General features: G+C 40.2%; 9 protein-coding genes and 2 long non-coding RNA genes across 22 annotated transcripts in view; 6 read left to right on the top strand and 5 right to left on the bottom strand.

Moving 5' to 3' along the window:
• clcnk (chloride channel K) overlaps positions 1-1711 on the bottom strand; it is a 16432-nt gene extending 14721 nt beyond the window's left edge. Inside the window, exons 1-3 of the mRNA XM_020635330.2 lie at positions 1407-1711; positions 129-260; positions 1-11 (exon numbers count right to left, since the gene is read on the bottom strand). The exon at positions 1-11 is cut by the window's left edge and continues 118 nt beyond it. Of these exons, the coding sequence (XP_020490986.2) occupies positions 1-11; positions 129-260; positions 1407-1605 (342 nt within the window). The 5' untranslated portion in view covers positions 1606-1711. The remainder of the gene's footprint in view (positions 12-128; positions 261-1406) is intronic.
• Positions 1712-7990: 6279 nt separating this feature from the next.
• Positions 7991-12305, top strand: hspb7 (heat shock protein family, member 7 (cardiovascular)). The gene is made up of 3 exons (XM_020635380.3): positions 7991-8379; positions 10853-10977; positions 11145-12305. Exons 1-3 carry the CDS (start codon positions 8214-8216, stop codon positions 11322-11324), a joined length of 471 nt encoding a protein of 156 aa, XP_020491036.1. The 5' UTR covers positions 7991-8213; the 3' UTR covers positions 11325-12305.
• Positions 12306-13901: 1596 nt separating this feature from the next.
• On the top strand, positions 13902-23968 carry zbtb17 (zinc finger and BTB domain containing 17). The gene is made up of 15 exons (XM_020635379.3): positions 13902-14085; positions 15549-15800; positions 15985-16164; positions 16655-16990; positions 17103-17192; positions 17469-17761; positions 17993-18135; positions 18223-18523; positions 18652-18739; positions 19430-19546; positions 19656-19776; positions 20425-20555; positions 20670-20933; positions 21074-21163; positions 22687-23968. The coding sequence occupies exons 2-15, from the start codon at positions 15596-15598 to the stop codon at positions 23022-23024; spliced, it is 2697 nt and encodes an 898-aa protein (XP_020491035.2). The 5' UTR covers positions 13902-14085; positions 15549-15595; the 3' UTR covers positions 23025-23968.
• A 1019-nt stretch (positions 23969-24987) lies between these two features.
• ddost (dolichyl-diphosphooligosaccharide--protein glycosyltransferase subunit (non-catalytic)) lies at positions 24988-30153 on the top strand. The gene is made up of 11 exons (XM_065961719.1): positions 24988-25245; positions 25971-26081; positions 26169-26255; positions 26340-26443; positions 26530-26624; positions 27045-27138; positions 27611-27759; positions 28661-28808; positions 28918-29038; positions 29126-29227; positions 29482-30153. Exons 1-11 carry the CDS (start codon positions 25011-25013, stop codon positions 29634-29636), a joined length of 1401 nt encoding a protein of 466 aa, XP_065817791.1. The 5' UTR covers positions 24988-25010; the 3' UTR covers positions 29637-30153.
• A 538-nt stretch (positions 30154-30691) lies between these two features.
• On the top strand, positions 30692-49598 carry plekhm2 (pleckstrin homology domain containing, family M (with RUN domain) member 2). Of its 5 annotated transcripts, XM_020635398.3 has the most exons (21): positions 30732-30812; positions 31252-31318; positions 32909-33015; positions 33223-33332; positions 33441-33540; positions 33674-33761; positions 33854-34028; positions 35495-35554; positions 36918-37212; positions 37904-38686; positions 38771-38840; positions 39344-39434; positions 40111-40175; positions 40308-40396; positions 40661-40793; positions 40901-41091; positions 41947-42012; positions 42906-43065; positions 43906-44085; positions 44721-44837; positions 45363-49598. In XM_020635398.3, the coding sequence occupies exons 2-21, from the start codon at positions 31259-31261 to the stop codon at positions 45498-45500; spliced, it is 3078 nt and encodes a 1025-aa protein (XP_020491054.1). In that variant the 5' UTR covers positions 30732-30812; positions 31252-31258; the 3' UTR covers positions 45501-49598. The 5 variants fall into 5 exon arrangements, with proteins under 5 accessions (XP_020491053.1, XP_020491056.1, XP_020491054.1 ...); XM_020635397.3 differs by having other exon boundaries at positions 30692-31318; XM_020635399.3 differs by lacking the exons at positions 30732-30812; positions 31252-31318 and adding an exon at positions 31462-31645.
• Positions 49599-53955: 4357 nt separating this feature from the next.
• ano11 (anoctamin 11) lies at positions 53956-74353 on the top strand. 3 transcript variants are annotated; one of them, XM_020635371.2, is made up of 25 exons: positions 53956-54151; positions 54288-54441; positions 54944-55070; positions 55181-55374; positions 55479-55586; positions 56792-56928; positions 57028-57085; positions 57169-57279; positions 57372-57537; positions 58196-58286; positions 60808-60904; positions 61019-61162; positions 61688-61825; positions 62940-63038; positions 63219-63321; positions 64992-65103; positions 65200-65254; positions 65372-65469; positions 67626-67762; positions 67899-68104; positions 68195-68331; positions 68537-68627; positions 69817-70000; positions 71300-71340; positions 72934-74353. In XM_020635371.2, exons 2-24 carry the CDS (start codon positions 54310-54312, stop codon positions 71314-71316), a joined length of 2742 nt encoding a protein of 913 aa, XP_020491027.1. In that variant the 5' UTR covers positions 53956-54151; positions 54288-54309; the 3' UTR covers positions 71317-71340; positions 72934-74353. The 3 variants fall into 3 exon arrangements, with proteins under 3 accessions (XP_020491027.1, XP_020491026.1, XP_020491025.1); XM_020635370.2 differs by lacking the exon at positions 71300-71340 and having other exon boundaries at positions 53962-54151; positions 54291-54441; XM_020635369.2 differs by lacking the exon at positions 71300-71340 and having other exon boundaries at positions 53962-54151.
• A 3236-nt stretch (positions 74354-77589) lies between these two features.
• On the top strand, positions 77590-100057 carry arhgef19 (Rho guanine nucleotide exchange factor (GEF) 19). 6 transcript variants are annotated; one of them, XM_020635357.3, is made up of 16 exons: positions 77590-77950; positions 90878-91583; positions 91685-92176; positions 93159-93294; positions 93383-93468; positions 93566-93858; positions 94650-94810; positions 94910-95065; positions 95348-95477; positions 95658-95732; positions 95830-95919; positions 96009-96172; positions 96892-97050; positions 97141-97220; positions 97312-97416; positions 97539-100057. In XM_020635357.3, the coding sequence occupies exons 2-16, from the start codon at positions 90899-90901 to the stop codon at positions 97691-97693; spliced, it is 2967 nt and encodes a 988-aa protein (XP_020491013.2). In that variant the 5' UTR covers positions 77590-77950; positions 90878-90898; the 3' UTR covers positions 97694-100057. The 6 variants fall into 6 exon arrangements, with proteins under 6 accessions (XP_020491013.2, XP_020491018.2, XP_020491016.2 ...); XM_020635362.3 differs by having other exon boundaries at positions 77591-77950; positions 93566-93822; XM_020635360.3 differs by having other exon boundaries at positions 77591-77950; positions 94913-95065.
• Positions 100058-100092: 35 nt separating this feature from the next.
• Positions 100093-108124, bottom strand: LOC109985073 (probable pleckstrin homology domain-containing family N member 1). The gene is made up of 11 exons (XM_020635301.3): positions 107656-108124; positions 105383-105509; positions 104406-104552; positions 104104-104190; positions 103359-103446; positions 103135-103271; positions 102908-103054; positions 102510-102596; positions 101831-101906; positions 101640-101716; positions 100093-100969 (listed from the first exon to the last, which is right to left on the bottom strand). Exons 1-11 carry the CDS (start codon positions 107748-107750, stop codon positions 100841-100843), a joined length of 1197 nt encoding a protein of 398 aa, XP_020490957.1. The 5' UTR covers positions 107751-108124; the 3' UTR covers positions 100093-100840.
• Positions 108125-109491: 1367 nt separating this feature from the next.
• On the bottom strand, positions 109492-119097 carry ttll10 (tubulin tyrosine ligase-like family, member 10). Its single transcript, XM_065961199.1, has 11 exons — positions 118788-119097; positions 118591-118702; positions 118238-118356; positions 117911-118031; positions 116696-116781; positions 115147-115333; positions 114893-115064; positions 113255-113395; positions 110738-110854; positions 110556-110649; positions 109492-110407 (listed from the first exon to the last, which is right to left on the bottom strand). Exons 1-11 carry the CDS (start codon positions 119095-119097, stop codon positions 109935-109937), a joined length of 1932 nt encoding a protein of 643 aa, XP_065817271.1. The 3' UTR covers positions 109492-109934.
• A 3033-nt stretch (positions 119098-122130) lies between these two features.
• LOC136181017 (uncharacterized) lies at positions 122131-129374 on the bottom strand. The gene is made up of 3 exons (XR_010667494.1): positions 124528-129374; positions 124212-124366; positions 122131-122355 (listed from the first exon to the last, which is right to left on the bottom strand). It is a non-coding gene; the product is annotated as an uncharacterized lncRNA (long non-coding RNA).
• A 4065-nt stretch (positions 129375-133439) lies between these two features.
• On the bottom strand, positions 133440-139844 carry LOC136181157 (uncharacterized). The gene is made up of 2 exons (XR_010667560.1): positions 139531-139844; positions 133440-137134 (listed from the first exon to the last, which is right to left on the bottom strand). It is a non-coding gene; the product is annotated as an uncharacterized lncRNA (long non-coding RNA).
• Positions 139845-141237: the final 1393 nt, after the last annotated feature.

Raw genomic sequence — 141237 nt, 5'->3', positions numbered from 1 at the left:
CCACTGGTGAGCTACAAGGGGAGTGAGAGAGACACATTAACAATCTGAGTTCTGTTTGCACTGAGAGTGTGTGTGTGTGTGTGTGTGTGTGTGTGTGTGTGTGTGTGTGTGTGTGTGTGTGTTAGTACTTTTGATCAGCTTTGTTACACTGAGGTCGATGAAGAAGCTGAGGGTGGCAGTCAGAATGCCCAGAGCAGCGTAGCAGTACCACTCCATCCCACACACTGATCCCAGACAGCAGCTCAACTTCCACAGACACTCTGTGGACACAAACATGAAGGTGAGACACTCTGTGGACACAAACATGAAGGTGAGACACTCTGTGGACACAAACATGAAGGTTAGCTTTTCCAAAACTTACATTTGTGGCCAAGGCTGCCCCCTAAAGGGGGGATAAAGGGGGGATAAAGGGGAAAGCTTCCTGGGGCCCGGTCGCATGGGGAGGGCCCATGGAGTTTACCAAAACAAATACCATCCAACAGTGACCAGATTTTATATTACATCTAAATACTCACTATTCATTCTCAAAGCAACAAAAAACACATTTTATTTATTGTTGCTTCAGAAAAATGCCCCCTGTTTCAAAATGTAACCCCCCCCCCTTCTTAAAATGATGTCAATTTGTTCTTGAGCTACAAACAAAAACCAATGCACTTCTGATACAACAGTCTTGTCCTGCGTCTGCAGATTCTCAATTGTTATGCAAAATATGTCAATAGAGATTAGATCCAATGTTATGGGGAAGAAGTATTTCAAGTATGTCCATGTGAAATGTGGTCCGATGCAAATGGTTAACAACACTGACTGAATGAGAAACGATAGAAATGACCTTGTAACTGAAGCACATATGGGGCAGAATGCGGTAATACAGCATACAGAATTAAGTTAGATATAATAATACATACTTATATGCATGAAGTGTAAATAAAGTAAAACGTCTTCAACAGTCAGTTTTGAGGAAACATAGTTTTTTATGCAGGTTGTTCATTTGTCTATGTCTTTACACATAGAATAGAATAGAATAGAATAGACTTTATTGTCATTGCACAAGAGTACAACTAAATTTACTGTGCCATGCCTGAAATATAAAAATATAAATATATAGAATAAAAACAAATACACACACATGTATATATATAGCTACACAAGTACTGTAGAAAATATCCAAACACACACACACCCGATCATCATTAGTTTGTAATTAAATGTGTAAACAAGGCACGATCACATCGCTCGTGTCGTCCTTGAACTTTTATCTTTGACTTCTCAGATTAAAGCTGCACATTAATGAAGTTCATGAATGATATCACATCCATAATGCAGAATGACTTTCAAACACGCTCCTCTCTGATGCATCGATCAGGCCGCTATAGATCACATTTGATGATTTTCTACTTGAATCTAACCTTTGACTGTTGCCTGCGTCTGTCGGCATGGTTTCCATCGATCAGGAAGGAGCAGGGTCTTATTATGGGATGTCTCTGATTGATTTTCTCTCTCCCAGTCCTTGTTCTTTTCCGCAGCCTCACTCCCAGGAGACTCATCCAGACTCTTCATTTCGGTCTGAGCTGTTTTGTTTTTTAAATATGATAACACTGATAACATTGATAACACTCAAAAGACACTGCAGAACAATGACTGGCTGATTTTTCTAGAAGATATTGCAAAATCCACAAAGAAGACAGGTAGCCTTACCTTCTATAGCTGCATCTGTCTGTGTTACAGGTGAGTTTGCACCACCATTGACTTCTGTTAAGTTATTAGCATAGTGCAGTCATGGTTGAAGGGTAGCTAATATTAACTCTTTGGAGAACATAGTGAAGTGCCCTTCATCTGTCTTTGGAGCAGGATTTCAGTGTAAGAGATTTTTTCATGCTGCTCAGCTTTTATTACATTTTTGTTGATTTTATCAGCTCTGCTGCAATTCATCTTATAATACCTGTTCCCATAGCGTAATTAATTTAATAAAAACTCCTACAACTGGTACATGATTACTTGATTATCACGCTTTAATATTTTTGAGATATATTTTTGGAAAAAATTCTAGACTTGATATGTAAAGATGTGTTGTCTAATTGTCCCAAAGGTTGAATTTATTTCTGTTTCCCTGAAATGATTTGGCACATGTCTACAAACCTCTCAGCCCTGGAGATGCATTTTCTAATAGAGCTCACAAATTCAGAAAACAATTCAATTAACTTTCAAAAGTCTGAAACTCATCCAAACTTTTTAGTTGGTTTGTCAAATTGAAAAGATGTTTAAGTTATAATAATGCAAAACAGCATCAACAAAGCGCAGGAGGAATACTGAAAGTAAAATGAATGAGAAAATGTTTTATGCATCTGACTAAATCTATCCAATCAGAGTTATTACCTTCTGTGTGACATTTTTAGATGTAAGCTTTGCCTTTGATCGCTCAAGGTCAAGGTAATCATTGTTAAAATCACACACACACACACACACACACACACACACACACACATACACACACACACACACACACACACACACACACACACACACACACACACACACACACACACACACATAATTGAGCTCTTAGTTAATGTTTATTTTCTGCAGTTCCAGCTGCCCTCCAGTCTTTCAATTACGATCTGTTATTACAGAGATTTAAAAATCAGTATGCTGTGAGTGTCAGTCACTCACACACATTTACACTGTGGAAATACATACTGCTTTTCTCTGTATAAAAACATGTTTCCATGGGAACAGCACACCAAGGCGGCCAGAGAACCAGACAGGACGTAACTTTACCTCATACTCTTATAAACAGTCATCAGAGCCTGCGGAGAAACTTCTCAGATAAGAAAAAAAGGAATTACTTAAACAGTTCCAGATCCCCAAGCTGAATATTAATACATTTCCAAATAACACACAAACGCAATGTCTCTGTTTTCTTCAAGGGAACATGTTATTTTCTTCACATGCAGGGCAGTGCTACATTCATATGAAATACAAATGTTATTTTAGATGAAATATTAAAGGAACATGTAACTCTGACACCTAGTGTTTAAAATGGGTACTGCAGTCAAAATTCAAAAAGCCTAACCAGATAATAATAATTACAGAAAAACCCTAAATAAACCCTTTTCAGTTACCAGTCTGTGTCTCTCAAACTCTCTTCAGCTGTGACAGGATGTCAAAACTTCCACGTTTCATATAATTGACAACTTCTTAAAGGAACAGTATGTAACTCTGACACCTAATGTTTAAAATGGATACTGCAGTCCAAATTCAAAACATTGGAAGGAGCTGTTTCCCCATGCACCTTCCCGTCTAGAGTCAGCTTCAGTGTTTAGCCAGCTCTGCATCTATCTGAAACCTTTCAGAGTTCTAACCAAACTCTAATTTTTTAATCCTAGTTTTACCACGTTTCTACGTTATTGAGCTTATCAAAAAAAAATGCTGAGGCATTTTGGGTAAAATCTGTTATATCTGAACCAGTTTGCTTGCCCACTTTCATCACTGCAACACATGTTGGTTTGCTTTTTGCCTGACAGTTCAAGGAGCGTCCAAAACGGCCATGTGGTGGTACCCTAAAACCGCCTATACTTCCTCTGGTCACAACAAAAACAGACCATTCAGGATGAGAATCTAAACTTAGAAGGGTTGCTTAGTACTGGCTGCTGCGTTGTTGCCAGCACTTCAACCAAGCATGTTCTTTTATGTCTGATGATATGGTAAGGTCTGTTTATGGTTGTAGATATTACATGATGATCCTTTAATATTAATTGTTTTTTATAAATATAATAAATAAAACATGTCTTTAATATAAGTAGAAGACAGAATGTCATGTTGGCATATAATTATGTTCAGGAAAGTTTCATAAATGGATTTTTCAAGAGAAGCTTTCAATGCATGAAGCTTCATAAAGGTCAGAGAACTAAATGGATGGATCCCCAGACTTTGTGACTTGTTAGTCAGAAATATCTGCATAACTACATTTACAGTTATACAACTCAAAATAAATAAATGTATTCAAATATATGTGAATAAATGGTTAGCCGTATCGAGGTGACCTTCCGGCTTAGACACAGAAACAGTCACTGTGATTTGTTTCTCTGTCTGCAACATAATGTAGCAGCTGTGGGACACAACATGTGTGTGTGTGTGTGTGTGTGTGTGTGTGTGTGTGTGTGTGTGTGTGTGTGTGTGTTCGTGTGTGGGTGTGTGTGTGTGTGTTTCAGTATATTATGTAGGTGGTTAGGAATGCCCACACAAACACACACTCATATAGAGGGGACTCAATGTCAATGAAAGTACAACATGGATCAGTGACAGCTGGATCTCATTCATCGTGTGACGTCCTTCCTCCCCGTCATCATCCTTGTTTTGTTTTTTCTATAAATATAATTCCTGTGATTCTTTCCTGCTCGTTCCCATAACTTATTTTTAGCAAAAATTGTATTTTATGAATTAACATGGACTCTCATATTTGTTTTGTTTCATAACATTTTAAATCATGCTTTACTTTATCACAGAATAAACATTATCCTGAAACCTCATACTAAAACGCTTACACTCTTCTTGAATATCCCCCATAAATTAAGGTGGTGATTAAACTGGTTGTTAGCCTGTTCTTCTGTCCTCTGTGATATTTATTTATGATCTGATTTCTTGAACAGAAACACATCTCTTTGTCTGCTTATTTTGTTTTTATGTTAAATACTTTGATCGGTTTCAGACTTGTATAAGAGCATACAAGTTTATTTTCAATCAATTTGTATCTTTATTTTCATAATAAATAATCATTATTTTTTTTATTCAGTGAGCTCTAACAACATGAGTTCTTACATGAGTCATCTTCATTTAAGCTCCAAAATCCTTTTTTTAGACTATAACAAAGTTCTTTCATCTTTTACTGAAAATACAGCTTTTCCCATAGGCTGTATATAAACATGGACGTAGTCTCGTGATTTTTACCAATTGGTTTTTGAAGCAAACTTTTTAATGCCATCGGTTGCAGACGCCATATTGTAAATGCTGTCTCAAAGTAGTGTTGGTCAAACTAGTAACAGGCAAAGAGCTGGAGCAGAGGCAGGCCTTAAGCCTCCTGATGAACAGCTATTACGAGCTCGCCTTTCAGTCAGAACAGCCACACACTTCAATTTTAATATATCTTGTCCTTCACAACAGATGAGTTATAAAAAATAAAACACACTCCAGACAGTATGTGGCGATAAATAAATTCGCTATTTAGACCAAATTAATCTTTTGCACATGACGGTAAACATGTTTGTTTCTGCTGTCAAAACTGGCTTTGTTTAATGGGTGTGTATGTGACTTCCTGGGCTTTAGCAGCAAGCCTCTCTAGAGTGGACACGCTACGAATTGCAGTTTTGTGCACTTCTGCATCGGCTTCAGTTTACAACACTAGAGGTTTCTGCTTTGCTTTTACACAATAATGTGCTATTTTCTGAAGAGAACAAAAATGTCCTTTTTTTTGTCCCTCCATTATCTCAGTATCTCCATCCCATCACAACCCCTCCTGACATCCTGTCATTTATGTCCAGCTATCATCATGTCACCCATTTGTGCTCATCCCACTCCCCACTGGTTCCCTGCACAAATCCCTCACTGTGGATCCATAATTTAGTTATTCAAGACACGTAAGATGGAGGAATAAAGCTGCCGACATTTTTTTTATTAAAAAGGAAGAAAATCTTGATAATGTGTTTTAAGACGATAAATCAAGGGGTGATGTTTAACTTTCACATTATTCCATTTGAATGTTAAAAACCCAGGGAAGTCAAACTATCCAGAATATCCCTGTAGCATCACATGAACCTTCAAATGTACTGTGATGCCCCTTAATGGCTGAACTGACAGATCATGAAATATCTCATTTAGAATAAAATGACAACGAAAAACACATCAGTATTCTTGTTGTTACTGGGGCGGGGGAACAGCTCAGTGTGTTGTCTGTGAGGGAGGTGGTGAGTTGCTGGGCTCGATATAGACCTTCAGCAGGGAGCTGGGCTCAATGCACTGATAAGACTGAGAGCACATAGCACTGTGTGGTTGTGCACTGTCATTTGGAAAACTGGGTAACCTTTCAAACACATCTTCAAAACAAAAGATGGCAACCTTTGTCTGTTCACTGGAGACTGTCTTGAATTACAATATAAGGATGACTGCAATGGCAGGTAGCCTACTTTATGTTTGGGGTTAAGGTTGTAGTTCAGTAAATATGTTATATGTCACATACCGGTCATGTGATAATTATAGGCAACATACTGTTCACTGAAAACACAAAACAGACCTCAAATATGTCAAAGAGCCCATACATGGATGTTAATGGATGAGCTGTCAGACTTCAGAGGAGAGCTGTGAGTGCGTTCTAATCATGACGGGCAATGCTCAGATATTTATAGCGACAAAGCAATGTCACTACTAAACCCCCTGCACCGGCTGACGGCTTTGTTTTGAAGCACATTCTTTCCACCTTTGTTTTGCTCTCAACTTATCCTGTGAGATAAGAAACAAGCCGCCACCCGCCCGCCCGCCCGCCCGCCCGTCCATTTTCACTTTTCAATTCACGTTCCTCTCCCCTTTCATCTCAGCAGGAGAAAACCTCATTTTCCAGAGAATTATTTTGTGTGAATGTGTTCAGATGTTTAGTGTGCTCATTTAATAAGCCGTTATGGGATTCAGCTGAAAATTGGAAAGACAGAAAAATATTATGAACCATGCTGTGAAAAAACTGGACGATATGCTTTTAATGGGAAACTCATATGTGGATCCAATTTCAGATGGCACTTTAATTAAAGCAACTTTGAAATGAAATCAAAGTTGCCTTTATTACTTTGACATTATGCCTCCTACAGACAATCTTATATGGTTAACAAAGCGTTTTGTAACTCACCATGAAAGACAAATCGAGATTATGTAAAGTTTTCCTCTGACTCCAAATGCAGCACATGTTGGTTCACCGTCTGCCTGACATACCTGACAAAATCGGCCGTGTGGCAGCACCGTTAAAACCGCTCCAAACTAAAACGTTAAACATAGGCTAATGTTTGAAGCTATGCTCAAAAAAACACGACTGTAGTGGGTGGAGCCTGGAAACTGTCACTCAAAACTTGATCACCTGCAAGTTGCAAATTGGGTGTTGAAAAATGTAGCAGTGGTGATCAAATCTGCAGTTCCTCCACCGTCCACTTGAGGCTGCAAAAGCCTCATTAACACCCATATTAAAATGCCCATTGTGACAGCATAAATAAACTTGTTTACAGCCTGGTACAAACAAGGATTTTCTCTATTGGCACACTGTACGAAGGGTGACATTTTTAAAACACCTTTTTGATGACTTTAAGACTAAGAGTGATGCATAATAGAGTCCTGGATGATCTGACTGACAGGCAAGTGCGTTGTAGCTGTTTGTTAGGAGGCTAAAGGCCCGTCTCAGCGTCCTTCTCTTTGCCTGTTGCTACAGCTGAAAGTCAGTGTGAGTTAGCATTTCCAACATGGCGACTGCCATCGTTTGGCTTCAAAACTAAGCTTCAGAGAGGAGTCGGTGACATTGTTGAGATCACGTCCATGTTTTATAAAGACCACTCAGATTTTTGTGAATGCTTAATGAGATGCTAAACTTTGATGTTACATGACCTGTTTTACTATTTCTAAAAGATACAAAAAAAAAACAGGAAATTAACAGACTGGTCGGGCACTTAGGTACAGGGCGAACTATCAGAGGAGCTATTTCAGGGTTCATGAGTCTGCAATGACAACTGCTCCCCCCCCTCCCCTTGCTCTTTCTCTGCCTCTCTCTCTCTTTTTTAAACCCCTCTCTCTCCCCTGATCTTCACACAAGGGCCTTCAATGCCCAGAGCTTTTTCCAACCACAGAACTTTCTCTCCATCACTTTGCGCACCTCATGATAAATATAGAACACTGTTACCCTTTCCCAATGAGCTGTGACACACGTGCACATCGCCCACCCACTCAGGGGACCTAAAGGGTGTATATAAGGGTGAGAGGCTGCCGGAGAGTGGGGTTCTAAGTGATATTACATAAGACAAACAAGAAAAAAACGAATAGAACGAAAGGAGGACAGAAGAGCTGTGTGCATTATTTCTTATATTTCAGCATCTGGAAGACTCCCAGAGCAGCCACAAGAAGAAGAAGAAGAAGAAATATCTCCGCCTCCCCTCACTCTCCTCCTCTGCCTCTCCCTGAACTTTCAGCCATCCATGAGTGTGACCAACTCGTCTGCCTATCGATCGGAGCGTAGTTTCCACCAGACTTCATCCTCCTCCTCGTCCTCTAGTAACCCATACATGGAGAAGAGCCGAGGACTATTCGCTGAGGACTTTGGCTCCTTCATGGGGCCTGGGAGCGACGCCCTGGGGTTTTCCAGTAAGTTGGAAGAACATTTAGAGCCTCTGTAACTCATTTTTGTATACAAAGTGGTTTAAAAAAAAAGAAAAGAAAAAAAGAGCAACTGCAGGTTGAGGCAACAGCTTTGACTGTAAAGTGGATTTATGTCCTCGCTTGGAAGGGATTTGTTGAAAGCGTGGGGGGTTTTCTTCATAAAATGATAATAAAAAATGTCTGAGGCAGTTCAGAGGACAGAGAGAAATTGCAGGACTGAGTTCAAAAAGCAAAAGGACTGTGGTGTGGTTGATGTGTTTGGACAAATGTGTTTCCAAGGAAGATTATAGCCATGCTGTTGTTTGACGGAATAACTGGTGTAAAAACAAAAGATCAAGAGCAAAGTTGGAGCTGTATTTTGTTCTAGTCAAGGCACTTTCCAGCTTTCTCTTTCAGGTTTTCCAGGAATTAGCATTTTTAAATAAGCGTTATATTAAAGAGATATTTTTCAACTTTAAGCGCCCTGTTCATCCTCCTGTTCAGTAATGTGAGGAGCTGGTGTGAATTGTTTTGTATCAGTTCACTGCTGGCACACACAGACTTGTGAATTTGTGACATCTGAACTTTAAATGGACTCAGAGTCCACGCTGGGCATGTGTCAAGAGCGGAGATGGATTGTTTTTGAGCCGCGGGAGCAGTGGAGGAGCCTGAGGGTGGGTGCAGCTATAAGAGAAGAAAGGAACACACACACAGATACACACAAACACACACACACACACACACACACATGAGAGAAGGTAGGGACTGCTGAACTGGAGCTGCCAGCAGCGTGACTTCATACACAGAGTATCTGCAATGACGCCTGCATGAGGAATGACCAGATGGTTTCCCGGTGACCGGTGTGCACACAAAACAGAGACACACACACTGTTGGAATGATGTAACACACACTGCATACACAGATGAACGCACTTATTTGGGTCTGGCGACACGTGTGAGGTCATGTGTTACCACTTAGTTTTTTCAGAGAGCTTAGAGCCGCTGCAGATAGAAAGTCACATCAAACTACTGAATGTTCTCCTCTGTGTCCTCTACAGACTGATGCAGCAGTCAATCTGTATTTTATATATTTATTATTGGATATATTATTTTATATTTGATGCTCATCATAAAGCCTGCTATTATTTATAATTTTATATCACAATATATTAAATCTAAGATGGGGAAGATGTCGTTCATGGTGAGAACTAGCATTAGAATTATCACCTTGCTCAGCAGTAACCTTATAGCTATGAATCCCCTTTTAGAAACATTAAGCTAAGTTAGAAACTAGCAGCTAAAGAGGAAAGTAAAACATGGAGAGGGCCTGTGATCCAAATTATAATAAAAGATACAATTAGCATCTCTATCTATAAATATTTTTTGTGTGTTTCATAAAGGTAACAAAAATGTAAACAAGACAAAGTTATAAAGGTTTTAAGATAAAAAGAAAGAAAAACTCGTAACCAATACATTTGAACAAAATTGGAATAGAAAATATTTGTCTTTTAAATTTTAAATGTAAATTTTTAAGTAAATAAAAAACTGCAGAAAGACAATTTAAACAAAGAAAAATCTGGATAAATGTTCATCAGGAATCTTTAGAGTTTGTGGATTTGAAACAGAGCTAAAGTGAGAGATTTAATATTGGATTGATACATTTATCAAAAGGACAAAAAAACAAGTTCAACCACATATATAAAGATTTATTTCTCATATATATCATATCCTATCATTTTTATAGTGTATTTGTTTGTATTGGTGTTTCTTTTTTTTCTATTATTATTTGAGTTTATGCTGGTTTCTTCCTTTCAATGTTTTATTCTATTGCTATTTTATTGTATGAGCCTTACTGTAATACTGAGACAAATTCCACACCTGATTTAATGATCATTTCACTCAGTGACTTCTTGATGTATAAATCAGCATTTTATTCCAACTTACACATTGGCCAGTAAAACTTTTTAAGGTGATGATAGTTACTGTGTGCTGAATGATGGTCCCAGATTTTTTCTACTCCCAAGAAATGACAAAAAATCTGATGCAAGCAGCTTCTTTTTTTTTACAGTAAATTTTTTATTTTATTTTAAATACAACAAAGGAAAATAATAATTGTTGCTGAAAAAAAGCTTCGGTTACAAAATAGCTAGCCTGAAATTTTGATTTAAGAATTACATTTATGTTATTCAATAGTTGAAATATTGGCATGGAACAAAGTGTTTCACATTGTTAAATATATTTCAATAGCATGATGTTATTTTGTAAATAAGGCTATGCAGAGTCTGTCATCTGTCTGTACTCAATCTTTAGAGAAAAAAACATCACCACCTGCAGTCATTGTAATTATCACCTCTCTCTCATTATCATACCTGAGAGGTGAGAGTTAACTGAAGAATCTGTGGAAACTTTAGTGAATAGAGATCTACAGATAGTTTCCTCCTAGGGTCTAACAGCCTTTGTTGTGTTAATGTACATTTAGGTGGAGCTGGAAATATCAAGACTCTCGGGGATACGTACCAGTTCACGGTTGACGTGCGAGACTTCTCCCCTGAAGATGTCATCGTCACCACATCCAACAACCAGATCGAGGTTCACGCTGAGAAGGTGAGCAGACATTGTTGTTTTTTTTAGAATGGTTACACAAGTCATAAAGGTGCTAGAGCGATTTTTTTGTCTTCCAACTACAGAAAACTGAGACTTATATCCTGTTACCCTGTGCACTTTGTTAGATACAATAAATGAAATCCTGAATAATATTCTGTTTGTTACAGCTGGCCACCGATGGTTCTGTGATGAACACTTTCACACACAAGTGCCAACTCCCTGAGGATGTTGACCCCACCTCAGTGACATCATCACTGGGCGCAGAGGGGACCCTGACAGTCAAGGCCCGACGACACCCGGCCAAACACGAGCTCGTACAGACCTTCCGCACTGAGATCAAGATCTAGAGAAGAACATCCACATCAGGAAACCTCTGTTTTTGTGTTTTTTAGTCAACTTTCTGTATTTCCTGTCTTCACTTTAACCGACTTTTAATACTCAAAGAGTTAGCATCGTTCTTTATGAAGCCACGTCCTCCCTCTGTGACCTCAACTATTGCTGTTAAATCACATTTCACAGCACCTTTAGGTCACACCTGAACGTATTGAGCAGTGACTGTATATTATTATGGACAACACGTCTCTATCTTTTTCAGGTGTACAAAAATGAAGCCGAAATGCCCTTGCGATGGGCGATGACATATTGCGCTGGTGAAGTAATTTGAAACCAACACCTGTGTAAAATGGCTGTGGCTGTTGGAGCTGTGGAATTGACGCCACGCCCCCTCCGCTAGCCAAAGCACACTAACTGACATATGAAAAGCCAAAAATCCCTAATGTTGGTTCAGTCGTCAGCGGAATAGATTCTTGTGGTTTTGGAAAATTCAGTGACTATATTTTTAGTTTTTGTTCCTCTGCTCAGCTAATCTGGTTAAGGACGCTGCAGGAGCCTCCGTTGTCAACTGAGCTGTCAATCATGATGATACATCCATTCTTTTTTTGCATCAAACCAAAATACTCAGAAAAATTAACACGTTCTGTATACATCAGCATAATAATATCTGAACTTCACGACAGAATCCATGTTTGTTACAGTTTGACTCCTGTAATGCTGGGGGAGGCTGAGTTTATGACCTATACAACATCCAGTCAGCAGAGGGAGCTTTAAATATTTTGGCTTCACTGTGAGGCTGCTGTTGCTCTGTCCATCTGAATACACAGTCTATATTTAGTCACAGGGGGGTTGGACATGTACAGCTACTTGCAAATTATAATTAATCAGTTCCTTTTTCCTAACTCACCTCTGAAACTGATGTTTGTAATTTATTGTACATTGTTATTTGTGTGAATAAAATTATCCAGCTTTGACATTAAACATCTTGCAACGTGTACGCCTTTTGACTGATGCTTTACATGGGAAATTTAATTTGTTAGAGATATTAGTGCTGGGAGAAAAAAAGCTGCTTTAAAGTAAATAGAGGCCTAATATTAATGTGATTGACTTGACATTGTTTTCTTCACCATATATCAACTGCTCTACTAATAAGAAATGTTTAGTCAATAAACAGTAAAGTGGGTACTTCTGTGCAGAGGAATTTATGGCGCATATTTTCCATTTTGACAAGAGAAGAAATTAAACGGTGCTTAGTCCTCTGTTATGTCCATAAAATATTTTTTATGAGACATGCTCTATGAAGGATTCAAACCATGGCTAAATACACATTACTGCACAATCAATAATGCTGTTCTGAACCTTTTCTCCAAATTGTAGACGTTGCCCCCTTAAGAGTGCTCTGTTTCATTATTCTTAAAACACTCGGAGCAAATGTGATTAATATTCGTTTGATAGCACTGTGCAATATTAAAGTACAGTGTCTCCCACCTGTGGCTGCTTTCCTTCATGTCATTCCCCACTCTCTTCCTCTCTCTCTGATTTCTAACTCTGTTCCGTCTCTCCAACAAAGGCACAAAAAGCACCAAAATGAAATCTATCTCATGTGAGATGTTGGATGTATGCATTTACATTTTTTTTACTTTATTATATGCTAATAGACAAAGGTAAACACAGGGAAAGTGACAAGGGTCCAAAAAAGTTTTCAAATGCTGCTATCCACTACACTCAATAAAAAAAGATGATTGTGGCCTCTCACCCTTTAGGTTTGATATGTTATGTATAATATGTTGCACCAAAAAGTCTAATAAAAAAATGAATTCAAAAGGACATTTACACTTAATGGCTCCCACACAAGTCTTTTTTGTTTTACCTTGTGAAAAATATCGAATAGATAGGCTTATTTAAATTTGCCATTTTTTGACAAAATGGTGATCTAATAATTCCACAAAACGTATTTGAATTTGACATGTCAAAAAATGACATGACTAAAAAAGACAGTTAAATCATAGACAGCTTTTATAAATCATTGAACACATAAAGACATTAGGCTACATAGCGTAACTAAGATTGAAAAGTCAAAATAAAGGCCTACTATTGGCCTGAGGCAACAAACAAACATGAATAATTAAACACAAACATCAAATAGCCTAAATAACAAATAAGGGAAAGTCATAGACCTACATAAAAGCTCAAAAGTTTGAATGCATTCCTCTTCTCCATACATTTTTTTTGTACATTTCAAATTTTTCTTTAAATTGTGTACTGTCTTCTTTGCTCTTTGCTGCTGTAACACCGTAAATTTCCCCGTTGTGGGATAAATAAAGGATTATCTTATCTTATTTGAACGATGAGAAGAAGTTTCAAAGCTCTTTATGAGGATATTTATGTTAGGGTTGGTTCTGTTTTTTGTCAAGAAATAATTATGGACTCTTATTTATCACATGAAATGCTAAATAAGGGGTTGTGCTCTTTAGTTTTCATCCAGTGATAAAGAGCAGGGAATCCATCAGGTATTTATAACGCGAGCAAACTGCGCCACCATGCGGCCAACGTCAACACAGCAGGTGTTCAGACTGCGCGTGCTCTCCTGTGGTACATCCGGCCGGTCCCTATCAATCGATCAGAGAGAGGAAGATGGCGCTGGATGGAGTGAGCGGGGTATGATCGATCACCGAAAAACTCGATTGGGTTTGTTTATCTTAAGAAAGTGAAAGACTCCCCAGCAGCGACTGCTCCAGCTGTTTACATCCGGACTTCAGAAGATACGACACGGAGGTAATTCAGAGACCTCTTTTTATTAAAATGGCGCTGACGTAAAGAGATAAAAGCGAGCTAGCTGTGAAAACAATACGCGATGAAGACAGGCCGGACTCGTCGGCCCGCCATCTTGGCCCTTCACTACATGCATGTCAAGGCACGCTAAATTAATCCCTGATAACAAAGCTACAAGGATTGAGGAATTGCAATCGATGCAGTGCACCGTCAAACCAAGCTGACAAAACTTTAATACAACCCGAGTTTTCCTGAATAATATTAATTATAAATAATTTTATGTCATATTTTTCATGTTAAGTCCCATGCCGATATGGCTACATCCTGTTGTTGTTGTTAAGTTGGCTGCTTTTAGTTTAGTAAACCAGCTGTTTGTTTGTTTACAATAGTTAGAGGTTCTTGTCTCTGCTGGTCTTGGCGCTTGATACATTTCTGTAAAAAAAAACAAAATGCAGACCACACTGCTATTGACGTACGACACAAATATTTATTTTTTTAATTAACAAAAATAGTCAATATTTTCAAAAGGATTGATAAAATAACCTACTTCCTTTAAAAATAATGGAGCATATTTGTCGAAATATGAAGAGATTTAAGCAATATAACCCTCATATATATCTTAATGTTTGTAATAGAACAGACTTAGTTGATGTTTTTTATTATAAGTGAGTTTATTTCAGTAGCTTTGCGTTGAAGGATACAATTATTTATTTAAAACTTTTAAAAGTGTCAGAAACAAGTCCACATGTCATGACAGCATGAAATGACAACACTGAGAAACTTATTGTTTGTCATGTCACCCAAGCTAGAAAGTGTAATATTCTTTGGTATTTATTTTTGGTATCAATACTGTACTTGTTATTTAGTCTTTGGAAAACATTACAAATATTAACACTTTTTTTTTTATTGTTTTTTTTTTCAATCATTATTTTTAGAGGGAAATATTGTCCTTTATTTTTGCATCACTATGTGCAACTTTTCAACATCGAGAGCAGATGGATCCGTGTATATGGATGAGAAAATAACACAAAAGACAGGTGTGCATCACAGATGTGACATAATGAAAACAACATTAAAGGTGTATCCAGATGAAACAGTCAAGAAAGAGGAAACTCAACATGGGAGGAAAGGTTGTGACGGTTGTGATCTAAAGTCAGAGATTGCCGGGACATGAAGGAAAACGAAGAAGCAATCAATGCTCAAAGCTTCAGAATAGAAAGACATCCGCTATTCAACTGATTAGGATGTTTGGAAGGGAAATTTATGTTAATAGTATTGAGTGTTTTTAGTATTGAGTGTATTTAGTAGTTCCTTTTTTTAGCCAGAGCCTGTAGTGTTAGTTCTTCTTTTTATCTATTTCTACATAGTTTCTGTACTTTCCCCCCCTCCATTTCACACACTGGAATGGTTACACTGGTCAATCATTTGAATTTTTTAATCATATTAGATTGTGTCATTTTGCTCAGGGAGATCCACAGAGCCTGCACCCCACCATCCTCAGACGATCAGGAGGATGGAGTTCCCCTGGCACAGCGGGAAGGTCCTGGAGCAGCTGAACCGCCAGCGCAAGCAGGGCCTGCTGTGTGACTGCACCTTCGTTGTGGACGGGGTCGACTTCAAGGCCCACAAAGCTGTGCTGGCGGCCTGCAGCGTCTACTTCCGCACCCTCTTCCTGGACCAGAAAGATGTGGTGCATCTGGACATCAGCAATGCAGCAGGTGGGTTCCTGTCAGCCTGTGGACACATCTCTGCTCACATTCTTACATTTAATGAATTTATATAGCATCATGTATGTTCTAGTGCTGCTACTTTGTGGTCACGATGCATTACTTAAGTAATAGTAATTGTACCAACCATCACTTTAGTATCTTGACCTGTTGTTTTGTTGATTTATCGTCGCAGGTTTGGGACAGGTCCTGGAGTTTATGTACACGGCTAAGCTGAGTTTAAGTCCACAGAATGTAGAAGACGTGCGGACTGTTGCCAGCTTTCTACAGATGCAGGAAATCGTCAATGCCTGTTCTGCGTATCAGTCGATGGCTACTCAAACTCCGTCCCTCATAACACTGGATTTCTCTGTTGGTGAGTCCACCGTCTCCCTGGGTTCTACTTTTTATTAAAGTTTGCGTCAGCAGACCTGAGAGTGTGGGTGGGAGTGTGCCATTGGAGGAGCTCGGACAGTTGGTGGGGAGTGAGGTTATGGAGGGCTTTGTAGGTGATAAGATACAGTCTGGTTTCCATACTTTGTTGTGCAGATTGTGTGGGAAATTTAAGCCGGTGTCCGGTGTGTCAGGCGTTAAATATAGCTAAGAAGAAAAACTATCTTGTTGCTGAAGATCTATGTTTCTTATAAATGTCATGAAAGGCATTTTGTGGAAATCTCTTCAGTCTTCTCTGTTTATTAATTACTATTTATTTCATGTTTATGCTCTTCACTCATCTGATTTAGCTTGAAATGTTTTTCCAAAAGAAAAACTTACAGTCCATGTTGGAAAAACAAGCCAGAAATCCAGTAATAGTCGATAATACAACGTCTTATTATGGATTTTTTTTTTTTTTTTTATCACATCAGATGAAAAAGCAGACGAAGAAGAGCATGGAGAGGAGCTTGACAGCGACTTGGCAGAAGTAGCTTTACAAGCAGAGGAGGAGAGTCCTATTGACGCCCCCTCAGAAGATACTGAAGCCTCACAGATTCAAGAAAACCTGAACAAAGACATCTCCACCGAAACAAAACACACTGCTTCTCAGAGCAGCCCCAACAGACCCCAGTCAGGCCGAGGCCGACCGTCCAAAAGTGCTTCAGTGTCTGCTCAGAAGAAGATCTGTGTAAAGAAGGAGGACGAGAGCGCTGCACAGGAGGCCTCAGGCTGTCAGGACGACCCCTCAGACTCCGACTACACACCAGGTAAATACTGAAACATATTTAATGTGACATATCTGAAGTAGCAGATGTTGATCTTCTTACTCGATGTATTACAACATTCAACTTACAACGTTAAACTTGTCGTTATTTTCAGCACCGAAGTTGATATCTGCTGGCAGCTCGTCCTACATGAGCTCTCGTGGGAGAAGAATCAGAAAACCCCCGCGACGGAACTTCCCACCTGGTGAGTAATGTGCTTTATATTTCTCCGTATTATAATCACTTGCACAATTTACTCTCCACCTGATGCCTGTTATGGAATTTGTTGTTTTTCATCAGAAAAAAATAGATTTTAATGCCAAAAGTTTTCCCTATTTTCTGGTCTTGGGAAGTTTTTTTTTACTGTTCAAAGAATTGGCAATATTTTTGATAGGATGAAAGGTGCACTAGGTCAAGTCCGTGTCCTTACATCCAGGACACTACGACATGTTTAAGACTTCATCTGTTGTCTCTCTGGTAGACAATGACTCCGAAGACGAAGGCCCAGCAAAGAAAAGAAACGCGAGGAAGACAGCAGAGCCGGCAGAGACGGCTGAAGAACAGGAGGACGACCCTGTGGAGGATGGTGATGGGGAGGCTGACGATGAAGAGGGAATGGAAGAGGAAGATGGAGAGGCCAGCCAGCAGGAGGAGGAGGAGGAGGAGAGGGGAGTCGATTCTAGCAGCGAGGGAGAGAGCAGACAAACTCACTCAGCGTCTATGAGCAGCCGGTCCGAGTCGAAGCCTTACAGCTCTGTGACGCACAAGTGTGAGGTGAGAAACATTAGTCTGGGGGGGGCAAATGCTGTTGTTAATGGAGGTTAATGTAGACTTTAACTACAAGCTTTAACTACTTATCACATGCAGTCTGACGCAAATGAAGAAAACCGGGACATGTTGATGATGCATGAAGATTTAATTTAGACTTTAGTGCAAAAGTTCTAACAAACAGTCCTTGCTTGCTACATTTACATTAGACTCTTCATGACGTGTTTCATTTTCCAGGATTGTGGGAAGAAATTCACCCACACTGGCAACTTCAAAAGACACATGCGCATCCACACAGGGGAGAAGCCGTTCAGCTGTCGGGACTGCAACAAAGCGTTCTCCGACCCTGCAGCTTGTAAAGCTCACGAGAAAACACACAGGTGAGATACACACATTTGACTTCAGCTGCCCACGGGGCTCAGTCAGCCGGGTTTGTGTACTGAAACAGAGGTCTGGTTGCCTCCTAGCCCTCTGAAGCCGTACTGCTGCTCCACGTGTGGAAAGAGCTACCGTCAGATCAGCTTGCTCAACCTGCATCGTAAACGGCACACGGGCGAGGCACGCTACAGCTGCGAAATGTGCGGCAAGTTGTTCACCACGAGCGGCAACCTGAAGCGCCACCAGCTGGTGCACAGCGGTGAGAAGCCGTACCAGTGCGACTTCTGCGACAAAGCCTTCTCTGACCCCACGGCAAAGATGAGACACCTGGAGATACACGACACGGAGAAGGGCAACAAATGTCCCCACTGTGACAAACGATTCAACCAGGTAAAAAGCTTTACCTCGACGTTAAGCACCAATAACCATCACGATGCACTCGTTTGGTTTGGTAGCTCAGTATTCAGATATTTGCAGAGCGTGTTTACTCATTAATAGTCGTGTTGTGTTTTATTCAGCTGGGAAACCTGAGGGCTCATTTAAAGATCCACATCACAGACGGGCCTCTCAAGTGCAAGGAGTGTGGCAAGCAGTTTACCACCTCAGGTAAGAGCAGGATGGACGAGGTTTCTTTGCTTATTTGATGATTTTCTTTCTTTCTTTTGCACAGTATTCTGAATTTGTAAGAATTCTGCTGTTGTTTAACTATTAACTGAACATCTGAAAGACTCCAGACTTGGTGCTTAAAACATTTCAATTCTACCAAAACTCTCTCAGATGAGAGGATTTGCTGCTTTTCTTCCTTTATTGTGATTAGAAAAGCGACATATTTTGGCTTTACTATATGATGTTCTGTACATCAAGCTGCCTACGCACAACATAATTTGATCTGAGTAACTTTAGGATTACCAATTTCATTTTTTTTAAAAGGATTGAAAACCATTTGTGTTTCTCAGGACTGCTTGCCCCTATTCTTTCTTGCTTGCATTTAGAAACATAGCGGTAAAAAATAACCACAGTTAAATCTCATCTCAACATTAGTGACGTGCAGCAAAGTAAAGGTATTTTCTTTTTAGTCTGGCTGTGTACATCGCTGTTACAGTCAGCTGGCTCCAAAGACGGCATGAGAATCAAATCAACTGTTTTCTACTCATTGTCAGTTCTTATTAAGAAGGAGATTTAAAAAAATTATAGGGGGAAATAATATAATAATATCTTTTCAATATTTGAGGCCAGTTGACCTCTGCAGCTTTTTATCTGGAGCATCTTTATGTGATTGTATCTTCCTTCTTTTAGGGAACCTGAAGAGACACCTGCGTGTTCACAGCGGGGAGAAGCCGTACATCTGTATGCACTGTAAGAGAGCTTTCAGTGACCCTGGAGCTCTGCAGCGACACGAGCGCATCCACACAGGTGATCCCATCAACTTTAGACTACAGCTGCAGAATGTGAAAGTAGTTTCATTTTCAGTCCCCCACATAAACGATCTATATCCCAACATGCTGCATTTTGTTTTAAACAGGAGAGAAGCCGTGCGTCTGTCCAATCTGTGGCAAAGCCTTCACCCAGGCCAGCTCGCTCATCGCTCACGTACGGCAACACACGGGGGAGAAGCCCTACGTGTGTGATCGCTGCGGAAAAAGGTCAGTAAGGAAATAAATCAGTGCTGTAACAGAAGGCTCATCAGTAACTCTATCAAAAAGGTTTGGAAATATTGTAGGAGTTAAAGGTTTATATTTAAAGGAATCACAGATCAAATGTATGGCTTCTGTGGTGTTTTGTTATTTATGTTATTATAAAAAAAAACTGCCACTAGACGTTACTGGAAACCATCTTTTATTGCAAACAATGAATGTGATTCCTAGTAAGTGTTAAAGCTCCTGTGAGGAACTTGAGTCTGTGTTGATTTTGGCGCCCTCCTGTGGACAAAGTGATACCTCTTTGACTTTGCAGATTTTGTCCTGTAAATGTGCAAGTTGTGTATTTAAACAAAAATACCTCACTATGCTTTCTTTTAACAGTCGATTGAATCACTCATCCAGAATCTTTGCTTTGTAGAAAATAACAAAGTAATTCTCTGCGGCGTGTTGTTCATTTCTTCCTCTCACACCTCCCTTGAGCCGTATTTACAGAAATGATATTATAGAAATAATCAATAGTCTTCCTGAAGGTCTTTTTATCCTTTGAAGGTCACATAGAACCATCCGTTTTAATTTCAGTCTGTTTCATAGCCGGCAAAAAAAACTCCTGAAAGGAGCTTTAATGAATATCTTCTGTCTCTCTCTTGACAGGTTTGTGCAGTCCAGTCAACTCGCCAATCACATTCGCCATCACGACAATGTCAGGCCGCACAAGTGTCAAATGTGCAACAAGGCTTTTGTTAATGTCGGCGACCTTTCGAAGCACATCATCATTCACACAGGTAAGAACAAAGAAAGTGTTGTAGAATTACAGAGCCTGAAGGTCATGGAGGGACTCTGTTTTTTAGCAGCTTACACCCTTACAAATTTAATAAGTGACCTTTTCTCACTCTCAGGTGAGAAACCGTTTCTGTGCGATAAATGCGGCAGAGGGTTCAACCGTGTGGACAACCTGCGCTCCCACGTCAAGACGGTCCACCACGGCAAGGCCGGCATGAAGCGGCTAGTGCTCGCAGAGGGCAGTGGAGACGAGGGGGCGGATGGGTGTGCTGGTGCATCAACCTCTGACAGTGAGATCAACATAGTTACTGTTACTACAGAGGACATCGTCACCCTGGCGACAGAAGCCCTGGCAGCAAGTGCTGTTGCTCAGCTGACAGGTGAGATAGCATCTTCAAGCTCAAGGGGAAATGTAAACATCCTGTGATGGATGGCACACTGAACCTCTGCAAATGATTAAAGAATCATGAAGATGAATTACATGATAAATGTTTTGACCTTGTGTTGTGTTTGTTTACAGTCGTACCAGTGGCTGCTTCAGTGTCCGTAGATGAGACTGAGGCTCTGAAAGCTGAAATCACTAAAGCTGTGGAGAAAGTGCAAGAAGCAGGTAAGACAGCAGGAAGCTCCTTAATTAGCATTAAGACTGATTTTAGTCTTAATGCATAAAACATTTACCTCATCATAAAAATTTGCAAATTCCATAACTTTTACATAAACGCATAATACATTTGTGAACACTAAAAAATAAATTGCTAAACAATGGACAGACAAATTCTTGACTGGTATGTGGACTTTCATAGATTGCTTTGATAATATGAAGTCCAAACAACAATATCAGTGTTTCCCCTACCATTATATTAGGGGGGCGGGCCGCCCCCCTAATATAATGGTAAAGAAATATATATATATATATATATATATATATATATATTTTTTTTTTTTTTTTTTTTTAAGAAAATTTTTTTGTGCCTTTATTGTAGAGATAGGATAGTGGATAGAGTCGGAAATCAGGGGAAGAAGTCATTTAAGGATACCTTTCTAATAGAAAAGGACAGCTCTCATTAAAAGTACCACATGAACATCAAGATTCCTTCAAGTGTTTTTGTCGGCGTGTTGGCTTGTCCCCACCCCCCCCAACGCTGGAAACCTAGGGGAAACACTGAATATGATAAATCAGGAGTCATCGACTACATTGCCCACCAGAGGGGGGGCAGACTTTAAAATATGTGCGCACATAAACCTGAACGATGTCAACCCGATGTGAAGAAGTTGGTGTCAGAGGGGAAATATAATTTCTCCCATTCAACTGATGCGAGTATTTCAGTCTTGTGATTTTATTTTAATATTTATTGTTTAATCACCCAAGATCATTTATATTCTGGGGGCCGGACAGGAAGCTTTGGGGGGCTGGATGTTGCCCGCGGGCCACCAGTTGATGATCACTGTGATAAATGATCAGACTAAAGGGACAGGATGTTGAGTAAACAACCACAGCACGTTGAGGGATATTTAACTGATTTGACTGATTTGGTGCTTTTGATAAGACCAAAGTATTTCCTTCAGTTGGTACATTTCACAGCTGTTGTGTGCAGTAAAATGTTAAATTTCCAGTAAAGTGAGCATTAAAGGAAACAGCTGACATTCAAACGTTTTCATATTTGATCTTGGAAATATTAACCGAGAGAACTATTTTTTTTAAATTCTTTGTTTTGTCAGTAATGTTCACCAACATGTACATTTCAAGCCTCTTCATATTGTTTCTTAAAGAGTTATTAAAACAATAACTAACGTGGTTATTTTGGAAAGATATGTAACATAATTTATTGTTAGTGTTAGTTATTACAGTAAATATGAACAAACATTTTTCTCTAGTATTGAATGGACTGAATCAGAAACATGTGAAGGTTTAATAGGTAGTATCATTTCTAACATTGCCGTTGCTATGACAACGTGCCAGTTGTTGTCAAATTTAAGCATGCTGTTATCATTGTTGTTTAACTTTAATCTTAGCTAGATAACTGAATAACCCAGCAGCTCACAGACCGTCCGGGTGGAAAAGTCTTTCTCTAAAACAAACATAGTGTGAAAAATATAAATGACTTCCTTTGTCAAATCGTCTTGTGTTCACAGACCCAAACACCCAGATCTTGTACGCTTGTGATTCCTGTGGTGATAAATTCTTGGACGCCAGCTCCCTCGCCCAGCACGTACGCATCCACACAGCCCAGGCCTTGGTCATGTTTCAGGCAGACTCCGACTTCTACCAGTACACCACAGCCAACTCTGCAGAGGGGGATTCTGCCACCACATGGCAACCCACAGCTGAACAGGTTATCCAGGAAGGAGAACTGATCCTACATGCCCAGAATGGAGAGGGAGAGGGAGAAGGGGAGGGGGAAGGGGAGGGGGAGGGGGAGGGGGAGGTGGAAGTGGAGGTGGAGGAGGATCACAAGAAGAAGGATTCATGAGGAGGATAGAGAGGTGGAAACCCACACTGAAGACAGAAAAAAGATCAATCGAGAGGACGAGGAGATGGGATGTCAGAGTTAAGAATAGTGCGACAGATTTGTAAAAGTTGTATGAAATATAACATGCAACAAAAATCTTTACATGAGGTAAGTACAGTCAACCAGTGACTTGAGTTGAAGTGATGTGGAAAAGAAATCTAAACTGGATTCATTACTTACAACCTTTTGGAACCGCCTAACTGAAGTTACAAACCATGTTTTGCTGTCCTTTAAATATGAAATGAGATCGAATGACGAGGTAACATCCAGACATGGTTGTAATACTTTGTATAGTTTGTTTATTTTTAGACCTAAATGCAGGAATAATGCATTGTCTTTTGTATAAAATATTTAGGCTGCGATTCTATCCTTGTCAACCTCTAACTTGAAGAAAGAACGTGTTATTTTTCCACGTCACCCAGATGAGATATGTATTTATTTCTTTAAACAGTCAATATTGAGATAGTTTATTGTACTACTTTGATGTATTTTCATGAAGAGCTTATTATACAGAGATATCTACTTGAATGTTTGGAGGAATGAATGAATAGGGGGGTAAATAACATTTCCTCTTTTTTATTCCCAGAGTGAGACGTCATGTATATTAGTGCACCAGCAAACATTATAAATGCTGTGCATGTGTAATATTTGTATATTTATGTTTTCCCTTAAAAAGTCTTAACACCTCTGATGCAAGATAAAACATGTGGTGGGAATCTAGTCAACAAGTCTCAGCTCTTTCTGTTTCTGTCTTGAAGTAGCTTTGGCATGAGGGCCGTTTCCTGTCACTAATGGTTTCACAAGATTCTATTTTCTGTTTAGAAAACTACCTGCAACACGTCCTGTTGACTAGCCGTAACATTTCTTTCCTCACCTGGTAAATAAAGAATCTCCACACAGGGTGACCAGCCTGTTGTTGTGCTTTTATTTATTTAAAAAAAAGATGATGATGCCGTATTGATGATAGAAGATAGTTGGTTGTGATAATGTTGATTGTGGATTTCTGGATTATCTTTGAGATTTGGAAGGTATACAATAAGATACACTTTATTGTCCCCTTGCACTCAAAGTGCTGTTGAACACTGCTGCTTCCTTTAGAGTCGACAAATAACAAGACATTCACAGAATTGCACATACTAATGCAAGAAAACACAACATATATTGCACAAGATCTACAAAAACAGCATGAGAGTTAGAATAGCAAAGGTTAGAAAATATAAAAACATACAGTATATGAACGGTATGTACATTTATAATATGTATAAAGATCAAACTAATTAAACAGGAAATAGCATTCATACCTAATGTATCAAAGTACATGCTATACCATCACATACCATCACATTGATGGTAACTATATTGCATGTTTGAAACTAAATGTCTGCAAACATGGATGTTTTAAATCATTTAGGAACACATTTGTAGTCTCATTTGTTAAATACTAAACTACATGAAAAAGATCACTTTTTTCAAGCTTTTTTTGTTAATAGAAAAATTACACTTTATATCAAAGGATTTAATTTACTGCAAATTAAGTTTTGAACTTGTATTGAAAAGTCTTTCAACGGATAGAAGCTTGAAGAGGTAATGCAATTAAAACTATCATTTATTATTAATATGACGAATTTGTACATTTTGAACATGTGTATTATTTCCCCCTCAAGTCTGTTTTGGTCGGCCTTTGTATTATTTCTTCTCGCATACCCTTTGGTTTGACAGTTGGTCTGCACTTATCCTTTAAAATAATCAAACATGATACAGATTGTATTGTCAGTCAGTAGACTCGTATTCTTCTTCCCATACTTCCGTGTTTTTACGTCTTATAATAAAGAGGTCATCTCATTGGAGGAGCGGTAGTCAGCGAGACGCGTTACTCTCTCTGATTGGCTCGATTCTTGGGGTCAAAGTTAACTCTCTGCTAACGCTGACGTCGACTTCTGCACCAAAATGGCGTCGTTGACAGCAGTCGTGCAGACGAACCGGTCCGGTTCTTCATCAATATCCAAAAAACGCACAGGAATGATGACCCAAAAGAAGTTTAGACTTATGGACAACAAAGTTATGCTGTTCCTCTCGTTGGCGTCCATGTTGCATTGCGCTTTGGCTGACGGTAAAACTCTGGTTCTTCTGGACAACCTCAACATCAGAGACACCCATTCAATCTTCTTCCGCAGTCTGGCAGGTCAGTACGACATTTGTGCTTTTCTCATCCATAACTATGGTCCGTTCTGTTACAGAGCCCTCTTGTAATGTGAAATTGACTTCTTGAAAGGAATATTGAGCCTTGAAGGTTCACCAGGTTAACACCATGCGACACAGCGAGGAGGCTAATGTTACCTTAGCTACAGTGTGTTCCGCCAAACGTCATTTAAATATTTTTACTAAATAATTATATTGCACGTGCTTTGCAATAGAAACTTAAACTTCAATGCATAGATACAGGACCACTCTTCAATTCGGTATACCTATAGATTACCAATGCATCGTCAGCTGTTTTACATACTGCATTTAAAAGCACGTATACTTTTTAGTAGTAGGAAAAGTACTGCACGGGCCTTAACTATATTGTTTATATTATTTTAAAATTTGCATAGGGACATTTATAGATAAGAGTTTAAGATGCACATTGAAAATAACATTATCTTTAAAAAAATAAAACTTCCTGTTTTACTAGCATTGTTGTCATTGGACACTTGTAAATATAATAACTAACAGGAGATATTGCATTTTTCATCTGTCAATGATCACAAACAAAGTGTTTAAGAAAGGGATTAATGTTCCTGTAGAGTTTCTAAATTATTCAATTGGACTGCATTACACAATCACGTTCTTCGGGTTACTACAAAAACATTAACAACAAGTGTGTAACTGTTGCGTTGTTGCTGTCAATACTTGTCTTCTTTTCAGATCGAGGCTTTGACGTCACTTTCAAGACAGCCGATGATCCCTCCCTATCTCTGATCAAATATGGCCAGTTCGTGTATGACCACCTCATTATCTTTGCACCGTCAGTTGAGGGTAAATATCACACTCTTATGTGTAGTTAACAACATCCTGGTTGTGCTTGCCTCGTGTTTGTAATCCTTTTCTTTGTGTCATCTGCAGACTTTGGAGGAAATATAAATGTGGAGACGATCACATCCTTCATTGATGGTGGAGGAAATGTCCTGGTTGCTGCCAGTTCAGATATCGGTCAGTCAATTTTAAAAGCTTTTGCTCTTCCATTATGAACACCGTAATACTGTCCTGTGCTAATGCTCCTCTCCTGTTACGCAGGGGACCCACTGAGGGAGCTGGGAAGTGAATGTGGCATCGAGTTTGACGAGGAAAAGACTGCAGTCATTGACCATCACAACTATGATCTGTCTGACCCCGGAGAGGTAAACAGAGTCTGTTCAGACACAGCCTCTTATTATAACACATCTAGAACTGTTTGTATTTACATGTGATGCTTTTTGATCTCCAGCACACTCTGATTGTCGCTGATCCAGAGAACCTCCTGAAGGCTCCAACTATTGTCGGCAAACCCACCAACAGGCCTGTTTTATTCAAGGGTGTTGGGTAAGCAAGATGTCAACTGTACCCTAGTAGAGAATCTGATTGGTTGCAAAGATCTAAAATCTCTTTACTGGCCAATATTCAGTTATTGACAAATATAACATTTTAATCATTGTTTCAGTACGTCTTTATTTTGACACTGTTTATATTGAAAGGTAGCAGCAAACACATTCACTCACTGTTTATCTTATTATTTACACTTTATAAGGTTAATATCTGAAATAAAATGTCTAACTACTGGATAACCTTAAACCATCCTCTGAGGTTAACTTTACACAAACTCTTTTGGGTACTTTTCTAAACGAGACATCGTTTGATTTCACACCTGATTCACAATATTCCAAAGATAACTTTTTTTTTTACTCTGTGAATGCAAACCATGTAATACTTGACTGACATGCTATGGCTCCCCCTTCCCTCCAGCATGGTGGCTGACCCAGAAAACCCTCTGGTCCTGGACATCCTTACTGGCTCTTCTACTTCATACTCCTTTTTCCCTGACAGACCAATCTCTCAGGTAACTTTTCAGATTATTCACTATACAGTATGGTGAATACTTCTACCCTAAGATGAATTAAAGGCATCCTGTGTCCTGCTATTCTGTCATGCCCCTGAAGTTACATAAAATGGGCTTAAACCACCGGACATCTACATGGAACAAAAACTATTACATTTTTCTCATCTCTGACTAAGCTTTAAAGTGTTTCTATTAAGGAAAAATCTCAAAATTGATGTTAGTTTCCCAGCTTTAAAATAAAAAACAGATCCTTTTCGGTTCAGGTAGACCATGTTCCATTTTCAAATAACCCTGATGAGTTCATGAAAAACGAGTCTGCACAACTAGGGACATATTTTACAAGTAGTTCCAGTGTCTCAGCTGAGACTTCGAAGTCATTGATAGCCATAAAGTATCTTGATTTCAAATGAACTACACAGGATTTAAATAATTGACTTTGATTCTTATTAATATTGATTTTCAATCTCTTCAGTACCCCCATGCTGTTGGCAAAAACACCCTGCTGATTGCCGGCCTGCAGGCCAGGAACAATGCCAGAGTGGTTTTCAGCGGCTCCATGGACTTCTTCAGCGATGCTTTCTTCAACTCTGCTGTGCAGAAGGCCAGACCTGGGTCTGAGAGGTAGTCTCCACTGTTCATCACATCTGTCTGTTAACCCTTAAGGATTATATATTCCAGTTTAGAAATGTGGTCATTATCACATTTGTCTGTGAAAAGGTGTAATTTAAAATTTCAACCATGTAGCCCAGTTAGTTTTTTTTGGTGTGAAAAGCACCCACAGGTGCCAAAGATGTCGTTTGTGTCTCTTTGGGACATTTGCTCCAATCTGTTGAAAATACACGGTCTAGTGTTTTGGCAGACTTTGATTATTAAGTGTGTTTATTTGAGTGTATGGTCATAGACATGCAGCTGAGAGAGACAGAGGCAGTGCAATGTATCCTTGATCATGTAGACACTGCCTGCAGAGCTCTACAAACAGAAGAACTCAATTACTTGGGTCTGTAAAGCACACAGAGGAATGTATGCTCCCTTTGACTTATTTCACCATCAATACTAATTTGACCTTCACAGTAGATGTGGGGAAAATCTCTTAAATGCATTTGCAAGTCTTTATAGATTTTTGAGATGTTCACGGTTTAAAAGCCCACGAAAGACTGCCTTGAATCTGCGGCTAAAAAAATCTCTGATGAGATATGTCTCAAGTTTTCATAAAGCTAATTTGTAAGAATGGAATATTAAAGATAATTTGTTATGGCAGCATGGTTGGTACGCACGACAGCTGATATATTTAGCTTTTTAGAAGTGTTTTGGTATGTAGACATTTCAGGTTTCTTACGCACCCTGCCAAAACAAACCACAACAGGAAATGCATTCCTCTGAATATGTAGTGTGTGTATTTATTCTGATCCTCCTGCTGATAAAAAGTAAAATATTGTTAAATCTAGAATGGAACTAACAGCTTTGTGTGGTTGTCACACTCCTGAAGTTGAAAGGCTCCTCTTCTTGTTGCTGTTTCTGTCAGGTACGAGCAGACAGGGAACATGGAGCTGGCTGAGGCTCTGTCTCGCTGGGTGTTCAAGGAGGCTGGAGTCCTTAGGGTGGGAGCTGTCACCCATCATCCCGTTGGAGAGACCACTCCCCCTGCAGCATACACAATCACTGACCTCGTGGTGAGTTTTATGTTTCACTGATTTAACAATCATCAACATCTAGCCTGAATGAAGGGGTGTATATTTTTCTATGTCTATATTTCAATCGGTGTATAATTTTCCAACACAGGAGTTCAGCATCGTCATTGAGATGTTGTCTGAGGGCCGCTGGATTCCCTTTGATGGAGATGATATTCAGCTTGAGTTTGTGAGGATTGATCCCTTCGTCAGGACGTACCTCAAGAAGAATGGTATGTTGCTGCAGTCAGAGAACACCTTTAAGTAATGCTTACATCCTAAATGTACCCAACATAAATACTGTTTTTTCTTTCTCAAAGGAGGTAAATATAGCGTTCAGTTCACGCTGCCTGATGTGTACGGGGTCTTCCAGTTCAAGGTGGACTACAACCGTCTCGGATACACACATCTCTACTCCTCCACTCAGGCAAGTTAATCACAAGGATTGTCTTCTACTTGCTGTACAGAGACCTCCATGCATAGAAAGTGATACATGCAAATGTAGGAATGTGGTGTAACAAGTATCTAAAGAAATGTAAGACTACCCAAAGCCTTGTTGTATTACTCTAAAATTGTGACTTGGTAGTTTAATGCATTTTAAGTGAGTGAAACCACTACTTTGACCTCCCATGCTGTAATACGTGTCTAACTTCTACTATATATATTTTTTCATTACCACAGGTTTCAGTGCGTCCCCTGCAGCACACACAGTACGAGCGTTTCATTCCCTCAGCCTACCCCTACTATGCCAGCGTCTTCTCCATGATGGCAGGTCTCTTTGTCTTCAGCGTCGTCTTCCTGCACATGAAAGAGAAGGAGAAGTCAGACTAAAGCAGGATAAAAGAGAAGGAGAAGTCAGAACAATGCAGGATAGACGTAATGAACTTGTTGTGTGAAGAGTTTAATTTGTGTGTCTGGATGGATTGAACCTTCACGCAGGGATTTGGACAGCAGTCCTTGAATACAGTACATGTTCGGTTATTGGGGCTCTCAACTAATTGCTTGGTGGAAGGCACAAAGGTTGATGACTATAACTCAATGCAGTGTTTTTTTTTTTTTTTTGTATGTTGAAATCACTAAAAGGCCTGTAAATGTTCTGAAGTCAGTCAGCCCTTTGTATAAAGTTGTATTACATTTGATAAAGTATCTCCCAAGTTGGGCACCTGCCTTAAAAATGACAGTAATACATGTTCAAATTTGACATATGTTTTCTGATTGAGGTAAATGTTATTGTGGTAACTACACGCACTGAAAATGCCAACTGTTTATTTGATGAGACTGTAATTCCTTAAAAGATTGGCATCAACAAGACAATAAAATACTGACATTCCACTCAGACAAAATTTAATTTTCTTTCTATCTCATATTTGTGCTTTTAGAATCCCAGACTAGAGCTAAGTTTGTTTCCAGGACCTATAAAGTGTTTTTTTACTTAGTATGCTAAAAAAAAGGCCCAAATGCCAGACAGTGTTTCTGGTTGTAGGGATGCTGCTGCTGCTCTGTCACAGAAAAAATATTGTGAACAATCAACTAAAAACAGTTATTTAATTATGCAGCTGCACTGTCAAAAAGGAGAATCGTGCATATGAGTTTATATCATAAACTATAAATAATTGGGTTTATATACGTAACTCTTACAAGATGAACCTCCTCTACACAATACAATAATCTCGCAAAAACACAGCCTTTGCATATTAGACTAATTAAAATATCAGTTCTGATTATTCAAACCCACGCATTTTTAAACTAAATGTCGTTTTCTCCGTAAATGTCAAATGATACAAATTTTAATTTTAAAAGTTTATAAAGTTGTTCGGGTCCGCGTCCCTCCCACACGTCCTGAGGCTCGTAGTGACGTCACCCACACGTCCTGAGGCTCGTAGTGACGTCATCCACACGTCCTGAGGCTTGTAGTGACGTCATCCAAACCGACTGAACTCGGTCGGCTGCACACACAGTAACCGGAGCAGCCGTTACTTTCCACTCTTTTTCTGTATAACTTTCAAGGTAACTACGCGAAACAAACTGTGTACACTATTTACAATCACTGCACGGAGATATTCAAGTTAAATATTAGTATGATAAACACAACTGTTACTAAAAGTAATGAATGGTTGGGTTTAAAACTCGCTAGCCGCCTCCAGCCGGAGTGTAGCGTAAGAAAAGTCCAGCGGTGTGCTAGCTTGAACGCGTAGCTAGGCTAACTTGACTTACCGGATCTGCTGAAAGACGTTGGCTTTCTCGCTGCTATCTAGGCTTTGTCATGTCGGCCTTTAACCAGCGGTGATATAATATTCAATGTGTGCTTTGAACAGCCAGTAAGCTATGTTAGTTTGTCAACCAGCAGTTTTGGCAGGGAATATAATGTTCGCTAGCTGAGGCGGCGCTAGCATTAGCACAACAAGCCTCGGGAGTCAGCTGACAGTCTGTTGTGGGCTGCCAACAGATCAGTGATGGATCAACTCAAAGTGAAGGATCGCATACTGGAAAATATCTCCCTGTCTGTCAAGAAGGTAAGCGCTTCACGGTTTGTCAGCACATCTTAATATGGTCGTAACATTTAGGTATTTGAAAATCTTTAAATTACAAATTGTATCATGAGGTCATCTTTTGTCTGCCAGGGAGGGCAACTTTTAACTGGGGGGGGGGGGGATTTAAGCTCGCTATTACTGACAATAACTACATCAAAACCTATTTCAATTCAGCTTAATGGTTGTACACCACCAATTAATGTTTTATTTTTCTTAACAATGGTGAACCAATGGCACCAAGCCCCTGTGTCTGCTCACTGCAGCATGTGGTGTAAACACAAGCAACCATACTGCGGAGCCAACATAAGGGTCAGTCAGTCGATCTTAACACCTGATTTCCAGTTAGTTTGTGTATTATTCACATAGTTTGTCTTTCCTGCGTTCTCAAGAACTACTACTTCATTTCTCATAAAGAATCAGGCACCATTACATCTTATACACCCTCTTCCCTGTCTTTGTGCATTCCCTTCCAAACCTATTTGCCTTTCAGTTTTTATTTTCATGGGCTTGGCTTTCCCTCTGTCTCTGTCTCAGTTATTTTCCATTGGTAAAATCCACTTAAGTAATATGTAGGTGATTGTATTAGTTAGCACCATCTTAGTTTGTTTAATGAAGTGAGTCCTATAACGTTACTGTTAGATACTCAATTTGATCCTGCATTTGTCTGAAAGAGTTATTTTAAATGAATCTTGTCTATCTCTTTTATCATAATCATCACTGTGTAAGGGATGTGAAAGTGCTTTCGAAATAGTAAGCCCAAAGCTTCCAAGTGTACGTGTACAGTGTTTACCTCTGACAAACATTGCTTAGTCATGTGAAGAAAGTCATGGGATACAAAATCTCTTTCTTAGGGTCACACTCGCTCAAAGCTCCCCCAACCTCCACTTGTTTTAGTCAAGTATTAGGGTTACTTTGTACTCTATATTTAGATGAAGTTCTGCAGGTCACATTAGGATGAACCATTAAGTGAAACTCACCAAGGATCAGCATGAGTAACTTTTTCCTTTCAGTAAAACCACCTGTGTCTAATATTATGCGATGTATTGGTGAGAAATAAAGATTTTTTTTTCAATAATTATTCAAATGCACATTTGACACAATTTCTTCCATGTCTCCGAACTACAGAAATGAGCAAAGGCTTGGTCTTTCCTGATGTTCTTCTGTCAGACCTGTTCTGCAGCCAGCTTCCCTTTCTGCTGCTTTTATGAGTTTATTGTGTTCAAAGTGGTTTTAAGCAGTAAAATTCCAAGCATAGCAGTAAAACACATACTCCGCTGGATTCATGTGAGGAAAATTCCACTGCTTTGTACTAAATTCCTTGTTCCATTGACTCAATTTATTTGTTGGACCGTCATACAGCCTTCGGATCATTGCTCATTGATCAGTAGCACCTTTTAATGCCTAGTGTTGGCACTTAAGTGCACACTGTATATGGTTTAAATTCAAACCTGATGTGCCTAAGTACAAAGCTTAAACATTGAGACCATTAGAACTTCTTCAGATATAGAAGCATCTTTGTACCTGGAGTGGAATTAAAATTTCTCTTCTAACATCAAACCATGTCTTTTACAGTTGCAAAGTTACTTTGCAGCCTGTGAAGATGAGACCCCAGCCATTCGAAATCATGACCGGGTTTTGCAGCGCCTCTGTGAACACCTAGACCACGCTTTGCTATATGGGTAAGAGGCTTACAGGAAATAAATTGCTCACTAGAAAGAGGAATGGTGCATGGTATGCTCTTTGGGCAATTTTAGGACCACTTAGATTCTAGATAATGTATCAAAGTGTGGTGGATACTTGACAGTATCTGCTAAAAATGCAAAGTCACTTTATTCCCTTAGCCCTTTTGGCCCTGTGCATATAATCTTTTGTTTTTTACATGACAGGCTGCAGGATATCTCCTCAGGCTACTGGGTCCTGGTCCTTCACTTCACCAGGAGAGAGGCCGTCCGTCAGATAGATGAGCTTCAGCACATAGCAACCAACCTGGGCCGAAGTGAGACAACCTTCTCACACAGTCAAACACATCCAAACGATCAGTAAGACATCATTCATCGTGTCAGGAGTTGTATGCATTAAAAGGACTCTTTTCTTCTTTGTGTAGGCCGCGCATGGTTATACCTAGCCCTGAGTGAGAGTTCTTTAGAGAGCTATCTACGCCTCTTCCAGGAGAACCAAGGGTTACTACAGAAGTATTACTTCAAGTAAGTCAGTTTGATCCTGTGTTACAAGTAGTTATTTTGCATGTCAGAAATTACGTGCTGTCATTCTGGAAAACAACTTATCATAGTAGTATTAAACCTGTAACTCACATTAAGCTAACTTTTATTCTGCTAGGAATGCACTGGTCTGCAGTCATGACCACCTCACACTATTCCTCACGCTGGTGTCCGGCCTTGAGTTTATTCGCTTCAATCTGGAGCTGGTAAGCCAATTTATCAAACTATCAATAAAAATACAGATTTCTAATGTAAGCAGAATGCCAATGATGATTCTGTTTGTTTTTGCTGATTTCAGGATGCACCCTATCTGGATGTGGCCCCCTACATGCCAGAATACTACAAACCCCAGAATCTGCTGGACTTTGAGGAAAGGCTACCCAGCTCTGACAGTTTGTCCCTGCACTCCTTCACCTCCCTTACCTCGACAAACCTGGAGTGGGATGACAGCGCCATAGCTCCCTCCAGTGAAGGTGAGCTGTAAGGATGTGATTATGAGTACTTGTAGGTTATCTGTGGGTACAGAGTCTAATCCTATATTCACTATACTTAACTTGACCTTCATGTTTATTAAACCTCACATGCTGACGCCTTCTAAATCCCACATATGCTTATATGTTCCAATTCCTGATGTGATGTCATTGATTACATTTCTGAGAATGAATCCTGAACCTCATGTGACACAGTCAGCCAAGTAGAAGATGTAAAGAACGTATCAAGTTTTAATTAATTAAACTTTAGCTGATACTGATCTATTGAAATAAGATATAAGATTAAACTGGATTGGCCTGGAAACTGACCCCCCGGTGTTCAAAATAAAAAAAGCTACATACACTTTTTCACTGGGCTCTATTGTTTACATTTTTAAAGAGTTCTCGTCGGGCCAAAGCTGAAAATGCAAAGAGATATTCTTGAGCTGAGGAATCCATGCACCAAATAGAGACAGGGTTCTGTTTTCTGATATATCTGGAACAAATATTATTAGGTTGTATTTGAAGGTTATGTCAATGATGTTATGTGTATTGTTATTTTGGAGATCAGGTTGACCCCAGAAAATAGCTGCTGCTATGCAAAAGCTAAAGGGGATCTAATTAGAAACAGACAAACAAAAACAAACAATGAAGTCAATCTCCACTTATATAAGTCACTGGAAAGACAGGAATAGATGCAACATTTGTATCAGGCAATGCAGATTTTGCAACTAATGCAAAGGGAGAATGTGCTTCCTTTTTTGTCTGAACACTTAAAAACCATTTCTTAAACTGCACATGTTTTTATTTTATTCCCTGCCTCCCTTTTATTACAGTGGATTTTCCAACCATATAATATATACATAATTATTCTACTTTTCATTTGGGCTCTTATTCGCTTTTAATTCTGAAAGGTTTGGCTGTCTTGCCAATCAGTTTTGCTCCTCCTTCAATACGGCATGACCAATAACTAGCGTCAGTTCAGACGTGAATGTGTGAGTTCCACTTGCTGAATGTCCGTCTTTATTTTTGGGTTTATGATTTCATCAGGCCCTGCTATAGTACAAGTACACACTCACATGCTTTGTTGCAAATTCATAAAGTGATGTCAAGCTAACGGCATGTGGAAGCAGAATTGGGATTGATCTTTGCAGACTGTTGTGACTCATAAACTGCAAAGTGCATTTCATCAAATGGATCATTTGGCGTGCAGAGGCTCATTGGTACAGAATGATCTCATCGGGGATGATTGCAGCACACAGTGAACGTTTCCCCATCACTTCCCACAAAGACGTACTTTGTCAGTTTCCCTGTTTTAGTTTCCACTTGTCTATTCTTTCTCATTGATTTTTGTTTTGTTTCATAAATCATATATCATGTCATATTTTTCTGTTCCTGCCATTGTCTCACTTTTCTCTCCCCACAACATCTCACTCTAATGTTGAATGTTATCCCTCCTTTTTTTTTAGATTATGATTTCGGTGACATCTTCCCCGTGTTGCAGTCATTGCCAAGTGCAGACTGGGAAGGTGGGACATTGGCCAAGCCCTCCCCTCCATGCTTAACTCCCCCTCCCTTTCTTCTCTCATATCTGGCATGGCATCCCACAGTTTGTTCTTTAAGCATGTTGGGTATCTAACCAAGAAACTGCACATGTGTTACAATGGGTACAATAAATTAAAATGGTGCAGAAGACCTGCTGCTTGGAGGACATTATAACAAGGATGATCAAAGGGACATGGGGAAAAAAGCTTTGGTTTGGGGGAATGGGTTCAGTTGAAAGACTTTTGTGTTTGGATCCCAAGTTTAATTTCAAATGACTTTATAAACTCTACATTATGAAATTATAAAACCAAGTCATTGAAAAAACAAAAACAGAACAGCTGAATTGTAAAAAGAGGAAACAGACAGTCAAAGCTTCGTATTGAACAGCCAAGTCTGAGTAGGCTAAATACAATTCCCAGTCAAGTAGAGTCCTAAGGGTGTGATTAAGTTTGGTGACAAGTTTTTGGTAAGTTTGGGAAGAGGCACAAATCTTTGGTGCAGTGGAGAATCAGTATTGGGTGGGTTCTTGGTATTGTCATGTTTTGCATGTGTTGCTCATCATGGGAATGATGCTAATGCTCATGTTGCTTTTTTATTTACTACAGCAAGAAAAAAGCCTGATGTAACTGGTACTCACATTGTCCAGTCTGTCTCCATTACATTGTGTTATCTGTTTGTCTGGTTCATTGTTTTTTGGTTCTGTCTTCTTTTCCTGTGTAAAATGTGGCACAGTCCTGGGTTCAGCTCGTTTGCAGTGTTAATTAAGAATCTAGAAGAGTCCATAGAGTGGAACAAGTTCTATATTACTTCAGCATCTGTTTGCAAAAAGCTGCTGCATGAAACATGCGCTTTTGCTTTATGCTCTAAATTTTAATTCCTGAAAGAAATAAATCTTTTCAGTCCCCATGATGAATATTTGTTTATCATGACCCACCTCCAGCTGTAGAAGTAATGCTTTACTTAGGCTTTAAGCACTGCAAACGAAGCTGCTGCCTGTGTGCATACTTGATGTCTTCTGCATTGCATTATTCTCCTCTCTTACGCTGCAAAAGAACTACAAAAAACACTGCAGCTTCTAACATTTATGTGTGTGCGAAACTAATGAAAAAATACACATAGTTTTGGTGAAACTGTCTCATTGGTTGACTTTCAGTGGTGATAAAATTATAAACAAAAATGACAACAAATGCGATTGAAAAAATAATTATACGGCAAATTAGATCTAAGTTAATCTCTCTCTCATCCAACCACGAGACAGTGCCAAACATTCTGTGTATTTTTAACCGAGTGTGGCTAACTGTTTTTTTTATTATGATTGTAATTTGTGTGTTTGTGCCTTCATGGTAGAAGGGGACCTGACTGACCAGGCCAGCTGCCCCCGGTCCAGTGGCTCTGATCCACAGACAGTCATCAGCGACACAGTGGTTCTTCCTTCAGGCACCATCATTGTGAAAGGAGCCGCTCATCCCTCTGCACACAGCCCCACGTTCAGACACAACCCCTTCAACGGGGACTCGGACACCAACACTACCAACACCTCAGCCGACATCACACCAGTTCACGTGGCCATCCGCCATTACACCATCACCCCAACCAATGGCGACGACGCAGACAACGCCGGCAATGAGCTGGAGGTCATCAGGTACAGTTGCTACAGCTTTGGTGTCGGGCAAGTAGGCTTGTATTCTGTCTTCAATTCTGTCTATTAAAGATTCACTCCAGCCAGTATTTCCTTTTGAAACTGTCACAGGGGTTTGGTTAATATTAGTGCTGTCAAACGATAATGTCTTTAAATTGCAATTAATAGCAACATTTTAATAGTTAATAATCCCATTTTTAATGTTTGAAACTCGGTTATTTTGCATTTAAAAATATATATTCTGAGGCTTTTATTTTGAATTTTTGTACTGTATTATGCTGAAAGTATAATTTTACTTGCTGTTTAAATTCAACCCTGCTTTTATTTTGAAATAAAGTAAGGACCCTCTGGTAGATTGAAGGTTAGGACATGAACTATAAGCAGCTAGCAGGAACGGTTAAAAGTGAAATGTTTGATGTCATAAGGTGAATATTACTTTTCACTCGTCAACTGAGCTGACTGAGAGTTTTTTAAAGTGAAATGAGATGCGGCGTTCTTCCTTTCCATCACTGTGACTACAGGGAGCCACAACAGAGGCTTAAAGCGTGATTAGCCTAACATCATCTTTATGTTTTTATAACTTAGAGTGAATTATTAACAATTTTTTTTCATAAAAATGCTGTAAATTCAATAAAGTGAGTCTTCAGATTTTGTTAAAATGGAAGAACCACAGCAAACCTCTCTGATCTTTCAGGATGGCCAGACGAAGGAAACCAGCCAAGAAGCGACGAGGGAAGGGCTCTACAGATTCCAGCAGCAGTATTAATAACTCCATTTCGTCGGATCACATAGAAACAGAAAACAGTCTTCAGGCCTCGGAGGAAGTGGAATCACTAAACTGCTCGTCTTTTCAGCTGGAAGCTGACAGAGAGCTTAGGAGAAGCAGGGTGGGATCAGAGGCTGTGGAGGAAGGAGATGAGGACGGAGTGGAAGGCCTGCGGCTCCCAGAGATGAGAGACACCTCCATGGACACTGTGGGCCAACCCCTCCGTGATGTCATGGATCGACTCAATGGGGCCCTGGATAGGAATGGGGAGCCCTGGGAGCACCTAGTGGAGGATGTGGAGGGGAAAAATAATGACCATAGTGCCGAGCCCCCTGCACAGCAGCCCTTTCGAGAGGATACAGCAGGCGAGCCCCCTGACCGTGCAGAGGGAGAGACATGTCTCTCTCCATTGGTCACAAGCCACAACTTCCTGCAGACCTCCCCTGCACCTACAGACGTATGCTGCTTTACCGCCAACAGTCCAGACTCTGCTCCCACGGGTGGTGGCTACTATGACTCTACAGAGCATAGCCAGTCGCAGACTCTTTCAGGTGGCCTTGATGATGAAGGACAAGCAGAGGCGCAATCAAGACAGAAAGCCGACTTGACGACCCGAGGAGAAGACACAGAAGAAGGAGAAGAAGCAGACGCAGAAAAGCTACAAGAAGAGAAGCTTAGTTCCTCTGAAAGTTCTCATCCTGCAGAGTTTAAGTAAGTTGTCCTTATAACATAAATCATCATTGTTTGTAACGTTGTTTAAGGGGTGCCTGATGTTCTTTAATATTCTTGTTTCAGGGTGGATAACAACCACTTGCTTCTTCTCATGATTCACGTATTCAGAGAGAACGAGGAGCAGCTCTTCAAGGTGAAGACTGAAGGACTCTTGAATATTTGGAATATATTTTTTTGTAATGGCTAAACTATTTTAAACAATGAAATTATGAAAAATTAAGTGAATAAATGCAGTGTGGCAGTTTTGAAGTTTTAACAGAATGAATGTCATTGTGCTGAAACTTAATCCTCTTTCAAACACTTTAATCCACTTTCAGGATTGTTTGACTCGTGTTTTGTGACAAAAGGTTTGAAGACTGTTGCTCAGTGGAAGTGTTGCAAGTCTCTGTGCACCAATTTCCCTTTTCAACTGCTGTAACGGGCTTTTATTACAATTACACATTTTCTACTGAATTTATTTGAACTTTTAAGAGAATAGGAGTTGCATTGGTTTGTCAATCAAAAAAAAAAGTCTGTGTCTATTCTGTAGTAGTTGCACCACAGTGCTACAGCGGTCAGCACTGAACAGGATGCTTTTGAAAGATGACCCTAGAGGTTGCAAACACTTGACTAAATTTTTTATTTTAATTTTTTCAGATGCTGAGAATGAGCACAGGCCATATGGAGGGCGATCTACAACCACTTTACCTGCTGCTGACTGACTGTTACATTTACCTGCTTAGAAAGGGCAAGTTCAAACATACACATTCAAAATGCTGCTATAGTACAAATTGTTAGTAGGGATATTCTAATATATATGAAGAGTCACAACCTTTGCATTTCTTTCCCAGACTAAAGGAATGTATTTCTTTTAGAAACTGGTGATGTTCAGTAAAGCTAACAGGCCAGAGCAGGGCTTAAAGTTGACAATACAAAATGCAAATACAAAATGGCTCTACACAAACATTATTGCCGGATGTAAAGGCAAGGAAAGGATCAGCTTTGTTGTCCCCTGAGGGGAAATTCCTGGAATTGGACAGCAGAAATAGCTGCAATTGTAAACTTTGTTGCCTGTTCCCATTCTCCCCTGCCTGCTTTTCTCTGCAGGTCAAAATACTTGCAGTACATGTGTGACACAGCCTGCATGCAGCCTAAATTCAGATGAGAGTTTAATGGTTTGATAATACACAGGCCAACAAGTGAGCAAGTGGATTACTGGCAAGCAATGGGCCTGAGATTTTAATTATTCTTTGAAAAATCCCAGGAGATCGGAGAGTTTTCTACTTTAGTAATTATCCAATAAGATCCACATATTGTTCCAGGCAGTGGGTAAAAATTCTATATAAGGTTATTCTGTAGTCTGAAGAAACATAAATCAACGTGCTCATAGCAGGACTTGGTTGTACTTTTTTTTTCTTTCACAGGAGCTGCAGAAAAGCCTTATACGGTAGAGGATGCTGTACCTTATAATGAGCTGGACTATCTATCAGTGAGTATTTTTACTGATCCTGTCTTCTTGTGGCCATAGGGGGAATGTAGTTTAGTTTTGGGGTAAATACAAGCTTTTGATGAACACTGTAGACTCAATCATACTATAACTGCTGATTCTTTTCTCCTTCAGGTTGGCCTCGACCAGCAGACAGTGATGGTGGTTTGCACCAACAGACGGAGAAAATTTCTGTTGGACACAGCTGACGCCTCTCTAACAGTGTAAGTGTACATGTATATATGTGCATCAGCTTTGTTGATACTCTGGAACCATAGTGCATCAGATACAAAGGATTGACAACTGAATACTTGAGTGCATTTCACGTTAATTGCTTCCAGCTTGTAACCTCGCTGCAACAATCTTTGTGTCCTTTTGCTGCCACATGCAACCTTCCAAGTTGCACCAATTTGTTAATATCTATGGTCAGAAAATGTGACTTTGTGCTGTACGATACACTAATCAGGTCCATTTCTTTTCACCTCCAGTTGGTTCTTGTCCGTTCTGAAGTCGGCCATGGTGAAGGGTTGTCGCGAGCCTCCTTACCCTTCTGTTTTGACTGATGCTACGATGGAAAAACTGGCTCTCACCAAGTTTGTCTCCCAGGAATCTTATTGTGAGGTAAAAACACGTTAAACTTCATTTGATCTTTTTAAGTTGATCCAAATCTGGCCCTTTTTTTCTACTCCTCTTGTCTTTGTACTACTACTTGGTGTCTGTTTTTCCAGGTAGCTGACGTGTCTATCCAGCTGTATTCACTGGTGCACTGGGAGGATCCTATGGACATGGCTCTGTCACCCCAGGGTGGCCCATCTAGGGCTGGGGGACCTTCCAGCACCAAGGAGGGGACTCTACAGTACCGAGCTGGAACCACCTACCTGGGCAAAGAGTTGTGGAAAAGCTGCTACGTCATCCTCAGGTAGGGGCTGATCATACACATCTCTGTCCCGTTTGTTCAGTGTGTTCCTTTAATTATATGCTCGCTGGATACTAAGACTGGGAATCTTTGGGTGTCTCACGATTAGATTCAAAACGATTCTGGATTAATTGATCCATGGATTCGAAGTATATTTATGAATGAGTACATACTTCAGGATCTACTCCATTCATCTGTGATACTGGCTGAATTTATTGTTGCGCTATTTGGCATTCTACTTAGTCAAAGAGCTAGCCTTAGCGCTTAAAGGGGAGTGACTGATTAGACAAAAAAAAAAAAAAAGTTTTTTGGAAGTTATGAATCAATATTAAATCTTAGAAGAGAAGAATCTCGATTTTTTTTTCACATAAATCGATTTTTTTCCCAACTCTACAGGATACTTAACTAATTTCAGTGTAGAGGGCTAAAACAGTTGCTTATATGTACCATACTTACGTCACAGTTTTTCTTGAATATATCAAACTCATTTTATTTTACCAAATCTATTGCTAGCCATACTGAAAGCTTTAACTCCTTTTTGTCTGTAGAGCAAAGCCCACCAGAATTAGATGATGTATAATATAAAACATAAAGTAAAAACTGTAACATTAACATCTTCAAATGTCTTCAAATTAATGTGTGGAATTCATATTTGTGGCACTTAATGAAAATTAATTTAACAGGTCTATCCAATTCTTTGAAACATTTAGTGTACCTGACTTTGTCACAATTACAGGCAGTTGCATTCTGTAAAGTTTAGTGTATATTATTAAGTATCAGATAAAGGTATTATATTTATGTGATATAATGGCAATCTTCCGTTTAAGTGAATATAAAGAATTGTTCTCTTTCTTGCAGCAATGGGATTCTCTACCTGTATGCAGAAAGAACTGATGGGACACCTGTAATTTCAGTCACTATGGGGTAAGTTTGAACAAATTACCAAAAGATTTCCTGCGAGAGTTGAGTTTTGCATTATGCAAGCCAGCCTCTTTGACCACAAAAAAATTAGCACAGCAGAAGATGCATCACAACAACTGAGATAGAGGAGACATAAGTGAAAATATATTTCACACAAATCACCTGTCCACACAAGATGCTTTATGTGAAAGGCGTAAGTCCTCACTAGGGACCTGTCTAATGGAAAAAAATCATAGCACACGGAACTTTTCAATCAACAGAATTATCAAAGATATAACTAACAGCAACAACAATAAGGGTGTAACAATAAGGTAACAATAATGACCACAGAGAAATGCATATGTATCTTTATTGTGAACAAAACATTTCTGCATATCAGAATATAAAATATAGTAAAAACATCAAAGCTCTCTGGGTTAATCTCTGACAGTATGTGAGTCTCTGGTGAGCTCAGCGAATAATGGAGCTTTTTAATTCCCAAGGTATCCACTTTTTTTCAACAATACTCAAACTTTATGCTCAGGTATGAAAAGGATTAATGAGCAGAAGTGGATGTTAAATGAAATAGTGTGCCCAATTGTGTATAGACTGCTAAAAAAAATTACCTACTGAGTAAGAGCAGCTGCAAAAATTAACATAGTCTGTAAAGTCTTTTCAAAGAAAAAAAAGCACAGGTTGCTAATTACATAAAAAAAATGGTTGTGTTCTATTCAACTGTCAAATTTAGCCATGACAGTGTCATTAATCTAGCATGCACAATACCAATAACCTGGAATTAAAGCAGTGAAATAGAATTTGGTAATTATTCACTGTACATTTTACCCCCTGTTCCTTTTATACTATAAGGGGTCAAATATCCTCTTCTCTCATCTTTGTCTTCCCTCACTTCTTCACAGAGGAGAGCACTGCGGAGGCTGCCGGCGCTCAAACAGCACAGAGCATCCCCACGCCTTCCAGGTCATCCTGACAGAACGCCCTCCACTGGAGCTCAGTGCTAACAATGAGCAGGACATGGCTGACTGGATGCAGCTGCTCTGCCAGTCCGTCTCTAAAGGAGTAAGCTGTTGCATGGTGCAGCATTTCTTTTACTGTTATTTTGCCGGTATCTCACGTTTCACAACAACTAGGACAGGTTGCTGAGAATCAAGGCATAATTGTGCACAAGGCATTATTCTGTGATTGGGTCAGTAGGATGAGAGATCAGCAGCACACTCTCACCAAGACCGAACACATGATCTCCTTTCAGCCAACACCGGGAGAGGACAACAGTTTTCAACTACGTGTCTTTGAACATTATGTGAGACTACTACAACAGACGAACTGTTGATGTACTTTTTATATCAAACAAAGATAATTCAAACACAACCAAAGTGAAACAACAGAGCACTGTTCTTGTGATAATAACACAAAACACTTGTGATATCCCTCACTCTGGCATGTGTAATGTGAACTTAAGGAGGACTCATCTTTTAAGTTGGACTGCCTTTTCTCATAGCTTTGAACTAGAAGTGAGCATGCACAAAGACTGTTTCACAAATAATCCCATCAGGCATGTGTTGTGCAGTTTTACAGGCCAATTTTCTCATTGAAATGTTTGTTCTCATTTAGAACAAGATGAATCCAGTTCTCTCTTTTTATGTATAGATTTTTTGTTGGGCTTTTTATGCCATTATTAGAGGGACAGGACAGGGGAAAGCGTGGGAAATCAGGGAGAGAGAGAGTTGGAGTGACATGGCGCAAAGGAGCTATAGGTTGGATTCAAATCCAAGCTGCCCGCTTTTAAGGACTGGGGCAAACTAGCCACCAGGCCATCGGCGCCACAGGCATCCAGTTTTCTTATTGATCAATTTAAGTCTTAAGAAAAATTTCATTAAACTATTTCTGCCTTACTTGCAGGTTATCCCCCAGGGTGTGGCCCCAACCCCGTGTATCCCATGCTGCCTCGTGGTGACAGACAGTAAGCTGCTAACTTGCCATCAGGACTGTCAGACCAGTTTCTTCCGCTCACTGGGCAGCGCTGACATCTGTGATGTCACAGCTGTCAGCATGGAGGCCAACAAGGAGTACTGTGTTATTGTGAGTCATTATATTAGCCTTAATTATTAGATTTTAATGTGATCTATAAGCCACATAGTTTTAATGTATTAATGTTGTTATGCTGTCACATACTCCTGTGTCTGAGACAAATAAACTGTAAGCTATTAGTAGCATTCAGCTAACAGTGCCAGATGTCCAAAATGTGTGACCTGCAGCCTTTTGTTCTAGGTATACTTGCTACGTGTTTGCTTTGGCTAGGGTGCAAAGTTCACACAAAACCAGGCATCTCAATTAGTTTGCTTGGTGCTAGAGATGTGTCAAAGTTTGGTTCTAATACAGAGACTGAAGGTTCATCCCAACTACTGTGGCATACACAATACATTGGTGCAGTTATTGAAGTCTAATTTCCTATCACAAACGTCCCATTTTAATTGTCTTCAGTTGTCTTTGAACACAATATATTGTATGATATAAAGTTTGAGTATTAATTACTCCCCCTCATCCTTTAAGTTATTTCCAACTTTCCTATGAAGGACAGTAATTTTGCCATTTTACTCCACCTGCTAAGATGTGGGTGTAAGATTTAAGATAGGCTGAAGTTGCTCACTCTTCAGTTAAAAATATCTGCATCTAATATATTTTAGCTTGTGCTGCCCTTTTTTTTCACTGTGTAGGAGTTTGCAGCAGATCGGACCCAGTTTCTTCCTCCTTGGGTTTTGTACTTCAGTGGCTGTGATGAGAGAGATCGGCTTCTGGGGGCGTTGGACAACACATGGAAAGCCATTTTCCAGGTAGGAAGATAATCTGTCTTCATCAGTGGATTAGAGGGAACTCTCACCACTATTTAACTGGATGTCCTCAAGGTGTTGATGGTAAATGTAGTCCATTGAAGCAATAATTACCCACCATGCTATAATGACTGTTAAAGTCTCTCAATGATTTTATAAACTACTTTTTCTGTCAATAACTTTTCTGCACTCTTGTAAAGCACGTTGAACTGCAATTGAATTTGTCTGACAGGTGCTATATAAATAAAGTTTGATTGATTGAAAGCTGTGTTACCCTGCTTCTAGCTGTGCCTACATTCACCAGCGTCAGCCTCACTCTGCTCTTTGGATGTTTACTCTGGCTTAAACCAATATTAATATCCTAATCTGCTAAAACATTATTTTATGCATGCTGATCCAGAACATCCTTTGCTCTCATATTTACAACACATTTTTACTGTTTGTCATGAGCCTCGTGGTGAAATAGGAAAGATGGTGCTGAAGATGAAACCTGAGTAAAACCCTCATGTTTGTCCTTCCTGCACACAGGTTGACCTCCCCCACAGAGACGTGTTCGATCCATCTGTGCAGAAGCGTTGTGGCGAGGCCCTCGCTCTGATGAACAGCGCCTGGCAGAGAGCAGACAGTCTGGCCCGAGGCAGAGCCCAGCGCGAACCCTGGTGCTGATGGACACACACATGCACACATACACATAAACATAACTGTGGTTAGCCACTGGAACAGACTAAACAGTCTTATATAGTTCCAGGATAGACAGATTTATCTCGCGACATAACAGTCTCTACTGACTGTTCAGAGTGGAATAAGCTGTAAGAATGAGATAAACCAATCAGGTGAGGTTATTGGTTGCTGTACTACAGCATTACCCTGTGATGCACCTCTGACTCGCTGTTGAATTCCTTACATCATAGGAACTGCAGAAGAAGCTAGGCTTATGGTACAGCCATTGCAGTGACGCAAAACATTATTACTTGGAATGAAAATCAGTTGAACAAACGTCCACCAGAATGTTGTAACAAAGTTTGACCCTAGCAGACATTTTCATCGTTCCTTTCTCAGAGATTCTTCACACAGAGCAGTGATGCAAAAATAAATGTGCTTAAAGGAACGTTGTGTTTCATATGATGTTATTTAGGATAAATCCCTGTAGGAAATGCAAAAACGGTTGTGTAGTGGTTACACATCGATGCCAACACATACGACCAAAAACAAGTCTCCAAAAGACGTGAACATCCAGCTGTTTTCTTTAGAGGAGTATACTCTTGAAAACGAACACCAATGGAGAGAAGCATTGACTTCCTCATGTGGACAGACCAGAAAATAATCAAACATAAATCAGGTACACGGAGTGTGGAATAAGACATGGAGCCATAACCAGTAGCTTTCCTGCACAGTGAAGTGAGAGAAGTAGTATTTATTGAATCTCAACAGTAACTCAGTCAGAATTAAATCATTCTTGTGATATTCATAAAGAAAGCCATACATGAAGGGAGGGGAACTTACTGCTTGTTCGCTTCACGCTCCCTTTGCCTTGCACATAAAAAGTGCTTTCTCCTGCACAACTCTGAAATGATACAAATCACTCCTTGCTTGCAAACAATTAGCAGAAGCTCTGCTGAACCCCTAACTGTGGCACATTTATAAAGCCAATTCACAGCACTGTACAGTATCTATGAGTATTCACTGACAGCTGCGTACGTGTCTGCTATTCAGTTATGGTTCGTCTAATGACTCGTACACTGATCGAAGAATATGTGGATATTTAACACTTGCACTGTTACATAACATGCTTATACCTGTGTCGTCTGTTTGATATCTCGCTCAGTTAATTTGAAAGTCGTCACACAGATAAAAGAATATCAGGAATGCAACAGACTTGCCTTTTTTCTCCGCTCAAGACAAGTGGAGGCTTCCATGCTGACTTGCACATTGTTAGTCTTTTTTTAAAGGTACTAGTAGTAGTTTTGTTTAATATATAACGTGCTCATTCGTTTCCATTTCTGAGAAAGTGTGAAGAATTGTTACTAAATTATTGAATCCAGTAGTAACATTAAGATGGTGTTTACTATGTTGCCTGCATTGGCAGGCCTGTACTTCCCTTTAGTGTGGGGTAGTATCGAGTAAAGGCCCTGGCACACCAAGGAGATCATCAGCCGTCTGTCCTAGTTGAACCGTTGGCGTGCGGTCATCATCCCAGATTGTGCGGTGTGTCTGGCTCAGTCGGCCCCCGTCCGCCTTTTTTGGCCGATTCGACATGTTGAACCGGCGGTCAGTGAGAGGAATCTCTCTGATTGGCTGTTCGGAGGTTTCATTTATCTCCAGCTCTCGACACAGGTTCGGGAAATCCCCTTGAGCATGCCGCTGTAGTAGCCATGCTTTCACCCATTAGTGCGGTTTCTCCTTATTTGTCTCCTCTGCCTCTTCTTTTCTTTTTCAACTAAAAGACCAAGGGATGACAATGCCAGCGCCATTTTCAACTTTTTATCAGACATTATTCTCCATTAGTAGGCTACCTGTAATATGAGTGGTGACCGACAGCGGTGTGGAAATAGTCTTCTAGTATCATAACAACGGACTACCGCCCCCTGCTGGCATGGAGAGTTATTTCCTCTCTCGCATGTGCAGAACGTACGTGGTGGTTAGCCGTCGGCTGAAGTCTTTGGAGTGTGTTCTAGTGCAACTTTTTGGCGGCGAGGCGAGGCGAGGCGACGCTACAGGCGGCCTTCTTTACCACTAGTTCTTTGCCGTCTGCTTGGTGTGTCAGGGCCTTAAGAATCAGAAGAAGCCTTTACTGACTGACAGCTTCTAGTGCTTTTGGCTTTACAGTTTTATTCCACACCTAAAGGTTTGTGGAAGAAGGACATCCCTATATGTGTTAGTCATCATTTGTTTATGGGTTCACCTTACAATTCATAGCGTATACACTGTAAGCCTGTAATATCACCTTATATTTAAAGGTCACATATTATCCTCCTTTTCAACAAGTTTAAAAAAAAGTCTCAGAGCTCCTCAAAACATGTCTGTGAATTTCTTTTGCTATAAATCCACTCTGATTCTGTATTTGATCATGCCTATAAACGCCTCTATTTCAGCCCTGCTCAGAACTGTCTGTTTTTGTGTCTGTAGCTTTAAATGAGCTGTGTCTGACCACGCCCCCTCTCTCGAAGGGCTTGTGTGGTGTGAGCTTTCTCGCTCCATGTCTATTGTTTACGGTGAGAAGGCAGACTTAGAGGGCAGAACAAACACCTAGCTGTGGGAGTGTCACCCACCTGGGGGAGGGGTTACTGCCGTTTGTGATGTCATGAAGGGAAAATCTCCAAACGGCCTGTTTGAGCACACATTTTCTGAAAAGTGGAGCCGGTATAAGACGGAGAGGATGGACTTTACTCATCATGTTTGTAGACAAATTAGAGACACATATTAGTGTTAGAGAAACCTGGTGACGTGTATTTTGCATAATATGTGACCTTTAAACAACAGTATGTTAGTTACAATCTGTCCACATCATTAACCCTGCTTTGATTGCTGCTGCTTCGTCAATGATGGTGTGTAACAGCTCTCATATCCACTATGAGAAAGGAGGGAGATTTGTGTTTCGCAGTGACAATGTTGCCTTTTTGATAATCTCTAGGAATATAAATCTGCATATGAATGCAGCATCTGAAGGCACTGGACAAGAATGTAATGTTAGAAGTTGCTTTGACTAATCACTTTAAAAAAAAGACTTTTGGATGCATTCAAGAAAACAGTTCATGTTGATGGCATACTCCCCGAGTACAGACACAATGCTGTCTGTAAGAAATGTTTGTGTTTGTATTCAACAAAGTACAGAAAATAAATCCTGCTTTGATATTTCTACCAAAACTAAGAAAACCTTAAAGTAATACCCAGCTCTATCAATACGTCACTACATTTAGAAACCTGTTCCTCTGAGACACTGTGTTACCTTCATTTTAGCATGAATCAGTGCTTTAAGATTTTCTAAGTGCCACTTGTTCTCTCTCATCTTCTGCTCTTTACACAGAAATCTAATCTCAGGTGAAAAAGGTACTCCACTTCAGAAACCTTAACACTCACCATCATTTTTTTTAATTTGCTGCTATTTTGTCTAATTGAATTCTTTCTTCTTTTTTTAACCTAAATCCTCTTTTATACTTTGCCTCCCTGGTTAGATGCAGCATTTTACACACACAGAGACAGAGAGAGACAGCTGCAAAGAACTCTAAATGTGGGTAAAAGGTTTGATGTAAAACTTAGTAAATAATTAATTGGGTTCCAAAATAGGACTGGTAGGCTGCTTAGTTTGAATCCTCGGCCCCGGTGGAAAACTTCAGCTCTTTTTTTTTCTTTTTTTTTTACCAGGGAGAGTAAGGTTGCAATATTTTGACTTACTTGAAATGTTTGTTGGATTATTCATTTTGAAAATTAACTAAACTTAAAATTGTGGCCTATAGAGTTTTTTTTTTTTTTTGAGCAGTGTTTTGAATGTGGGGCATTGCTGGCCAATGATGGAAGACCTCTTCTAAAGGATGTGTTGTTAAAGCGCTTTTTGATTTTGTTAAATTCATGTATACTGCATGTAATATTTGTATAATGTTTAGCGGTTTTATTGAATTGTAAATAGAGCACTAATCAGTATAACATACTGTACACTCACATGAGAGGGAGCATGTCCACAAGGTTTTATACTGCTCATAATGATAATGAATGTACAAATACACCTTTGTGATTGGACGGCATAACTGAATAAACAGACATAACTCATCTTGGCTTCCTTTGTGATACATTTGCTGATGTACTGGTATCTCTGTTTTTTGACTTGTACATTTCTGTTCCAGGTTAAGGTAATGAAAGAGAGTCATGGAAAACATCAGGACAGTCATGTTAGAGCAGGGCCAGAGAGTTCACAGGTAAGCGAGTAGCTATATGTCAGGTAAACTGTTCATATACTCAAAGTAACAGATATCTTTATTCTGTATCTTAAAAGACACCAGCTTAGATTGTTTTCATATAACCAAGAACAACATTCATGCCTAACAAGGTCATGGTTAGTGCCAGTCATATAATAATACTGTTATTTAATTCTTTACTTTTCAAATTCATCTATATCATCACCATCCAACTTCCATTACTGTTACACCAAAAACCTTTGGTGACTGGAAGGTTTTGCTTTTAACTAAAAGTTCACTGCTTCATGGATGTCTTTGAGATGTTGCAATAACTCCTAGTCACCACTTGAGGTCATAAATGATGTTTCTTTAAAGGATGGTGTTCATATGAGAATTGCCTCGGCCTGCTTTATATATCATTTCTGAAATGAGGAACATACAAAGTTAAAACTTAAACTAAATGTTCTTGGTCTGGAAAAGTCATGAAGTTAGAAAATAATTTAGGAAAGGTCCTGGAATTTAGGTGTCTCATGAGGTTATGTTAATATGTTTAAAGCAATTTCTTATAAAGACTGTAAAACAATACTTTAATTAATACTAATAAATGGAGTAAAGGAATGAAAACATAGAAAGAAAATGTCCCCTGTGATGGATAAACACTAATTTATAATATATTATAATTCAACATAATATAGTTCAGTTGTTCTCAACTGGTGGGTTGGGACCCAAAAGTGGGTCATGGGGTAGATTTCAGTGGGTCATGGATGTGTGAAAAATGAATCAAAAAGTACACAAAAGCCCCCTTTTTTCTTTTTCTTTTTTACATTTCTCTTTTTTTGTCACGTTTTTTCATCATCTGAGGTCCAAACTGCACGAATGGTCATGAAATAATCTGATGAAATAGAAGAATGGTTGAACTTAAATTGGACTGAAACAGTTTTTTCAGACAGACACATTTTATAAAGTACTCTCTAAGTAGTTTAGGTTTTTGTCTTTACATGTCATTACATTTTTATTTTGGTCCTTGAAAGCCATTGAAAAGTGTGAAACAAAGTCAATAAAAATGTGGGAGGTTTGATGACAGCAACTACAGTGTCCAAGGTGTTTTGAGAAAAGGATTTTGTTGTTGCCAAGGAAAAAAATCTATCCAGGCGGGGACACCAGAAGCTTCAAACACCCGTTCTGTCTTTATGTTCCGACTTCTCCCCCTGTAGCTTTACACCAGTGAGGACCTCTGCTAAAGAGTTTAAGATTTAATCTGCATTAAGGGCTTGTTGACCAGAGGTTTTTAGACTTAACTTAATACAGATATATTCACATTTTGTTTTGTGATATGAAACTAGCTGTAATAAATTATTGTGCTCCATTGTGTGTTTTCTCGTGAAACAAAATCAATCAGTCTTTCTCTTCTCTGGGTTTGATCTTAAAGGTTCGAGTTAGGAGCACCACGTAAATTCAGAAGTTTAATTTACAGTAGAAAGAATGGAGGCCACTGCTTCTAATAGTCAGTTATATCTTTTTTTTAATGTTAAGAACATAGATCCATCATCAAAGAGTTGAGTTTGTGACCATTACATGTGAAGATGTTCGGTACCAGCTGTAATGGGCTCATAATATAAAGTAAATATGACAACATGCAACACAGCTCAGAGCCGTTCATGTTCCCAAGCCTCTGGTAATATTGATTATCCTTTCATAGTTGCTAGGACAACAAGATACTGCAGGCCTTGTTGAATTTCAGTTTTATTATTTTTGCTGCGTTATACAGTCACCTTGGGTGTACTTGTGCTGTTACCATGGTTTCAATGAGCCATGAAATCCTCTCCCAGTCTGTTGTTTTCTCTGCACACAAAAATACAAAGCGGATCAAAGATGATCATAGCAAAGTGTTTGTTGTCTCCATATTCAAAGACGAGCTGCAACAATGGCTGATAGTTCACAGAGAGTTTAAAGAGCTACAGAGAGAGAGTGAGGGAGATCACCTGCAAAAGTTGATGTATAGGAAAACAAAACAGCAGGAGGCGTAAGGGGACTGAGAGATGCAGTTTGAAGTTTAAAAAGATGATACCTAAAAATAAAGCTGTGGGTTACCTGTTAGCATCGAGAGAACTGAGCAGAACCCAAGACCAGAACGGAAGGGAGAGAGGTCAAAAGAGACTCGTTGCACTGCTGAGCGTGCAGCGCCTAGTTGTGGTGAAAACAACCCGTGGTGGACCCAACCTCACCGGGAGTGTAACTTGTGAATGACTCAGCATGCAGTAGAGAAATCAAGTCAGATAAGACACACTTTCAGATCGATAAAGAGGAGGTAAGAGGATAAGAGGAAGGTAATTACAGGAGTGTTGGTGGTGTCCCTTTGGGAGGTTCACAGGAAACCTACGACAAAATTAAATAAAAACGGCATTGATAGGAAAAACCCTCAAGGACAATTTAAGCGTCCTGTTGGTTGGATCGACGTATGTAATGATGATACAGCTGATCATAAAGCTTTGGTCAGGAGAAAGGATCATCACCAGCCTATTAGGTGCTACTTTTGAAAAGACAATTATGAAACTGCAGTCTTCGTCTGGTCAATGACATATTCTTATCTTGATTTCAAATGTGTCACGTCAACCGCAGTCATAAAAAAAGACCTGATAATTAAGTGTTACTCCAACAAATACTTGATCCTGCCCTTCCCATAATGCATTTCCAGGTATCTTTTGGTAGATTATCTCTGTCTATATCTCACAGCATGATAAAGCACATGTATTTCATTAAAGAGCCCACTCTGAGATGACTCTGATGAAATCCTTATGTGTAAAGAAAAGGTGGAGTGTCACCTTAATGTTGCAGGATGCATTTTAAAATGTCAGATTTTATATAACACATCATTTCTGGACTTGTGGATTCAGGCACAGTTTTGTAAAATAAGAATCCTAATGGACTGAAATGTGTTCGTGTGAGGCTGTTTGTCTGCAAATTTCTGGTCTTTTAATTATCCTTACAGCACACAGTATTTCTCCTTATTAAGAGGAACTGGTGGTGAAGCTGTGCTTTGCATGCCCTCGTTTACTCTGTTCTGCACTCTTTCACCATCTAATACAAATTTAATGTCTCACTCTTCATTGGTCTACATTTTCCTGCTTCCTCCCTCTATATCCCTTTCCCCCTTTTCATTCAAATATGGTCGCAGCTTGCAGACTGGAAGAGTGTGTGTTTATAATCAAGTTACAAGGTAATTTGTACAAGAAACTGTGAAAGCTGAGTCGGGCAAGATGTTGTCCTTAGAGAATACTTGCCATGTTTCTACAGGACAGGATCAACAAAGAAGCTGTTTTGTCCACAGGGGCCACCCACATTGGCACAAATTGAAAGATCCTCAAAGCTACTTTAAAGGAAAGATATTATTATCTTTTTCAAGAAGTTTAAATAAGTCTCAGAGCTCCCTACAACATGTCTGTGAATTTTTTTGATCCTGTGTTTGATCATGCCTATAAACCCCTCTATTTCAGCCCTGCTCAGAACAGGCTGTTTCTGTGTCTGTAGCTTTAAATGCAAATGAGCTGTGTCTGACCACGCCCCCTCTCTGGAAGGGCTTGGCAGGCTTGGGCTTTCTCGCACCATGTCCTATTGTTTAAGGTGAGACTCAGAGAGTAGAACAAACACCTAGCTGTGGGAGTGTCACCCACCTGTGGGAGGGGTTACTGGCCTTTGTGATGTCATGAAGGGCCTGTTTTAGCACACATTTTCTGAAAAGTGGAGCAGGCAAAAGATGGAGAGGATGAACTTTTCTCATCATTGGGGGGTTTGCAGACAGACTAGGGACACATATTAGTGTTAGAAAAACATGGCGAAGTGTGTTTTGCATAATATGTGACATTTAAATAACGATAATTGTATTGATAAATATGATTTGAAAAATAGGTTAAAAACCTCACATTTTTTAATCTTCTATTACATTAGTCTTGTAGCTTGTAATATTCATGTCAGCATATAAAGTGTAGTGGGTTTGATCTTCTCTTTTAGTGCTGTAAATAATTTATGTTAATTGTGTTTATGTTTCAAAACCTATTAAGAGAAATGTGCGAACCAGCTCGAATGGATGAGGGACTACCCGTTTAGCAAAGAGGAGATTCCCCCTACACGTGTTACATCCTACATAATGATTATTTTAGAAAGAGAGCTCCGACTTCACTCTCCTATTCTCTGCCCCTGACTGACTATTACATAATTTATGAAGAGGGGATGAGCACTGTATATTTCCTGAGCTGAGATGCAGCAGCTGCTGCCTGCATGCTAGGTCCATTACGGTATTCTTAAAGCTATCTCGCTGTGGGGCAGAGGAGCTTGACGGATTCAGAGACAGAGAGGAGGGAGAGGACGAGGGAAACACAAAGAGCTGCAAATCCAGACCTGAGCAGCGGGCTCATTTTCACCAAATCAAAGGTACATCATCAACCATTTTTCTCCTCTCTCAGTGTCTCTCTTTAGAGCATGTCTGTTTTCATCATTTGTGAACCACTTTGGCTATTTGCACAGATTTCTTGCAGCACACTAATATGACAGTGTATGTGTCCATCAGTAGAACCTCTCTAATCCTCATCATGTTGAGGAAGGGCTCGGAGCTGCTGAAAGGGGACAGGGAGGTCCTCCTGGATCTGGACTGTGGAGGAGACGCACACCACACAGACAGCTATGGGAGTCTACACAACGGGAGCTTCATCCCGCCAAGATATGTAAGCACTCTGTGACTTCTTTAAATTAAATGCTGCAGCATGTTTTTTTCTTTCACATTGACATATACCGCACACAGTCGCCCTAACTATGCTGCTTTGCTCATTCCTTCACACCTCACTGACTTCTCTTACATGTTGCAGTGAATCTGATCCACAGTAGTACACTGTGGTGTGACGTTATGAGTGTCACTGTGAAAATGCAAAACGTTTGTTTTAGCTACATTGGACTTTCCTGCATTGAATGTTTGTTCTCACTCATACTGTGAAAAAGCTCAGTGATCAATTTCCCTCTTATCTTTCTGGACCCATTATTGCACAGTGTAGGCTTTTATAATGCCCAGTAATGGCACAACATTTCGCAGTTAAACCTCATTAAAGGAATGGTCCATATACAAAGACAAGGGATTGAGAACAAACAGGAAAGGGAGTCGGTTTCTGCCTGCACTCTACCCACTACTGTGTCTACTCTGTAATTATATCTTATCTGTTTGGATGCTTTAAGTTCTCAGCCGCAACTGCTGCCGATGGCACCATGGATGGTGATGATCCCATTCATGTTCACTGTAATACAAGAAATCAGCCAGCTCCACAGCCGGGGAATTACTTCAGAGATGGAAGAACCAAAATCGGTAAGCAGCATCAGCAGATTTCTATGCTTTAGTTCACACAAGCTCGCTGATTGATGACCGAGTCAGTGCTTCATTTAACCCTCTGACCTCCATGGTCCATCTGGGTTTAGACTTTGTGCTGGTGTGGGAAGTTCGCTCCCGGAGAAAGCGGCGAGGAAAGGGGAAGCACTTGGCGACTGCTGAGGAGGGGGAAGCTGTGCCCACTGAGGAGAACAGCAGGTCTGAAAGAAGGAAAGCACAGCTGGCCCAGTGGAGGGAGAAGTTTGTGCAGAATCTTGAGAGTGCAGGATTGCTCATGGAAAAGGTATGCTGATGAGATAACACATTTTTAATCTTTTAATTTCTAAGTATATACATATTTTTAACCTTCTGTTGACACTGTTTGCACCCTGTCTCTCTTTCCTTCAGGAGGAGACGGCAAATGAAAAGAAAACAGTACATTTTCTGAAGCTAAGCGCTCCTTGGGACGTGTTGGTGTGTTACGCTGAAGAACTCTGTGTGAGAGCTCCATTGCAGGTTAATGCATCTGTTAATAATTATGCTACATTTCATTTTCAACATAGCAGTCCGAAGGATTTTGGTGATCCTCTGACGTTTGATCTAGTGCTGCTAACTGGTAAAAGTTTGTACTTACCCTGTGAGAAAAACATCAACATGTTTGTGAGGAATTACCATTGAAGTTTGCTCAGGCATCCAATGTCCTCACACAATGTTCCTTCAAATTCAACTTTATTGTCTCCGAGGGGAAATTTGTATTTCAGCCAGGAGAGAACAATAATAATATAGAAAACACAGCACAAAGACTCAGACAACAGAAACAACAAGAACCCTGTTACTCACTATGCCAAGTCTCTGGGTTACTGTGAAGTAGTTTTCATTATTGTCACAGTCAAGAATCCCTCTGATCGCTTGACCTTTTTCACCACCATGATGCTGATTTGGGCCACGAGTAAAATGATTATTGGATTGGTCTCAACGAATCTTGTTAGATTTTTCACATTCCCTTCAGGATGATTGGTACTATTCATCTGGTGCTTTCGTCAGGTCAATGGTTGGTTTCAAAACAAAAAGGTGCAAATCTAATCATATTCCCTTTGGTCCCAACTGGTGGCTTCTTCATGTTAAGTTCTTAGTGTATAGAAGCATGCTAACATGCAGAGCTAAGATGCTAATTACATGTAAACACAAGACACATTTTACTTTATGAGGATCAGTATCATAGCATTGTCATGGTGCAAATTGTAGCATGCTAATGGTAGCATTCAACCCTGAGCACTTTTTTGCTAAGTAAAACCCTGCTGAGGTGTTAGCATGAAAGTAAACAGTGAATATTTTAAGTCACTGGTAGAGGTCGCCTTCCCTTTAAAATGTGTACCTACATGGACAACGACTCGTAGGACAATGCTGCTGAGTTGTGAATTCAACACTGATAACTGTGCTTAAGTTTGAAATTACAATGCAGTGATTTATTGTTTGATTATGGTGCTAACAGAACTAGTTGTGCTTCCTCTCTTTGATTATTTACAGAGAAGCTGTTGGTTGTTGGGATTGACACCCACAAATACTTGATTTCATACATATAGAACAAAAAACAGGACTTACCGGTAGATGCTGAAATGTTCTTTTGACTTCCACAACCACAGAGACTGAAATGTAAATGACAAAGATCAGGATGATAGAGATGATTTTTCTTTATACTAAATGAATGTGTTTTTTTCCAGACACAGCCAAATCTGGACTTCAACACATCTGCTCAGGTTCTAAGTAGACTATGCATACCTAACGTCATGAAGGAGTCTGTGCCAAACAGGCCGCTGGACTATTACACATGTGCCTTTCGCAAATCAAAGATGAGCAGGTGAGGTCAAATAAAGAATGGGGGAAACAATGTCAGTGTAAATGTTGTATCACAGTAAATAAAAGTGTATCTTCCTGAATGGATATCTCTCCTCTGCAGGTTCCTTGGCTGTGACGACCATGAAAACTACTTCACAAATACACAGAGACATCGCATCGTGAGTAACAGGAATTCCTCTTCTTATTATCATTATTCTATTTTTATTTTTTTCATGGAGTGAGTGTTTGCACATCATTTCAGGTGTATGAGATTCTTGCCAGGACAGTGTATGGAAAAAGGAAGAGGGCAGAGGTGGGTGTGGACAGACTGGTCAATGAGGGAGTGTACACAGCAGCTTTCCCGCTTCACGAGGTGAGACATTTTTTATATGATCTTCAGTTTCATATCAAACTTGTTCTGTTTTCCCTCTACAATCTACAACCGTATGTATGTTTGCTTTTCAGGGCCCCTTTGAACTCCCGAGGCATGAGATTGGTCCTGATGAGCTGAACCAGAGGCAGGTTCTTTACCAATACTGGGCCCGCTGGTTAAAATGGTTCAAGTACCAGCCACTGGACCACATCAGGGAGTACTTTGGAGAGAAGATTGCATTCTACTTTGCATGGCTGGGTAATAGAAATTCTACATCAGAAATTTTAGGTGCTGGGTGTCTATGAAACTATTAATTTTAGCATTTCCATTGTGAGGATTAAGGCTTGTGAATGTAATAATCACAAGAATCTTTTAAATCATATTTTTAATTCACCCTTTGTATTTGAATGGAACATGAAGAAAAACTACGAGCTAGTATTTCACGCCTCCATAAATCTGTAATGACTGAACGCATATCATTTTCATATATGTGACATCCTGGATAACAGAGTAGTCCAGTCTACAGCCAGAGAATATTTCACTGTTCTAAACATATGCCTGGTTGATTTATCTGGGACATAACTCCCTGGTGTACGGAGAGATCCAGGTTTTACATCCCTTCTAAAACTAACAACTCAAGTTGGTAATGAGCTGTGGAGGTAAGATGTCTGATGTCATCTTACTAAGAGAATAATGAGGCAGATAGGAATCCTTAAGCAGAGTTATGAGAATAAGCTTGAGACAATTACAGTAAATCACCAACCCCAGCATGAGATATACATCTTCTGTGATGCCTACATTACTTTGTTTTTTTTATTAAGGACATCCTAACAGTAAACAGCAGAGCAACAGTAATATCGCATAACCCTCCCATCAGCGGAGAGATGCAGCCTAATGGAGCTTTTTATCTCTGCAGGTTTCTACACAGCCTGGCTGCTGCCGGCAGCAGTGGTGGGTACTCTGGTCTTTGTGTCTGGAGTCATGTCGATGGGTACCAACACACCAGCGTGAGTCCGCACACCACACCAACAGCACACAAATACATTTAGAATAAGATCATATTTGTTTGCAAAGCGTCTCTTGACATTCACAAGTTGCAGAAGCTAAAGAACAGATAAAAATGTAATATGTCAAATATTAAAATAAACTGTGCTACCCTACAACTGAACTCAAAACTACCAAGCAACAATTGAACATATAGCACCGACGGCATGTCTTGTATTTGTGCTGGGATGACTCTTCTGAATTAATGGAGCATTCTGATACTTAAGAATAAACATGAAGGTCAGCCTATTCAAACCTTGAGGATTGGAATGACATCATCTTTCTTCTAGAAATAAAAATCTGACTTCACAAGCATAAAAAAAATCAACCTAGCTTAATTCAATACAGTCAGAGCTTTGGTTGCTATGGCCTCACCCGGTGTGGTTAGTAAGCTAAAGTGGCTATTAAAGGTCCCATATTATTCTTTTTCTGGTTTTATATGCCCTTTTGTGTGTTTTCCAAGTGCCCTGTGCATGTTTAGGCACATCTATGTGCAAAAATTCAAAGTCCGCTGAAACGCGGCTTTTATCGAGCCCCCCTCGATAAAGTTTTTTCAGTGCGGCGTCATTGTCAGTGTGATATCACTGATCTAAGCCCATTGGCTCGTTGTGGCAAGCCCTGCAGCTCATGTTGAAATTTCCGAGAAGCGTGCTGAGCAACTGACCAATAACGACAGAGCGGATTGGCAGACCAATCAGACCCACGTGGGGTCTAACAGAGTGCAGCTGACGGACTCAGAGCGTAGAGGGAGCAAGGAGGAGCAGTACATGAAAACAGACACTTTTTTTGGACTTTAGCTATTGTGAACGTACAAAAGTAGGTACATAGATTAAATATACGAACCCCAAAAAGAGCATAATATGGGCTCTTTAAGCAAACTCGTCTCACTGACACCCGTATATCATGTCACATTAAGGGTATAACATAGGGGTGCTGGTGGCCTGCTGGTGGCCTGCTGGTGGCCTGCTGGTTGGTGTGCAGAGGCTGGGGTCGTCCAGGCAGGTGGCCCGGGTTAGGGTCCGACCTTTGGCTACTTTCCTGGATGTCTTTCCCCACTCTCTCTCTCTCCCCGGTTTCCCACTCTATCCACTGTCCTATCTGTAGATGGAGGCATAAAAAGCCCAAAAATAAACGTAAAAAAAAAGTACAACATATTTTCAAAACAATGTTAAGTTATCAGGTTTTTACCTCACCAGCTTTCTGAGTGTCACTCTGCTGACTCTGAGCAGCTGATCCAAACAAAAGTTAGATACTAAAGGGAAATTTAAAGTGTTATTAATTCACCACCCCTTGGTTTTTTTGCTTGTTGGGTGTTAATAATATTGTAATTTTAGTGTTATTATGGAGCCATTTCTTAGTCAACCCCAGCTGGACACATTGACTTGCTCAAGTCTCCTTCCCTAAGAGAGCTTGCTATGTTTGGTACCATCATGCCTGAGCACCAATAACAACACCTTGACTTAAACATATTGCCCATTGCCAAAGTCCTACACTAATGAATGCAATCCAGGAGATTTCTTTCAGCCCACTCATCGTCCTCTCAGAGAGAAAGCTCTTATTCCCCAAAATGTTAAACTATTCCTTTTAGGGACACCAGGACGCCCCAGAATGTAAGACTCTCCTCACGCTTTTCCAGCCAAATTATGCTAAGCAAGCACTGTTTGGAAAACAAACAGACCCAAACATCAAAGCACAGTCTGTTCTGCATAAAAGCAACCCCCACTGGGCATGTCTGTGCCCAATTAATTATGCATTATTCAACACCACAGTGGGCTCTGCTCTCCCTACACAGCGCTGTGGAGTCACTTCTCTAGCAGGGTGTGTATAAGGTATTTGGCCCCTTATATTGCCTTTCTGATTGTTTGGGTTTTACATTCTGTTTTTATGGCATCCTACTGCTTTCAGTGACAGAACATTTATGTCCGCATAAAGCAAGAAGGGACGCTAGAGGGAATGGAAGACAAGTCGATATTTCAGGATAGGAAACAGCCAAACGTGTGAGATTCATGAGGTTCATTAGTTCACAATGAAGATTAAAGCCATTGATTAGTTTAGAATGGATGGAGAGCAAGATGTGGCAAGAATAAATTGCAGTAGCCTCAAGTGATAATGGACAATTAGTGCCAAATAAGGCCCACATCATATAATTAACAAAGAAAGAGCCCTCTCAGTAGGTCCAGCCTTTATTTGTTTAGCTGATCCCATGTGTAGATGTCCTTTCGATAACTCGCTTTCGAAAGTGCTTCCAGCTAGCTGGGAGAATGATTTCACCACCTCTCATCTCTTCTACTTTCTCACTTGTTCAATACACCCTGGTTTCATTTGAGTAGTTTAAAAGATTGAAGGCCAAATATCTCTGTTTCTTTCAAATCTGCCAGGCAAGCCGGTGCATCACAATCTGAATACTTTCTTTGCTGGAAAGCTTTGACATGTTCTTCTCGGCTTCATTTTTTTTTTTTATGTCTCCATGTGTTTTTTCAACAGTAAAGAAATCTGTAACAGTGGAGCTACGTACCTGATGTGTCCTCTCTGTAACACATGCCAGGCTTGGAACATGTCTGAGATCTGCACAATGGCCAAGGTAAGGAACTTTGAAATCATTTCACTGTAACAAAACCAGTTCATATTCATTATCAATGAAAGCTGATATAATCAAGGCTAACATTCACACATTGCTTTAAACTTATCATTACAGTTGGGCTACTTATTTGACCACCCAGGAACAGTCCTCTTCAGTGTGTTCATGTCCTTCTGGGCTGTCACCTTCCTGGAGTACTGGAAACGAAAGATGGCAACCCTGGCCCATCACTGGGACTGTATGGACTTCCATGAAGAAGAGGTCCCACAATCACTCCTTCCTTTTCCATACATATATATACAGTATATATATATATATGACTTAACTGGTTTCTGGTATGTCATGATAAGGGGGCTAGAAATCCCAAAAGAGTCCATCTGCACATTTGCATTGTCGCATCTGGAGACCTGAGGTGTTAAAGTTCAGGGAACGAGGGTGTGCTTCCAAAAAACATATAAACGTTTATTATTGCATGTTATTTTGTTAAAAAACATTCTAAAGTAGCATGTGCACACAAAAGGACAAATTAGATGATGTTGGGTAAAGAGCAGGCCATTGGTCCTCTTTTTTCCCCTTCTTCCATAGTTACAGAAAAGGTACACTGTGTCACGTTTTGGTGTTTTGTCAAAGTATTTACACCTCATCTCATCTGTCGGGAACCTCCTCTCCACCCTTTGCTTTGCAGAGCTTGGATTTCTTGACCTTAACTCGTCAAAGGGACCATTTTCAGCTAACCAGCAAGGAGTGTGTCCATCAATGCTGATGTCATCACTGTGTTCCCTTTAGGAGCGTCCTCGGCCGGAGTTTGCAGCCATGGCCCCGTCTATGGAGCCAAATCCAGTGACTGGGGTCAAAGAGCCGTACTTTCCAGAGAAGACGAGGATATCTCGCATGTTCACTGGCTCCATGGTCATCATAATGATGGTGAGAAGCTGTTTTGAAGAATGGAGAAGCCAAACACTGGCTCTGAGGTCTTTTGGGTTTTGGGTTTCAATCTGTAAATTCTATTCTATATGACAGCTGGTGGCTATTACATTTCAGGTGTATGTTTTGATCATTACTGTAGCTAAAGTTATGAGGTAGTACATTTTCATTAATCATCTTTTAATTTGACAAAATCTGATCCGGTCCCATACCAATATGTGTCATTTTCTTTATACTTGGTTTCAGTGAATAGTCTCAGTGTCTTTTGAGCTGTTACTTTAGTGATGCCGAAAAGAAAGAGTGGTTGGGTTGACATCTTTGTGCAGTTCCACTGACACTTATTTTAGTGACTGAACCCTTTTCTTATACGTTTATTCCGATCAGTTTCACCCAGGGCTGGATGAGATCTGATTATCTAATCCATCCACTGCATTCTCAGTCTCATTACTCTGGGTATTGTCACCTATCTGCCCCAGGAGAAATGCCATCTAAAGCTTAGTCCATAGTAATAAAGATTGAGGGTCAGGTTCCAGACAGAGCACAATCTAATAAGGACCTTTGGTATAGAATGACTACAGATCACCACTAACTCCGAAAGAGGATGTAAGAAGAGGTCCCAAAATCTTCTCATTTTCATGTCATTAGATTCTGTCCGCCCTGTGAAAAGGTCTGTGTGTGGGCTGCAGTCCAAGATCAGACAGAATCCAAAAGTTACCCTCAATATAACCAGGGTCAAACTTTCCTCCCTGGACTACATCTGTGATGTGCAAGCAAAGTATAGCCTATAAAAAGAGAATACAGCCAATCCAAAACAAGAAGCTAAAATTCATTCAAATAGCAACACTGCACCAAAATATACAGGTCTGAGGTTGACCTTTTTGCCAAAGTAATACACCACAGAGATTCAGTTAAAGGGGAGTTATACTCATCTACAAGTGACATTTTGTAATGCTGAATCAGCATGTTCTTGTGCAGCAAACAGGATAGCGATAAGAGTAGTTCTTATCGCTATCCTGTTTGCTGCACAAGAACATTGTTCTAAATTTTACCCAACAAAATTCACCCACCTACTGTGATGTTTTTTCACCCCGTGTCCCTGTGTCTCTCCTCTCAGCTTTGTGTGGTGATGATCTTCCTGGTGACAGTGGTCATGTGCCGCGGGATCATAAGCATAATGATGTTCCATACTGGGAGCCCCGTCCTACGTACAGAGGTATATGAAAGCTACATCCATAGTGCATGCAGAGATTTAATTTATTCTCATTAGATGTTGTACTCTTTGAATGACTACGACATGCTCTACAGGCTTGCATCTCTAGCCCCACAGTAAATGTGTGATTGTGTGTCTGCATTATTAACATTCATACATTCATGTCCGTGGTCTTGTTCTCAGGCCGGGACAATAGCAAACGTCTCCAGCAGCATCGTGAATCTTGGCCTTATCCTGTTGATGGGCCGTGTCTACACTGCATTAGCTGAGCAGCTCACTAAATGGGGTAAGAATCAATACTTCTCTCTGACAACTCAAACCTAAATCCTTAACATTGATATCAGCCTCTCATTGGATCGTGACTAACTGATACCTGAGACTCCTCAAAAAGCAAATGTCTCTTATTCGATACCAACATCCATGTTAAAAAATACTCCCTTAGTAAAGCAACCAAAACATTCTGATGAGTGAAAGACTTACTGCAGCACACATGTGACACACAGTGGCATCCTCTAGTAAATTACATGCACAATATACAGTATGTATCTTGTGCATAAGCTCTAATCCTGGAAGCCTGTGACGTGCACCTAACAAAACATACACAAATAATAACTCGATATCAAGAATTTTAGTTTTTAATAAGAAGAAATTATCCACAAAAAAAAGCCCAGATTTGTTTTTTAATGTACAGAAAACTATCTTTAGTCTCAGTGAAAACTTAAAAAGACCCTCATTAACAACATCTGCTGGGATTCAAACTGTCATATTTGGGCCTCCTTAGCTAGTATCAACAATACAGGAAGTCAAGTTGTATTATTACCTCCTCTGTCATTTAACATATTCAGATAATTCCTCATGTCAAGCCTGGTACTTTTTGTATTGCTAGGTTTTAGCTTGTTGGCTTACAGCTAAACACAACAAGCGTCAGCCCGATAATCTAAGTTGTGATGCTAACATACTTGTAGTTTATCATCTTGAACAACCTAGAAGAAATGAGCAATACATGATCTGTTGTAGTACACGCTGCTATACAGGCCGGTTGTGCTGCAACAACATTTCTGAGGTGTTGTTGCCCAGGAGTTAAGGACCTCTTCTATTGGCTGATAAAGGCTCTGATTGATCACCTCGGCAGTTCAAATGATTTTTTGTGTCTGTTATCATCCATCTTGATAAGACAGAGGAAAACTATGCATGGATAGTGTCGTCTAGCCAAATGTTCAGCACACGTAAATGTCTGTCCAATACAGTTGATGAGATTTCTTTGCTAAGAGAAATGTCTATTTGCTCATTTTCACACTTTAGAGCAGTGTTTCAGTCAAAACCACACTAACCGAGACAAAGACTTACCCGAGACCAGATCGCTCTGAGACCAAGACAAGACAGAGACATTTAGGGATCGAGACCGAGTCAAGACCAAGACCAAGACCATAAACATCACTGAAAAATCCTCATCTTGTGTGTAGTGGGCGTGTCACTCCCCGGGAAGGTTGCGGCTGTAACCGGGAGACAAAAATGAAGCTATGAATGAATTGAGGTTATTTGTTCTTCTAGAAAGGGATGTTTTCCTTCTAATCACAGTAATGAAGTGGATAAATTGTGGTCTTGCCCGGTCTTGAATTAAAATCCGCAAAGTCTGAGACCGAGATAAGGCCGAGCAAAAATACTTTAGATTCTGAGACGAGACCGAGACCTTCAAAAAGAGGTCTTGATACCAAGGACAATTTTGAGTACTATAACACTACTGTAGAGTATCATTTTGGGTTTTTTTTATAAGTTGAGCTATAGTTTATCAACTGACTTATTGCTGAGAACATGCACATCAGTGTTATGTGCTGTAAACATGGTAACATGTGAAGTTAGGTAATAAAACAGGTTTTCCAAACATATCCATTAGAGACACTAGAAGAGCTATAACAGACTTAAATACACTCTGTGTCCATGTTTTCTTTGTCATAGAGATGCACAGAACACAAACTCAGTACGACAACGCCTTCATCTTCAAAGTGTTCATCTTCCAGTTTGTCAACTTCTACTCCTCTCCCTTCTACGTGGCTTTCTTTAAAGGAAGGTGAGACACAACCATGAGCGCTAGAAACAATAAGAAAGGAAGATCATTTTGATCCTGATAACCTTTGACCTTTTCCTTACGTCTCTGTGTGGGCAGGTTTGTGGGTTACCCAACCAACTATGGGACCTTGTTCGGGATGAGAAATGAAGATGTGAGTTAATAAGATAGAAAACATTAAACATCTTTTGCATTTTTATCCAAGTTTATAACATTTGTATTTCACCACTCTGTCCTATCTGTTCGTGTGTGTCCTCAAACTGTTTTGCAGTGTGGTCCCGGGGGTTGCCTCATTGAACTGGCCGAACAACTCTTCATCATCATGGTGGGAAAGCAACTCATCAACAACGTTCAGGAGTTTGTTATCCCGTAGGTTTCATCTCTATAACAGCACTTTGACTTTTGTTAGATGTTGTATCCATTATTCTTTAAATCTTATCAGTCATATACTATTTTTATTTATATTGTTTAACAACATTCAGGTGTATCAGACTATATTCACGCCTGCCCCACTTTACCTCCAGGAGATTTTAAGCTGCTTAAAGAAAAAGACTTTCCCTACCAGACACGAGTAGATACATTTATCATCAGCTTTACTATAAAGCCAGATAGAATTGAATAGAATAGAATAAATGATATAACTAGCATGTGTAATTTGTAGTCTATAAATCCAAAACACATTTTTACCTGCAAACATTTAACTTTATTTTGAAGTGTTGCATCAGACTGCTTTGCATCCTGATTGCAGCTCATTTGGTGCAGTAAAGCTCAGTGCCGTACCTCTGCAGCACTGGCAAAGTCTGAAGGAGTGTGTGTGGGAGGCTGTGCGTGTGTGTGTGTGTGTGTGTGGGAGTGTGTGGAAATGTGTGCCTGTTTGTTTCCAGACAAAAACCTGAGCAGACAACAGGGCAGAGCCGGATTGTAGGAGGCTTAGGTTGACAAAATAGTATCTAGAGGGAAATTGGGAAAACCTTTAAAAATATAAAGATGCTCTCTATTTTGGACATCTGGTGCAATGTATAGTAATTGTTCACCACATTTCAGAGTTACCTTAAGCTTATATGTGCCAGAGAAAAAAGACCACTACTCATTAATAACATGAAACACAACTCCTGAAATGTGCGCATGATAAGATACTGACAGCAGAATGAGAACTGCGTAGAAAAATGTTCACAGATTGTCTTTGTAAAGGGTGTTCAGCTTTTGTTGATTGATTCAATAATTGATTGAACTTGAGTGTGGGAGTTGGCAGCCAAGTTGTTTAGCTTGGCAATGTGGTTTGTGGTTCCTTTAATCTATATGGTGGCTTCCTCCCAACTCAGAGTCTGAATCTTTAAAGGACCCACACCACAAGGTGTTCTTCATGTTTTAATGAACCACAAGCAAGGCTTACTCTAACCACCGAAAAGGTGGGCTTTGGTTCGGGGAAAGCACTTCCATGGATCAGCATGTTTCTTCTCTTTTTTATTGTATTCTGAAATAATGGCTGCTACTTGTGCTCAGTCAGACTACAGGGGTTATTTAAACTGATTTACCCCTGCTTTTAATTGGGGAGAAATCTGGCCTCATGTGCTTGGTTTGGTCCTAATTTACTTTTAATTTGGGGGTTGTTAACAGATCCCACTTTAGACCTCCAAAACAGTTTGCAGACTCATCGGGTCTTCCTGAATACATTAAACAGGTTTGATATTTAGGATTTAGAATCGAACTGATTACACAAAAGATATAGACAGAAGAAGTTCAGGAGGTATGCTGCTTCCTTCAGCACACATGGTTATCATAATTTTATCCTATTGTGGGTAGATTAAGTACTTAAGCACTATTTTTATATCCTGTAGTTTGTGCATGTACAAGGACAAGAATATCTGTGAAATATATCTGCAGGCACATTTTCAAGCTGTAGTACTTCAGAACTCCTGTAGTAGCTAGAAGTAAGGTCATTCCAGGTGCTCTAGCGTCATCAGCTCTTCACCTGCTTTGACCTGCTGTGACAGTGACAGTCTGTGTGAGAGGCAACATGGAGGGCGTGATGTGTGCTTGGAGATGACGTGTGGAAAAGCCTCTTTAAGTAAACAAAGTGCTGTTTATGAGATTATCAGACAGTGGAGATATGATACCGGTATGTCTGATGTGCAGAAAGTTTGAAGTGTAAAGAAAAAGATAAATACCAAGACACCTTTTACAACAGAGCTGTAGAGAGCCATGAACAACTGTTACTATGACAACAGCTCCAAATGAATTAAGTTGAATCTAAGAAATGAAAAGCCCCATGGTCATGGCAAATCCTTAAGGATGATATTAAGTTAACTGAGTTATCCACGTAATGTAATATCTGTGAATAACAGTTAGTGTTCAAGATTTACAGAAACAAACAGTAGAGACAAACAAAGATGAAAACAAATGAGGTCATATACATTTTAAAACAAAATCTGTCTGTCTGTCTATCTCTCTGTCCCTCTCTCTCTGTCTGTCTGTCTATCTCTCTGTCTCTCTCTCTCTCTATGTCTGTCTGTCTGCTCTGACAGTAAAGTGAAGGCCTGGCACCAGAAGAGAACTTTAGCCAAGGTTCTTGGGAATAAATCCTCTGATGAGCCCAGACGCTGGGAGGAGGACTACCAGCTGGTGGAGTGTGAAGGCCTGTTTGAAGAATACCTTGAAATGGGTAAGTGTCTAACCACTTAAGCAACGGACGATTCAGAAAACAATACACATGTTGTGAACAAAATAGCTGTATATATGAATTATAGAAGAACAATTTAAGATGTTTAACTGTCTGTAAAAATGACTCTGTGCTGCAGTGCTCCAGTTTGGGTTCATCACCATCTTTGTGGCAGCGTTCCCTCTCGCTCCTCTCTTTGCTCTCCTCAACAACTGGGTGGAGATCCGTCTGGACGCCCACAAGTTTGTGTGCGAGTACCGCCGGCCGGTGGCTGAACGTGCCCAGAACATCGGAGTCTGGTTCAACATACTGGAGGCCCTGTCGCACCTGTCAGTCATTGCAAACGTGAGTGAACTCGAAGGACATCCCACAAAGACTTATTCATAATTATCTCTTTTATAAAATATGATCTTTGTTCGTTCTTCTCATCCACAGGCTTTCCTTATAGCCTTTACTTCAGATTTTTTACCTCGCCTGCTCTACCAGTACAAGTTTGACAACGATCTCAATGGATACGTAAACTTCACCCTGGCTTATGCCCCTCTTAACTACACTGCGTATCCCATGTGCAGGTAAACGGTGTGATCATCTTCTGAATGCATGTACTGTAACTGAATGGTCAAATTCACACATTTGGTTAAAATCAGCTGACCTTAATAAACAGACTTGGGTGGTCATGCTGATGTTTCACACATTATTTAGCTCTTATATGCGAGAATCAAGAACCCAACCGTTCCACAGTGTCTACTAATATAACTCTGTTTTTCTCTTTTTAAGATATAAAGCTTACAGAGACAACAGTGGAAACTACACACTCTTCTACTGGGAGCTTCTAGCCGTCAGACTTGGTTTTATTATTGCATTTGAGGTATGAAGGGAGCTGCTCTGCTCCTGTGTTTGCTAAAGTTGATCTTAACAGGTCTGTGTTTTTTCTTATTGTCATGTCTCATGTGTTTTTAATTTTCTACCATCCTGACTCTGTCATGCATCTTCTTCTCTTTTTATTTGTGTATGTATCTCTGTTTTATAGTTTGCCTGATTTCAGGAGAACTGCATTTCTCTCCCGCTCTTGATGTTGCTCTTTCATGCACATCCATTCCCTAAAATTTTTTCCCACTCTTAATATCTATTTTAGTTTTTCCTCTCATGCTCTACCTACACTTAGAAGTCCAACAGATTGTATTTTATTTTGCAGCTACCTTCATGTTTGCTCTTTCTCCTTTCTTTTACCTTTCTTTCACACTTCTTGCTTCTTCTGTCTTTCCATTCTTCTCCACACTGCAAGTACTTCTCTAAGGCACAATCATAGGCCCTTTTTCTCTTTTACAGTTCATGTTTTATAGCACTGTTTCACACTTCTTTTTGACTCTGCTCTCTCTCTCTATGTCTGATTTGTTCAGCAATTCCTCCTCCTGCTCCTTGTTTTTGTCTTTTAAGTGTCATGAGAAAACAGAGAATATCATGACAGGAAAAGAAGGTCACTGAGGTGAAGCAGAAGGGGGAATAATTCAGAGACAGTAACATATCTTGCACTTTGAAAATCAATGAATCTTTACTCAAGTAGAGAGTTTAGGCTACATTTTATGACCTTAATTTCCAAAGAGACTAGTCGTCATGGAGATAAATCAACTGGACAAAGGAAAAAGGCTTTGAAATCCCTGGAAGGTGAATGAGGAAAAAAAAACTAGAAATTAGAAATCCAAAAACATTTCAGTTTTTATCACATAAAAAAGAGAAACCTTGAAAAGACATCCTGAAAAAAGTTTTTTATATACTTAAAGTGGAAATGTTCCACTTAGGACATTCTCTTGGAAATCCTTTTTTGTTTTAAGGATAAAAATGTTAAGTTATAATGTTTTATTTTCTGACTTGCCTCCCGGGGCTACTGAAGTTGGCTGATAGAGACAGGAAGGGAAATTGACTAAGTGGACTCTTTCACCTTATTAATTTCAATTTTAAAGACACAATGATGCTTTCCACATCATTTTATGACACTAGAAGCAGTTTTCCTTCATCTGACGACGAGCTCAAGTGTCTCCATGTCCTTTCTCTTCCAGCATGCGGTTTTCTTTGTGCTGCGAGCCATCGACTGGATCGTACCTGATGTCCCTGAATCCCTGGAACTGAAGATAAAGAGGGAGCGCTACCTGGCCAAGCAGGCACTGGCAGAAAACCAGGAGGCTCTTTTGATGAGTCGAAGCCGAGGGGCCGCCCCTGCAACCCCTGGCTCTTCCAGCCCAGGTCAGTAGAACATTAAACACACACACACACACACACACACACACACACACACACACAATCATACACGATCATACACATTCACACATGCAGTAACTGTGCAAAATCCTCAAAAGCAGAAAATCAAGATCTGTAATTGAAGCTTGAGGCCCAGTCAAGTACCTTAGGGTACTCAATGCATCAAGACTCTGTATGATGATAATCACACAAATATAACTGGAGAAAACAGTGGAAAGATTGATCAGGGATCAAATTTATCAGAGTTCTCTTACTTTTTAAAATTGTCAAATCAACCAAATCAAATTATAAAACATTCTCTCAGGGGCGCCAGTAGCGTAGTGGTTAATGTGCGTGCCCCATGTCTGGAGACCATGTGTGGTAGTCTCTCAAGCAGGCGGGTTCGAATCAGACCTGTTTCTATCATTCCCCCACTCTCTTTCTCTATCCCTGAATTCTGACTCTATCCAATGTCCTGTCTCTACAAGACAGGCAGAAAAAGCCCAAAATGAATCTTTTTAAAAAAGTCTCTCTCAGAAAGCCGTGTTTCATTTAGCTGAAAATGTTATGGACTCAAGTTTCAGGTATTTGTCTTTAGACATTTTTGTAAACTTTTATCTGTATCTCAGCAGAGTTAATGTGTTATTCCACATCCACAGACCGCACACTCGTCAGTTTGTTGTTGTCCATAAATCTCCACTCAAGAAAACCACTGAAACAAAACACCTGCAGAATTCACAGGATTCACATAGCGTTAAACCTGTCACCGAGCCTGTTGATTCCCATAAAAAAGATTCCAGATTTTTAAAGCCTCTTAAAAGCTCACCCAGCCATTAACACACCTCCACTGAGCAGTTACAAAGCACCTGTGGCTCCACTTGCTGTTAGAAACTCGCTACACTGCACGCAACATGATCATTAAAGCTAATCTGTTTGGGATCGGGGCCAAATATGTCAGTGTCAGATGCATTTGATTACATCCGTACTGTATAGCTTGTGGGCGGCTGGGTTTGACATGGTTGATCATTTCCTCCATCAGCACTGCTGTGGATGTGTCACTTAAAGTTATGACAGAAAGGATTTCACTGGGATGAAAAATCATTATTTCTGGAACAGTCCTGTACAGTGTTATTTTCATCCTGTCTATCAGTGTGTGTGTGTGTGTGTGTGTGTGTGTGTGTGTGTGTGTGTGTGTGTGTGTGTGTGTGTGTGTGTGTGTGTGTGTGTGTGTGTGTGTGTGTGTGTGTGTGTTCGTGTTCTTGTTCTCTGACCCATGCTGTTGTCATGTGTCTCTGTCTCGTGTAGTGAATGTTGCCGGATGAAGGCAGATGAGTACCACACAACAAGTAAGTAAATGGCATTCTCAGCATGGATGTCATTGTTTCACTTATCAGAGGAGAGGTGATATACTTAGAATGGATTCAGATCATAATACTTTACATTATGGCTCTTAAAGTCGCCATGAAATGTAACCCAGTGTTCCTTTGTTAAGAGCTTATTATCTATATTCTATCTATATTTTCAATTAAGCATTAGTCTGAATATTTTTACATCAAAATAACAGTTTTTTTATCTCCCGTTTCAAATGTGTGATGACTCATCCCACACTAAAGGGCGTTAACACAATTTCAACCATTTAAAAAACGAACGATCCAATCAAATTCATCCCACAATTGTTTCCCGCCTTTTATCTTGTGATTGGTTCTTTAGAGTTTGAGTTTGTAGTCCGTCACAACATGGCAGTTAGATGATGTCTCGAAGTTCCGTTCATAGGGACTTTAAATAAGTTATAGTTTAAATATTTTATTTCTTGCAACCTAGTATTTTAAGTTACAATTTCTTAAATCAAAGGAAATTAATTCCCCAAACATTATTAACAGATAAAAGTACATGAAGGTAAGACTGGACAAGTCAGGGACCAAAGGCGTACAGGATGTTTGAAACCTGCCATGAAATATATTTAATAAAAATGTACTTTGTTGGTACAGAGTTGTTGTTGTAAGGGGAGTACAAATTTGAGTGATGCATCCAGACTTTAGACCTGTTGAGTGATTAATGGGGCTGTATGTTGTAGTTTGAATTTAAAATCACAAAATGTATAGTACTTCTGTATGGTTAAACTGTATTTTATCAGACACATATAGTGAAGGTAGTTGTTGTTAGTGTCTTTGTGTTATAGACCCTCATTCTAATAAACTACCCACAACTACAAGCAGAATCCAAACTGGTTAAAAAAATGAAACTGCAGCCTTACCAGCAAAGACATTGAATGTGGTAACTCAGGAGTTGGTGTCAGGACAAAGTTAGCAAGCTTAGCAAACACGTAGGAGGCACTAAGCCTGGCTCCCACAGTCCACTTATCTGTTCCCTGGTTATTATTTTGTTCTCTGTAAAAGTACAATGTACCAAAAGTAGCAAATTCCAAGACCAGACTTTGGGAGGATGCACACGGTCACTTTGCTTTATTGTCGAGAAAGATGAGCATAACAAACTGGCATGTTTATGTCTGTTTCAGGTGATGTTAGGGGTTGTACAACTAAGCTCACATTACAAAATGTTTGATGCCCTGCTAGGGTTTTTTAATTTTTTTTATTTTAAGGCCAAGCCAGGCTAGTTGTTTTCCTGTCATTCAAAGCTTTAGGCTACATTAAGCTTAGCCCATCAGAGCTCTGACTCCATATACTCCTATGTGAGAGTGTGTACACTATGTTTTATTGCCAGCATAGCTTTTCTAACCAGTATGTGCCTTAAGAATATAATATAGTAGCAGCAAGATTTGATTCAGTAGCAAGTTGTAACAAAGATTATCTGTGTCAGCTTCCCCCCCTCTTCTTATCTCTTACATTAATCAGTCTGACTGAACTAACACTCTCCTCTCTGTGTCTGCTCCTTCTTCATTCCTTCCATGTTCAAACTCAACTGAACTGCCTACCCCGAAGCAAGCGACGCATCCTTTGGAAACATGAGTTAGGACTCCAGCACTGGAAACGACTAGTTTGAGAGGAGAACAGGAGGACCGAGGAGACGCACCTTCACATCTGGGATATTACAAGTGAACTTTTTCCCTCATTGGAAACATATAAACGGGACTCAGAGTCATGGAACGAGCAGAAACTCGACCCTCACCTGAGCAAACCCAAGCCAAATGTAACAAAACTAATATTATGTAACCGTGGCAATAATGTTATCAAATGACAAAAATGTATACATGATTGAAAAGTGAAACGTTCCGGATAAAATGTAGAAGCCTCTTTGCTAATCTTCAGCAAAAGAAACAAGTACAATAACTAGCATTAACAAAGCACACTCGTACAAGTAAGCTGCATTAGGATTGGCTAACTGGAGTAGCTGCATGGTTCGTTTAAACTATGAGACTGTTTTCATCTTGTCTTTGATCGTTTTAGAGTTCGACGCAAACATCTGGAGCAGTGTGTCACAGTCACAGCTAAATTAGACTAATTAGTATGAACATGAAGCTAAATGTTAGTAAATTCATATTCAATGTTTTAATGACAGAGAAGAGAAACTTAACCTCCGGTGGTTTATGTTCTCACCTTAATGCATTGATGTACAGGTGTACTTCTGTGTCTGCAATGTTTGGTGTGGTAGCACATGCAACAGAGTTCATTCTGACAGCAACACAACCACACCCATCACTGTAGCTGGGTGTGGTGAGACTTTAAACAAGACAGGGCAGTGAATCACTTCTATTTACCCTGCTGTCAGTTTACTTTCAAACAAGCACTCCACTGATTAAGTAGGAAACGTCCGAAAAGTTTGGGGAGAGCACAACAAAGGTCAAGAAACCCTGACTCAAGTCCAACACAAGGTCAAACTTCAACAATTCTGGATTGTGCATTTTTCTTTGATACAGCTGCAAAGAGGGAAAAATTACTTTCAAAGGTGCCAGTGGGACCTCTAGGTTAACTCCTCAACAGAAAGGATAGTGCAAGAAGACATCAGGACTTTCTTTGGCCAAAAATACTGCATGTATGCATACAAAGAATAGTGCAGATCTTCCTCAGCCAATCACAGACTTTAAGAATCTTGATGTCGTATATTAGAAGAAGATTGTTCGACATACAACCTAAATGAATTCTATTTTTAGTTGAAATAATTTAATTTAATTTAATTTAATTTAATTTAAAGTTCATTTACATTTTCCTGAACTTACATTGTTCAGGACACTTTCCAGTGGTCTGTCAAAAATGTGTTTTGATAATATTATTATTAGGGTTAATTTCCTCAGACTTAACAAAGCCCCACCCCTACACACACACACACACACACACACACACACACACACACACACACACACACACACACACACACACACACACACACACACACACACACACACACACACACTTTTTAGTTCACCACCATTGTTTATTATATTTATGATAACCCCTTGAGGTCAAAAAACACTTACATGTAAAACACCATAGCTATTTGACTTAAAACAATAACTGGCACTGAAGGAAGCAACTGTCTATATCTTCCTGTTATTCTAATGAAAAGGCATCGGAGCTCTGTCGTTTTCCAGAAATGTATCTGCTGTCATCTCAAGATGCTGAACATGTTGAAACATCTACAACTTTGTCTGAAATGTGTATGTAAATACAAATATACTGTCCATGTCTGCCGTCCATGGATGCTGAGAATGTCCGCCCTGTCCACTTGAATGCTCAGCAGACTTTCATGTGAAGGATTTCTAAGAGTTGCTGCTGTATTGTACTGTAAAGGGAAGTGAAATAGTTCCTTTATATAGAAAATATTTAGTGTTTGAGCTGTTTTTCATTTAGACTTTTTAGAGCAAAATAAATCTAGTTTGTTGAATGCAAAAGCTTTCTCCTTTTGGGACCTGATGGGATGAACTTTGTTTACAATCTACTTTTAACTTTCTTCTCTCTCCATACCCTTCTCAGAGGATGTAAACCTAAAAAGCAGGGACGTGCAGACAGGTACAGAGGACGCTGATTTATTAGGAGTCAGAAAGAGACAGGTGTTCACTGATGATTTCTGCCTTCCTCCTCCACCTCCTCTTACAGACTCCACCCAGTGGCTGTGGCCTCAGGCAGCTCCTGACTTTGATTTTATCTTCTCTCCTCCTCTTCCTCCTCACCCTCTCTTCACCCTTTCCCGTACTCTCTCCTTCTGCCTCACATATTTCCAGCGTTGTAATCCTTACTTTTTTTTTTAATATCCACTCTGTTTCTTGTTCCTCCCTCTCCTCCCTCTTGGCCACATTCATCTCCTAATTGTTATGATTGCTGTGCGTTCCTCTGCCATGGCCTGCAGGAAGAGTGAGTTAGTACATGTCAGCGAGCACAGGTATGCACTGTGGACACCGGCTGGCTCATTCAACCACTGCTGGAGCGTAGAAGGAGAAGCGTGCATGCACGAGCTGCAAAACAAAACTCTGAACCTGCCACAAGGTAACGATGCAGCGGAGGACATGCTATGACATAAACAGACGCATTTTGACATCTCACAAAACAACTTAAAAAAAAACTCTTTACTTTGCATTGCTAATGAGGCCCGTTCAGGCTGACCCACATCAGAGATAAGAAGTATGATTTAGATTAACTGTGCAGCTGGAAAGATCTGATGTTTGCAGAACAACTTTCTGTTCTTATATATTTCTCAAATCAAATTATTTTTAAATGTTTTCACGTTAAAGTAGAAATCTTTATCTTATTATGAAACAATAACACTCAATATTGATTATCAACTTTTCTGAACGGTCCCATACCTATCCATCTATCCATTATCTATACCGCTTTTCCCGTTCAGGTCGCGGGCGGGCTGCAGCCGATCCCAGCTGTCATTTGGCGAGAAGCGGGGTTACACCCTGGACTGTTCACCAGTCAGTCACAGGGCTGACACATACAGACAGACAAGCAGTCACACTCACATTCTCACCTACGGGTAATTTAGAGTCACCAGTTAACATGAAGAGCATGTCTTTGGACTGTGGGAGGAAGCCGGAGTACCCGGACAGAACCCACACATGCACAGGGAGAACATGCAAACTCCACACGGAGAGGCTCTGTCCGACGTGGATTTGAACCAGGAACCCTCTCGCTGTGAGGTAACAGAGCTAACCACTGCACCACCGTGCAGGCTTTGCAGAATTTAAATAATACATTTTAAATTAAAATGATTATATTAATTTGTGCAGCACCCTTGATGTAAACCTTACAGGGTACTTGTATGAGCTAAAACCATATTACCAAATTATGCAAAAGCACAACAATCAAAGCAAAAATAAAAAATAGAAAAGCATAGGAAACAAGACTTCATCCTGACTCATCACAGGTTCAAGTTAATGCTCATTGAGTTTGAAGAGAAAGTTCTGGTCACAGTCATCAACCCAAACGTACTGATAAGGTAGAAACAGCCTTCAGTTTATAAATATAATCAAACAAGTTGAAACTTGAACTTAAATTACCCACAGCTAGTCAGTAAACTCATTTAGCAGCAAAACATTGAAGTCTACAGAACTTTAATTTTCCAAAGAGGTAAAATACATCTGCTTGAGTTTTTGCTTATGTAAAGACAAAGAATATAATTCATTTTCTAACTTCTGACTTAACTTTTCTAACTTTAAAGTCAACAGTCTCCTGTTTAAACATCCAGCAGACTCAGAGCAATATCTGCATTTATCTGGAGTCATATTTCTTGACAGTTAGAGAGCTAGCTCAGTATTTACTCTCCTTTAATGTCGGCATCTTTAGCTCAATGCTAATTTGTTAGCTCTTTATATTTGCTTCATTTGATTGATTTGGTTATTATCCAGTTATATTTTTTTATTATCGTACATAATACATTTTATAGAACCAAACATATTTGAAGTTGACAACGTTCAGAAAATCCCCTTACAAATAAATCCTGGCTGGGAATAGTGATTAAAATGCAAAGACACAAATTATTCCCGAGCCCTTACTGACCTGCTTTAGTCTCCCTAAAAAAGGGGGACAATTAGAGGACCACCGCCACCGAGTAAACCAGTGTCCTGAGGTAAACCCGCTCCCCCATCATCACCACCCACCACCATTCCTTTCATGTTTGATTAGTGAACATAGTTGATACAGCAGCGAGCAGGGAAAAAAGATGAGGGAGTTCAAGCATGTCATAGCAGCTTCTTTCTGTCACCAACTCCCAGTTTGACGTTTAGTGAAAGCTTCATGCACACACACAAACACACAACCACAAGCAACTCTAGCTCTGCAGATAACATTGCATGCATGAAGACTAAATGTGAACTTTTGCATGCAATTTGTTTGGCTTGTTTTAAGATTAGAATGCGTAAATGTACACAAAAACCGATTAAACCACAAAGAAAAGTCTTCACAGAACAAGTGTACCTAACTGTCATGCCACACATTTAAAAAAAAAAACTAAACACTCTTATCAAGCAGCCACATTTTGTCTGTCTACTTCCTCTTCTCTGTGTCAAAGCAGGTGCTGAAATGAGACACTAAACTATTAGAGTTAGAGGACGGGCAAGAGAGGGGGAGGAGAGTGAGAAAATGAGCTTTCACCAACAGTAGCAGAAAGAAAGAGAGAGAGAGAGAGAAAGAGAGGGAGGGGAAGGAGCAGGGAGGGAAGGGAGAGCAGAGGAGCGTAGAGAGGGGATCTGCATTGTAAGTAGCTCTGAGAGCAGCAAGTGGTGGTGGCTGTTTTTCAGCCTGTTATTGTTTTCCAGAGGATTGCGGAGAGCACAAAGAAGGAGAAGGCACAGGCAGAGGAGCGCTGATGTGAAATGAGTGAGCTGCGTTGGAAATAAAGAGAAGAAGAAGCTGAAGGAGGAGAAGGGAGGAAAGAAGCCGGGAGGAACACAAGGCAGCAATGGATAGCAGAGTGGCTCAGACTGACCCTGGGATGGCCTGGATTCACACACTGCTGCTGGCCACCATCCAGCACACACACTAGGCTGCTAACACAGATGAGGTAAAGTACTAAAAAAAAAACACCTGCAACAATAAGCCTTTCACACAGACAAGAGAAGAAATACATTCACATTCTTGTCATTGCCTTGCTAAGTTGGAGGATTTTACTTCTGGGGGAGAAAGTTGAGCTGTGTTATTTGAGAGTGCAAGCTTTGCTTTGTGTGGAGCACTTGGGAGGAAGTAGAGCAGCTTGTCAGGTTCATTGCATTTATATGACAGCATATATGCTCTGAAGACAAAGATAGACATTGTCTCCATATGGCATTCAGGAAACAACACAGCTATGTGATGAAGTATCAGCTGGCAAACACAGGACTCTGTTTGCCTGGTTGTTGTTATGTCTGCTGACAAAAGTAGCTGTTTAATCAGAGATTTAAATATATTCATGCATCAGGTTTGCTCTGGTTTAGAAAGTGAAACTTGCAGAGAACCAAATGATAAGTTCAAGTAGCTGCAGACATCGCACAAGTGGGATCATTAGCGTTCACTTTTCATGTATTCTCTTTGAAAAAGTTGCTGCTTTCATCCACACTGTTTGCAGCAGTTCCCTAGGCAGTGCAGAGTGAGGTGAGCCTTGAGTGTGATGGTTACAGTTCAGAAATGAGTTGTTGCAGAGCGGGGCAGGTAAGTGCATGTCTCGAGTATGCTGGATGAGGGGTTGTTAAAAACTGTACATGGCTGAAACCTGGCGCCGCAGCACACACACAATCTTTCCTTTTCCCTTTCACGGAGGGCATTTTAGCATAAAAGTCAGCCTCTGCTTGGAGCTTCAGGCGAGTAAAGAGCCTCAGGTTTTGAGTGTGTATGGATCTGTAAGTGTGTGCGTGATTGTGTGTGTGCTTCCAGTATGCGAATCTAACTTCATGCACACATAAGGTTTCACTGTCTTTCCCCATTGCCTCACTGTTTGTTTGTTGTTTACTCATGTGGAGCCTCCGACTGGTCTTAAGTTGTTTACTCTGCTTCATTAGGGAGATTCACAACAGATGCAGTTATGACATTCAGCAGCCAGATTATGATTTTGAAAGTTGCCACGGGAAAGCTGCTCCCTTTTTATTCTGACCTACAAATAAGGCTGTCATGATACTAGATTTTAGGACTTTGATACGCAAACAAACGATATCGATACTTGTTTCGATTCAACGGTAACATGAATACAAGTCCAAGGCCTCTAACACTGGGTCATTTCTTGAGTTTAAATACCCAAAAATGCAGGCAAATTACTGCACACTGTCTGAATTGCACAAATATGTTGGCAATATGCAGCTTTTGGTTGAAAATATGACCGAAGATCTGAATTTTTTTAATCTTTGGTACTTTTCAGTACTGAAATAAAGGAGATTATATCATTTTACACGTGACATCAATGTGTTGAGCATTTTGACGACCTTTCCTACAAATGAAACAATTGAACTCACCTTTATAGAGCATGTTGCACAAGGTGATACATAATATGCGTTATTCAGACTACATGTTCAAAACGTGATATTTATGTACAGTATATGTCCAGTATATGTCTCTCCTATATGAATGTCAAGAGGTGTAATGGAGGGTTGTTGTGGGAGGTAGTAATGGAGGCGTTACCAGGCAAGAGGGGATCGGTGGAGCCAGCAGGGGAAAACATTGCTGTGTGTGCATTCATACATGAGTCCATGTGTGTGTATGTGGAGCTCCTGCTGTTTCTCTACACACACAATGTGAATTGATAGACTGAGACACTAATATTACACCGTTATGAAATCAATATGAATGTACAAAGACGTAATGAAGGCAGAGTTTAGTTTTGGAATCAAACTCCAAAAAGTGATTTAAAAAATAAACAGAAAATAAGTACAAAGTAGACAACACTGGATCAAATTAACTGGAATTTAAAATGAAGACAGTAAAACAATTATATGTTAGATGTCTATAAATACAAATCTGAAATAAAATCAGCCCCAATAAAGACAAGGGATTAAAAACTATTGAAATAACAAAGACAACAACTCAGACTGAGCCTGAAACATGACTCCATATTTTAAAGATAAGATTTCCTTTACGAAATGAACCTCTTATCGCACACCATGTGTGAGAGGTCGGGCTGAGGTGATGGCTGTCTTTTCCGTCTGCAGTCCTGATGACTAATTGTTTTGTCATGTGAGTTGACTGCTGCTGCTGCTGTGTGTGTGTCTGCAAAGTCTGGAGAGACGTATTTTGACTGGAGCACAAATATATAGCTGTGGGTGCTTTCTGGATTATCTGATTTACTACAGTATGTCTGACTCGAATGCACCACCTGCACATTGGATAGACGTGTAACCAGCACAAGGCAATGAATCAGGACCTTGAACTGTTTAACTCCACTTTATGAGCGGCTGGAGATCCCCTGTGTGATTGCAAACTTCTGATAGGATGAATATTCATCAGGTCGTAAAAAAGATTCTGAAGACATTGAATACAGACATTTAATATTCATTTCTTGTAGATGAGATTGAATTTCTGCCTGTAAGCACACTGCTTTGCATTTCATTTCCCTGTGCATGCCTGCTCATATCACACACAGATTTATAACCCATCTAACCCCTCTACCTTCCTCACTTCCTCCCTCCCCTCCCAACTGTAATTCTGTCTGGAGCGCACCTGCCCCATCACCTGCCACTCAGACAGTGGCTGTCTGAACGCGCGTGTGTGTTGTGGGGAAGCGAACCAGGATACCGCGCCTCGCCCTCCTTCTCCCTAACCTTGCATGCAAATGTTACCTGTGCTCCTTGTGGTATTTACCCTCACGTACAAACTCACACGCTCAGCTGCTAACCTGAACGTGACGGCCTCTCCTCTGTTTGCACTGTTTGACCTGCTTTCCTCAAAAACAAAAAAATCATGAGGCATCATTGACTGACCTGCACTTAAAACAAGAGTTGCGCTGATATTTTCAAGTCCTGTCACTCTTTCTAGCTTCTTTGGCTCGTGGCCTACATAGCAGCAGCCTTTAATAGCCCATAATAACAGTCCTTTCTCCCTGGCGTATATAGTTGAGTGTCTTTGTTTGTCTCCTGCTTCGGTTTAGTGGTCAATTTCAGAGGAATGAGCCTGCCGAGTCATCCAGGGAATGTGGGCATGTGTCTGTGTGTAAGAGGGTCTCATCTGGGGGTTGGGCACTTCTGAAGTTGGACATGAACTTGTCTTCAAACCTTAACAATAAATCAGACCACCTACTGAGTTAACAACGTGTGCATTCACAAGGTAATATTAGAGTTAGGCTGCCTTAAAAGACTGCAATCTTTATCTAACAGCCAGACAAACGCTCAGGATCTGCCCTCTATTAGTTCATATGCAAGTCAGGGAATATTTTGGCCCATGCATGAAGGCTAAAACTTGAGGCCGGAGGCGATGTGTGTCTATGCGGCACACCTGTCTAGCACTGTAGCCCTCGGGTTCTTTCACATTTTGATCCATCCAGTAAGACGCGGTGTGTGTTTCACATTTGTACTCATGCATGATAATGTTCCTTCATAATGTTTGCTTTCTTTGCAAAATGTGATGCTTTTATGAAAAAAGAAAACACAAGCTAGGTGTTGCATTGGTGTGAAACAGCTCCAGTTAAAGCTTAAGTTTCAGACTCTTTAAAGTAGAGTTGTTTTTTTCTCTACAGTTCGTGGCTTTGACCCAGATCACACTGCTGACATTCAGGGATTTATTTGGCTCAAGTGGCATCACTTCTGGATGGTCAGCTCGTTAAAATGTGCGTTCCACTTTTTTTTACCACAATCAGATTTCAAAACAACAAGCATCTCTGTGGATTGCTTGTCCATACCTGTCCAGATAATAAAAACAAGAAGAAGGGAGGGGAGGAGGGGGGAGGAGGAAGTGCTTGGTGCTCAGCTGGGGGAGAAGTGGAGCAGAGCGCTAGAAAACACAGAGCTGAAGAGAGCCGAGTAAACACAGCAGCAGATGAATGTACAGAGATGCATCAGCAATTTGTTGTAAAGTAGGTCAGCCTGTGGAGAGCTCAGTGGTGGAGGATCAGATTGTAATCAAAGTCCTCTGATTGACAGTTTGGGCGCAGAAAACTCTGACTTTCTCCTCTTTAATAAAGTCAAAACCAGGAAGAGAAAATCTTAAGGCAAACTCCAGCAGATATGTGAATGGCAACCATTATGTCAGTGCTGCTTAGAGGTTTCACATGATTGAATAGGAAAATAAATGACCAGATATTGCTTTCATTTGTTGGTAAATAACTTCCACATTGAAAAGATAAAATTGATGTTACGCAATATTTCTCATGACAACCCTTGACCCAGTAGTGAGTGTGTTTATTAACTTATCTTTGGTACTTCTCCTGAAGCTATAAAGTCTCTTAAAATAAGTTACTAAATCATGAATCATTCTCTAGAACAGCTTGGCACCATAGATTAAAGCCAACATGACTCAAAAAGCGATACTAAGTGTATTTGTAATGAACTATTTCAGCTGCAGAGTTCTACACAATTGGTGCTCTAATGACTATTTACAAGAGTGGGATGTTCAATGTGGCTTCGCCTGGAATAAACGAGTGTTCGGGGTGATTAAGTCACGAGCCACAGAGGGGCTCCCTGTCGGGCTTTGAATCGTTTTCAGACAACAAGCGAGCTCAGTGGAACAAGGTATTTATGGAAACAATATGAAGTAGATCAAGACATCGGAGTTTTGGTGAATATGCAACTATTTCCTTTTGAATGCTTTAAATGTATCTGCACATTTTTGAGACTTGACTTTGTGTTTTGTTTAACACTCAATGATTTTTTTTTTTTGTTAATGAGGGCCATGCATAGCAGACATGTAGGACAATCCCAGTTAGAGTTTGAACTTTATTACATTTTTTTAGACTCATCTGCTCACTGGAAATCCTTTTTTTTTAATCACAGTTTGACAATAACCTTCAGCTTTAGAATGACGCTTTGACCCATCACATATCGACTCATCACTTTTACTCCATATTCTAATATGTGTCATTGGAGAAATCATGATAATGTCACTGAGATTGGACACTTTCTGAGTTATTTTTTCAAACTTTCTGATGAGGAAATATCTTTTTTCTTCGATGTACTAAAATTTTACTCAAACATTCTTATGACCATGTTACCTGCCAAAACATCCTAAATCAGCGCTCCTTTTCTTAGATTGTCTGCTCACAGAGATAACTATTGTCAGTCAGAAGGTACTGATTATGAGATTTTCAGGATTTACTGCGTGTTGGATCCCCGGCCCGCCATTGACTCGGTAGCTTGCGCGACTTATGACAAAGCACCATAATTAGAGCGGGTTATTTCCATAAGTTTGTCAATAGCTCCTTTGTCTTTTACTCTCCTGGCCGTATGTCTCCTGTCTCTTGTTATGAGGGTAGAGAAAAAGAGGGGGGAGGGGGAGGTTAAAGGTCCAAAAGTCTTAGCGTGTACGCGTGAGATGGTCGCCATTTTTTCCGGCTTTTAAATGAGAGATTGCTGTTTGTCTCTCTCTGTCAGCGGGAATCCCACCGGGTGAGACGAGGTCAGGGAAGGCTTCTCCGCGTCTTGTCGCTTTCAATCAAAGACCAGATAGCGTCTTACACACGCACACACATTCAGGTGTGCCTTGTGTGTGTCAAAGCTTTGTGTGGTTATAAGCCAGGTTGTCAGTATGCATCTTCATAGTGTCTCCGGAGGACGTGGGGAAGATGCCCGAGGCTGCAGAGGAGGATTAAGAGGACCCACACCATGTGTAAACATTTGGGTAACTCCTCCCCACCTCCCCCCCTCCCCTCCACGACGGCCTCCTGTAGCCTCTGGGGTGCTCACCTGTCTCAGTGGGTGGAGGCTGGAAGAGGAATGAATACCAAGAAACTCCCTGACCTCAATTCATTCAACCATTCTCACAGCATTCAGGAGTCTGATCTTTCCAAAAGCTCAGCCCCTCATCCTGACATCTGGTTTGTTTTCTCTGATTGGAATCTGAGTCTCGCTCTGTAGTTTGTGTTTATTTAGATGAGGTCCATTAAAATACCAACAAGATACAGCCTGGCTTCCAATCCAGGATTTTTAGGTGAACATATTACATTTTCTACCACCTCAAACAAGCATTAGAACTTATTGCATAATGTCTGGATTTTTAACAAGTTCTATGTTGCCCTCTTTGTTTTTATGTCAACACATACTTTGATAAAAAGATTTGGATGGAAAAAACCAGCCAATCATAAACCTTCAAAGGACACAATGAAGAGTTGAGTTTGGACTTCTCTAGCTTCTTTGTCTTAACAGCAACAGCCCACCACAACTCCAGCTGCACACTCTGCTCCATCAGGTATAAACACGAGAGAATAGAACGAAGCACGGTTTGTTTACAGTAGCTTTCAGGTGATTTCCAGCAACAGATACATGCAATTACAAAACACAGAGCAAGCAGGGACGAGGCACTAAGACATTTTTTTGTGTTGTCATTGTGTGGTAGTCCAGGGTATTAAGAAAGAACGGAGCAGGGTTTAAATACAGCATGGATTCAGGAGTTAGCGAGGCTAATCTAACGGCAAGTTACCGCTTTATTTTTAGATGAGTTTTAGCGTCAAAGTCAAAAAGGGATCAAGGATGAGTTTGGTTTAATTGCATATGTTGGGAATGCTTAAGGGCTGCAGACTGTCCTTAAACTATTTCAGGCTCTGAAATAACACTGAGGATTAGAGTTAGTTTATTAAAGATGCTAGCTTTATCATACATTAGATAAAGAGAAGCCATTTCTGATAAATGAGACCATTGTGATTAACCATTTATATTTGTAAACACTAAAGTTATTGCTGGGAAATAACAGAAATGAACACCTTTGGTGATTTCATTTTAATGTGTGTCTCTGGCTAAATCAACAGTCTAGTACCCAACCAGTAGTGACCGCTGTTAGCATGAGGTTGAGTTCATTTAGTCTATAAGAAATATCCATTAAATATCTAGTAAACTAATCACATGGATGGGCTCCCTTATCACACTGTCTTACCTTTTAAATGATACCTTCAGTGTTGACAATAATTGGTGCTTTTTATCTTTGGCATGTTATCAGAATGTCGTCATGACGACCTCAGCGCTGATGGAAGATGTTATAAAAACAGTTTTTACCTAAAGTAGAGACACAGGAGTGTGCTGCTCTTAAAAAGTGATGCTGACTGATGTCATGTCTTGTCTCGGCAGACAAGGCCGGCCTCTTTAGTCTACTGCTTGGCAATTAGTGGTCTGATGTGACCGAGTTAAAGTGCCATGTCACAAACACACATGAGCTGCTCACACCACACTGTTAGGACACTCCAGTCTGTCTGACCAAACACAGCGGACTGAAGCTCAGGGCAGTGCCCTGAGTCAGGGGAGGGGACAGACGGCGGGATTGCACAAACAAGGAGCAGTGTTTGATTGAAATAAACAAGTTTGTTATTTTCCATAATACTGCAGAGAAATCCCTCAAGTGGTTTACAGTGATTTCCATATGTGATCATTTCTTACCGCCTCAATAATGCAAAGCCTACAGAGTCCTGTTTTTACCTCTGGAGTATTTTAAACTTTGATTAATTAATGCACAAATGCAGCAACAACATTACTGCTGTGCTAAAGTGGAAAACACATGTATTCATGTTTTTTCATAAAGAAACACCGAAGCGTGTTGACCTTCTCTATGTGTACATTATGCATTTCTCTATCTGTCAGGACTTTTTTTTACTTCAGGTCTGCGTGTATAGCCCTGAGCTCCGATCCCCCTGATGCCGCCTGAGGACAAAAACCTTTTAGAAAGATGTCCAAGTTAGATCTCGTACATGTGTTAACAGGGCCAAAGTATTATTTAATGAAAGAGCTGGACATGTGTGTTAATTTAACGACTACAGGAGTTAATAAAACATATTATACAGGAACTATTTTCAGCTGCATGTTGAACTGCATGTGGTGCTCTTGCAGCAGAAAAGTGTTAATCGAAATGAGTAAAAATACACATTAGCCGCCATCGAACAGCTGAAATGATTAATTGTTTGCTTGAATTATTTTTCATAGAATTTGATTTAAAACATAAAAAATGTATCTTCTTAGCAAGCCCCTGCCTTTTTATTTTAATTTAACCAGGTCTGTCCCATTGAGATTAAGAACTTTGTTTCCAAGGGAGACCTGGACGAGGCAGTCAGCAGCACAAACCCAAAGTTACAGACAGAGACACAAAGAGAGACAAAGTACAATTTACAAAACACTCAAATTTAGCATTAAAAGAGAATGAACTATGAGTCAAATCTGGAGTCAGCAGTTCAAGAAGTCAAACTGAAAGCATCGACATCCTAGAGAATCTGCTACCAAGTCTTTCATTTAAGTCAAGTTTATTCATATAGAACGTTTCATATGACAAGCATAGACTCAATTTGCAGTGTGTAAAAGACACCAGCTCCTTGAGTTTCAAGTCACTCATCAACAGATTCCAGGCTCAGGGTGCAGAATACCTAAAAGCCCTTTTCACAATTTCTGTCCGAGTGTTTGGAACAGAGGACATAAAGAGGTTCTGAGAACGTAAAGAATACTGCGCTGACTTTTCTGTATGATAACAACACATAGATAGTGAGGAAGCAGACCAAGCATTGCCTTATATATAAAGGTGTACCAGTGTATGAGTAAGTGTTGTCAGAGCACGCCATCCTACCTGAGAGTACCACTCACAATCAGAGCTTTACAGTTTGTTTTGAACTCACAGATGCATGGTAGCCTGTATCAACCTTATGGAGACACTGAGCAGAGGCCTTTGAGACGTGTGCTCTGATTCTACTGTGGCGGAAAATCAACTGTAAAGTTGATCATGTTCTTATCAGGCAATAGTTTAGATTCCTTAAATAGGTGATTTTTTTTTCTAGTTGAAGAATTTGAGGTCTTTCTAAAGATGAAGCTTAAAATGTCTGACTCAAGAAAAAACCTGAACATCTTTTCTGAACTATACTGAGACAAGCAAAGTGAACTGCTGCTCTCTGGCTTCTCAGATAGCTGAGAATCAGACGTGGAGTCTTTTGATTCTTTTAGACGGTGTATGACATGGTTGTATTTAGAACATTGAATATGAAACATGCTACTTTTCATCTTTTCACCCCCTATGGTTTCAAAGTAAGATGATTATTGTCAGCGACTTTGCACCTAAACTTTTCTCCAATCCATCAAGCTACAAAAACAAACAATGACCGTAAGAACCCAAATATGAGCTGGAGACCTGGATTAAAGTCGAGTAAAACACCATTAAACACGATTTCTTACTCTTTCCCCAGCTTCTACATTTTTTTATACCCTGGTAGAGTTTCCACAGTTACTCCAGATGTTGCACTGTGAGCTATTTCTGTGAGCTTGTATCAAGCCTCCTTTCTACATACAGTAGAAGACAGAACTTTCTCAGTGAATGTAAAGCATTGAGAGAACCAATCAAAACGTGGCTCTCATTACTCTTTCGCATTTTATAGTTTATAATATTATATCTTATACATTTGCTTCATGATGAATTAAAACATTGCCTTTTACCTGCTGACACCTGAAAGCTCTGAATGATTAGAAAGGTATGTTTGGTAGAGAAGTATTTCTTCACCACAAACAGCTGAAACAGTGGATCCGTTTGTTTTTAACACCCTCATCTCCCCCCCTGGCAAACATCAAACACACTTTAATTATGTGATTACACAATGTTTGGCTCTGGAAGACGCAGAATCATCCATATTTATGTGATACAACCCATTAAAAGATTATTCTGAGACCTTAAAGATGAAAAATGTCACAGTAAAAAAAAAAATGGCTGCTGGCGTTGAAGGCATGCCACAGTGCTGTTCATTAAGTGCTGTGTGCAGACATGGCGTCTTGGAGCAGCCTGGTGAAATTACAGAGGGGAGGGACTGGCAGCAAAGCCCATAACAGTCACAAATAACACCCTGCTATGACAAGGGAAATTACACGTCTTTGGAATTGAAATTTTAATAGAGTTGTATAATTTTATCAGCCTGAGGAATGTGCAGTGCGTGTAATCGGATGCTTTCATGTTTTGATGAATGCGGCGGTCAGGCTTATCGTCAGTTTTTGGGATCTTTGAGGTTTCTTGATGAAATAGCAGATAGCTAATTTTCCACAGAGAGAGTGTGTTGATTTATGAGACACTTGGCTGTCGGTTGGGGGATTATGTGAACACTCAGTCATTGGGGTTATCTTTAAAGATGATCGTGACATATAGTTAGTCTAGATGATACAATGTTAAAAAGGGAATAATTCACCTCTAATCTCACATGACAGAGTGCACATAGAGGTGCATTAAGGTGAGTTAATGCTGCACTTCTGCAGGAGGATTACACTGTAACCAGACGGTAATCACATGCAGACACCGGTAGAGCTTGTGTTTTTATGCAGCAATGCTCTGAGCGTGTTTATATGGCTCAGTGGCTGCACTATACGAGCTGATCAGTGTAAACAGTTCCCACACCCTCTCAGGTGTCCTGTGCTCAGGGCAGCTCGGCCCAACCACACTCATAAAGGCTGCTTTGTTTGCAGCAGAGAACAGGTAACCATTTGTGCCTGCTCTGCTCTGTGTGTGTGTGTGTGTGTGTGTGTGTGTGTGTGTGTGTGTGTGTGTGTGTGTGTGTGTGTGTGTGTGTGCGTGCGTGCGTGCGTGCGTGCGTGTGTGTGTGTGTCTGCGCGTACATGCAACGTGTGTGTGAGTGCAAGAGAGAAACAGGGAGAGATAGGATTGACTCGGTCGTCTCCCGTTGCCACGAGAACAGGTGTGGCTTTTCAACAGCCTCATATTCACAAAGGTACAGCACATGTGCGCTCCATAAAAAGAAGGTGAACAATGATTCTCAGCCTCTTATCCTCCAGGCAACAAACATCATTATAAACAAATCATACTTTAAAAACTATAAAAAGATGCTTCAAGGCCTTTAAGAGGTTCTCATGGAAGTTTAATTTGATGCTTTATTTGTCTGTCTGTTAGAATATAAATATGTCATAAAGATTTGTAATTCATTATTACAATGAGTTATCCATAACAAAGATTTGTGTGTATAACTGGATGTTTAATGTAAACAAATGGATAAAAGAAATAAAAAGTTTAATAATTAACATTCACAGGATTTGACCTTCTCTGTGCTATTAATTACACACCGTGCAGTTGAATGTGTTTTCAGAGTATGAAGCAGGAAAAAAGGCAGATTGATGAACGCTTCAAATGACGTCACACAGAATCAAAATTAAAAAATTAAAATATTAATCTTCCACATATTCATATGAATGTTTATCATTTTGTTTTTTGCAAGACAGACGGTTTATAGCAGCTTTATAATATGATGTGAACAAAAATGAGTGAGCTGGGCGACTACAATGTGAAGAATATATCGTCTATTGTTTCTCTTCTTACATCTGCACATACTTCATGGACTGTATTTGTTTTACCTTTCCTCTTGCATGTTTGAGTTCAAGCTCCACAAGTGTGTGTGTGTGTGTGTGTGTTTTGTGAGGGAGGCTAACTTCATGATCACCTGGTCGGTTTGATCACACTCACGGTAAATATTCAATCAGGAAAGACGACTGTTCGCTAACTTGAGCTGACAGGAAGAACCCGAGTGATGGATGAGTTTAGATCTCAGGTGAAAGGTGAGAGTGCTGAGGATGTCTCTTCCTCTGTCTGTCTGACTCATGTGGTATCCTGTCTGGAACTGGTGTGTTGCTATTAGTGTGTGTGTGTGTGTGTGTGTGTGTGTGTGTGTGTAGAGATGTTAAGTACAGGGGCTGAATGCTGCATGCAGAGTGGTCTTTAATTAAAGCAGGAAGACACGGCTCAGGAGACACACTTACCTAGACTTAAGCGCACATTTGAGTGTGTGTGTGTGTGTGTGTGTGTGTGTGTGTGTGTGTGTGTGTGTGTGTGTGTGTGTGTGTGTGTGTGTGTGTGTGACCATGCAAAACTGGGAAGCATCCTGCAAGCGTCAATGGTTCCAGGATCCATCTCGCTATCTCCAGGAGAATCTCCTCAGTGTGTAGATACAGTATGTGTGTGTCATACATCCTGCATGAATCTAAACATGAGCCATTTTGGGAGCAATCTTTCCACCAGCTCCATCAACTAAACATTCACATACTGAACACTTGTGAAATGTACACAGCACTGCTTACCGTTCATTATAATTGAATAGTCGATGTAACACTTGGTCAAGTCTGTGGAATCTCCTGGTGACACTGAGCCGAGCAGCTGACAGAGAGTTGTGTTCAGTCAGCTGTTGACTTATTTGGTAGATGGATAAGTGGCCTGTTGCTGTTTTGGTTTCTGACTAATACCACTTTTTTTTACAAGGCACAATTAGTTTTCTCTCTTTCCTCTGTTTTCTGTTGCATGCATTTATGCAGACATCCACACTATAACTGAAGGTACAGTGATTCCAACCAAGCAGTGGTGTTGAAAAATTAAGAAATTGTGGGAGTGCAAAAATCTGCAGTTCCTCGGGTGTCCACTTGAAAAAGACAAGGATTCCCCCCATTAGGTCCCATGTTAAAATGTCCATTTTTGCAACAGTATCAAACATGTTCCAAGCTGCTACAAAAAAAAACAGTTCTAGTCTCTTTAGCTGATTTCTTTGTTCACATAAACTGTGCATGAATGACGTCACTGAGACGACATTCCTGTTTGATGCTGTCCTTATTCTTCTCACCAGGTTGTTCATGTGAGCCCTCATGAATGAAAAACACTATTAAGTCGTTTCTATTTGGTCATAATTGACTTTATGCAGGGAAAAAGGTTCAAAATACATTAAATTGAAAATCTCTTGTGTCGTTGGTTTTCTAGTTTGCATTCAAATTAAACAAAAGTGAATGACGTTGGAACTCCTCATTCAAGAAATGTGTGCTTGAAAAAAACAAAAGTTATTTTGGGGTGGATTCAAACACATTCATGTTCCCTCTCTCTTCTTTTGCAGCTCCCATGTGTTCATTCAGTCATGCTCCCTGGTTATGGATTCTCACCTTTTCCTGATTTCCAACCCCACCGTCACACTTTTCACTTCCGAGGAGAGAGCCCCAGCATGTGGATCCCTGCCTCAGGAGAGTCCCAGGCTCTGAGCGAGGCCCAGGAGGACAGGCCTCTCCTCCATCCCTGCCACCACAAGCATGTTGCCGTGTGCCAGCAGGAGACGCTGGCTTTTATTGAGATACAACCAACAGTGACGCCTAAAATAAACGGACTCGGCTCCCCGAGGCAAACTGTTATTCCAGACACACAATGCACAACACAATCGCAGCCCCTGAATGGATTAAAACACACACTAAATGAACTGAACGACATGCAGAGGAGCTGCCATAGGACACGCAATGAGCATGAAACGACTTTGAACTCTGACACACCTGTGGGAGACAGCGATCTTAAATGCCATAATGGTATCAGGACTTCTTTGAAGGAGCAAAGTGAAAAGCCACGCTGTGTCACAACAATATGTCGACCCCTCCACTCAGCTCTTAGCCTCCCTCTGTCCTTGCCTCTGTCCTCTTTATACACAAACAGAGACTCCTGGGAATCTCAGGCACCTTGCTCCCCATCCTCACCTGAAGGTCCAGGTTTTCAGGGCCCGGACTCCTGCCAGCCACAGAGGAGGACGTCCCAGGGTTCACTGAAAGAGAAGTCTATCCGTGAGAGTGAAGCTTCTTTCTCTATGAATGTAGTCGACATTAAAAATTAACAAAGTAAATCTGTAACTGTTATCTAATGAGTCTTTTTGTTTTGTTTCCAGGACGAAAGATGCAGGTTTATTCTCCAGACAGCCTGAGCGATGACTCTCTCAGCAGCCCAATCTTGGATCCGGACTTCATCTTCCCAGGACCCTTCGCTTCTTTCCTGGAGGAGGACCTCAGTGGACTATCTTCACTGGAGGCCATGTCAAGTGCGTCCTCCACAGACGGTGTCACTGATCTCTCAAACCTCAGTCATGATGACATTTTTAACCTCCCTGAAGAACCACTGCAGATTATAGAGGACTCACTTCCATGTCTAGGGGAAGACAGCAGGACTGTAGAGACATTTAGCGCCACAGGGGGGAGCTTTATGACCCGCAGTCGCTTCTGCGATCAGGAACGGCGGCGCTTCTCAGCTTCAGAACTCATATCCAGACTGCAGCTGTCTCAAAGGAAGAACTCCTTCACCTTAAAGCTGGGGAAGTCGCTCTCTGCTCGGGTAGCCTCCCGGGACAGACAGAGCTCCAACAACTTCAGCCCCAACCTGGACTGTGAGTAGAAAAACCAACATCCTGGTACAATAAAAATGAAATGTCGCCCAAAAAGTGTACAAAGTGTGTCACAACAGACTAAAAAAAGGTATAAAAACCATTTACACAACAGTGTCACATGCCACATACTGAGTATGCAGATTGGGAAAAAGTGCTAATGGGTTAGGGTTCACATCCCTTTAACTATTTTACTGGGATTTAAACTATTCTTTATATAGCCTTATATAAGGCCTCGTTCAGCCAGTCCAAATCCATTTTTTTTATACTGGGTTGAACATAGATTGTTTCATAATAAACAGACAGAAATTAAAAATTTTGCAATTTGGATCTAAAACCTGTAAGGATGAAGTTTGGATTGTAATTCCAATCTGATAAATGCGTCTCAGTCCAAATGCTTTGGCCCCTCCAATCAAATCTCTTAAGTATCTTTTGCCTGTATAGGATAGTACTTTATTGATCCCCAGAGGGGAAATTCGGGATGCACCGCAGCATTCAACGTCAACATCCAATCAAAAGGGACAGAAGTGCATCAGGGAGGCGTGAAGTGACAAGTTGTGCATCACACTTCAACATGATTGTTTTTGGTTGGAGATGTTCTCCTTTAAATATTCACTCTGTGTCTTACCATGAGGATGCACCCCTCTGCTTAGTCCTCTGAAGCCCAAGTACCATACCCATTGGTTGGCTGCAACTAGGGGGGACATCCCATCTCTAAACATGGATGACACAGTTTCTCCAGCTCATCCAAACACCTCAGACAGAACTATTAGCTTAACTGCCAACACATTGAGGAGCCACTTGATTACATTAATTATTCAGAGTCATATATCTATCCAAAAATAATCTGACGTATCAAGGAGTGATAAAACGCACGTTTCTGCAACCATTCAGCTAATAATTCACCTGTCAGCCTGTAATCAAAGAGTTACACAAAGCACTGTCTCTTGCTGGATGTCATACCTGCTCCTTCTGCTCTCTTTAGGTAAGTCCAACACCAAGCACCGCTGCTCAGGTGGTTCTACTGATAGCGCCCCCCAAAGTCCTGTAGGACCTGCACCTTCTCTGCCACCCAGCAGTGATAATGGCATGCCTTTACATCGGTGGAGCACAAAACTTGGGTAAATACACTTCTAAAATATTTCATCACAAAATCTGAAAGTTAATAAAGATTTGCAGCACTCACGTGAAATCATGTTTACTTCACAGAATGAGAAAGAAATCCATAGAGGAGGACTCGGGCACACTTCCAACTGTTGCTAATTCAAATCGCTTATCAAGGTTTTTGCCAAGCTGTAAGTGGAAAACTGTAACTTTTGCACCTTAATACTTAAACTGAGACTTGATTACATTTTCCCATAACATTGTTATTTCTTTCAATATGTCCTTCAGCCATTCTGTACCAGGAATACAGTGATGTTGCCATCAACAGAGAGATCCAGAGACAGCAGGGGAAAGAGCCGGGGACAGAGGAGGAGGGGCTCAGGGACGAGGGGTCAGATGGGACCCCATCTCCTTCTAATCTGTCTCCATCCAGCTCTTTTCGCTCATCACGAGGCTCTGCCTTTGCACTGTGGCAAGACATCCCAGACGTTCGATCCAGCGGACAGCTCGACAACTTCAGCAATGAGGAAAGAAAGTTGCAGGAGGTGAATGAGATGGATGAGATTTTTTTATTTACACAGGCAAGTTTCCTGCATCAGCCGAGTGTTATTGTCATGCTTGGTCTCTCAATGATGCCATAACACATCACTGTTGTCTGACAATCCCATAGTCAGAGTAAAATATGGATGTAGCTCAGTGATGTAGATGTCTGACGGAAAGTTTTGAACCCAAACGATGGCAGTCTCCATATTATGATGTTGTCTAAACCCGATTATTGATCATTTTAGCAAGAGTCAAAGACGTGAAGTTGAGGTGATCCTTTGGCAAACACTGTCACTCAGAACAGACACGGACAATGGATGATTTATTTAAGAAATCACACCCCATAGAGTTTGTAAAATGAAAGAGTTTCAGACCAAACACGCTTCCTGAACCAGCCTGTAAATATGTTTATTTCAGCTGTAAAAATTGTAATTTGGGTTTTAATAGAACAACTGGAGCTTTAGCAACCAGCCTCAAGTGGACAGTCAAGGAACTGCAGTTTTTTTGCACTGAATTAGGCTGTGTTTCGCCATTCTGCGGTTCTTCCTCACGCTTCTCTTAGTTTAAATCCCCCTTCTTTGCTTCCATCAGAGTCACCTTTGTGGATTTTGGGACTTTTGTAGAATGAGTTGGTATAGTACGGTCTACTGCCTGTCATGCTGTTGTTGTTTTTTCATGGCTCTTTGTACAACCACGCAGCTAAGTTAACAAAAATGTCTCCAAAAAATTATATAATCCATTGCAATATTTTATACTTGTAATGATCATGTGCCAATTAAATAGGTCATGCACTGTGGATTCCTGTCTCACTGTGTCTTCCATAACTCAGGCAAAGTTTGAGCTGGTGACGTCGGAGGCCTCGTACATCCGCAGTCTGACCATCGCTGTGGACCACTTCATGTTGTCGCAGGAGCTCACAGAGTGTCTCGGAGCTCAGCATAAGCAATGGCTCTTCTCCAAGCTGCCTGAAGTCAAAGATGTCAGTGAGAGGTGAAGTGATACAATTTATGTTGTTACCCTCAAGTCTTTCTCTCTAACACCTCACCAACCTTTTTTTTTTCTCTAATGGTATGTCTTTTTCGCTGTCAGTAGGTTTCTTCAGGACCTGGAGCGGCGGCTGGAAGAAGACATTCTGCGTTTTGATGTGTGCGACATCGTCCTGGATCACTGCCCGGCTCTGCGAAGAGTTTATTTACCTTATGTAACTAACCAGGCTTATCAGGAGCAGACATATCAGCGTTTGCTGTGAGTCAAATCAATTTGAACATTTTTGTACATATACACTACTGTATAGAGCTACTTCTAATCCATAATCATAGAAAGCTGTAGAGCACAGAGTCCAACTCTTTCTCTCTGGGTGTCCAGGATTTCCTCTCAGGGTGTTCAGGAGTTATTTTACACTTACATGACTTAACTTGTTGATGGCTCATCCAGAGTAGATGAACATTTTTTCTTAGAGTGAAAAGCATGCGGGGATTTCAACTTACTCAAAGTCATGAAAGTTTTTTTCTGTTCATTTCCCCACAGACACGAGAACCCTCGTTTCCCCGGCATCCTGGCTCGTTTGGAGGAGGACCCCGTCTGCCAAAGACTTCCTCTGACCTCTTTTCTAATCCTCCCGTTTCAGAGGATCACACGGCTTAAAATGCTGGTAGAGGTACGTGATTAAACATTCGCTGCAGAATTCATGTTCGCACTTGTAGCCAAATTACACAGAACTGTAAATGAGTTCATATTTGGAGCAGGCTCAGGAGTTTGCCGCAGCAGTATTTTTCCTTAACAAGTAAGAGTATTGATTTCTCTTTGGCATGTCTTCAAAAACGTCTTCATTTTTCAGAATATCTTAAAGAGGACAACTCCCGGCTCCCGAGATGAGGACACTGCCACTAAAGCTTTCAATGAGCTGAAAAAGGTGGTGTTTATGGTCCTTAATAGCACGTTGGAGGAGCAGCAGTATTATGGCTGCTGAGGCACAACAGTAATAACTGTGTTGTTGTGTGTCTCCGTAGATCATCAAAGAATGTAACTCCAGTGTGCAGTCCATGAAGAGGATGGAGGAGCTCATTCACCTCAATAAGAAAATTAATTTCGAGGGAAAGGTGACTGAACATTTTTTTTGTCCTGATTGTTAATTTATTGTTTTATTTTTTTTATCTTTTTAACCGTCATCTTCTCCCTCTCTTTGCAGATCTTTCCTCTGATCTCTCAGTCCCGCTGGCTGGTGAAACACGGTGAGCTCCTGGAGGTGGACACTCAGATGATGAGCATTTCTGGATCAAAGCTCAAGTTACCCACCAAACCTGTGTACCTCCACCTGTTCAATGACTGTCTCCTGCTGTCACGGAGGAAGGAGTGAGTGATCTGCAGTTTTCTACTAAACAGACCAGTGACCTCAACATTACACAGAATCATGATGTATTCATTTATTTAATCGAGCTAAAGTATAGGCTCACTTTTTCAATTCTATCTTAGAATGACACTCACAGGCCATAAATTGAGAACCACTGCTTTAGATCATTGGTTCTGATGCTGGTCTTCCCTCAGGACCCTCCACCAACTCCTCAATAAGAGAATTCTGACCCAAATTTCAGATTTTTGTATTTATACTGTAACAGTGCCAGACATGTAACAAACATTTGAAAGGGTTAGCAACTGCTGCTACCGTTGCTGTTGCAAAGTTACTATGCAGAGAGGATACTGCTTTCCAGAGCCAACACCAACTATTATTTAAAGACAGAACTTTTCCTTTAAATATTTTTATTGGGTTTGAACAATTTTAGTGGTAGTTCAGAAAAAATCTATTCAAAATTCAACCTGCAGACATAACACTCACCCCATGGCATTGACACTGACATTAATGATTGCACCCACTTTCAGCAGGATTATCTCATTTTTCTACAAACCTTGTTGCTTTCCATCCACCATGTCAAGGCTCTGATTGCAAAAACCTGATAAAAAAGTATACACAAAAAGGTTTTACCGTCTGGTTTTCAATGTACAAACAAATGGATTGTATTGGCTTGCCTATTAGTGATCTCAGTAATAGAACTACTTTTTATCTTTCTTTGCAGCACATGGAAGTTCATGGTGTTTGTGCACGCCAAGATCGGAGAGTTGAAAGTGAAGGATCTCAGTCAGAAGCTGCAGGGAATCTCAGGCTTCATCTTCCATTTGCAGCTGTGTGAAGGCCAGCAGCTCAAACACCAGATCCTGCTAAAGTCACACACTGAGTGAGCAACCACACAATGCAGAGAACACAATCTGCACTCTTCAGTCCAATCTTCATAGTTTGACTGATTTCTTTTTGTGTGTGTACCCAGGAGCGGCAAGCAGAGATGGATCACAGCCATGTTTCCATCTAATCCCCTGGAAGACATCGAGCAGGCCAGCGAGAATGATGGTCAGCAGAGAGCTTTAGGTGCAACATAAATCTTTAAAAAGTGCAAACTTTTTGGTCCTCTCATTCGTCTTTTTTTTTTCTTTCTTTGTAGATATCTCTCAGGTTCAGTGCATCAAGAGCTACCAGGCCCAAGAGCATGATGAGTTAACGCTGGAGAAGGCGGACATTCTTCATGCTAAGACCATTACAAGTGACGGTGAGAGTTTGGATAGAGCCTTCTTTACAAGATTAACCGCATTCCATCTTAAACCTGCTCCTAAATGTATGTGACGTGAGGATTTAAAAAGCTGATGATTGGTGTCTGTTTTCTCTGACCAGGCTGGGTAGAAGGCATCAGGCTGTCTGACGGGGAGCGGGGCTGGTTCCCCAAAACCTACGTGGAGGAAATCACGAGTCGCAGCGCGCGCCTCCGCAACCTCAGAGAAAATATCCGCATAAAATGTGTCACACGGAAACTGGTGGGAGAAGTGTGACCATTTTTACTGCCACTTTTTGTACGTCAAAGGTGCATTTCAGTAGCTAATTCACTGTTTTTAAGCTTCTGGATGGTTTTATTATTTTAGATGGACGGGGGACCTACTGTATGTTTAGTATGCAGCTGCTAAAAGAAGCCGGCGTTTTGGTTCTAGCATGGACGCTAATCTGTGTAGCAGCATTTTCTTTAAGCATGCTAGCTGTAAAGCTTTGAATGCTTCTTTTTATTTTCAGTGTAAAAGACTCTTATGTGATAAGATTCTGCTGACAAACGCTCACATTGGGACATTTCTCACACTTCTGCCAAACAAAATGTCCAACCTTTCAGAAGATTTTGTGCAGCTGCCACTTTTTCCACGTACCTATTGTAGATAGAAAAGATTTTTGGAAATTATGGAAACTTAATGTGTTCTTTCTGTGAATGCATGCCATTATCATGACCATGTTTTCAGTGGTCAGTGTTGTATACACACGTCTACCAGCACATCGTTTGTCCAAAGGTAAATTTGTAAACTCCACAGTTCCTGCCAGAGGAGCAGTACAATAACGCTAACTCAAAGTTTGCCACTTTATTTTCGTCACGAGGAAACTGCGGAATATTTTCTTTCCAAATTTATAAATATCACATTCTCTTACATTATTGTAATGTATTGTCATTAATGAAGGACAGATTCTGTAGTTTCTGTACAAGACGGCAAAGCAATCCCATTTGAGATTAGGCTAACTATCTGGGCTCGCCATGCAAAGACTCAAAATAACAATGAACGTACACTTCATTAGCCATGAAGCTAAAACCTTGTGTTTTCCCCTCTGCCATATTGCTGCAAGGACTTTGTTTTGATTTGATCTCACCAACAGTGCCAAAATTAACTTTTACTGCAAGTTTGTATTCATCAACAACTGAAAAAATGGTCCCCAACAAATGCACTGTTTACATACGTTTGAGTAATGTTTGCTTCAACTACAAACAAGATGTGATGGGGTCTAAGTCGGAATTTAACAACCAATTTGTGAGCGATTTTTAAAATATTGTGCCATGAATGAAGTGGGCTAAGGGTTGAGTACCAAAGACAGTGTAGAGAGGGGAGGATAAGTATTTGGACAATGGGAAATTATCCAGTGGTTCCAAACCTTTTTTAGCTTGTGACCCCACTTCACCAAACTCTGTGGACCCAGACATCCAAACCCCATCCAGCTTTCTGCTCAAATGATTCAAATTTCAATCATGTGATAGTTTATTTTCTACTGGTTTGCAAGTAAACGTTCATTTAAGATCACATTAAGGCTTTTTCAGGTATTTTTTTGCAGTCAGGGCAGAAAGGCCGGGTTGAGGATTGTGCAAAAAGGGATTTTATTTTCTCACTGTACGATGTGCACAGCGAGGTGAGCTCGTAGTACAAGGCTGGAAATGAATGCTGGACGCATGACGCATGGATCCCGAGAGACAGACAGAGATACTGCATGTTTTTAAAGTAGGCAGAATGATCCTATATTTTATTTTGATCAATAATTAGAAATTTCAGGGGACCCAATTTGAATTCCGTGTGACCCCATTTGGGGTCAGGACTCCAAGGTTGGGAAAGCCTGCTTTAATCAATCCCCAACGTTACTGGACATTACATATCTGGTAAGAGACCAACAGCAATATACGTTCTGCAGAATCAAATTTTTCATATATGACATTTTGACTCAACATTTGTTGACAATATAACAAAGTCTGTATGTCAGCCATGTCCCTCCTAAAGAACAGAAAATAGATTTGACAAATTCACCTTTGGACATCTTTACATTGACCATCTGTGAGGTATGTGTGCAAGTTAGCTCCACATTTACTAACATTTAAAATTGACACGCCCCAGAGCTGGACATTATGAGATGATAGCACTAAATGATATAAAGACCTACATCATCCACATTATTCCCTGATTAAGTGTAAAACATTCTCAAACAACTCAAAGCTCAGTGTGACTGAGCAGAGACCGGTCTTTAATGAACCACTATAATCCCCATTCAGACGTAAACCTGAGGAGTTTCATACCCTTCTGATTTCTCTTTCTGTGTTGTTAGTTGTAATTGGTTGCTGTCGCAGCGTGTATATTTATACTCCTCTAGCTGGTTGTTCTTTAAGGAGATTCTCGTGTAAATGATCTTTACTGTAGATGGCCTCGTGTATAAAGAGTAGAGAATGGTTTCTGTAATTTATATGAACAAAGATCGGACGATTATTATCACAGTCTTTAACTTTTTAGTTGATTCTTTTCTAATACGGCAATAAATATAAAACCTGTTTTACACTGGATGTTTACTGGATCTGTGCACACTACTGTAAATGATTAACCATTGAAATAAATACTTACATTTTATGTTGTCTGTAATTAATGACTCTAAGGAACCTTGAAACTGTTTAACATGAAAAAGTCAAACAATCTTTATTAGAGAAAAACATCAAATCGTTTATTAGTTTATTTTTCTTTATTACACATAAAACTCTACAATCTCTACATCTACATTTCTTCATCTTTACTCTGACATGACCCTGTTCCTGTTTTTCACCCCAAGAAGAGAGCTGGACTTGTCTTTCAGTGAAGTAGTCAAGACCACACAAACCGAGACCAAGACCAGAATGCTTGGAGACCGAGACATTTAGGGAACGAGACCGAGTCAAGACCAAGACCTTAAATATCACAGAACAATCATCATCTTGTGTGCAGCGGGATGTCACTCACAGACTCTAACACCTGGAAGGTAACTGGGGGAAACAAATAATATTATGATTGAATTGAAGTTATTTGTTCTATTAGAAAGAGGTGTTTTCTAATCACAGTATGGATGTGGAAATATAGCTGATCAGTGGTGGTCTTGACCAGTCTTGATTTAAAATCCTGAGTCTGTCCAGTCTGTGATCGTGTAAAAATGCTTTCGATTCTGAGACGAGATCGAGACCTTCAAAAAGACCAAGACCGATTTTTAAGTACTACAACACTACTTTCAGCCGCTCAAAGTGACTACATCATGTCAAAATCAGTGTGAGCATATTTCAGGACCACGTCCCTGCTTCAAGTCATCAAAGTGTTATATTTACATACTATCTACACTTGAATATTTATATTTACAATCATTTCTCAAGTTGCGCTGAATCTGAGGAGTCAGCTGTTTCCGTTGATGTGATGTTGGTCTGATAGCATCGGCTCCTGCGACTCCTTCCTGCTCCTCTGCACTTTTGGCTTGATGGGGGGTGCAGGAGGACTCACAGAGACGTGGCCGCTTCTGTCCGGCTGCAGAGAAAACAGACACTGTGTTGATGCAAAGCTGCTGCACATTTAAAGGTAATATGTACATTACCTTTGGTGCACATAATTTTGTCTTGTAGACACAAACAGTTTAACTTAAAAGAAGAGTTTATTTTCCCTTTTATGTCACATGACCAACATGTTGTGCATGATTTACTGTCCCGAGAACTTCCAAATAATCTGTGCTTCCAGCTCCAGTTCAGTTTGGGATTAGCATTGGTTATTTGAAGTAACTGCAGAAGAGGTCTGTGATTTGTTTCCCTTGGAGATCAATTTTAATTTGAAATTTCTACAGTGAATTACTTAAAATAATTGAGACATTATTTGTTCCACACACACAACTCAGTGTTGTGTCTTGTGAACTGCAGCACTTTCACATATTGGCTGAGGTAGTAGAAGTTACCAACATGAAACATGACTTTTATAAACTGGGTTGAGGCAGGTTTTATGCTGACTGTAAATAAAAACTGAAGATCAATAATAATTTTGATTTAAGAATGGATTCAATCCTGTTTTAAAGAAGTCAGCAACCCTGCAGTTCCTCACAGCTGTACTTTGCCTTTAAGCCTCTTTAAGATAATTATTTTACCACTCCTACATTTTCTTTACCGTTAAAAGTATACTCCTTTAAAGATGTCACATGGTGCAGTCTTACCTGTTGTAACTGGAAGATCCAGTTCCAATAATCCTCCTGACAGGTACAAGAGACGAGCAGAGGCTCCACCAGCTCACCTACAACACAACCCGGATTAAAGTATATATAAGGAGTGTTTTCCTCAATTAATGTATTCTGACTTTGATCTAGAGCTACATTTAATAAAAGAAGCATTGATGTTAGTAGTTTACCTATGAGCTCAAACTCCAGGCGTCCAGGCAGCGCTGACCTCTCCACGGCTTTGATGCCATGTCGAGGTAACCTTCCCTGTGAGAGAGGAGGAGAAATGATCAGATCACTTGAATCACATGAACTTTTACCCTGATCGTTAGCTTCCACATAGCTTTTTAATTGGTCGAAAAGTTAGTAAATGCAGGATGAGTCATGAGACATTTGAAACATTTTACAAGAAGATGAAAAACGGTTATTATTACAATTAATGAACACTTAACATAGAAATGTTGGATTAAAACCTTTTTTTTTCTGCTTGCTTGCTTCACATTTACAAATAATAATCATTTACCTTGGATTACCAATGCAACCTCACCACGCTAATGCAAGAGCTTAAACTTTGTGTTTTCTCCCAAAATATAAAATCAAAATGCCAAACTCAAGGTTTCAATACGGCGATGCACAAATCCACATTATGGTACCAATGTCGACTGATGACAAAATCAGATTCAAGCTACAAACTGAGAAGCTGAATCACGTTGCAAACATCAGGTGTGAGTTACAAAATGTTCCGCCCATGCTACAGGTCGTGTATCAAGAGAACACGTGCTGTGTGAACATTAGCGGGACTCACCGTCATGCCACAGTGTTACAGGAGGTGTTATTATGGGATTTTCCCATAGAGTCATTTTACACTACCTCATATCTTATATTCTGCCGTTTGTTGTCCACTGACAGCAGCAGGACTTCTTGAGGGAAGAGGACCATCAGTCGTTCCAGGAGTCCCTGCAAACACAAAGCCCACAATATCTATAGGTCGTCCTGTTCAGATCAGCATATAAAATACTCTGACACTTAACCAAAGATTGATCCAAATCAAGGCTCCGTACAGTTGTATCCACTCAAGATACAGTTTGTTACAGCTTGAGCCTTGTTTTTCTAGCCTCTGTCATTTTCATTATTAGTAACAATCTACTGTCCTAATGAATGCTGACGTATGCTAACAAGACCTTTCTTCTCTTATAGAATCACACTGTGTCAAAAAATTATAGACGTCATGTACAAACTCACAGGCATTAAGGGATTTTTTTTATTACCTGTCTGTGTGTGTTGATGATATGGACAAAAGATATACATCCTGGCTGACCCATGTGCTGTATCGGTGAACCCTCCCACTGCCTTATGGGAGCCTGGTGTAAGTACTTTTTCAGTTCTTCTCTTTTCCAGTGCTCGTCACAGGGTAACTGGGGAAGAAAAACAGTGTACAGTCACTTTAATGGTTCCGATGTAAATCGACTGCTTTCTATAAACAGTTGTTCATTACCAGATAGGAGAGCGCGCAGTGGGAGGGACTCATTGGTTGTGTCATTGATTTGTATTTTCTGTCTTCAACATGTTGCATCCATTTCTGTAAATCTGCAGCTCCGGCACATTTGAACACCTTGGATTCCACCATTGGACCTGGGTAAAAGAAAAAACAGCATTTATATTAAGCTTTAAACCGTGTCACCATGCCTCAGCCAGACTGTGTCATTTCCACTGACTCACTGCTGATCTCGAACATGTGAGGCGAATGTGACGACTCAGAATCCAGAGAGACAGGTTGTAAGGAAACTCCAGAGAGGGGGAGGATGCCCTGTGAGACAGGAGGAGGAAAAAAAACGTCATAAAATTGTGCTCCAGAGACATTCTCAAGACAAAACCAACCAGCGTCAATGCTGGACGCCATTATTCTGCACGCAACAATAAATGCCCACTGGAAGCAAATTTGAGCGATGTGTAAACATGGGCACGCTGCGTTTTAAACTTGATCATATAATACAATACAACATAATGCAATACAATGCAATACAATGCGATACCATGCGATACCATGCAATAAGATACCATGCGATGCGATTACGATGCAATACGTCTTATCTTCCTCTTGGGGCAATTTGTCTTGGACTCAAAGTGCTGCATAAATTAAGCTGCCTCCATTCATAAATAAATAAATAAAAACAATTAAAGCAAACAACCATCCACATGTAAACACAGAAGCACAAACCGATAAATGTTCAATGGACTTGAGTTTGTTTATTTCTTTTCTAGTCTTCTGAGCACTTTCACACTGCAGGTTCACACCTACATGTTCAGTATTCACACACTGATGGCAGGGGCTGCTATGAAAAGTGTCCATCAGTTTCAATATTAATGCCAATTGCACACATTTATACACCGCTGTGGGAGAACAAGATAAGAAGATAAGATATAGATGCAGTTGTCCTTTTAAAGTAAAATGCACAAACAATACCCCATAACGGAAGTCTTGTCTTGTGTGGTCGAGGGAGAGAATCAGCAGGTGGAAAGAGAACAACACCAGGAAGTGTTCACTGGTTTCCTGTATATCAAAGAAAAGTGAGAGTTAAGACTAAAGACACAGAACAAACTAAAACAATACATCACTGACAGATCATTGAGAGTCTATATGGTTGTTAATTAACATCTGTCAGTGTGTTTTCACAAAGATAGAAACTATGAGGTGATTCTCAACGTCAACTTTTAAACGAGCCCCTGTGGGATGATGTTTTAAAGGAGCCTAAGGGGCTCTGTTACCTGTGTGTAGCTGTTGTAGAGAGACACAAGCGAGGAGTAGATGATCTCTCCATACATGTGTGGAGGCTGGCCCTCCCAGTCTCTGATTGGCTGCTGGGAGTAAATCCTTTGGTGCAGCTCCTCTCTGCTCCTGCCCCACAGTACCACCTGCAGACACAACACTGTATCAGCACATACTTCCCATTTTGAACTTTGTCTTTTTGAAGATTTGAAGCTTTTCTAGTGTGGCTGCTTTCCCAATGTGGTGTACTGTAAGTTGCTTTTTTCGGTTGAAAAGTACCTTCATAATGTTGATCCTTCTTATATCAGTATTTATATTTGGCTCCATGTTCCACAATGTGATGAGTCAAGCATTACACAGCAGGTTTGAGTCTGTTTCAGGCCTCCAGTTGTTGTTTCTTTGAGCATAATAGAGAGGAATCTGTTTCCAAACTGTATCTCTCTTGGATGAACAAACGCCTTAGGAATCATGTTGTGTTGTTCCTTAGAGGGTTTTGATATTTCATATTTAGACAATTGATCATCCAAGTGGAAACACAGCAGTGCTTCCTGGGTTTTTTGTGTGTGTAAAGTTTGAATCACCTCAAACAGGGACTGCAGAATCTCTCAGTTTTGTCATGGAAATTTCCCTCAATATGTGTGCAGTGTGTCTGACCTCAGATCATAAATAACAGCTCAGGGTGGAAACAGTTAATGTTCATACAGTTAGAGGCACATCTCCACACGCTCTGTGCTTGGGCACCAAAAGGTGCTTCAATTATTTGTCAGAAATTAACAAAAAGCCTGTGAATGAAATGTGCATGATGATGTGCAAAATGAAGTTGGTCACAGTCCTACATCAACACAGACACACAAACATGTGTGCACACACACACACACACACACACACACACACACACACACACACACACACACACAGACACACACAGACACACACACACACACACAGACACACACACACACACAGACAGAGTAACCTCTTGCTCCTTGTGTTGTATCGAGGGGTAGCGTGGCGGAGGTGGAGGTGGTGGTGGTGGTAGATGATGCTCTTCTCTGCTGCTTCTCACTGACAGCTGAAGCCTCGTTTCTCCCAGACTCCACACCCTGAACAAACACACGTGTTGTTCACACATTTTACCACACATCTTTGTCATGTAGCAGCAGCAGCAGTCAGAGCTGACAGTGTGGTACAGTAGTTAGCTTCATGGCCTCATTGTAGCTTGGACGTGGGCTCAGTTTCTGCTACTTTTTGTTCTACATGATGAATGCCAAAGTACCCGTTCTTGTGTGGTTGTTTCCTGCACCTTAATGTAGGTCAGGCAGACTGTGAGCTGTCCAAACCTTTAGGCCCCTGTTTGTATGTGTTTCATTGGGGTGGATGCTTGGACTTGCTACACCCATGGTAAACCAATAGGAAACAATATTGAGACTCCAACGCAACAACCAGATCTAAGGAAATGAGCCCAAAATAGCGACTTGGCTCACACTGCAACCAGTAACAGAGCGCTGATCATAGAACACAACCCCTGTAACCTCCTCAACCCATGCTTCCTCTGGCTGCAGATAAAAACCACAGCAAAAATAAATTAGCAGCAGCTTTGGGCCCTCAGCTATAATGGGCCCAACTAAGCCTGCACACTCTGTGAATGACTTACATTTCTTTATATATACAACAAATAACCTCAATAGAGGACATTAAGCAAAGAATCTGAATCTAGATTTCTTATTTTAACACTGATGCCTAAATAAGTAGAGTGCCTAGGTGTCAAGATGTTTCCTCTCTGCTTGTCTAGCTCTGTAACTCTCTGTTGGTCTTTGGGGAGAGATGCATGGAGTTGGGTGAACTTCAGTAAACTCGTCTAAAGTCAGCAGTACTTCTCTGTTTGGGGTGACACTATGTGAAACTCCTTACAGTGCTGAATCCTTTCAGTGCAAGTTTTATGGTATTAATCGCGTTGGTCATAAATTTGCCTGGAGTATATACTTCTGTTTTGTGTGACATTTGTCCATGCGCCATTTGCAACTTTTAAATCAAACGTCAAATGGAGAAAGGTTCAGAAATGTAAAGAAGGTTGGGAATGGCAGTAAGATGGTTCAATTGGGTAATAGTATTAATAGTTTCAAACTCAGTTTAGGGAGGGGGGGGGGCTTTATCTGCTCTAAGGTTGTCAAAATACAATTTGCATCTGGCTTAATAAAGCTACAGCTCTAATGCGGTTTCTGACAATCAGAAATTATCTTCATTTTTTTACATCAATGCATCTCTTTTTTTGTGGCTGTGCTGGAGGGTCTCAGCTTTTGTTTTGCGGGGGGCTCCAAGGTAGAGTGCTTTAAACATTCATAATATATTGACACATGTAAGAAGTTGTTTGTCCGTTTCAACCCGGCCTACATGACACATTTCTGATTGAGTCCCTCATCTATTTTTTGCCTCTTGATAACACTCGGTGTTGTGACAGGCCTGTGACCATGTAGCAATCATTTAGCAGCCACACGTAAGGATTGTTAACCACTGTTGTCATTAACCCATTGTAATCCCCCCTGCCTTAAAATGAGCGGGGGATTTGTCCCGCCCTGCCTTTATTTAGGGCCTCCATGCGTCAGTCATTGTCTTATAGTAATCTGCTAATCACATCAGTGCAGCATCACCGAGTCCCCCAAGTTCATGTTTGGTAAATAAGAGCCAATTAGTTCTCCCGTGTTGTTGTTCTGCAGGGTGCTGATGGGTGAAAATCATATTTAAGAAGTCTGTTGTTCTGTAGGTATTGTCATGACGATTCACTATTTTAAAATAACCTTTTAATTTGAAGGTTTTAGATTAAAAGCAAACCCTGTAGCTGTGTAAAAAAACAAACAAGAAAAAAGTGGTTCCCAGGAAGAAAGCTTTGAAAAGGGGAATTCTCCTTTTGTTTGACGTTCTGTGTAAAAAACGTAATGAAACCACAAAGGTTGAAAGAGAAGCTGCTACAGTGTTCTCTCCGGTGCATAGAGTGCACTTCCTCCTGCAGAGCTTGCTGATACACAAAGCCACATTAAAGCAAACCTAACAAGCAAACTAAAGTCTCTGAAGCGGAGGACAAACAAAATAAATATAACTTAATTCACATTTCAGATCATATAATCCCCTAACATCCACTTTAATATTTAGTATTCAGCATACAAGTGCTGCCACAGTAGTGTACATTTCCCACTATTTGTTTTCTGTTTTAAGTTTCTAGCTTTAAACTGGAATCTTGTTCTCATGTCTTACCCTAAATTGTCACCAGAAAGTTCCAGGAGCTCGATCTCATCGGGGCCCACCTCGTCCACTCCAGTATGCCTCTGGGTCACACTGCAGCATCCCATGGTGGACGAAGACTCTGTCCCTCTCTGCCTCTGTCTCAGCTTCTAGTTCACACACTGAGCACCATCTGCCCAGACAATCATCCCCGCTGCGTGTGTGTGCCACGCTAAAACCAAAGAGATAACACAAAAACGGGGGCAGGTTGGGTCCAAAAGAGGATATTGTGTGCTGAAGACTGGGAGGGAGGAGGAGGGGGGTAGTGCTAAGCTCTAGTTCCCCCTTTTTGCCAGCATGTAGTTCATGTAGTTCAGGCTCAAAACGAAAGGTGCAAACGCTTTTGAAGAGGAATTGAAGATAAAAGTGGCTAAAAAGTTTTAGTCAAATCGCAGCATATGGTTCCTTCCTGTCAGTTGTCTGTCTGACTGAGCTGCTTCCTCAGTTTGGTTTTCTAACACCCACACTGTCGCGCTCGTATGAAAAAAAAAGTGTGATTCAAAGCTGATTATTATTTAAAAAAACGCATCATCCTCCTCATGTGGATAAGTCATGCTCTCAGTCTCCTCGCTGTGGATGAAGCAAGCATCCTGTTGGGAAAGATGGGACCATAAACCCGCCTGTGTTTACATGCAACAGAGTCTGAATGTGGATGGAAGTGAGATAATTATTAATTATGAAACAGAGAGGTGAAGGGCTGCAGTCAAAACAACAAGCCACAACAACTGCAGAGTGGAGCTTTGTGTTGAGTTACAGTGAGGTGTTGCATTGGAGGGGTTTGGACACGATCATGTCTGAGTGTCTCACAGGGCAGGAGCTGCTCTCGGACATGACCGGTTGATATTTGGCACTAACAGTAAGATGACATCATAGTAAAACAACAGATGCAGCAAGTACATTTTAAAAAAGACAAAACAGGAAACAGGACACCATAAGAACATGGATCTCCTCAGTCTGTACTTCATTTAAAAAAAGATGTTAAGACTTGAATCATATTATTTAAAACAAGTACGACGTCTCTGGAGTTCTAAATAATCCAGGTCTACCCTCAAGATGATTTCTCTGAATTTTAAATCATGCTGTGCCACTATCCTTTAGTTTATTGTGGTTTTCTTTTTTTCAAAGTGATTTTGCATCATTCTTGTAAAATACCTAAATACACTGTGACACTTTGCTCTACTTAAAGCTTATGAGCCCTCCATCATCGGAGGGAAAATCTGTTTTTAAATCAACATCAAAGCTGTCCCTCTTTAGGGACAATAATGAACCTGATTTGTATTAAATGTAGGTCTGCTGTGGTTAGCGCTGTTGTTTCACAGTGAGAAGGTTCCTGGTCCGTTCTCGGTCGGACAAGAACCTTTCAGAGTGGGGCACGCGTGGTTTCTCTCCAGGTACTCCGGCTTCCTCCCACAGTCCAGAGACATGCTAGTGAGGTTAATTAGTGACTCTACATTGTAGGTGTGAATGTGATTGAGGCTGGTTTTCTGTCTCTTTATGTCAGATCTGCGATTGACTCTCGCCCAATGACAGCTGGGATCGGGTCCAGCTCCCCCGACCCTGAATGGGAAAAGCGGAATAGATAATGGATGGATGAAGCAGGAAATGCACCTCAAAGTGCTTCTTCATAAGGAAAATAAATGCACATGAAACAGACAGAATGAACAGCAAATAAAGTAAAAAGTGCCGTCATATCAGGTGGAAAACAAAGCCTAGTGATCTAAATAAAAATGTAAATCACTGACATAAAATGCGTAAGGTAAATGAGACCTTATGGCATACCGAATATACAGTAAATCAGGGGGAAAGTTAAACAATGTGTAAGACAACTGTATAAATAAATATAGTCAAAGAAGTGCAGCAGTAAAGAAACTGGTTTCAGGAAAGTCAAATGTAGCTAAATGGCAAAGAAGAGGGATGAGGTTTATCATAATTCAAGTTATAAATAAGAGGATATGTTATCACAACAGCATTTCTTTGTGTATTAAACTGACAGTAAAATATCAATGAATGTCCAAACATTTGACTTTTTTCAGAAGTTCTTTAGTTCCGAGCAGTTTGCATAATTACACATCACATCTCCTCTTTGGTCTCAACACTCAACTTCGAGTCTTCTCCGGGATTTTCCTCCCCAAGCTCCTTTCTTCTTTCAGGTTTGCCTCCACATACATGTATATGTACAGGAGGAGATCCAGCATACAAAGGGGACTCTGACTTTGTTGTCTGAGGGGATTCACAGATAGAGACAGCTTCACTCACTGATGGTGATGACATCGATGTGATGTCTTCTCCTGAGTCGCTGAGTGCAGCAAGTCGTCCACAGCCTTCAACTGATGGGGAAAAGTGCATTTGCTCAACTTGAGTTCAACCCGAGGCCTGACCTTCTTACATTTTACAATCTGTGTGCTATGGCTGTTTGGATGTGAAAATCTGTGCGGAGAGAGACGGCTCCGATGGATATGTGAGGAGGACATTGACTGACTGTCCTCTGAAACATTCACAGGTGTATCAGGGGACGCTGAGGGCAAAGCTGTGCTCTCATTCCCTGACTTACATCTCCCGACTTCAGTCTTTTTGGATCTCTTCTGGTTGAATTGACTTTTGCTGCAGGCCAGCTCTGTATCGGGAGGAAGCTCTCCATTATACAGCAGCACAAACTCTCTTTGGCTGTCCAAAGGGAGAATGGTCTGCCTGAGACGACACTTGTTGAAGATCTCCAGAGTTAAATCTAGAGAAGAGGGAGAGAAGAGGGAGAGACAGCAGGTAAAAACTGTTGTGAGGTATCACACATCAGCCTGTCAGGAGACACATCAGTAAATATTTGATGAAGGGGATTTTGACTTAAAATCGAATAAACCTAAAATTCATGAGCTCACCCAGTGTCTCCACAACAGTGCTGGGTATCACCTCTTTCAACACGTCACAGTTGGTATGCAGAGCAGGGTTACAGTTCATCTCCAACAACCACACCTGGAAGAAACACAAGACACTATAAAAAAATATATATATATACATTATAATAACACAAAGCATTTAACATTTTGTGCTCATCACCCACCTTAAAGTCCTCATCAACCATGAAGTCGCAGCCAATCAGGTCGAAGAAGCCCAGTCGGCGTTCCAGCTTCGATTTGACAGCTAAGAAACATTGCAACATGATCTGCTGCATGCGTTTCTGGTGTTTAGAAAGGAAACACAAATTAGGGGCAGGAAATGTATGTGCTGATTAAATACATATATAAAATACAGCTCCACTAAAGCAGCCACTATCTAAGTCTGAGCTGAGTCTTAGCATGAGGTTTTTTCTTCACCACATAAAGATGTGTTTCAAAAGAGTTCGCAGTGCTATTATTCATTTGAGATGTCTGTCTTCTGTTAAGTGCTGCTTGGTTGAAAACAGCTGCCTCCTGATGCTGGAGGTGCAGCAGATGAGAGAGAAATGAGCTAGAAAACTAAAACAACAAGCTTGAACAAGTTCAAACACCTAGGACAGAATAAAGAAATATTTATTTGCAACACCTGCCACTGTATGAAGAGCGGGATGTTCGGCAGTCATCGCAATTGTAAAATGCTCTGGAAGTTCAAATGAACCGATCTTTACAGAAATTGACAGTCAACACAGATAACTGCCTGCCATAATTTAAAGTCAAATGTTCCGTCTTTCTTTGGAGAAATGTGCATACTGTATGCTGTCAGAGGGGAAATATGAGACACTTTTGGACAGTTCCTAAAAAGTGATCAGGCTGAAATGAATGAGTGATATAAATAAATAGAAGCTGAAGTACTTCCTGAATCTAATTTGTTTCTAAAATACATTCTTACTCATAATTATTGTAGGAGCTAATTTAGTGTGTGTGTGTTTATGTAGTGTGTTTCAACGGTTTTGGTTTATATGTTTATTATTTACTTTATTTGGACACTAGGTGGTGATAATTGATCACTTGGGTTAATTGGTCAGCCGGTATGTTCGAGTGTTTATAGGTCACTGTGGAACAGGAAATGATGTCATAGGTGGTGGGAACATCGATTTTTACCTGTCGTACTGTGAAATAAATGAATGACAACAAACATTTATAATCTCGGGAACAAGAATTCATCATATGATCATCACGGTTTGTCTGCTTCATGTGACAATAAACAGGAACTTCATTTTGGACATTTGTCTATTTTTACGCATTAATACCTTTCCATATACCTCAGTAAGTGAATTAAAGCATGATTAGAAATTTGACCTGGTGGCGCGGTGGTTAGTGCGCATCCCATGTTTGGAGGTCTGAGGTTAGTGTTCTGACCTGTGGTTCCATTCCCCACTCTCTCTCTCTCTCTCTGATTCTATCCACTGTCCTATCTCTACAATAAAGGCACAAAAAGCCCCCCCAAAAAACTTTAAAGACATTTGGACATCAGATAGTCACTTCAATGATTATTATTCTAATTATTCATTTATTCATCGAATATTTAATTTTTTCTGGGATATCTGATATTTAGGTTTTTTGGAGGGGGATGTTGATCGTACATCCTTTGATGCCAAAAAGAAGCTTTCAGTTTGTCACTGCGTCTTACTTACAGGCGTCATCTTAACATCGTTCATAGGATCTGTCAGAGACGTTAGCTCAAAGTGAAACCGAGACCAACTGAAGGAAGCTGAGCTAAACGTTGTCATTCCAGTGAAGTAATATAAGTTTTGATATGACTGCCAATAAGCTTGTTCTTATCCCAGTACATTAGCTTGACAGGTCTGTAAAGTTTGGGGAATTCATAAAGGCAGATCTTTTAAAGGAAATGCACAAATTAAAATCAGCAGATGATGATTACTGTCATTAAAAATTAACATTTTTGAAGAATTCTGACTTTAGGCTGACATTAGTCCCTAATAATATTCAACAACAAAAAATGAAAACCCTACATCCCTTCACCCCATAATGCAGCTTCATACTGTGAGGTAATGACAGCAGTTTAATGCGGGCTTTGTATTTAAAATATGGAGGCTTCAGGTTTTGTCTGAGTTGTCAGTTGAAGATCCCGGAGTTATTTTCTCAGACTTCATAACAAAAGCTCTACATTAAGAGCAGGTTGTTGACTGTACTCTTAATACTCGAGTCACAGAAGACATCATGAGGCTGTTTTCACAGGCAGTGTCTTACTCCCATCACTGGTGAACTGACTCTAACATTAGAGGACATTTGAAGGAGTGTCCATTTAAAAGTTTTAGTAATAGCTATGATATATAAAGATGTAAGGCATATTTGTAATCAGAGAGTGTGGTGGCTCGAAGGTTTCTGTCAGATAAAACAGACATGTTAGAGTTTGAAGTTTCATTTTTCCATACAGAAACAATGGAGGGGAAAAAAGGTCCAATATGTGTATTTTGTTCTTTCTGTTTGTCGTACTGTAAGGCACCATGGATTAAAATGACCCCCAAACAGCACATTTGATTCTGGTAATAACATGTTGTAGTCAGACAGGAGTGAGATCATCAGAGCCTAAACCACAATCTCAATTAGCTGCAAGCACCAACAGCCTTCACTGTGATGGTAATTGGTCCCTGAGAGCTACAGCACACAGCAGCACTCACTGCAAAGACGTCCAGCACCCAGTCCCTGGGCAGACCATTGGCAACCTGAAACCTGTTGTTGACGTAGGTGTTGAAGCTCTCCATGGACCACACTGTGTCCTCTTTCAGCTGGCTGTACAGAGGGTTCTTCTTCTGCATGTACTGGAGGCCGACAGCAGGGGGACCACAGACACATGAAGCAGGGGAGAGAGACAGTTAGTGCCAAAGGTTAGGCCAGAGGATCTATTTGAACCTCTCTGGAAACAATGTGGAAAAATCATTTCAACATATATAGGATGCAAGTATGTCTCCAACATTGTCATGAATTATATTGTCATGTTTCTTTTTTTTTCATTTGAGCTAAAGTGAAGCTAACAGTGTCATAACAGGTTGAAGCTCCCGTGAGAAGTTTTTAGCTGGTAATGAAGCAGGCTGAAATTAATACAGCTGCCTCCTAATGACAGACAAAAGCAAACAGAGCATCACTAAGAGGATTCATTATAGTTATTTTACATGCCTCTTATCCCTACCATGAGGTTACTGTCAGACAGAGAGAATGACTGTACACTGCAGAAACAGCCTTTTTTTTTTTTTTAATACCATGCCAAAGATTCATTGTGTAGCTGACAGCATCAGAGAGGAGAAAGGAGGATCATCAGAAAAAGATTAGCGAGGAGAAAAAAATGTCTGACTTTGTCCACAGGGGGCACTCAAATTCAACACAACCCCAGAGTTCCTTGCAGAAGCTTGTACAGATTGAACTATGACATCAAATTCAAATCAAACAGCATCATATTTTAATCAAGCTTATCATTTATTCAGAGTGCCTTTAACTCAACTCTAATTCAAAATTTCCACTCAGCAATTGAACATTGTGTTGATCATTAACCCAATTAGGCTATGCATACCTTCTTCTTACTTATTTTTTCTACTTACTGACGTTTTTGAAAACCTAATACTTGAGTCTAGCACGCTCTCAATGTCATATTAGTATGCCGCCAGGTTTGCATGCATTCAGCTAATTAATGGAATTGTAAAAAGGGAATCATAACCTTTTTGATTGTTACAAAAATCTGAATATTATGTAAAAAGGTTAAGTCATTTTGAGTCAGTTGTTTCAAGTCTAAGTCAAGAGAAAGTATTCAAAGTCAAATTGCGTCCTTAAGACAGTTCTTAAGTCCTTCTTTGACTCCAGTCTAACCATAGACTGCACAAAACAAGGACGTAGTCTTAATGACGTCACCCTAAAAGTCTCAAAGTTACATTCGACCTATACAAAACAGGCAAATGGGTGGAGCTAAGGCAAACATCGAGCCTCCTGGCAAACAGCTAAAACATGTCAGTCAAATCAATTCTGAAAATGTAGCATAACTCTTAGCTATAACATCAGCAAAACAGATAAATATTCAGTGCAGGAATGTTTCACCAAGCAAAGAAGTTAAGATTGTTTGCATGGAGGTAACACAAAGGCCAGACGTGGAATAAATTGTGGATTGGTTTTTCATAAAGTCTCAGGACTGAGATGTTCCTGTAGCAGTGACTTAAGGCTATATATAAAACCACCACTTGCATGAAACCATTTCTTAATTATTTTGAAGGCTGTGTGAAGGAGTTGGTATTGACTGCCTTGTTTAAAATAGTGACAGTGTCATGGTGTACCTGATTGGTCAGGTGTGTAGAGAGGTTGTTGGAGCTGGGGTCGTAGAGGTCACAGGTAAGTCGTACATATCCATGACGAAAGAAAACCATGTAAGGTGCGGTGCAGGCGATCAGAAGGAAAGAGCGCACATCAAACTTTTTGCCTTTCAGGAGCAGCGGCTTCTGGATGTAACTGAGAGAAGAATGCAGACCTGATGATTGTGTCGTCATGGTATACATACAAAAACATCATGTACCCCGGTATATCAACTAACTGTTGAACGATGCGAGCCTGAGGCTGACGATGCTGCGTCCTCCTGCTGGCCTGTCGGCCCTCTGCCTGCTCCAGCTTCAGTCTGAAGGCGGATACATCCTCTGGGCTCTTCATTAGAAAAATACCTCTGCCCTGGTTCATTCCGGTCGGCTTACAGATCCACATTTGATTCCTGTTGTTGCTTACACCTGCTAAAAATCATACATTCAATTGGGGGAAAAAAAAAAAGTTTGACAAGTTTCTAAATTTTTGAATTAGAATCAGCGCTGTGTCCTAAATCACACACACTCGCTCTTTGAACTATGTAAAAATCATGTCCAGAAACCCAAAAGGCCATTTATGCAAGTACTGTATCGTGATTAACACTTCAAAGTTTTGGTTTTTGAGGTTACTCCACTACAATGTGAAGATAAATATTCTACTCCCTTTATCTGATAGCTGTCTCTGACACCTCCTTAGAATATTAACCAAGTTTAAAAAACATGATGCAGCGTGATACGATCAACTATAAACTATACCGGACAGAATATAAAGAAGTCAAAGTCTCAAAAGCAAACACAACATTTTTTTTTTTTTTGCTGACCACAATTCAAACATTTGCAACACACATTAACACTAAACACTAGTGTCCATGTAGGAGATTTAAAATCTCAAACCAACTATTCTTTATTGAAACTATTTCAAACTGTTCGCTGCTCTTCTTCCTCGTAACTTGAAAATATGTTGAGATATGAGATATATATGTAGAGAAATAAGTGCTTCAACTCAACCAGCTCCTACATTACATTGCTGCTAACATCTTTGTGGATCAAATCCTCTGATGAAGGCTACTTTTTAGTACAATGTTAATTTTACTGTTGTGGCTATTTCTTGTTTGTTTCAGGACATTTTTTGTGAGTTTTCTCTCCTTGAGGTATCACATTTTAAGGCCATTTTTATCCCATTTCTTTACCCTGATCTGATTTGTCCCCTTGTCTTCTTTATGACAGCTTCAATCGTCACCCAGAGATCTAATCCAGCTGTCCAAGTCCCTTTTGTTTATTCAATGATAAGCATGTTTGTCTTAACCTGTGCACCATTTTCTGTATGTCTCCATTTCAGTTCTTTACATAGAGGCTTTTCTACTTATATATCCAACAGACTTTGTTTCATGTCAGTGCTGCAGCTCTATATTAAGATCCTGCTGAGAGTTTCTCCTCGTGTTTGTGTCTCAGCCCTGCCCTCTGCTGACTCATCTCTATGGCAACAGCATGTTCCCCTGGTGATTTTATCAGGGCCTTATGGGAGGTGAAGTGCATTATTTTCCAACGTCCTCAACCTGTTTAATTGAACAATCACCAAGGCGACTGTGGTGTTAACGCTGCTGGGTTCAAACTATTCTCCTTTATGTCCCTGAAGGTTGACAGGTTGAGTTTGATTTATCTTATTTTCATCTGGAGCCCACTAACCAAACACAGATCCAGTCTGACCAGTGCTGCGTTGCTGTTGTTGTTTCATCAGTTTACTCATTTGTGTGAGGTTAATGTAGGTGAGAAGTTGAAGCATTTTACCCTCCTGCTGGGCAAAGAAAGCCGCCCTCTCTTCCCTCATGTCCATGCGGAAGGTAGTGGGAATAAACTCTTCTATTCTTAGCCTCCTGTTCAGGAAAACAAAATAAGGAACAAGACGCAGTTAGTTTGTTTTAGGAACTGCTTTGGCTTCAATTTAAAAAAAGTCAGATATTGAAAATATCAGGAGGATCTACAGAGGCCCTGAGAGGCCAGCTTGAGAAAAATAAATGTAGTGATCCATTTTCTAAGTCTTGTAGAAATCATCTCTCCTTTGTTGATGTTGATGATGTTCCTCAAAGTCCCTGCGTTCAAGCAGATCCTTTTTGTTTGAGGCTGACTTTTTCTCTTGACTTTTTCCTCTCTGGAGGCCCAAAAGAGAATAACAAACACACAAAAAAGAGCCCAGCATTTTTTTACAACTGCCAATCTGCTTTTCAGTGACCATCATGTTTGAGCTTAACATTTAAAAATGCCATTTAAAGTTCAGGTTTGTTTGAAATCAAAGGCATACTGTTCAAGTTAGTATGTTTTATGAAATTCCAAGAAGTAATATAAACTATTACTATTTATTTATGTCAAAAGAAGAATCATTTTACATTTAAACAGATGTTAATCCACCCCAGTTAGCTAGAAATGCTAAAGTCACAATATTCACCCAGTTGTGTATTAGCATGCTAATTAGTAGCATACTAGCTGCTTACAGTATTAGTTATTATTACCTTACTCTACATGAACATAGTCTGTAGCTCATAGGTCATTCACTAAGAGTTTAGCCTCCTTAGTACTGCTTATTGATAATAAGTTAGGAAGTTGTTGAACATGAATTTTGATCGTAATATGCTTTTGCTTACGGCCCTCTTAAGGTAGAAGTCAGCAAAAGCTCAGTAGGCTCAGGCAGGTGCGAGTGTGCCTGATATTTAAACCGTCCCAACTTCGCTTCAAACAAAAACAATAATCCAGTAATAATAATAATGATGATAAGATCACATCTTGACTGCATGAACATGTGTCACAGAAATTAATCACATAATGGATTATGTTTAAATGTTCATATTGTTTGCAATTCTTACAAGTGCATAAACAAAACAAAATAATGTCTGTGTTAACTGTGTTAAAGAAGTTCTCTGTGATATTTCTGATTTGAATTAAAGCAACCTGAAGGTTTCATAAATCAGAAGCAGAAAGGGACAGCAGATACTCTGTCATCTGTTTCACCTTGATCTTCTGCCGTGGTTGACTTTGCTGCTGACTCGCTCGTACTCCCGCAGACTGCTGAGGAGGCCGATCTTAGTGGTGAGCACCTTGTTGTTGGGAATCTGGTACATCAACTGTTCACCTACGGACAACACATGAGTGGAACATTATATACTTGTTATTTACAAAAATCTAATTCTGGTTAACTTAAGAGTTGCAGAACTCGAGTTTCCTTCATTTTATCTTTACAATTTTCCCAGAACATGAAAGCATTGTGGGTACATTTTGACATTTAATTGTAAAATAGAGCTTTTATCATCAAAAGGTAAATCACACATCATACTGAACCTTCTCTGAAGTTACTGTAGTTGGCTGAAGATTTGGTGTCACACCACTTGAGTTTGAACTCCTTCCTGTGCTTGTTGTGAATCCTTTTCCATCCTCTGCTCTCACAGTAACTGCTCACTCTGAAGGAGAGGAAATCAATCAAATACTTCTGCTTTAATAAGACAAAGACCCAGAGGTCAGAGGCCACAGGCAAAGCCAGGTGAATGATGTCATCGCTGAGATAAGAGCAAATCCTTCCTGTCTGTTTATTTGATTTATAACCGCATGTTTACTAAATTACATATGTCCACTTTGAATGTGATCATTTGTGATTTTATTTTCCTCTCTTCTCTTTATTCCAAATCCTGACTCACATTTCCGCTCCATTTGTTCCTCCCATGAAGAAGAAAGGCCCAGACCCTTGGGGCTCCTCCATCCGACACTCCCTGTTCGAATGTTTCTGCACTGGAAGCACATTTAGACCGGCTTAATTGGGTTTTAGTATGCTTTAAAAACAACAACAAAAACACAGGAACAACAACAACTGCCATCACACTTTTCCACCTCACACCTGATTCTAAGTCCTTGGCTTCCTGGATGTCGGTGTGGGAAAACCTCAGCGTCTCCTCTGTCTGGCCCTGCTCCAGTCCACCTTCTGATGTCACTTCCTGCATGCTGCTATGGTCAGGTGACTGCAGCGTTTCTCCTCCTCCCTCCTCCTCCTCCTCCTCCTCCTCCTCCGCCTCCTCTTGCCTCCTAAGGCTACATGCAGGTTGGTTTTGCCCACAGTCAACCTCCACTATCTCTTTCTCCATCTCTTCCTCCTTTTGCTCTATCGGTCCTGTCTCCTCTGATGGGCCCTCGCTGCACTCAGATGACATCACCTCAGGCTGACACTAACTGTGGGAGAAGATGATACACAAGTGGGCTCTTACAGAAATGAGGAGAGTAAACTGAAAATTTTGAGGCAATTGAGAGGAACCATGAAGAGAACTCGTTTACACTAAATCTATAATAATTCTTGTTTAGTGTTGTTTTGCTTAAATATATTTTTAATGAACTAAGCCAACATTGTGACTGTATTTATGGCTGTGTTAGTCTATTGGTCAGCGTACTAGTTAGCATGCAAGAACAAATGTTGAAGGCATTCATTGTCCTCACAAGATGTCCCAGTAACTTAGGTCATTTCCTGACTTTCAGACATGAAGTGAAATATCTCAACATCTGAGGTGAATCAAAATGCCTCCACAGCACAGAGAGGATCAACACTTAATAATAGTCTTGTTGACCGTGTTTGCAGGTTTATACTGTCAACAGTCTCTCTTATAAAAGTAGTATAAGCTGCAAGCAAGGCTTAGCATCAACACAATCAGAGTCCAGGTCAAAATAATTAACTTTGACTGTATGCAGTACAAACTGTTAAGTCCCACTGGGCAAATTCAGGACTTTTGGACATACTTTTGTGTTGAATTGGCTACCTTCAAGATGAGTGATATAACTTCTGCTTATTGTCAAGTTAGCGTTTGAACTGCTATTTTTTTTTCTTTTTAAATACACAACATTACCATCACAGCAGTTAAACAAAGTTGTATTTCTATGTTTTGGGAAAATATAAGCATTATAACCCACTTAATACAATACTTTGTTTTTTCATCTATACACTTGACAATCACTTTGGCTCATGTTGTGTTTTTATAGTCCCCAAAGTGTAGGTCCCTCTCCTTTCCATCACCATCAAGCACCATCTCAACTTAATATATATTTGCACTTTCAAAGCATCATTGTAATTGAGGGTCCCCTCCCCATTACCACCAGAAAAATATCTGACATGCAATTTCTATAAACTACTTTAGTTGTAATGACCATTTGAGCCTCTAGGGGCTGCTAGCACCTGCAAAGGGCTCTCGACTCAGATCCTTGTTTGTTTGCCTGTTTATATCAAATGTAATCAACACTTTCAAACCTTGAAAATATTCAATCTATGAAATACATGGTGATTTCTTGTACAGAAATGGAAATACAATACCTTCTAGCTATGCTCAAAAGGAAAGAGTTTTACCTTAAACTCCAGCTTCACACACATGGACTCCACCCACTCAGCCTGCGCTTCCTCTGTGGTGTGCACTCAACCTTGTAGTCCACCTGCAAGGCCCAGACGAACAGCAAACCTAAAGACTGAAGGACTAACTAAACAGAGCAGTTTTCCGTTTGTCATTAACCCAACTATTTCACACTGCTAGAGAGCAGACCCACTAGTTTTTTTAATTGAATTGAATTGAATTGAATGTCAATACCAATGTAAAAATTCACTGGTTACTCAGGTAATGGGACCCTTAGCAACAGTTGCCCTTTGTAGATTGAATCTTACACCAACAGCAGCTCAAGAAGACAAACTAACTGCTCAAGATTGTGTGTCTCACCCTACCCACCTCAAGTTTAGCCTCATTCACTATTAAATGGCTGTAAGCCTCTGTTGTGTGAACCCTATGGTAACATAAGAGCAGAGTGTCAATCACACCCTGTGTTTCAGGGTTTTATGTCCTGACATCATGGGGACAATTAAAGTCCCTGTAAAGTGAAATGTTGCAAGAAGATAGCTTTAAACATGTGCAAAGATTGAGAACTATGTTTCTCAACCATTTCTTGGTTGGGAGAGAGAGAGGGAATGTGTGGTGTAAGATTAAAGTTAGCATCCAGCTCCAATCAAATATGATAGAGAACTTTCATCTGTGTGTAAGATAATAATAATAATCGGTCATATCATAATCTCTGCTAGTAGAACGGCTATTGTTGATGTTGTAAAAGATGCCTTCTAAATAACCAGACAGAGACGGCTTGAAACGGCGCGTCTGCGACCGCCACCACACCGGTGTCTGGCTGCATTTACGCAGCTCTCTGACCGAGTACTGCATGTTATTTTACTGCAGTTTAGAGATTATTATACGTGTCAGTATTATCAGTAACAGTATATCTCATTAGCAAGCAAATTAAACTATTATCCGTTTTCACATAGTCTCCTCCAACAACAAGAGAGACGGGGTGCCAGTGAGACAACACACAGAAAGTCACCAGAGACGTATTTTACACCTTTCACTGACAGACTGTTTACTAATGTTTTCATGCAAGAGAGAAGACCATACGGGCTGTACAAAATCTTGCAACATTGATGGTCAAAGTGCTGCTAAAAAATTTAAGATTTATTTTCTAACTTCATAGCTGTAACTCTGTATACAGTGCACACAAACAATTGTATTGTTATTTGCATATGTATTCTCCAGGTTTTCAAGCTACAGTGGCCAACAGGAGCGTTGCTGTGGGAAGCACAGCATCCTGAGTTCTTCCGCTCTTCTCATCTACTCAACTCAAGTGGAGAACTGCATCGCCTGACAGCCCACCTACAAAATGTCCTCTCTTGGAGTTTCCGTTACAACAGTTCCAACTTTGCAGATCCTAAAGACACCACCTACCTCCCCAGTATTTCTGAACTTGTTGACACCATCACTGAACAGTTAGTTCACTTTGTTTGTTATAGATATTGAAAAAAATAACTAATGGGTTAATTTATTCCTCGTAATTTTTTAATTTGCCTGTCATGACTGAAATTTCAGGTGCAGGACATGGGGAAGTACTTGATGAGGACTGGCTCCTGGAGCTTTATAAAATCTACCCCACCTGCTCCAGACTCTGTGAAGTTGACACGTTTGTTAAAGGAACATTCCTCTCTGTAACCCAGAAGTGCCTCTACACGAGTGTCTCTTCCTCAAGACTCCACAGCCCTGATAACACCTGCTGAGAGTGAGAGGAGGGGAGAGGACACCAACTAGAGAACCCAGAACTATGGAAGCCAAGTTAGTAACATGTGTGGGAATGGATTTGTACAGAAAGAGAGGGAATGGAGGAACGTATTAAAAGTTTATTAAATAAATGAAATAACTTTATATAAAACACATGTCCAAACATCACAATACATTAACTTGGAAATAATTTAAATTGGAGGCCTAAAACCGGTGTACTCTTCCTCTTCACCAGGGTACTCCTGGTGGATACGGACAACAACGCAGGAAGGTATCACTACCCGGTTGTGCTTTCCCAGGTATCCCCAGCACCAGGAAACGAAGGATGCCAGGTAGCGAGCATGCCTATAATGACAAACGTAAAAAAGTAATGTGATTATATATTCATCAAGATTTATTTTGGGTTAAGTGGTTTTATAATCTTCTTTTTTCATTTTCTCTGTCTTATACAGCACATCATGATCCCTAGAAGATGAAAGATAGATCAACCTGCAGCGTGCCTGAAATCTATTTGGCTGTATGGATTGGCCTGGACATCTGTTTTTTTTTCTTTGTTTGCTTTAAGTTACATTAATTATCCACAACCATACATTTTTAGTTTTGACTAATAATCCAGTTGTTGTGAAGCGTTATCAAGTCAAGTCAAGTCAACTTTATTTATATAGCACATTTATAACAGCCAAGGCAGACCAAAGTGCTGTACAGTAAATCAGGCAAAATACATTACATCCAAAACATCATAAAAACACATAAAAGCTAAAATTAAAAGTGAATTAAAACACAAAACAATAGTAAAAGTTCTAGTAGACACTGCTACTGGGATAAAACATTCAACTAGAGGTAAAAGCCAAGGAAAATAAATGGGTTTTTAAAAGTGACTTAAACTGTTCAGTTGTGGCAGCAGATCTTGTTTTAAATGGTAATCTGTTCCAAAGTGTCGGAGCTGCAAATGAAAAGGCTCGATCGCCCCTAGTTTTGAGCCTTGTTTTGGACACGCCCAGGAGCAGCTGGTTGGAGGACCTTAGTGCTCTGGATGGAGCATGAACATGTTGTAGTTCACTTAGGTAGTGAGGTGTTGAGCCATTTAATGATTTAAAAGCCAGAAGTAAAATTTTAAAATCAATCCTGTAGCGAATAGGAAGCCAGTGGAGAGAACGGCGCACAGGGGTTATGTGGTCCCTCTTTTTTGTGCATGTTAGGAGGCGAGCAGCCGCATTTTGGACAAGCTGCAGGCGTTGGATGGATGACTGGTCCGAGCCCACATATAGTGAGTTGCAGTAGTACAGGCGAGATGTTATGAATGCATGTATTACTGTTTCTAGATCATTGGCAGGGAGGTATGATTTTATTTTGGCTATAAGTCTGAGCTGGTAAAAACTAGATCTCACAACAGTGGATATCTGTTTGCCAAATTTAAAAACATGATCAAAGTGCACACCAAGACTCTCAAATTAACAGCAAGAGGACCAAACGTTTCTACAGCACCAGGTTCTCCAAACACAATGACCTCTGTCTGGGATTGAGTTTGAGGAAGTTTAGGGTCATCCAGGTTTCAATGTCTTTGAGGCAGTCGAGTACGGGTTGTGGTGAACCCTTGCATTTCAAAGGCATGTAGACCTGTACATCGTCAGCAAAAAAGTGAAAAGATATATTGTATTTTGCAATATTGTATATCACAAAATGTTAAAGTCATATGATTTTAATACATGATGTGTGGATATTTTCAGGTCTAAGTTAAAGCCTCAGCATCAGCTGGACTTCATTTTTAACATGAGTGCAGTTGGAGCTCAGGATGATGAGATGTCATACTGGGGGGGGGGGACCACTTTTTTCTGATTTATTTGGCCTTGGTGGATGACTGCTCTCTACTGAGTATATTCTCTAGTCATTTTTGGATGTTCACTAACTTGTGTTTGTACTGTCTAGAACTTTTGTGAATGTAAAACATTATTTTCGATTATTTACATTTGTCTGTAGGCACCACATGAGTGCAGGCTTTTTATTTATAGCTCAGAAACACTTTACATTCTAATTGTTTGGCTGTGCATTGATCCTGACAATAGCTAAACTGAGTTAAACTAACACTAAACCAACTCTGTATTTCCTAAAAGTCTCTGCTTAGTTTTAATAAATGCATTCAATTTGACTAACATAACTGTTATTTTGACATTCCTAAATAAAAATGTTTTTTTCAGACTTACACAGCTCTCTCTTTCATCTCCAGTGGTCCATGGTCTGTCTGATAAATGTTCAGAGCATTCTGCAGGGAGTAGGGTTTCAGGGAGACAGGCTCAAGTCCTGGATGAAGAGTCATACAGTGTGGCTCCTCTGGAGGCTCCAGACATTTATTCAGAACCTGTTGGAGTATGTGTTAGAAGGTGTTTCAGTTCTGAGGATCCAGTATCCATCTTGTGTATTCATACTTTGAATGATCATTTTGTATAGGGAAACTATATATATATATATATATATATATATATATATATATATATATATATATAAATTGTCTTTACATACGGCGTTAAGCTGCTTGCAGCACACACTTTCCACCTCTGTTGGTATCATCGCACTCTCCACAGGTGCCCCTGTTCAAATATGGTTTAATTAACAGTGACTATGATATCGGAAATATTATGTGTTAAACTACATTTATCTCAATACTACTGAGTATATCCGGTTGCATAGTTGTGTGTTGTAATTATGAAAATCAGTGGTTCACACATCAAGCATGAGGACCTGCAGGTACAGTATGTAGATAAAACTGACAATAGACCTTTCTTTTATTAGCTAGGTGATATTGATAACGGTGGGGGTTATTTTACCTGTATTGTGTAAATAAAAAAACAGGTACAACAGAAGGCTATAAATGGAGCACTAGTTTTTCCTTATTATTGATCACAAAAATGTTAAACTTGACCAAATAGTAATACAAATCAAAGGCAGTTATAGTGTGAGGATGGCTGCCTAGTTAATAAATAGACGCAAAGCAAAAAGTGGTAAAGTTACATATTATTTGATTGTGGTTAGCTAAGCTTATTTCATTTGGCTAGCTATGCTATTGAGAAACAGGCTTCCATTACACATTACTAGACTAAACAAAGATGATGGACAGACAGGTCTGATAGAGGAGCTGAGGCCTCCATTGTCAGGTCATTTACATTTTTGACAGTTGAGAAGGGCACGTCTCTCCGCGAGGGGGCGTGGCTTCGGCGCATTCTATGGACACGCCCACATCATCCCAGAGGAGAGACAGCTAACATTTCTCATGATTTTGAAGCTTAATGTTATAAACTTTTAAGTTTTTTTCGTTGCTGAAATTTGGCCTGGTGGTTAATAACACGTTCTTATTTTGTATAAAAAAACAAAAAACTTTTTTTTTTTGGTTTACAGGGACTTTAAAGTCTGTGGCTCTGTGACAAATCTGATTTGCAAGTGTTAGTGAAAATTATCCATATTTTTTCTTCTGTAACTTTTGGATTGTGCAAGGAAAAATGTAGCAGGGGAAAAAATAAATCGTTTTTTTTTGCAAAAATCAACATTAACTCCACCGTCAAACCTTAAAATATAAATATAAACATTCACTCTATGATAGCTTGAGTTCAACCTAATCTACACTTTCTTCTCATATTATAGTACTGGAAAATCTTTTTGATTTAGCCAAATCATTCTTGAAATCATTAAATTGATAGCAGTCATAATCGTTAATCAAATTGTCTACAGCCAAATCCAGCAGCATGTGTGCAGTTGAGCAGCATAGTGTCTGTCTGCTCTCCTGCCAGATCCACTTATCACCTCTCTGTCTCAGTGATTCGACTCGGGAGGAAACACCCAGGCCAAGCCACAGTCGGCAATTATGCATAATCTCGTCTCTTCCTCCCAGCAGTCTGATAATTGACAGGGGTGTGTACCTCTTAAACACAGAATCTACGCAACCATATAATCACAAATGCAGTTGGCATAGTGACACATAGACCTCCTAACACCAGTGTTATTAGAGAATGCATACACCTGAGCAGAGCATTTTTTTTAAATTGTTTAGAAAGTATTGAGGTTGTTTTGTCAGACAAGAACTGATCTGGATCAGTGGTACTCAACTGGTGGGTCTAGACCCAGAAGTGGATTGCGGAGCCATTTTCAGTCGGCCCCGAAAAAAGTTGTGTCAAAAAGTTTATGAAGAGCTTTTAAAACATGCTTCTTTCATTCTGTATATTTTTGTTCTATCATGTTTTGTACTGTTGTGGTCAAAAAAAATTAAATGAATCTAATTGGTTGAAAAATATCATCATTTTGGGTCACAATTTATCATTAAGGAGTTGGAGGTGGGTCCTGAGGCTAGACCAGTTGCGAACCACTGATCTGGATCATCAGTAAAACAGGGAACAGTTCAAAAGGTGTTAAATATTAACATTAATGGGTTTAAGTAGAGACTGATGTTGACAGCTTAAAAAAGCTTCATCATTTTGTTTAAATTCAGTTTAACCAATAGCTCTCTAGTCTAGTGGGAGGAGAGATTATGTTGGTTTAGATTTTTTTTAATTCTATCTGAGCAGGTACGGCCGACATTTGTTTTATGTGGCCAAAATTTTAGCTCATGTAAAAGCAAAACAGTAAAGACAATATAATACTGTTTCACTTCATCAATAGAAGAGAGCTCTAAAGAACGGAAAGACATTATAGTGTATTATAGTAGCCTATTAAAGTTTTAACTGGTTTAAAAAATGACTGAAATTAATAATAATGGGACGTAACAAATTGAGACTTACTTTTATTATGGAATAATATTTAATGCTGCAAGGAGGTCGGTTTCAGGCGAGACAATTTACAGCATGCAGAGGAAAATAGCCTTCTTATTTTCCACAGCAAATATTAACAATGAGTGATATATTTGATTGTTTAAAGAAAGAAGGATGAGTTTATTTGTTATGTTTTGGTCACGAAACACCTTCACATGCATCATCAAGGAGAAAAGATACACAGGAGCTTTAAAAAGTAAAAGCTCAGGTTCTATGGACTTTCATTGTCTTGTTTTTGTTTAACTCTGTAACATGTAGGAGAAGATTTTCAAAACAAGCATAAAAGTTGGTGGCTACATAGAGGGACAAACTTGTAGAGCAGTCAGATGTTTGGATGTTTTTTGTTGCGGCGGGCCCTTACAAGAACAGTTTCTTACAAACGCTGTTGACAGATATGTAGTTTAGCCACGGCTCATAACAAAGATAACTGTAGGTACATTCTCATCTTTAAGAAGTGTTACACATTTCATGCATGACTACATTTACAGTGCTGTCATTTTCCCACACGTGGTTGTAAATTTCCCATTGGTCGGTGTCTGAGGGCGGCAACAGAGATGCTTTTGGCAGGGATGCGAGTTCAGCCATAGCACCCCAGTTATTAGAAGAGGGGCTGATACCATACTCCTGTTTAACAGAGCTTTGTGTGGAGCCAGTGTCAGCCACACCTTGATAAAGAGCCGCCATCTGATAGACACACTGTGTAAAGTGCCGCGTAGGTGGACAAAGAGAACAGGCTTGTTTTACAGCCCCAGCGACCTCATGATTTACCATCTGCCAAGAGGCTGTTTGCGTGTGTGTGTGTGTGTGTGTGTGTGGGTGTGTGTGTGGGTGTGTGTGTGTGTGTGTGTGTGTGTGTGTGTGTGTGTGTGTGTGTGTGTGTGTGTGTGTGTCTGTGTGTGACAATCTGTGTTCCTTTCTGTCTGATTTGATGATTTCACAATTCAAATGTATTTTTTAAATGTCTGTCAATTGAGAGAAATCAACCAAGATGTGTTTTTTTCCACTTTTCCTAAACTGTTTCTTAATTTTTACTTGTCTTTGTTTGAATAGCTTTAAGGTTTAGCAGATGGGGTTCTTCTCACTTGGCAAATACCGATCATAAAGAATCAGCTCTTTGTCTATTTACTCCAATAAAACAAAGTATCAAATAGAGTATATTATTTAACCCAGAATCTAAAGATGTACTCAGTAATGTTAAATTTAACCTGTGCTGATGTATCATTAGATGAGAAGCGTGTTTGTGTGTGTGTGTGTGTGTGTGTGTGTGTGTGTGTGTCTGTCTGTCTGTCTCGGGGCGGTGACACCAGCAAACTGTGCGTGTCTTTGGAGACTCGCCCATTCCCATGTCATCCCAACTGCCTCTTGCACCAGGAAGTGCTCCGCAATTACAGGGATGCGGCCTGCAGCAATGGTGTCCCTGCACAACCCATTATTTGGAGGGATTCTCCTTGTCAAGGTGTTATAGTGGAAGGGATGGAGTTAAGTTACGATGTAAAGAAAGGCTTGCCTCAATGGGGTCTTTCTGTCTCCCACTATTCATGATTTCCTTATAGAATTACACCGGGGTAGCAGAGGGGGCTGATTGAGAAGGGGGGCCGCACTTTGTTCCCAGGGTCTGTAGTCACTCATTCACACTCCCGACAGAAGTATCATGGAGCCTTGAAGACACTGCATTTCTCCATGGCTGACCCAAACATGGAAAATATGGAAATCAAATATGCAAAGTTTGCCTTTGAATGGAGGGTTGTTTTGAGACAGAAATGTAAAAATTCTAACTTTAAAACACGTGCAGAATAATTACCACCTGTTTTGGCGGCCCCAGCTGTGGACAAAAGCTGTATAATTCTTGTTGTAAGATCTGGTTGGCATATGCATTGCTTTGGGGGACAAATGAAAGAAAGAAACCATTTCTATTAACTACTCTTTTTCTTTTTGAAACACAACTGCTAGCAGCTTGCTTAGTGATAACATTATCTATACATTTTGGCTCTGTTCGTTCAATCACTGTTGTGTAAAAACAGCAAGATTAAGTCTACTTTGTTGTACTTTACCATTCTTACACTCAAGTTAGCCTACAGCTAACATACTCAGCCGTGATTCACAAAAGGATTGTGTGGCATTTCCACTTGCTAAACCTGGGCAAATGAGTTGAAAAGACACCATCTGATTCACAAAACACATGCAAAGGGTTAAATGCATCCTTATGTGCTGCAGAGTAGACAGAGTCTCTGTGTGCCAGTACAGTTTGCGCATATTGAAATGAACAAGTATGCAGTCAGTTCAACTCCTGTCTATGCAAATAAGCCTCATTGCAAATTAGAATTTACAAACCCCAGCACCAATAGTTCACTACTAAAAGAAGGATTTAAAACAGGAAACATATGTATTGAATACAGCTGTAAATACTAAAAATATATAACCCCTATGCAGCTTTGATACTTCAGACTTTCGTCACATAATCATTGATGGTGAAGAAATATTGCCCTGTGATAACTTTAAATGCAGATCCATGCGTTGTGCCGTTTGCTGCAGTTGATTTGTACAGATGGAAACCTCCTGGATTAATGTCATCCACTTTCTTGGTTACACCCTCTAGAGCAATGAAACGGCACAGGAGGAATACCACTTGAGTTCAAGTGGAAAATGACTCATCAGTAACCGACTTTGACAAGAACATGACAGAATTGGAGTGGGGGGAGATATGCTCCAGGTAAGGCTCAGAAATTAAGTTTATACCTCACCTGCAACTGGGACAGGTCAGTGAACAGGCCGCTCAGCATATTTGTCTGCAACTGACAAAAAACAAAACTGCAAACATATACTTTTTTAAATAAATGTGATATATAGGATATGCAACAAACAGGCTATACGGCTAAGGCTAATGTGGCAAAGCTAGCATCCAGCATGAACTTCCTTTGTTATGTGATATACCTCATGGATATTGCATGATTCACTCACAAACTCACCATTTTTAGCTTTGCTTTTGGTGTCAACGGGGCTACATTTGTTTTTTTCCTCTCACCTGCTGTTAATCTCCCAGGTGACAGGCGCAAATTAGACTGTTGTTATAGGCTGAAGTTAGAGACCCTGCTGCTCTGCCTGATTTGTACATATTGGCTTAGTCTGGCAGGGAATTTGTTAAAAAAATAAAGCCTACAAAAACATAATATGTAAGAAATAAGATGTTATTCCTATCCGTTGTTTGTTAGTACATGTAATTTTCATTAGTTTAAATGACACTCTACAGGTAGGCTCCTGAATTGTTCCCGCTTGTGTACCCAACTTGGTTGAACATTACCAAAACTTCACTTCCCTTTACATGCTGTACCAAGGACAACAAAAAAAACTGTTTAAACTGTTTAAAAACTGTTTCTCACTCAATATTTAGTCAGACATTTTTAGCATTGCAAGTGCATAACACGGTACAATTAAAGCATTCTCAAATTACGTCTTTCTTTATCCATAGATGAAGGTTCACATCCCTAGGTTTAACATTGAGGGGGCAAGTTTTGTCAGGAAAGCAACATGGGTGGTCAAATATCTTAACATATAATTTACAATGCAGTAGGCCTACACGACGATTACAGAAAATACATAAGATGTATAGTGCAGTTTTTTTGTTTTTTTGTCTCGTCTTATTATTTTTATTATTATTATGAAGAATATTATTAGTATTACTGTTAGGATTGTTTTTCTTGTTTTTGCTTTGTTTTTCTGTGTATGCCTGGAGGCCTATGTATGCAAACATGTATGTATGTGTTCATGTTGGTGAAGGGAAGGGATATACTGACATTCTGTGTACAGTTTGTTGATCGTTGTATACCCATCCCAAATAAAAAGATGATGAAAAAAAAACAAAAAAAACAAAGATGTATAGTATAGGTGGATTTTAGCAGTTGATTTAATTACCATATCTGAATATTTTGGAAAAATGTAAAAAAAAAAAAGATTGTGTTTTTCAGGACTGAATATTTGTCTTTACAATGGAGAGCTCATTTAACTTTAACCAATCACTGATTTGGCTTTTTCTTTGGTGGAGCCTCATTTGTCCTTGAGCAAGGCATCAGCCTCAGAACTGAGGTATAGTAAGCGCTTTGATTACATAATGATCAAAAACAGTAAAGACAAGGAAAATTGTTTGTAGTTGTTATTACAAAGTGAAAATTAGAATGTAAAAATAAATCTGAGTATGCCTCCGCCCTATAACTTATAACAGAATCCACTCCTCTATGATTGATTGTCAAATGAGTTCCCCGCACACACGACTTTGTGACTGCTCCTCATTCTAATACGTCCACATACTTGCAGGTCTGTCACAGCCGTTTAGCCTCTTTTTTTACTCCTGTTCTGCCCCAGCAGCAAACCCAGCCAGGCGAATCCAGCCTCCTCATCCAGCGCCGGCAGTATACTACAGGAATCTGGTCTGACTGCACCAAGCATGCACAGACCAGCGCAGGAATCCTCCACAGGCTTTTTGCCTGTCAGGAATGTGATCCAGAGATGTGACGTCACAAGGCGGGAAGTTACTAATTACACTTAAACCTCCTGTGACTGTACAGTGTTTGAAGTAAGGATTTTAATTTTAAACCGACGATATTACAGTAATTCAAGTGTCTTTCTTTACAGCTATTTAAAATCATTACAACGTTTGCTGGCAACCAACCCACTCAAAGGTGAGATATTAGTTTAAGGGTTGATATTTATAAAGGGTGAAAATTATATCATAACAGAGCAATTAAAAAAACATGCTTCAAGTCTTTATTTAAATAAAATAATATTTTAGCTCAAACAGTTGAAATAGTTCCACTAACTATAACTATCAGTTATCCTAGCAACAGTAAATGCTTCACCTAACTTATTCTAGCTATGTGAAATTAGCTAACAGTCAGCTACAGTAGTATACTGCTCTGTACTGTATAACAAATAATACAATATGTTTTTTTATACCTTGGGCTATATCATATATTATATAGAACTATTTAATTCTGAAGTGAACTTCGTTTAATGTGTTTTAAGCCATGGAAAAATTGTATTTCCCTGTTAATTGTTTAGCACCAATACACCAAGTAAAATTCCTTGTATGTGTAAATGTACTTGGCAATAAACACAGATTCTGATTCTGATTCTGATTCTGAAGTAAAATGTTTTCCCTCAAAAATGCTAATACAGTCTGATTTTTGGTGCTCTTTCCAGGTGGAGATACAAGGAATTCAATATGGCCGCACAGTTTCTTTTTGTGGCCTTGTAATATGCTTTTTTATTTTAGGAAAATCACAAATACTTAACTGTAAAAATCCAATTAGACCAAAAGTTGTTTTATGTATTCATAATTTAGCCATTTCACATATGACTAGACCCCTTTTCTAACAGCAGATCTGAACCGTCTGTGTCTTTACAAGTGTTACATGTCAGAATAGTGCCAATAAAAGCACCAACATAAGCTTATACTTTCTAAAACATAAATATAGGCCTATATGATTATATCCTTTTCAGGCCCTTTAATAATTTAGCAAAAATATTTCTCTGCATTCTTTTAAATAATTGCCAACATTTGTCTTTTGATTGCTTCCTTGTGAAGCGTGACTCTCTTTATAGCTAGAGATTAATAATTAAGTGAGCTTTTGTCTTCCTGTCAGGATGTGTTTCTGTGTTTGTAGAAGCTGTTACAGGAAACCATGATTAATGACCCCGGAGTCACAGAGTTCATGATAATTTGAAAAGCAGTGGACTGCAGCGCACTGCACCCACTACAGGTAAAGACATTCCCAACATAATTTCTTCAGGTTTACTTAAACTATCTTCTATCCAAACAGCTGACTATATTTGGAAAAAGCTAGCTTATTTGTATAAATAGGGCCTGCTAGCTTTAAACGGGCTAACAATGCTAAACAGCTAGCTTATTTTTAGCTTCAGGATATACAGAAAAAAATCTTTCCAAGTAAAAATTACAGACAGACCTGTGAATTTCTGAGATATTGTGAAAAGGGATTTATTAATACCGGTGAGAAAGCTTCTTAAAGCCTCTTTCTTTGTTAAAAAATAAATAAAAAGGATGAATGTGAGCCTTAGAGCATGACACATCGAGGCCTGGGGGGCTGTTATGCTAAACGGCTAAATGGTTTTTGTGTTTGTGTTCCAACTGATAAAATCAAAGCTGCGTTTAACCCGTCAACTGAACCTCTGAGCTAACAGACCTAGTTAAACACCATAGCCATCTTTTTATTTGTTCTGTTTGTTTGTTTGTATGTTGTTGAGATAGAAAGAACAGCGCTTCAAAAAAACCCTCTAACTCTCCAAATGTAACCATGGGACCATGCAGACTTGAATGTATGGATTTCAGTGCTGTAAGTCACCCAGGCCCTGGCAGTGAAAACACGCCTTGTGCTTCTTGGTTTATCAAGCTAGTCTTCTGTGTACCGCCATAGACTGGGATACAATGAGGGCTTAGCTGATGGGGGGACCTCATGGGTAAATTGAGGCATTTAAAAAGAAGCTCTGTTCGGTGGTAACCTGATCCACACCTGACTGAGGCTCGGCATTCCGGTCCTGCCGAGTAAAGAGTTCACAACGACTAGAGAGGCTGCTAGACAGGGTGCACAGATAAAAAGTTGGGAAGGGAAAAATGAACAAGAGACATTTCACATTTGATCCCATTTTTATTAAATCTTTTCTTTGACATCACACTACATCAATATTTACAGACTGTGTCACAGAAACTGTGCGCATTGTTCTACTGTACCTGGAGAAAGTCCAGTTTTCCCAGAAGGAATTCAGTTATTGCAGTTTGAGGAAAAAGCAGATCTGTGAACAGTTAAAGTCGCAGCATTTTCTATTTTACATTTCTCACATTGCATTCACGTTGACATTCCAGCTTAAAAAATAACTTAAACTACAAATAAATGGAGATGGGAAAAAAAGTTCTTCTGGACTGCTGCTCAATGGAGTAACTCTGACTCAAGTCACATGGAAGAAACCTTCAAATCAAATCAATCACTCTTCCAGTGCGAGGATCATAGTTCAATAGTCATCATCATTCAGCCCCATCTGCCACTACTATGAATATGTTGATGTGCTTCCCTGGACTGCCCTTTGTCAATACACTGCATGAGAGCAAGAGAGGGGGAAGTTAAGAGAGCAGAAGGTAATGCCATTTAATGGACGGCATTACCAGACAGTATTAGACACCAATTATTACATCTAACCATGTCTGGTAAGACGCCTATCAACAGGCTGGAAGGACGACGTCTGAGCTTCCACCTGTGCAAAGAAGAAAGAAGAGAGCTGGAGGAAACGGAACAGAGCAGCAGAAACAGGCTGAAATGAGCACTTCCTCTTTTAGATGCAGTGTCAGATTCATATCCGCACACTGTACTTTAAGTTTGATTGTACATTTAAATTGGCAAAGCATTCAGAGAAAGCCATGAGTAAACAGACCAGGGAAAGAAGCAAAGTAAGCATGATAAGCCCTTTTTCTGTTCTGACATTACGACATTATAACACAAATATTACACAGAGAGGAAAAAAGCTATTTCATGTTTCTGTGGCTCGGATAATAGAGCAGGGTGGGCAAATAAAGGTGCGGCTCTATATTTGCGGGGTTTTTCTCCCTCCTTAAACAAACACAATGTTTCTGCTCGCTCCATGTTTATTATATGCCTTCTTGACTCTTATCTGTTTCATGGATTTAGCCATTAAATTCACATTTTAGTTCACACACAGAAAAAATTAAAGATATCCATTGTATCTCTTTAAAAAAAAGTCTTGTAGAGACTCTATTTAGTGTCTAATTGAGGTATCATTTCATTGTCCTTTTGTAGGTGAAAGCTGGGATAGCTGGAAGGAGGCCAAAGCGTCAGTTGCTCAGTTTCTCTACAGGTAAAACACTCTCAGGTGAGCTCATGTGTCAGTTTCAGGATGTGCCACGCAGGTACGGCTTGTTGGACCAATCACTGCCACACAACACAAAGGCTGAGGCTGTTCAAGGGGAGGGAACAAGGAAGTAAGGCCCTGCAGGACCGGTGGAACCATCAACTGACTGCTATTCTTTAACTTGGGTGTGGTGGGGCTGCCATAAAAGCAAAGAAAAAAAAGATAGGGAAGTACATAAAATAAAATCAACACTTACTATTAGGAGCATTACTGCATAAAAGACCTCAGCAATCAACATCTTTTAAAATTAAAGTCCTAGATGTAAGCATTTGTTTATTTTAACTCCCTGGCAACACCTCACACCATCTGTTCCGCTCTTTCTATCATTTATGACTGATCAGCAGACAGCCTGGGGCATCTGTGAAGACAGGTGTATGCTAACAAAACATAGCTCAACTTTTCCTGGAATAAACTTCTGAGTAAAAAAAGTGAATATTTACCAGACTTACTACTCCAGAGTACAGAGCCAGCCGCACTTATTACCTCTCAGTGACAACATAAAAGGAGCCTTGCCGGTCGTAACAGTCATTAACATTTCTGGGTTTAACATTTGATGGGAAACGATCCCCCAGTCGCAGCGGAGACCAAAGAGTCCCCCAGGAAACATCGTTACCAGACAGTGTTAGAACAACAGTTGTACAATCCAGCACTGTAAGGTAAGATGGATCCTGAGAGACATTTCTGTCAAGTATTTGAGCCCACATCAGGCAGCTTGGAGCAGCTCAGTAACATTGCTAAAGTGGTTTGTCTGGTTGAAGTCCACAGATGACTATCATCATCATTACCAGGCAGTATTAGAGAAAGTATTTCAATCAAATGCTGCCTCGTAAGATGGAGATGATCACCTTAACACAAAACATCACATCAGGTATATCTTTGGTTGTATATGTCATGATTTATTCCTGCAAGTTACTAAAAGTTAATGACTGAACCAATGTGAAATAGTTATTACTTAACCCCAGAAGCTTTGTCCAAAAAAAGAGGGGACCTCAAACCTAAACTGATTAGAGTGCTCTACGTAATCAACTATTTGACAGAAGATGAAGCCCGGAATTTGCAGCTTTTCCTTTCCCTCATGTCCAATTTATGGTGGCAAAGTTGAGACTAAGACAGGGCCATGTCTTGCCCAAATATAGAATTGTAAATGGGAGAGGGGAAGTCCATATCTGGAGACCACCTCCCCATAGTTATATTGCAGATCCCTTGTTGTGGTTGGGGTTTTCAGCTTAAACGCTGTCACAGAAGACTGGGCCACAGTGGTTGTTAATGATTGCCCAAACCTGTTCCGACTAGTCTGCATCTATGGCACGGCAAGGTTGGGAGGGCTGCTTTTCACACAATACATGGCCGTTACGAATTTCAAACGGTACACGCTCAAAAAACACCAAAGAGTCAAAAAGCCTGTCAGCCTCAGGGCACTGTTTCTGTTTCACATCATATCCCTGCAGATGGGTTTATTGTTACAACATACAGTACTTTACTGCCTCCAATAAAGCACTTTCAAAAGATGTTTAACAAAATGGAAGAAAGGAAAAGCCACATTTTTTTATCTGTTTTCTGTTGGTAGACCTCTTAGGTCGGTGTCTTTGTGTTTGCGGAGTGATGAAAGGCTGAAGGAATGCTGCTAGGCTCGACCTGAGCCGGTGCTGTGTGTGCAGAAGGTCACTGAAACAGTCCCCGTTTACTGAATAACCTGGATCATTCACAGGTACGCCGCGTGAAATCCTCACACCCTTATCACAGAATTCAATGTACATTATTATACTCTAAATGAAATTATGAAGGAGTATTTTATCCATTATCCTAAGCAGCCATTACCCTTTATGTGTAGTGGCATTACACAGACACTTTTCTCTGTTATGGGTTGATAATGGAGAGTCCCCTTAAGAGGAAATAGTCCTCTCCTCTTCTAAACTTAAACAAATTTCCATAAAAACAATCATTTGTGATAAAATAAATTTTTGAATTCTTAGAGAAAGAACAAGTTTCCAGTCATCCTGCAAGCAATGCAAAAAGTAGATCACAAGAGAGAAAGAGGAGGGGGAGGGAGAAAGGAGAGAGAAGGAAAAAAAAAGAACGAGGGAGGGAAAAGTTCACGGAAACAAGGTGTAGAAGGAAAAGGGAGAATGCACCTGTAACCTTACCGTCATGAAAGGTACCCCAAGGAAAGAATGTAACAAAACCAAAGTAAAGTGAGTACGTTTGGAGGGAGTGGGCCCAAAAAAAAAAAAAAAAGAAAAAGGGAAAAAAAAAAGATCTTGAATTTCCAACCCGCTGCCTGAGAACGCTTCGTCCTCCTCCCGGTCAGTCAGGCCCCCATGAAATGAGAAAGCCAAGCAGACCCGCTCTCCCAGACTCTATTTAGTTAATCATCAGCATTATAAACCAGTGCTGCAGGCCCTCTGAGGAAGAAAAGAGGGAGACAGGGAAAAAAGAAAGAGTGAAACAAATAGATTAGCCCGGAAAATTCAAGCTGGTAGAAACAAGCAGTGTAAAGAACAGTACCTGATCAAAGTAGGCAAGTTGAAATATCTAACCAACTTCTATGTCTGAAAACTGTGCCCCAATTAGTCCAAAAAACTTCCTCCCTCGGCTCCTCTCAAAGTTCTTCACGTCCCAAAGTTTCCCATTGTTGTACATGGAGCTCTGTGGGAGTGTGAAGCGCTTGCCCACGCTTTTTGCTTGTTGGAAGTGAGGCGTGATCAGGTAACTCTGCCCTCTGCGCTGGAATGTGACTCCACCGTGAAGTCAACAAGCAGATAGGTAAACTGGCCTGGCCCTTAATCAATAGTTGCTGTCTTTGTGAGGAAACAATGGCGGGGAAACCCAAAACCTTATTTAACTCTGGACCTTATCTCTGCGCCACCTAATTGGGCCTTCAGACTGCAGAGGTGCAGCCTTGATATATAGGCCATGATACTGCTTATCATCCATGAGCCTCTGTAGCTCCTCAGCTGTGTTTGAATGTAAACTCAGAGACGGACTGCGTTTAAATGTCTAGAGTGTGTTTAAATGTATAAGAGGTTGTAGCTCCTCCCCCTTTTTTTACATCACATCTTTTAAGCTTCCTGTTTTTAATATTTCAACTAGTTTGGTTAGCAAAGAGGGAAGTGGACTTTTACATATATTTTAATGTACACCGCCTTTCCACTCCTCCCTCCAAACTGTCAGTTTCCTTTGCATAAATGGTCTGACTAAGCAAGAATAAAAGGTAATGTAAGATCTCTAAAATATGTTAAATATGTAAGAATTTAGTCAAAAGTAATTAAAATGTGTTTTGAAAAAAGTCACAAGTATATGAAGTATGACCATATTTTGCAAAGGGTGAAGTAAATTTTGTATGAAAAAGTTTAGTAAAAGAGTTTAGTCAAATCTTAAAAAAAAAAATCTGAATTTTAAATAACTAATTGTGATTGGTCATCTCCATTGGGACATGATTTAATCATTAGATAATGTTAAAATTGATTTAAATTGTAAAAGCCTTAAAAAGACGGAAATATTTGTTAAATTTTAAATTCTAGGAGGAAATTGTAAATACATTTGAATTAAATGTCAAACAACAGACTTAAAATTTCAAAAAGGCCCTGTCCCATAATGCAGAGTCATTCATCCTATCAGCTCAATCTACCTGCAGCTCTAACTTAACCTCTCACCTCACCTGCAGTCCCCCTTTCATTTTAAAACCTGGACCACCAAAATGTCCGGCCTTCCTCGTGAAATCTAACTTTCGGTTGAAACCTACTCTGCACTTCCCGCCCCCGTTGTCGCACACAGGCAGAGCGACGAGCACTCGTGACTCCCAGCGATTCAGGTGAATAAAAGAAATGAACAAATGTTGCTCTTTCCACCAATCACAATCCTCCACCTCGCTCTGCAGCCGCCACTGTACAACACACGGTCGACATTTTCCCTCCATTTTCTCTTTTTACCAGACTGCTTCAGTCCTCGTCTCCTAAAAAATATCCTAAAAGTTACCTCAACATTTTAAAAATGTAAAAGGTGTTTCAGACAGAAATGTGCTGCTATGATAAGTCTGAGTGCAGCCATACATGCAGCCATAATGAGAGGCGAGGAAAACGGATGAGCAGACATTTTATGTCCGACACACATCCACTCTCCTACAGACTTCCCTTTTTTTCTACCCGTATGCATATGAAGCAGATATTATCTATCCAATCTCTACCATTAAAGTCAAAACACTAGCAATAAAACGATGTTAAACTCCAGAGAAGATCTTTTAAAATGGCTTTAAAGATCAACAGGTTGTTGAGGAAAGTTGCCGATTGAGATCTGAACTCGTGAATCGACACTAAACAGCCCTGTTTGTTAAACTAATAAGACACTACCTTTAGATTATGAAATTGTAAAGCTTTACCGTACATGTCTCCTTGTTAAAGCACATTTAAACGCTCTAAAAGACGGACCTCTGTCTTCGTATCCTTTGACAAGTCTGGCAGTTTGCCTTTACCTGCCCCAACTGGTCTATCCAGTTTAGGAATGAGCGTTAGCCTCTATTGTTTCCTCTTCTTTCTCACTGGTTAAAAGGAGCTGGAATTCGATACACGTTATTTTCGCTTCCCATCGAAACTACCCGGACCCTCCTAGTTCAGCACACAATTGCAGAGGGCTTTTCGTACGATGACCTAATTTGGTTGCCGCACATTTCCTGATCTTAGCCGATGAACAACTGTCCTCAAAATTAAAAAATGTACCGTCACTGAGCAACAGGTTACGACGACAGCTGAAGTCTTAAAGGTGAAGAATGAAGACAAAGAAGGGATCACGTTTGTGAATTTACCCAGTCTCCCCCAGGTGTGGTCACCGAGCCAGAAACCCAAGACAAGAGGCATCATTGTACGAGGGCTCTTGACGCCCCGTTGGCTAGTCTTCCTCTTTCCTGCTCCTGCTGAAGGACAGTCGACCTCTGGAGTGGCGGTTAGAAAGAAAGAAAAGCCGTCCCCTTCAGGTAGATGCAGCCATGGAGTCGGAGGAGGAAGGGCCAAACCCCGGAACAAAACCAACCAGTTTTTCGAAAACGCGTCAGCTCTCTTCCTGTCGCCCGAGCAGAACTTGTTTTTTTCCAGGAGCTCTCTTTTCGGAGGTGTGAGTCGGTTAAGCTCCTCGAGAAGACAGAGCCTGAATTTGTAAAGGGCTTGGTTTACATGTAGCCTGACCCCTCCTCCTCCCCCGTTCCCCCACAGGTGTAATTTTCAGGCCGCAGCCAATCTCCTTAGCCTCTGGCGCTCACAGGTGTGTCCCTTGCGCGGTCTTTAGCCAATAGTTGTTAAGACGAACCCCCCCTCCCTGACACCCCCCCCCCCCCTTGCTCCCACCTCACCGGTTCGCTCACCTCCGCCCTCCCCAGCAGCCCCCAGGTAACTTCTTGTGTGTGTTTTTTATGTTTTTTTTATGATGTCAGCTCAGCTTCTGTTCTGTGGGAACGACCTCCTCTGTTCCTATTACAACACAGAAGACAGCTAATGCACAACTGTCGAACACACCCATCCTATCCAAGCACGGAAAACAACTCAAGAGGCCGACAGAATGTGGGGGAAAGTATTCAAAAAAAGATGTATCCGTGAGGTTTGATCACATGCATAAACTTTTCCCTACTTCCAAGTTGTATAAGCCCGCCATAACCTGAAATACCTGCCCTTTGCTCTCATGCCTCCTCTCTGCCTCCCTTTGTGTCCACACACCTTCTTTGTCCTAACAATAACCCAGCTGGGTTACAGCGAGAGCAGCAGGTGAACAAAGTGCAGGTGAGTAAAACTTGAGAAAGACACACCAGCAGTTTGAGGAGTGGGAGATGGGGGAGCAGTGACAACAGGGCTGGTGGGGCTCTCGACCCTCAGGGGCAAACAGGGGGGCTTTAATCCCAAAGCCTGGACAGGGCCTGGATGGATGGATGGATGCGGGGCAAGGCAGCCACTTTCGGTCTCGAGGTGTAATTGTCGGGATTAGTCTCTCAACAATGAGCACAATGCCAGAGCCGTATCCTGTTTCAGCAGGGGCGTGGCGCAGGTTGCTGCTGAACTACGTTGGCAAAGATGGAAGAAGGTGATTATCTGAATCTGTAGGCCGCAAAATAAACAGCAGTCTGGGAAAAAGTGGCCCAAACTGCAATAGAATTACCCATTGTTCACTAATCAAACAGCTTCACCTTTTAATTCAAAGAGAGTGAGTACAATAAAGGTTATATCGAGCTGTGGATAATGAGCTGATTCATGATGTGTGGGAGGATTTCCTCAACAGAAAAACCATCATCCAGACTGCTGCACAGTCCCAAGATATCTGTAAGGCCTCACTCTCTATATGTGCTATGAAAGACTCCAGTTCTATGAAATGCTTCTAAGAAAGTCAGTTTATGTTTTAATCAAATGAAGCTGTAGTAAACTTGATTAAACTAGTTTAACGGACCATCAGACTCAAACATGTTCAAAGTGGGTAAAAGTCTGTACATAAGCATTAAAAGCTAACCTATTAGCTTTTCAGTCTTTAACCC

Source organism: Labrus bergylta, chromosome 12 (assembly GCF_963930695.1).
Source record: "Labrus bergylta chromosome 12, fLabBer1.1, whole genome shotgun sequence".
Classification (NCBI taxonomy): domain Eukaryota; kingdom Metazoa; phylum Chordata; class Actinopteri; order Labriformes; family Labridae; genus Labrus; species Labrus bergylta.
The sequence above is the reverse complement of the archived record's forward strand: the minus strand, read 5'-3'. Positions and strand labels throughout refer to the sequence as shown.

Excerpts from the sequence above, each read along its gene's own strand:
- ttll10 (XM_065961199.1), bottom strand. The coding sequence starts at position 119,097 with ATGTCATCTGAGTGCAGCGAGGGCCCATCAGAGGAGACAGGACCGATA. Across the intron at positions 118,032-118,237 it reads CTACAGTAACTTCAGAGAAG|GTGAACAGTTGATGTACCAG; the intron begins GTTCAGTATGAT and ends TGTTGTCCGTAG. Across the intron at positions 110,408-110,555 it reads CACTGTTGTGGAGACACTGG|ATTTAACTCTGGAGATCTTC; the intron begins GTGAGCTCATGA and ends CCTCTTCTCTAG.
- ano11 (XM_020635370.2), top strand. The coding sequence starts at position 54,310 with ATGTTGAGGAAGGGCTCGGAGCTGCTGAAAGGGGACAGGGAGGTCCTC. Across the intron at positions 55,375-55,478 it reads CAGGATTGCTCATGGAAAAG|GAGGAGACGGCAAATGAAAA; the intron begins GTATGCTGATGA and ends TCTTTCCTTCAG. Across the intron at positions 60,905-61,018 it reads AGATCTGCACAATGGCCAAG|TTGGGCTACTTATTTGACCA; the intron begins GTAAGGAACTTT and ends TTATCATTACAG.
- ddost (XM_065961719.1), top strand. The coding sequence starts at position 25,011 with ATGGCGTCGTTGACAGCAGTCGTGCAGACGAACCGGTCCGGTTCTTCA. Across the intron at positions 27,139-27,610 it reads CTGACAGACCAATCTCTCAG|TACCCCCATGCTGTTGGCAA; the intron begins GTAACTTTTCAG and ends CAATCTCTTCAG. Across the intron at positions 29,039-29,125 it reads GACGTACCTCAAGAAGAATG|GAGGTAAATATAGCGTTCAG; the intron begins GTATGTTGCTGC and ends TCTTTCTCAAAG.
- zbtb17 (XM_020635379.3), top strand. The coding sequence starts at position 15,596 with ATGGAGTTCCCCTGGCACAGCGGGAAGGTCCTGGAGCAGCTGAACCGC. Across the intron at positions 16,991-17,102 it reads AGACTCCGACTACACACCAG|CACCGAAGTTGATATCTGCT; the intron begins GTAAATACTGAA and ends CGTTATTTTCAG. Across the intron at positions 20,556-20,669 it reads GCACATCATCATTCACACAG|GTGAGAAACCGTTTCTGTGC; the intron begins GTAAGAACAAAG and ends TCTCACTCTCAG.
- LOC109985073 (XM_020635301.3), bottom strand. The coding sequence starts at position 107,750 with ATGGGATGCTGCAGTGTGACCCAGAGGCATACTGGAGTGGACGAGGTG. Across the intron at positions 103,055-103,134 it reads ACTGCGCGCTCTCCTATCTG|TTACCCTGTGACGAGCACTG; the intron begins GTAATGAACAAC and ends TTTCTTCCCCAG. Across the intron at positions 100,970-101,639 it reads GGATCTTCCAGTTACAACAG|CCGGACAGAAGCGGCCACGT; the intron begins GTAAGACTGCAC and ends TTTTCTCTGCAG.
- plekhm2 (XM_020635399.3), top strand. The coding sequence starts at position 31,556 with ATGGTGAACCAATGGCACCAAGCCCCTGTGTCTGCTCACTGCAGCATG. Across the intron at positions 31,646-32,908 it reads ACTGCGGAGCCAACATAAGG|TTGCAAAGTTACTTTGCAGC; the intron begins GTCAGTCAGTCG and ends TGTCTTTTACAG. Across the intron at positions 38,841-39,343 it reads ACGAGGAGCAGCTCTTCAAG|ATGCTGAGAATGAGCACAGG; the intron begins GTGAAGACTGAA and ends TAATTTTTTCAG.
- arhgef19 (XM_020635357.3), top strand. The coding sequence starts at position 90,899 with ATGCTCCCTGGTTATGGATTCTCACCTTTTCCTGATTTCCAACCCCAC. Across the intron at positions 93,859-94,649 it reads AGATTTTTTTATTTACACAG|GCAAAGTTTGAGCTGGTGAC; the intron begins GCAAGTTTCCTG and ends TCCATAACTCAG. Across the intron at positions 96,173-96,891 it reads CTGCTGTCACGGAGGAAGGA|CACATGGAAGTTCATGGTGT; the intron begins GTGAGTGATCTG and ends CTTTCTTTGCAG.
- hspb7 (XM_020635380.3), top strand. The coding sequence starts at position 8,214 with ATGAGTGTGACCAACTCGTCTGCCTATCGATCGGAGCGTAGTTTCCAC. Across the intron at positions 8,380-10,852 it reads CGACGCCCTGGGGTTTTCCA|GTGGAGCTGGAAATATCAAG; the intron begins GTAAGTTGGAAG and ends ATGTACATTTAG. Across the intron at positions 10,978-11,144 it reads TCGAGGTTCACGCTGAGAAG|CTGGCCACCGATGGTTCTGT; the intron begins GTGAGCAGACAT and ends TGTTTGTTACAG.